Here is a 142,930-nt window from a genome sequence, read left to right as displayed (position 1 = left end):
GCTTAACAGCAGCAACACAGGGAGCACAACTAAAGTTTGCTGTGGTGCTCTGTTCTTGCACTCTCATTGAAGTCCATGGGAAAGGAGGGCAGGGAGGTACAAGTTACAGAGGATGGGTGATAAGTCTGATCGGTGGGGGGTTTCACTTCTGATAAAGCAATCCTCCTTACTGGACTTCATGCAGCCCTTCGCAGTAGGATGGATGGATGGATGGATGGATGGAACTATTGCTGTGAGTGCACAGAGTTGCTCCATTAATTTTCAATGGGACCGCCCAAGAGCAGAGTACAAGATCTTCACTATTTCTATCAGCTACGTTGAATGCACAGCCACCGCTCACTGTGGGTGGGAGAGGCAACCCTGTAGTGATGTGCAACGGGGGACACAAGACCCCCACTGATCACTTATCCTGATCGTGGGAATACCCCTTTAATGGCCTCAAACTCAGCATGATGACCAGATTTACAATCAATGAAAACGTTAAATTCTGACCAAATACAATTTGACCTGAATTCGGATCACTTGGACAAGTCACTTGCACTCAATGACCGGCCTTAGAGGGCCCCTCCCGACGCATCATGTTATCACCTCTTTACTGAGCTGTCTCCGACTAGATGAGGTCATCCTTATTGAGGCGTGTCCAGAATGTCTCTGCTTTAGAATGCTTTTACAGTAAGTCATGTCTGTACAAGCGGCGGTCTATTAGCTACCTGGAGAAAGACATTCAAAGGAGTTAGTCGGGGATTAGAGCATGCTTGCAGGAACGGTGCCGCTCTCGTCTGTGGGCTGCTGGGTCTTGCCGGCTAGCTCCCTTCCCGTGAATGCCCCAATGCTTCATGGGCAGGAGATTAGTCCAGCACTCGGCATAAATAAAACACGCTTTTTATTTCAAGGCTTTTAAAATCCACTTATGCATGTCTTTATAAGAAGACTCTTGGGGGCTTTGTACGTTAATTGTGTTCTTAGTTGTGATGTGTTCTCTTCTTGCAAACATCTATATTGTAAAGCTAGTAAATCTAAAGGGTCCTATTTCTAAAAGCCAATAGAGATTAAGTGAGCCGATGCCAACATACATTTTCTAGCTTATATAAATTGGTTGTGATGGGCACCTGTGCCATGTTTTACTTGCAGAAGAATAAAATGCCCAATGTCTTACTATCAGCCATCCAGTGCTGACTTCCCATAGTGGCCATATTCCATTGATTGATGCTTGGGGATGAGGAAGGAAACCAGAGCTGAGTTAAAAAAAAAAAAAAAATCTGGTTGCTGGCACTCGCATTGTGCCCCATAGACTAATATTGGGTCTTACTTCAAGTTCGGCTCCGTATGGCTACAGAGATTTTTTTTTTTTGCTAACTTTTCAGGTTCTCTCATCACGGCTGCGTTTACCTATAGGCACAAAATGTCACAATTCAGATTGCTCAAAACTTCTAGTGACCCTCAAGGCCGCGTTTAGACGAGCGATTAGCATGGAACGATTTTCTGAAACGAGCAGTTTAAATGCAAGCCAACGACTGAACGGCGAACAAGAATCGTTCGCTTCTTGTTTGTCGTTCAGCATATGAACCGGCGCCGGCTCGTGCAGCCTAAACACTGAACGGGCAGCGCAAACGAGCAGGTGAGGATAGTACCAGCTCGGGCAAACGGGAATCCATATGAAAGGGCAATTGGTCATTCCACTCTTCTCCAAGCTCACATGATGGAAGTTGGCCTGTAGATGATCAGCTGAATCCTCAATGCTTTCTGGGCCCTTACATCATATAGTGTTTGCTGGAGTGGGGCCGCAGTGGAGCAGCCCTTTAGGCTGCAGGCAAGGCGGAATATCCCAAATTTAGACACTAGTCTTTGTTAATGTAGCCCCCTCCCCAACACTAGAAGTGCTGTATTGTTGGTAAAGGAGTTGGTTGCTACCAAAGTGTCTTGTGCCACAGCCTTTAATGGCAAAGTTTGTAACTACATGTCAGATCCTCTTGGTGCCAGCATTAAATTGGTTACAGATTCTCTTTTCCTAGATCTTGGTAATGTCCTGTTTTTAAGGATTGCAGTAAAAATACTTTTATGACTCTGGTGTGTGCATCACTCGACTACAATATAAGCAAGTAATACTGCAGTCTATACAATCGGCGTTGGAGCTTTCAGTTAGGCCTCATGTCCACGGGCGAGTCGGATTCTGAATGTGGGAGAGCGCAGCGGAATCTGACCCTGCATACCTGTGCAGGCAGGCGCCATCGATGCGGAACGCTGTACTACCGTGTTTTCTGTACTGGGGATGGTCCGCGCAGCTCCCTGTCAGACATGCGCAGTACAGATCTATTTTTTAAATGTCCTGCTGGGCTGTGGATTGGATGGCTTCTGTTGACTTCAGTGGAAGCCATCTCTGTGGGATCCGCACGGAAGTGGAGCATACTGTGAAATACCACTGGACCCGGAGAGATCGGCACCAGGGGACAGAATTAAAATGCTGCTACAATATGTCTCCTGCAAAAACATAAGACATAATGCAAACCGGAATAGGCTCCATCTGCTGGACAGTCATGGCTATGACAAGCCGGGTACTACAGAGTCATAGGTGGGTACCGTATCTAAAGATTGGAAGAACAACTACTGATTCTGTTCACATTAGGTTGGAACTTAATTTGCAATGGCATAATCTGTATGGGTGAGCGGTCAGCAGTTTTACTAAGGGCTTATTTACAGGGGGTGTTATTAATTAATTCCATATTTTTGACCCACTCCTGCTTTTGGCTTACAAAATACTAAAGAAAAATACTGACGAGAATAAGTCCTAAAGGTGTGCATAGGTTATGATAAATGTTAGCCAAAAATGGCTAATTTTAACTATTTCTGCTATCAATTCATGAATTCTCACACTGACTAACACCAGCTGTCAGGCTGAATTTTTCCTTCCATCCTTGTTCAAAAATGGAAGTGAATGTCATAAGTGGTCGAATGCAGCCAATTACTTGCCACTTTGCTCAAGCCCACGGCGTTCTTTTAAATTTTTGGGGGGCAGTACCATTCCTGATATGCCAATGTGTTATGTTAATGGCCAACTAATGTTGCTGTTAAACTTCTAATCCCATCACTGGGTCTACCAGGTTCCCTACTTGCATGTGGTGTAGTGGGCAGCAGAACCTTATCATCACACTTACAATCTAGCAATGGCAAAATTCCAAATCGCCACAGTAATGTACTAGGTAGAAGTAAACATTATGTATGCAGTAGGCGGAAGAATTGTAGCTTTATGCTTCCATCCCTAAACCCATAAGTTAGTATATGAAGGCGTATCACAGTCGATGCAAAGGTAATGTACAATACAAACAAGCTCATAGCAAATACAGTAACACTCGCAAGCTAATAAACATGGTACCAGAATCAAACTCCTCATATCCATCTATTATATAGTACCGCAATCAAGTCTATTGTCCCCCTCAGTGACCACTACTAGTCCTTGCAACAGAAGTCACTCATGGGCAACAAAATCGCACGATTGTCTCACAATGTGACAGCGCTACAAGTCACATGTATGTGAACCCATGCTTTCCTTCACATTAGCGATGTTTTATAGCCTGCAAGAAAAGAAAAACGTGTTGCTAAATAGTATCCCGATTTGGGATGTTGTGTAGCTCATGTTTCTCTATGGACCCTTCCTATGTCTTGCAGCACACGAAAATGCGGTTTTTCTGCAGTACGATGCAACTTTTACAGTAGGAAATCCTACTGTGAAAGCCCTAAAATAAGCCCTAGCTGCAGAAAATAAAACAAATACATCCCCTAAGAAGCGCTGCCAGCTCTGCTGCTCTTCCGGGTCAGGGATTTGAAAATTGCCGCCTCCAGGAAGCGCTGCCTTTGATTGGCTCTTGAGTGCAGTGGCTCCACCAATCAGAAGCATCGCTCGATGAACTAATCTCAGCCTTTCATTGAAATCACAAATTTGGTGGAGTCACATTTATAATGACCCATGTAAAAAAATAAATTATTTAACCTGCCTGGTCAGCACATTGTGATAAAAAAAAAAAAAAAAGAATACATGCCAAAAATAGCTAATTTTGCATCTCAAACCTTACAAAAAAAATGAATAGAAAGTGATAAAATCATGAATCACCAAATGGTGCCATTAAAAAAGTACAACATTTTTTCAAACTGCACCGTTGCTGGAAAAAAAAAAGTGGGGGGTCTTTGAAGGCTGAAATAAAAAAAGTACATCTTAAAAAAAAAAAAAAAAGTCGAAAAGTAGTAGTATATAGAATTAATTTACCTAGTATTCATACTGCAAGTTGAACAACAAAGAAAAAGATTTTTAAAAAAGTGCCAGAATTGCAGATTTTGCTTGTAGAAAATTACGCAATAAAAAGTGACCGAAATGTTGTATGTTCCTAAAAATGTGGGGAAAGAAGACTAGAGCTCATTCGGCAAAAAACAAGCCCTTGATAGAAAAGTAAAAATGCTATGGCTCTTGGAATGCAACAACACAAAAGCAAAAAATAAGTATTTGTCGTGTACAAAAATAGCAAAAAAGAAAAAAAAAAAAAACCACAATTATTTTTGGTCCCAATTTTCCCCCCTCAAAAAAAAAAAAAAAAAAAAAAGTAGGACATTAAAAAATACAACTTGACCCCACAAAAAAACAAGCCCTCCTACGGCAATATCAATGGAAAAAAATTAAAGGATCTCATCGATGAATGACTGTCTGTTTCCAGGGAATGGAGGCGGGCGTCTGGACGCGTCTCTGAACGACTATCACTCCTGCGGTGGCGGCAATAGCCGGTGGGCGCTTATCCTGTGTAGAGGTACCCTGCCAGCTGCCCATAGGTTAACAAGAATCAAACAGTAGGATCAGACTGCAGAGCAGCTGCATACACAAAACGGCAGACTAGTAAGTTCACTTTATTAGAATATCAATTTTATATTCTAGGTAGCAAAACTATAATGTGCAAAGTCTGTAGCATCATATAAATATCTCTCCGCACTCCTCCTGCCGTGGCATGAAATATTCTATCGCCCCTCGCCATGTCTCCGGTGTATACCGCAGCCGACATCTGCAAGGGTTGGTTACATAGATTTCCCTCCTATGCGAGACGTCTTCAGGGTTTGGGGACTGATGTGAATATTCGGAGGCCGTGCATCGCTTTGATCTCCTCTTGAAGAGCCTGGATGGAGGAGAAAACGAGACAACACTCGTCAGACCACTTGTGTTTTTAATGGTACCATGTAAATGGGTATTCTGGGTTTGCCCTCAAGATAGGTCACCAATATTGATCAGTAGGAATCCGAAGTTTGGAATCGCCGCTTATCCTCTGACCCGCTGTCAGTGCAGTAGGTCTGTTGTCCGTATTGGTGGCCACAGTCTACGGGTTCTTTAGACCAGGGGTCCCCAACTCCAGTCCTCAGGGACCGCCAACAGGTCATGTTTTCAGGATTTCCTCAGTATTGCACAGGTGATGTAATTATTGTCGGTGCCTCAGACATTGCCACAGGTGTTCTTACCATGGGATATCCTGAAAACATGACCTGTTGGGGGTCCCTGAGGACTGGAGTTGGGGACCTCTGCTTTAGACGAGCCACCTATCGTTGGAGCGAGTCACCGCTAGCCCGTTCGCTCTCATGCAGCCCGTTCAGACAGATGGGATCATCGTTGCTTCATTCAAACGAGGAATCGTTCAATTCTTTTCATTCGCTTATGCAGTGGATGTAAAAGACTGACCAACGAACGGAAAGTGAATGATTATCATTCCTCATTCGGTTGTTGGCTTACATTTAGATTATCCTTCACTTTGGCTCGTTTGAACGATAATCGCTCTGTCTAAACACCTTAGAGACTCGTTCACGCGGGTGTATGCGTACAACGCTACTACTCCGGCAGAGACCGCATAGGGCTGCGATTGGTAATGCGCATACCCTGGAATCTGATGTCACAGACACACGCAATGTGATTTCAAATGCCCCACTCTGCTCAGATCTGGGATGCGTATGGAAACGCTGCTCTTTCGCAATGCCTGCGTATGGACAGCGTTTCAAATGGAGCCCATACAACGACTGTGAATGAGACGCGGAGAAATAGGGCATGCTGCGAGTATGAATAAGCAGTGCCCACACGCCGGTGTGCATGAAAATCCATTGACTTCCATTGCCTCCATTCACTGCGTCTTATGCACGAGAAATAAGTGGGGACAATACGCCCGTGTGAATGAGCCCTGAGAGAAAGACTTCTTCCCTGTTGAAGTCAATAGTAGCGATTCCCCCCATTACACTTCCAGCTTATCATTGGCGAAGCCTTCGACTCGGACGTCCGGCCTTGTTGCACTGACAGTGGGCCAGATGATCAGCTGATCTGTAGGGTCCTGAGCAGCGGGCCGGATGATCAGCTGATCTGTAGGGTCCTGAGCAGCGGGCCGGATGATCAGCTGATCTGTACGGTCCTGAGCAGCGGGCCGGATGATCAGCTGATCTGTACGGTCCTGAGCAGCGGGCCGGATGATCAGCTGATCTGTAGGGTCCTGAGCAGCGGGCCGGATGATCAGCTGATCTGTAGGGTCCTGAGCAGCGGGCCGGATGATCAGCTGATCTGTAGGGTCCTGAGCAGCGGGCCGGATGATCAGCTGATCTGTAGGGTCCTGAGCAGCGGGCCGGATGATCAGCTGATCTGTAGGGTCCTGAGCAGCGGGCCGGATGATCAGCTGATCTGTAGGGTCCTGAGCAGCGGACCAGATGATCAGCTGATCTGTAGGATCCTGAGCAGCGGACCGGATGATCAGCTGATCTGTAGGGTCCTGAGCAGCGGTCCGGATGATCAGCTGATCTGTAGGGTCCTGAGCAGTGGGCCGGATGATCAGCTGATCTGTAGGGTCCTGAGCAGCGGACCGGATGATCAGCTGATCTGTAGGGTCCTGAGCAGCGGGCCGGATGATCAGCTGATCTGTAGGGTCCTGAGCAGTGGGCCGGATGATCAGCTGATCTGTAGGGTCCTGAGCAGCGGGCCGGATGATCAGCTGATCTGTAGGGTCCTGAGCAGTGGGCCGGATGATCAGCTGATCTGTAGGGTCCTGAGCAGTGGGCCGGATGATCAGCTGATCTGTAGGGTCCTGAGCAGCAGACCCCCTTTAATGTACCATATAATGTATTGAAGAATAAATATAAAAACGAGATAGGAAAATCTTTGCATAGTGATTAGAGGCAGAATTCATGTATAAGAATCTGTATCGGATTCTGTCATCTGAACAGACCCCAAGGCTTGATTCGGGCCCCAACAGGGTCAACTGCCAAGATCTTCTTGCCGGGGATCGCGTGGCCAAAGTGGTGATGTCCATGCAATCACCTTGACATATTACAGAGTGGCCACAGAAAAGTAGTCGGCACCACACTCTTATTAAAGTAGTCTAAAAGACGATCGTTTTTGCCCATAGCAACCAATCACAGCGCGGCTTTCTCTGCATATACTGCTGAGGTAAAATGAAAGCTGCGCTATGATTGGTTGCTAGGGGCAATAAAGGCAAATTTTCTTCTAGACAGCTTTCATTAGAGTGCGGTGCCGGCTACTTTTCTGTGGCGCACCTTTTATTATGCCGGGATGTGGCAATGGGTTAACACAAGTCAGGTTGGAGAAACAAAATTGAGCAAAATGACCCCTTAAATGAAGGAAGAATGAATACAATCCTCACCTCGTTAACCATTTGATGCTGCTGTACTGTGCGTTTCTGTTTGAAATCGTCAGACTCTATATGGATTTCATACATCGCCCCGCATCCTCCTGTAATTAGAGACCAGCGTTATGTGCGGACCGATAGCCATGAATTATCATTACACATGTAAGGCTAAACGCACATCTGTGCTGGGGATTATGGGAGCAGAAAAACGTGATCCTCTGGATGAGCGGATCCGCCTCCTAACGGTAATCAAACAGACTATAATCAGGTCCTTTCGGTTCCTGTAACTATCCGCCATTTTTACCGGATAAAAAACTCCTGAATGCACAACTTTTCCGTCTGACATTTCATACCAGATCGCCACCAGAGGCTCCGACGCAGATGAGGATACAGCCTAACCTTTATAAAGAATAGATCATATTTATACACCTATATCCAATTCTCTGTCTCCCCCCTTCTTTTACACCCGATCACTGACAGCAAGCAGAGATTTTGAAAATTATGAGAAAATCCACGGACCCCCTGTAGTTTCCGCCTGAGGCCGCTTTCACAGGCTGTGAACAATCACAAGAGATTTGTGCCTAACGAGACGCAAGAATATGAACCCCATTCTTTCTTAAGGGAATAGGAAAGCACATCTCCCAGCGGGCGGTGTGCAGGTGAGTGCTATGCAGGGTTTCCCATTGAAAAAAATGGAAAACCCTTGCTGATCCTCCAGCGCGGCACGTTTGGGCAGATTTAGGCAGCGCTGTGTATTGTAGGGGTCAGCCAAACACAAAGAGCTGCCATATATGTCAACAGAAAGAATCATCAGGGTCCGGCAGCACATTTATAAGAGCGTCTACCGGGTTTCGATGACAGCTGCTCAGTTACAACCACCTTTAGGCCACGCTCGCACGACGTGTCACTCAACGTTTCATCGCTGTGGAGCAAGTGGTGAGCGGCCTATTAAGTGTATGGCAGTGATGTATGACTGCACATGACACGGTGTCTCACACACGCCATCATACAGTCTTCCTGGCTTCATTTTTATACCTAAATTTCCTGCTCTATTGGTCCGCAACGCCACGTAAAAACGCCATCCATGCACAATGTAATTACGTATGTACTGCGCCGATTATGTGCCCATAGAGAACAATGTCCATTATACGCAGCGAAATGGAAAATGCTGTGTTCTTATTTGCGCGCATATTACACACAATGAATGTTCGCAAGAGTGAATGAATCAATAAAATCTATGTACCTTCACTGACCCTATGCACCGCGTAATACGCAGTCAAATTAAGCTGGTGTGAGCCCAGCCTTCTAAGCAGGCCAAAGATCCAAATGGTAGGTGACAATCAAAATACTAACAACCATCCGTGAGTGACATGTGATGTCACCGTCATGTAATCAGTCACCGGGGCTCTGAGCTCCGCCCCTGATCATATGACAGTGATGTCATCACAGGTCCTAAAACATGCAGAACTGACAGCAGCTGTGTGCTTACAAGACCTGTGATGTCACTGTCATGTGATCAGGGCTGGAGCTCAGAACATCAGTGACTGATCACATGACGGTGACATCGGAGGTCCTGTAAGCACACGGCTGCTGTCAGGTTCTGCTGGTTTAGGACCTGTGACTAATGTTATTTATTTCCCTACTTACACTTAATTTGTGAGGAGCAACAGACAATTTGTTTGCCTGGGAACATCATGCTGGGACCGGGGTATCTGGTGACTCTCATGTCATAGTCCTCAATTATGTTCAATGGAAATTAAGGCCATTTTACACTGAAGGTTTATCGTTCAGTCTAAACGCAGCCAATGCTGAACGATACAGCATAAAAATCATCGTTGGCTCGTTCACTTATCGTTCTGTTTAAATTCCGATCGTTCTCGCTCACTTATACAGCGAATGGGAATGACTGAACGATTTATCGAATGAACGTGCCAACCATGCTATATAAACCGGCTGCTGAGCGAACTCCGACATCGTTCTGTTTAGTCGAGACCCCGGCTTATCTACACGGACCCCCAACTCTTTGTTACCTGAGATATCAACAACTTTGACAAGGGAGGCGAGAGGGAACCTCGTCTTCAGCACTTCTGCGATCCGGTCCTCGCCTTCAGTTTTTGAGGCAAATGATCTTCTAAGGTTGCAGAGGACACAAGTCTGTCCGGGAAACAAGGAAAAGAAATGAAGGTATTCAACAAGTGGAAGTAACTACTAAACACAAATGTAACTTCCGGCTCACGTCCACGGCCATACTATGTTATACAGTAGCACAAGGAATGTGAGCCCCTCGCGGTGCACAGGGCTGTAAGGTGCTTTACGGACTCCATGATGAATAGCCACAATAGAAATGAGTTTTCACTTAAAAAACTAACTTTCCTTCAAGTTAGACATTTATATTGGTTGGTGTCTGGATATGGAGACCCCCTTATTGATGTGTATGATGAAGGGGCACAGTGCTGTGCCTCCTTGGGTCCTTATTAGAGATGAGCGTTGCCTTTAGCGAGTACCTGCCCGCTCGAGACAGAACGTTTGGGTGCCGGCACGGGGGAGCGGTGAGTAGCGGCAGTCAGCAGGAGGGAGCGGGGGGGGGGGGGAACAGAGGGAGAGAGAGATCTCCCCTCCGTTCCTCCCCGCTCTCCCCCGCAGCTCCCTGCCCGCCACCGGCACCTGAACCATCAGTCTCGAGCGGGCAGGTACTCGCTAAAGGCAATGCTCGCTCGAGCAATTGCCCTTAGCGAGTATGCTCGCTCATCTCTAGTCCTTATACATGGGACGGCTAACGGACGCCCCACAGTTGTCCTAGCGATTATCGCACCTCTGCTTTTACATAGGAGCGATAATCATTCGGTGATTGCAGGCGGAGCGGCTGGAGATCTCATCTGGCCACTCGCCTCCATTCACAGTAAACAGGCAGTTCTTCATAGATGAATGACTGCCTGTTTACACAGACTTATCATGGTTTGATTTTTATGCCCATGTAAAACAAATGAATGAAAAGCAAATAAATTATCGTTCGACGTTTAGTCGCTAGCAGCGTTTACACTGAACAATTATTCTTCAGTTTTGCACGATGCAACAATAATCGTTGCGGGTAAAGGGCCCTCAGACATGGCAAATTCCGCGGCGCAACTCTGCACAAAAATTACAGTAGAATAAAAGTGGATAAAGTTTTGAAAACCCCGTTCACATGTAGCGAAAAAAAACATGCAATTTTACAAATAAAAAGTTCTGCCATGCATGTCCTTACCGTAAGGCTCCCACCTGGATTACTCATCTGCTGTTGGAGAGCAGTGGATGATCCATAAAACGTATGCAGCTCATTAACTGCTCTCAAAGAGGGTCGCACAATACCGCTGGAAGCATTAAGATCCGCAGCTATAGGCACCCATAGGGATGCATTAGCATCCGCAAAACAATTTAGAGCATGCAGATGTGATTTTTTTTCCCAGCGTGTGAATCACATGCATGGGAAGAAATCGCAGAATGCTCCATTTTTCTGCGGAACTGGCGGGCAGCTTCCATTGAAGTCAATGGAAACCATCCGATCCGCGGCACAGACACAGCTGTCACTGTGGACGTGCCAGGGATCCGCGGGAATGCAGAAGATTTTTTTTTAAAAATTAATTGCACTGCGCATGCGTTTCGGCATCCGCCGTGCTGAAGGAAGAAGATCCATCTGGCACAGAGGGGACCCACACTGGATCCCGACAGGTAAGAAAATGTATTTTCCTGTCCATGTGGTCCGTCAAGCTTTCGGTACGCACGCTGCACTATTTCATCTAGGATATTATGCCATGGAGTGTCCAATGCAGATGTGGACATACCCTTAGGGCTCCTCCACACAAGTGTGCACACAATTCCGCATGCTTCAGCACAACGTATTTGCACTACGAATAAGATAGATTTGTATGCGTATTGCAGCATGTTACTTTTTGCGTACGCAGGGCAGGGTTTTTGTGCAGGGCCACTACTCATCACCATTTAAAAGGCTAAATAGCCTAATGAGGTCCAGATGTGTTATTCTTTTCACGGAATAGTACAGCGTATTACGTGTGTATTGAAGGCGCCTTTGTGCACCTCCCATAGACTTCTATGGGGACCTTTGTTGCGCAAAAGTGAACAAAAGTAGAGCATGCTCCTTTTTTCCACGTGAACGAAATGCACGCACGAAAAAAAAATAAAAAAGAGAACGAACGCCTCAAAATCAATGGGTTGTATTATCTGCGTATTACACTCGCAAATACTGCCATGTGAAGCCGCCCTCAGGGTAAAGCCATGCTCGGCGGAGATTTTCCACCTCAGATCTTGCGCTACATCCACATTTGTTCTGCAGATTCAGCCTGTACCCTGAAACGGTGAAACGCCCCCAGGTTTGAAAATCCACAGCATGCTTTTTTTTTCGCTACATGTGAATCCGCATTTATTGCACTGCAATTCTGCTGCATCTGGACTTACTTTTAAGGTGCCCATACATTTTAGATGGCTGCTGGCCAAATGCTTACTGGGCTTACAGCTATTCCTATACAGACTCAGCTCTGCTCATCCAAGCGTGCAAGAATGTATATTGGCAGAGGGGGTGAGCCGCTGCCAGACCTCACTAGCACAATCTGATTTCCTGCAAGAGCAACTGCTCAAAAACTTCTGCCCTTTTTTCAGAGGCCACTGCGGAGACCCGGTCTATCCACGCCACAAGGGTAACACAAAGCATGTACTTTCAGAAAACTTTTGACATGTCACAGAGACACGTCAAAAGTTCTGATCACTGGGGGTCTCATAGCCTTTCTATTGAGCCCCTCTTCAGCTTGCACTGGCAGAGACTGGGTGACTTATTCTAGTGATTGGTGGGGGTCTCAGCACGCAGACCCCAGCTATCAAACATTTTAAGAAGTTTTTGAAAGTGCAATTACATTTTAATGAAAGTTTTAAATGACTTTGGCAGGGCTGTATCCGTTTTCATCGGAGTGTTCATTCAAAGCAAAAGTTGACTATACACATCAGATGAACATCAGCGGGATGGGACCACCATGTAATCAGTATGAGGGTCTCCTGACTCATTCCTCCGACAACAGATGTCAGGAGAAAAGAAGGGTTGGATTTCCACCTGCCCATCCCTTAGTTCTCAGGAGTCTGGCGGCAGCTTATTCCCCTCTTCTTGCAATTAAACTTGGGAAAAACTTTTTTACAAGTCACAGTGACGTAGCAGAAGTTTTGATCAGTGGGGGGTCTGGGTGCTGAGACCCCACTAATGAAGGAGCAGAACTGCTCATCTGAAGGCTGCGCCTGCTTGGTTCTTTCAGGCTCTCCTCGGAGTGAGGTATAGATGAGGTCGGGGCTACATGCTGACTTGTGTCATCAGACTGCAGGTTGCATAAAAGTCACAACTTTTTCAGGGCTGCAATTTGGTTGCTTAAAAAAAAAAAAATCAGCCAAATCGCAGGACAGTCGGATGCGACTTCCATCAATGTCCGTGGTGAAAGAAGCTGCATGCAACGTGCAACCAAAGCCAACTGAGTTGGGTTTCCTGCGACTGTGGTGTTGCAGCCGCATTGCGTTGCAAGCTGCAATGTGACAGCGTTGGCAATTATACACAATGTCGCTAACAGAAAGCCTAGGAGTCCGTATATTGCACCAGCAGGGGGAGCACTTCTGTCTCCTTGTTCCAGCGATCCGAGAGCGCCTTCGCTGATCAACAGTACTAAAACACTTTCTCATAGTTTATTAGGGCCGTTCACACCTCTGTTGAGGTCTTCAGGCTCTCTATTCCGGTTTTGGAATTAAAATGGAATTAAACGTTTCCCTTTTTTTCCCCACTCTGGGTTTTCAAAAAAAAAAACGGAAAAGCAAATGGAAAGATTTCTGTTCGGTTTGCCTTTTTTTGGGCTGACTGCGCTATTTTTCCACCCATAAAACAGCTACCTAATGGAAGAAAATGGAAACCTTTCAGTTTGCCGTTTTTCTTCCGCTCGACCACACTTAGGCATATATTTGCGCACACAATATGCAGGGAACAGAAGCCATCGACGGCAATGGGTTCACTCAACAGCGCGTATTGTGTGTGCACAATTCCATCACGTTTCAAGATCTCTGCTTGCTGACAGCATATGGGAGATCAACAGCCTGGACTTGAACTGATACACTGCAGCAAAATGTCAGGGCAGCAGAGACACTGATGATGCATTTAACTGGATACAAATGTAACAAACCCTCCGCTGTGAGCACAGCCAGCAGACACTACACTGACACTACAGCCCCGCTCACATGCTGCGATACTCACCCTCGTCCTGGTGATTAGCTGCCTTGCAGCCCACATGTTCCTTCTCAGATAGTCAATGTCAGTAGTCTACAGCCATAGGGATAGTTACATGCGGCGCGCAGCACTGACGTCATCACCTACAACGGCAGCCATGATTGTTACTGGCACTATCAGGCTTTACACAACCAGACAGCAATATATATATTCCCTACGTAGGAAAGGAAACAACACCCCGATGCTGTTATTGTATTAATTTCTTACAACTATTGTTTCTCTTATGTCTTTTCATGTTGCTAGGAGATAAACTAGGAGGGTGTGACGTCATCAACACGCGTCCGTAAAGGAGCCAGGTTTATTAGGCGCAGTGTTTCTGTTGGCCAGGAGGGGGAGCTGTGGGGGAGGAATGTGTACAGTGCTGTGTAATGGCCGCTCAGAAGGGAGTCATTTTACATTTCTGTGCGCCATGTTTGTGAGGTAAATGTATATTTCAGTGCATTGCCTTTAGTATTGGGTCCTGTATGGCCACTAGAAGAGCTGAAACCTGGAGGAATCGTGATATCTGGCTGCCATATACTGCAGCCTCGCTAGGCAACGTGAAGGGCGGCCACACACGAGCGTACGTGTAAAAACGCTCACAGCGGCGCAACGTATTTGTGCGTGAACGAGGAAGGATAAGGTGCATTTGCGCACATGGCTGCACCATTCACATGCCTACGACGCTCCCTTTCCGCTAATTAGATGGTTTTTTTCCACTTTTCACTGTATTTCTGCAGCTCCCTTAGGCCTCTATGGCCCCTTTGCTGTGCAAAATGCAGGATGATGGAGCAGGTCCTACTTATCCGTACGTGCAAAACGCGCTTATTGAGATCCATGGGTTCTATTCTCTGTCTAGCGCACGCAGATTTTATGTAAACAAATACCCCGCCAATACGGTTGTGAGAAGAAGCCCCAAGGGCGTTATCACACCGCCGAGAATACCAACCCTATTCTTTTGTCTGGGGTCCTATATATGACGTGCGGCAAACAAATCGCGGTACGTCCTATATTTGGGCGTGCCATCGCATCGCCCATTGTTATCAATGGGGCTGGCGGAAGCATCGCACTACGTAAAATACAAGCCCCGCATCCGTGGATAAAAACGCACATCGGCGCGCGCAATATGGCCCTCTGCTGTGTGAAGTTAGCCTAAGGGATTTGAAAGGATTTATTCACAAGCAATTTTTCTCCCCAAAGCACGTTCCGTTTTTGGGCATTCAGTCGTAATGCCTCGCCCATTGTCGTCAATGGGACCCTGAAAGACCTCGCTCGCCGGGCCATGCAATGTTTTCCCTTGAAGTCTATGGGAAACACTTGTGATCCTTTCATGCGCCAGGGTCCCGATTTCACAGAAGGGATGTGATGCGCTTAAAAAACGCACAGCGTTGCTATGGAAGGCGCCGGCACCTGTCCACGAGCCGAGAATCATTGAACAGATCATGGAAGATATCCCCCCCCCCATGCGCAGAAGGCCAGGAGTCCCTGCAAATTTGAAATCTCCTGGTCCCCTGGCTCCTGAAGGTAGCCGGGAGGCAGGAGATGTAACCGGGGTCTCTGCATTTGAACCCACAACGCAATCCTCCTCCATGGACCTTCGCCGACTCCTGCGCATGCACCCGCCGGCAAAATGCCAGACACATGCGCAGGAGCCCAGGAAATTTTAAATCTTGCTCCCGGTGACCAACAGTCACCGAGGGCCTGGAGCAGTGACCATTGGCCTCGTTGAGTGTTCCCCGGGCACATGATGAAAAGGTAGTGATCTACCATTAGACCGGGCTCACATAACAGGATAGAAATTGCAGATCCCAAATGCGTTTCATCTGCGCTAATACTCTGAACAATCAAATCCACTAACATTAGCGGGTCGGAATTACGTAATCCACTCGCCAAAAACAGAACGCAGCATGTTCTATTTTACTGCGGATATCCGTGACCTAGAGCCCATTGTGTACGGGCTGCGGTTACCCGTGTCATCGCTAAGCAACGGCGCGCAAAATATAAACAAAAATACGTGTGCTGCGCATGACCGCCTGTGTGAGTACGCAGTTATGCTCAGTACGTTACACAGCCGTACACAGCTAGGATCCGCTCCGGGTCTCCGCAAGCTGATTCCACATACGGCCATGTCAGCCCGGCGTTATTCAGTGCGCTGCCTGTAATACGTAATTTACAAGAAGCCCCGGGAACGCTCGCCTTCCTGCAGTTCCAGGAGCAGCTTGTTGAACGCCTTCTGTGTGAGAGCGCCGCACCTCAGCGAGCCTATGGAGACTCACAGAGCGCCACTTTTTACACCCCATCCGGCCACTGAGGTCAAAAAATACCCCCAAAAAAAGCATTGGAGGAGGAGGGATACCCAACCAGCCTCCGTAATTACCCCTGTCTTCGGAAATACCACACAGTTTACATTATTACTTATCTAAGATTTGAGGAATGCCAAAAAGTGGGGGGGGGGGGGGATTATTTTTAGGGAGTTAATTTTTTTTCTGCACAAGTGAGCAATGGGACCTGGAATTTAAAATGACACAATTGCCAAAAAATGAAAATCATAATTGTTTCCTTCGGCTTTGCTTGAAATAATTTAAAAACGGTGAGGTCAAAATAGGTAGTACACCCCTGGAGAAATTCATTAAGGGGTCTGGTTTTCAAAATGGAGTCATTTGTGGGGGTTCTTTTTTTTTCGTTTTGGCTCAACGGCTCTACAAGTGGGCAATGGGGCCTGGAATATATTCAGTTGTACCCTGAAATCCAACGGGTGCTCCTTCCATTATAGGCCTAGCCATGTGTCCTGTAAGTAGATTGGGACCACTATGGGTATGTTTCTGAACACTGGACAAACAGGGGGATCCATTTTGGGGTGAAAGTCTTCATTTATATGTGTGCTGTACAAAAAAAAAAATTTTTTAAATTGACACAATTTCCAAACAAATAAAAATCATAATTTTTTTCTTCTGTTTTGCTTAGATTCATTTAAAAACTGTGGGGTCCAAATACGCAGTACACCCCTAGATGAATTCAATAAGGGGTGTAGTTTTCAAAATAGTGTCACTTGTGGGGGTTCTCTGTCGTTTTGGTGTCTCAAGAACTCTACAAGCGGGTAATGGGGCCTAAATCACCTTTAAGCAAAATTTGTGTTCTGAAAGCCATCGGCTGCTCCTTTCATTCTGGGCCCTGTTGTGCATCCAGACATAAGATTAGGGCCACAATGGGTATGTTTCTAAACATGGAACAAACAGGGGTATCCACTTTGGGGTGCAAGTCCTCATTCATTAACCCCTTCCCGCTCATGGACATACATTTATGTCCTGGAGCGTTGGGGTATGTATGAAGAGAGGTCGCGGGGAGACTTCTCTTCATACAGCGTGGGCATCAGCTGTTTATTACAGCTGACACCCGCAGGCAATAGCCGTACGGCCGATCGCGGCTATTAAACCTTTAAATGCCCCGAACGATGTTCAAGGGACCCGTACGGGCCCCCCACAGTGAGATCGGGGGAGCCGTGCAGGTATCATGGCTGCTGGGGGCCTTCTGAAAGCCCCCAAGGCTGCCTTGAGAGACTGCCTATCAAGCCATCCCCGTGGGGTGGCTTGATAGGCTGCCTGTCAGAATGCAGTATGACGTAATGCTATAGCATTACGTCATACTGCAGGAGCGATCAAAGCATCGCATATTGTAGTCCTCCAGGGGGGGCTTAAAAGAGAAGTAAAAAAAAAGAGCAATAAAGTTTTATAAATTGTTAAAAAAAAAAAAAAGTAATAAAAGTTTAAATCATGCCCCTTTTGCCATGTCTATAATAAAAAAAAAATCAAAGAAAAATACATATTTGGTATCACCGCGTCCGATTTATCAAAGTAGGGCATTATTTACCCCGCACGGTGAACTTCGGACGAAAAAAAAAAAAAATAACGCCAAAAATGCACTCTGTCTCCCAGAAAAGACGCAATAAAAAGCAATCAAAAAGTGTATTCCGAATTTGTATTATCAGAAACTACAGGACATCTCGCAAAAAATGAGCCCTCGCTCAACCACATCGACAGAAAAATTAAAAAATAATTGCGCGCAGAAGCTGGCGGCAGAAAAAAATTGAAAAAAATTAAATGTCTGAAAAAAAAGTGTAGTATAGTAAAAAAAAAAAACTATACAAGTTTGGTATCGTAGCAATCGTACTGACCCATAGAATAAAGTTATCATGTCGTTTTTGTTCCTTTTTGTGTGCCGTAGAAACAAGACGCTCCGAAAGATGGAGGAATGTCTTTTTTTTTTCATTTTACTCCACCTACAGTTTTTAAAAAGTTTTTCAGTACATTATATGGTACATTAAATAGCACCATTAAAAAATACAACTCGTCCCGCAAAAAACAAGCCTTCATACAGCGACATCAATGGATAAATAAAGGAGTTTTTAAAGGGGGGAGGAAAAAACAAAAATGGAAAAAAAAGGGGGACAGCATCATTAAGAGGTTAATGTGCTGTACAAAAAAACTGTTTTTAAAATGACACAATTGCCAAAAAATTGAGAATTCTGTATTTTTTCTCCTCTAAATTACATTAGTAAGTGTTCCTCAAAATGTTTACAATCAATATTAAATCCCTCCGATCGCAAATATTACTACACGGCAAGCGGGTCCATAAAGGTGTTTTTGTTACACCGAAACGCGTTGCTTATGCCACCTAGAAATAAAGTGAAGACTTGACCCGCTTGCCGTGCAGTAATATTTGCGATCGGAGGGATTTTGAAGAGTCAGCACTTCAAGGAGGGGGATTCTTGTTATATACATCCCCCTCCTCCGGAGTAAGTGCCGTTCTTATTTCTTACTTGTCTCGGATTGAAGACCTATTTGGGTTATCTTCTTGCATATTCTACGAGCGCAAACCTTTTTTATTTAAAACTTGTTGTTTGCTTCTTTTCTGGGGGCCATTCTCCTTGAGAGAAACCCCCATATTGTCGTTGCAGCTCTCCTCGACTATGAAGGATATGAAAATGCTAAGACGGACAACCCACCATTAATCCTTTGGCGCTATCTGAACTGTTGTGATTTTTGAATTATCTGAGACAGGAGGAGATTTTTAAATGGGGTGGATGCTGCAAGAGACAGTTTATTGGGCATTTTATGTTAGTGCTGCTTTTACAGGGGGGCTAGGGATCTACTACTTTGTCGGGGGAGAGTATATTCTAGCCATGGAGAAAAAAACAAATGTTTTTGAAATGTGCGTCCAGAATAAAGTAAACAGATGCAAACATATAACTTATCAAAATGTGAAAAAATGACAATTTTTTTTTTAAATGTTCCCAATTTTGGCGCTTTTAATAAATATACACAAATTCTATCGGACTATTTTTACCACTGAAATGAAGTACAACATGCGGCAAAAAAACAATGTCAGAATCACTTGGATATACCAAACCTTTACAGAGTTATTCTATGTTAAAGTGACACATGTCAGATTTCCAAAATTTGCCTTGGTCATTATGGTGCAATCATTAGTGGGGATGTTAAAATCACCTAAGATGAGGGTTGGAATTTTGCAGGATAGGAAGTGGGGGAGCCAGGCAGCAAAGTGGTCCAAAAACAGGCGAGGAGCACCTGGGGGGCGGTAGATAACTGCTACTCGCATGGACAGCGGACAGAAAAGCCATAGCGTATGTACCTCGAATGATGGAAAAGTGAGTGAGGGTACAGGGGGATGACCTGGTAGGTTCATTTTGGAGAGAGAAGAGCACCTACTCCTCCACCACGCCTGTCATCAGGTCTCGGGGTATGGGACAACTGCAGGCCATTGTAAGACAGTGCAGCAGAAGAGGCCGTGTCAGACTGCTGTATCCACATTTCTATGTGAGCGAGCAGATTTAGAGATTTAGCAGTAAAAAAGTGGATGGTGGGGAGTTTATTACATGCTGACTGGCAGTTCCAGAGCGCACTTGTAAAGGAGTCAGGGGAGGGTATGCATGGGCTAGCAGTTGGGCTTGGGGATTTTATTAGTGAGTCAGGTAAGGGGTGATAGCTGGGAGCAGTGGAGGGTGGGCCAGGATTGGGAGAGATATCCCCAGTAGCTAGTAGCAGCAGGATACAGAGATAATACTGAAGTAATAGCTCCGGTAACATCAATGGTCGGGTCTGGGGTCTAGCAACAACTAGAGGCCCATTGCACGTAACAATTATCGCTCAAAATGTGTTCAAATGACTGAAAATGAGCAATAATCGTTTTGTGTAAATGCTGCCATCGTGCACTTTTCGTCTGAACGATGATTTTAAGGTGAACTTCAAATCCATTGTTTAGCCGCAGAGAGATAAAGTATTTCTCAACAAACCGCATGCTGTGTTCTCCGCGGGAGTCAGGAGATTACATTGTATTCTGTCAGCAGCCCTGAGGAGAAGAATGCAGCTGTGCGGACAGCAGGGCATGTGATTAATCACAAGCTTGACTCTGCAAACAGCTCATGGAGGCCATTTACATGCAAATAAAGATGATAAAGTGTTAATGTACATTAGTGTCTATTAACACCTTATGCAAAAAGATCACAAAGACTGTCAATTGTTTGAAAAAATATTTTTACGTGTAAATGGACCTTAATGGCACGCAAATAGAAACAATCACGGGCTTGCAAGGCTGTTTTCAAGGCCATTTACAGAGGTCTCATGAGAAACCACTCCAATCGGCTCGAGAGAAGTTCTGTCTTCAGACAGACGTCACTGCACTTAATGAGTTTTAATAACCAATGGTGAATTTTTTTAGGTCCTGCTAATATGTCTGATAACAATATTATTATTTGTTTGAACTTTTGCTATTTTCCGCTTATTTGCAAGAGCCACCAGTCACCTGTCGCAAGAGAGTATACAAATCTCTTGCATACCGTGGCTCCTAACACTACAGAATATGCTAACCTTTACATAAGCTATTCCTCTCCAACGTGTGTAAATTGTGATACACTTCATATTCCAGACTTCCAAAATATATAGGGGCATTACAGGAGACTAAGGAAAGATAAGACGGCATGGACCTCTCTACCATTAAGGGACATCTCCATGTCAAAGGGACAAGCGGCACCTATTGTAGAAGTAGGTACAAACTATATGTTCGGGGTATTGAAGTGTTCACAAAAGGGGGGGAAATGTTAGAGCAGAAAATATGCATCCATTTTGTATGCTTAAGGCTGCATGCCCACGGGCAATGATTTATCGCTGGCGGATCACACCGTGTGAAGCTTTCCATAGTTTTGCTATGGAAAGTGCAGCGCTGGTGTCCACAAACAGAGAATCATAGCGATTCTCTGCTCACGGGATTTAAATCGTGGCATGCCGTGATTCTCCATGCTGAGCCCATCTGTCAGACCTGACAGCTCTCCTCCCTCATCCCCTCCCCAGAATATCGCTAGTGATATTCTGCCACGGCCATGGACAGGGGGCCTCAGTCTGATCTTATAAAACCTGCAGTCAAAGAATAAAAAACTTATTGGTGGAGTGAATATGGTGTAACCTTCAGACACAGTGCTGACATATATGTTTTTGCCAAAAGAGATCTTTTATTGATAAGAACCAGTTTGTAAATGCGTTTTGAGGTATGTGAACCTCTTCCTCAGTACTTCAGCGCTGTCCCAGGTGCTGAGCCCCTGAACAGAACTTTTCACTTGCATTGGATACTTTGGTGCCCATTTTACAAGGTTTCTATTTGTTTGCATTATATTTAGAGTATAGAATAACGTAGTAGACTCCGCTATTCTATATATAACAGAAAAATGTGGTGTCCTTTTCACAATGCAAGTGAAGGGTTCTGGTCAGGGGTTCAATCACAGTCCTGTTTTCAAAAGCTGTGGTAGAACCCCCTGACATAATCACGCAGCATAGTCCATAGCGTTGTGTCAACACTGCTTTATTTGGGTTTGGGATCTTATCGCTGTAGCCCAAGAAAGAACTGCAGGAGAGAAGGCAAGACCTTTAACGGGTCCAAGGAAAAATGGAGTATTCTCGTTTTTTGGGTTTTTTTTCAAGTTTTTTTTAACCACTCAACAGCAGGAAGTATACTCCAAATGGAATTGCTGTTGTGGAATTCTATGCAAATTTGCTGCAACAAATCCGCCATGTGTAAACATACCCGCAGACCGGAACCCTTCTGAACCTCCATATGCCTCAGATTTCAAACAGAACTACACAGAGGTATTTGTGCTACATTCCCTAGGAGCTCATCAAAAAAAGTAATCATGGGGGCGTGGCCTGCATGGAGACCTGAGCAGCCGCATCTCTCTGAGCTCCGCGGGAATCGGCAATTAAAAGCGCCTGCAAGCGACAGCAAGGAGAGGGACACGGTGACAAACACCACCAGAGAAACCCTGACACAGATGGCAACACGGAGGAGGGCAAAAACGGGGCCACAGCGGCTTACCTCGTTCTTTATGGCCCGCTGGAGCGAGGGAGGAGGAGAGCAGGGAGATGCTGATAAGCGGGAGCAGCGGACATCAGCCGGAGCGGTGCCCAGAGGAAGCGTGCTACAAAGTGGAAAAGGTAGGGGATCTCCCACTACTACCCCACCAATAGGTCCCCAGAAAAGAGCTGCGGAGGCACAGGCAGCACAAACTAAGATGGCGCCTGAAACGCCTATAATGAGAAAGCTTCCCGCGCCCCAGAAACAGAAACAACAAGGAGCAGTAGAAGCAGACGTTTACAGTACACTGCAAACAACAGACCAAGAGCCCCAGAATATATGCAACCCTGAAACAAATCCAATAAATGAGGATACTGACGACCCTATTCTAAATATGAGCTGCACAGAACAAGCAGCATCAGAAATCTTCATAAAACAAATGATAGCACTAAGGGGGTCCCTACAAAAGGACTTGGTATCTGTAACAGCAGCCCTTAACTCCTCAATATCTGACCTGGGCACAAGAGTGGACCACATTGAAAACAAATTTGCTGAATTCACCTCTTCCCACAAAGATCTGATAGACGCACACTATAGCGTAGAAGAAGAACTCGAAGCCTTAAAAAGCAAAGTGGCAGACATTGAGGACAGGAACCGGCGAAATAACTTGAAAATAAGAGGAATTGCTGAAACAGTCCCTCTATCTGAACTTAAAGAGCATATCCAGAAATTAATAAAACACATCTTACCAAACACCTCAGAGGAGGAGAGAATCATAGACAGGGCGCACAGACTTCCCCGCCCGAAAGCAATCCCAGAGCACCTGCCCAGGGACGTAATTATAAGAATACATTTCTTTCATGTAAAAGAAGCCTTACTTTACGCAGCAAGGAAGAACGCAACCCTCCCTGCGCCTTATGAACAGATAAAGATGTTCACAGATCTCTCCCAAGCCATTTGCAAAACAGGAGGAAATTCAGAAACATCACACAAATACTAAGAGAAAACAAGATCCTATACAAATGGGGCTTCCCGCCCAAACTAATTATATCAAGAGACGGGAAAACCCACGTCGTGCAAAAACCAGAAGAAGGACAGCAACTACTAAACAGATGGGGTTTTACATCAGACAACCCGAACATACCATTGCATGTAAATACAGAATGGGAAAAGGTGCCTAACCGCTGAAATGACAACGGCCGATTCCTCCCTACAAATCAAGGGCCGGAAGGGCTCTTAAGAACGCTGTTCAAAAATTTATCCAACTGTTCACACCCTCTCTTCAAGATAACCCGACAATAGCCGAGATCCCACATTTGCTGGACTGTTTCCCTCCACAAGAAGAACCGGCCCCCTCATGTGGACAGAGTGGTGTCCAGGAGGGGCAGCCGCTGCTCTAACATTCTTGAGTCTGTTTTTTCCCCTATGTTTAGGTTCCCACCTTCTACCTTCCCTACATTCCTCAACTTGGAGGTGCACTTAAAAACTAAATCGGATCCAACCATCATTACAACAAACCGGTAAAGAAAAACCCAGAAAGGATATCTACTCTCCACCCGACCATAAGAAGGGAAAAATGAAGAAGGTACCCACTTCATGAAAGCAAGGTAAAACCCCTTCAAAATGGACACAAAACTAATGTCCCTTAATGTTAAAGGACTTAATTCTCCTTACAAAAGAGCCTCTCTGTGGAAGGATGCTGTAGCAGCCCGGGCAGATATCCTCTGCCTCCAGGAGACCCATTTTGTAAAAGAGAAACATCCCAAGTTTTCACACCCCAAATATCCAGAAATATTCATGTCTAACACAGAAAAAAAGAAAACGGGAGTCCTTATAGCAATTGGGGACTCTATTGAATTTAAGCTGCACGAAGCTGTGATAGATGAGAGAGGAAGATTCATAATTTTAATTTGCGATATTAATGGATGTCTAACGACGCTGGTTAATATGTATGCTCCGAACTCTTCCCAAATAAATTTTTTAAATAAAGTAATTCGCAAAGTTAAGAAATGTCAAAAGGGTCAACTTTTACTATGTGGCGACTTTAATATAATTATAGACAAAACACTAGATACCAACAACAGAGGAAGACTAAACGCTCCTACACTATATCCATGGCTTCTGAGAGAAGAATTATATGACGTATTCAGATGCCTAAACACAAGCTCGAGAGAGTATTCTTTCTACTCTACGAGACATAAAACATTCACCAGGATAGATATGTTCTTGGTGGACTTCTTCCTCCTCCCAAGAGCAAAATCAGCCACGATAGGCATAACATCCTGGTCGGATCATGCTCCGGTGTTCCTAAACTTGAGACTTTCAAAACACGAGCACCTTCCAAAAATTTGGCGAAATAATGGCTACCTGATGAAAGTTGACTCTTACAATAGTCAGATACGCAATGCAATGCAAGAATATTTTGAAATAAATGACACCCCGGAGGTGAATCCACATACAGTATGGTTGGCACACAAAACGGTAATAAGGGGGCTGATGATTCAGCAAGGCTCCCGTTACAAAAAAGAAAAAGCAAAAAAATTAGACGATCTTCTCACTCAAGCAAAGGAGCTAAAACGCTTAATCCAACAAAACCCAACGGAAGAAATACACAGGAAACTACTGAGAACCAGGCAGAAAATAAGGAACCACTTAATGCTAGACCACGAAAAACTCCTCAGAGCATATAAAACCACCTACTATACAGATAATAATAAACTCAGCAAATATATGGCCCGTAAGGTAAAACAAAAGAGAATTAAATCCAGAATTCCATATATCACTGAATTAGAATCAGGACAAAGAATTAGCAGCCCTCACGGCATAGCAGAGGCATTTTCTAGATTTTATGCAAAACTTTATAACCTAAAAGATGAGAACACGACAACCCAACCAGACACAGAAAACATAAAAAACTTTCTAAAAGACATCAGTCTTCCGACACTAAATATGGGACATTTGGAAAAACGTAACACCCCAATCTCTACTAAAGAAATACTAAAAACAATAAATACCCTTAAAAAAGAAAAAGCTCCAGGACCCGACGGGTACTCTAATGAGTATTATCAACTATTTGGGAAAGAATTAGCTACGCACTTAGCTAAAACATTCAACACGGCTATGAAATCAGGGAAACTACCTACAGAAATGCTCCAGGCGACAATCGTCACAATCCCAAAACCAGACAAGGACCACTCCCACCCAGCCAACTATAGGCCAATATCCCTACTCAATAGCGATACAAAAATTTACGCAAAAATTTTGGCCCAAAGGATAATGGAATTTATACCACACTTGGTGCATAGCGACCAAGTCGTCTTTACCCTGGGCCGACAGGCATCAGATGGTACGAGAAGGATCATAGACCTTTTAGCGATGCTGGAGGAGATGCGAACGCCTTCTCTGCTCCTAACTTTGGATGCAGGGAAGGCGTTCGATAGAATACATTGGGGCTACGCGTTTGCAATGCTGGAGAAATTTGGATTCCAGGGAGACATCCTTAGAGCCATACAGGCATTATACTCATCCCCAACAGCGAAAGTCTTGACTAATGGGACCCTATCCAACAGCTTTGCCATCACTAATGGCACACGAGAAGGATGCCCCCTCTCCCCATTATTGTTCGTCCTAACAATTGAGCCATTTGCCGAAAAAATAAGAACAGACCCAGAGATAAGGGGCATCCCCCTCCCACTACGCCAGCATAAGATCGGCCTTTTCGCCGACGATGTAGCACTGATAATGACACATCCAATTACCTCCCTTAGAGCTATAACAAGAAACATCCATGACTTCGGCCGGGTCTCATATTACAAAACTAATGCCTACAAATCCCAAATATTGGGAATAAATATAAACAAAAGTACAAAACAAATAATACAGACAGAATTCCCATATGCGTGGGAGTCTGAGGAGGTCCCATATCTGGGGCTTAAACTCGCAACCCCCCTAAGTAAAATGCCAACTACCAACTTGGCCCCACTGATCACCTCTCTTCAAAAAGAATTAGACAACTACGAAAAAGCAGAACCCATGTGGCTAGGGAGAATTGTGCTCTATAAGATGATGGTCTTACCAAAAATATTATATATCTTCAGAACAATGATAATGCCCATCCCCCAAAAACTCCTCAATACCCTACAAAATCAAATGCTAACTTTTATTTGGAAAAAAAAGAGACCAAGAATGGCAGCCTCCATACTCTACACTTCTAGGGGAAGAAGAGGGATGGCAGTTCCCAACCTCACAGCATATTATAGAGCCACAATAACACAACAATTGAGAGCCTGGTGCACCCCATTGAACATCAGCTGGCCAGAGATAGAAAAACACCTGGGGGGGGGGGGGCGGAACCTCCGCACACTATTATTAGCGGCGGCAGTAGATCCTAAAATAAAAACTCCAGATTGCCCATCCATCAAATCCTCAATAGAAACATGGCTGACTATCTTCAAAACCACAAAACTACACATCCTGAGAAGGCAAATACCAACACCAATCAAGGTCCTGGAAATATTAATTCCAAATGTCGCGTTAAAAAAATGGAAACAAAAAGGAATAAAACTAATTTCAGACATCCAGAAAGATAACAGAATTATACCCTTTGACAAATTATGCAAAAAAACAAAACTCACCCAAGCAGACTCATTCCAATATATGCAGGTGAAAAGCTACATAACAGGAAACAAAAATCTTTCACTTACCCTCCCCATTGGCCTCTACAACATACTTTATGTCCAGAACCAACCACACAATAAACTAAAACAATGGTATGAGATACATAACGGAGAAGCAAAAGGTGACCCAAACAAACAAAAAAAATACACATACTTAACTGGGAAAAGGACCTAAAAACCTCATATGAACTAGACTACTGGGAAAAAAACTGTAACTGGGCATTTAAATGCACCTTAAGCGCTAAACTACTCGAAGTTCACCAGAAAACAATAACAAGGTGGTACTACTCCCCTCTAAAGTTGACCCAGATGTTCCCAGGTTCTCCGGAAAATTGTTGGAGAGGATTTGAGGAAAAAGGGTCCCTGCGGCATATACTGTGGGGATGTCCTTGCTTAAGACCAATTTGGAACGCAATTCCCACAATTACTTACAAGATATGGGGAATTAGAATCAAAATAAAACCCCAAACAGCAATCCTACTATTAGAGGTCGAAAAGTTCCCACCCCAATGTAGAAAATTCATAACACACATGATACTATGTGTGAAATTTCTGATAGTAAAAAACTGGAAATCTACAAAAATACCGTCAATACAAAACCTTACAAAGTTGTTGGAGGAACACAATACACTAGAAAAGCTATTCGCAATAAAGCAAAATAAAATGTCCAGATACAAGGCAATTTGGCAGCCCTGGACAGAGAGTAAGAAAAGAGGCTTACTTCCAGAGTAGATGCAACAAAGGGATTAAATAGGATGGAGAAATGGAAAATAAGAAAAGAGCAAAATGATAATTGGGTCACAGATAGAAGCCGATACAAACACCTCCACACCCTCAGTGTTTCCTCCCCCCCCCCCCCCCATCTCACTTCTCTCCCTGAAGTTAAATAAAAATGTATGTGGTTAAGTTTGGTAACTATGTCTAAAGTGTAAACCAATATATCTATGTACAAATAATGTTTGCAGATAAGCATGTTATATTGTAATTGCCAAGCTTCACAATAAAAATTATTGGAATTAAAAAAAGGAATCATGGCATACTTCATCAGACGCCAAACTACAGTGATATTCTCCCCTAGAAGCATCCCACAAACACTGTACCGCCTTCTGTAGGGCGAAGCCTCAAAAACTCCCTGTGCCGTGCCTTGTGTTTATTCATTGTATGCAGAAAATTCAGAAACTTTATCATATAATTTATTTAATTTGTTGTTTATAAGGTTCTGAGGAGGGGTGGCACCAAGTCCAGGGGTGCGTGTTAGTTTATTTTTCTTATACACCTGCCTCCCCAGTCCCTCGCCATCCGCTTGGGAAGCTGGCTCTCAATTCATGTATCAGACTCATCTCTTTATTCAGTACATAAGCACACACAAAGAACATGGTGTGTGTGTGCTCACTGAAGGAAGAAATGAGCAAAATGCTCATACCAATCACCGGTTTCCCAAGCAGGAAGCGAGGCAATGGAAAGGCAGGTGAAGTATTAAAAGCACACCCCCAGACTCAGTGGTCCCAGTCCTGTGAGCTCATAAACTTAGTTTAGTCATGTCTGCCGGGCGCACCTCGCCACAGCACGGATGCAGGGTGACATTCACACTGAATGTAAGTATAAAACACCACGCAATGCGGGACAGTGAGCACCACTTCAGGTAGATGGAAAGAACCTATCCCTACCAAACAGGAAAGTGAGGAGTCCCTGCCTACAATCAGAGTTATTGTGCTCATAAGGACAGGCCCGCTGTCTTCCTCTGGGCCCTGACTATCCCTATGGGAACCCCTGGAGAGATGGACTAACACCGCAAGGCAGACAACAAAAGTAACCAAAAACAACAGAAAGGAATAAAGCAGTACTTATCTGTAATGGGAGCTATCACCCAGGCTAGAGGATCTCACCAGCTCCAACCTCTCCACTAGTGAACTGAAATCAACAGCAAGGGGAAGAGGGCGTGGTAGGAATACAAAGCTCTCCACACCAGCTGATAGGTACAGCAGCTAGCAATCTCTGCACAACATGCATTAACCCTTGCTCTGCATAGTGCGCTGGGTTACGGGTCAGGCCCTGTGTTGTAGCGACCATGCCACGACGCAGTCACGACTTACAAGCCGCAACAAGTTTATGGTGTTTATAGAATTTCCTTCAATAATGTTTTTTTATATATTGATTTCCCAGTAGGATTTTAATGAGCATTTCAGTGTTGCCTTCGTACTCTTTTTGGTGGCATGTTTAATGGGTCTAGTGGAGTTCATCGGAGGCTTACAAGCTTTGATAGGTCCACTTGTAATCAGTCTGTGAGTCCCATTAAAGTGTAAACTATGGGGCCTCTTTATGATAGACAGTGGGTGCTGGAATAAGCTGCTGTTAAACACCTTTTGAAGGTGTTATCTTCCATGAGAACAAAGGATTAGACATGTTGTTAGCTGGTTCAGTCAATATTCATCAAAAGGTACTTTTACATGGGGCAATTATTGTGCATATAATTGCTGTAAGCAGCAAATTTGGGCAATATTCGTCCAGTGCACACATGGCCACCAACAGAGCATTGAGCAAGAATTCACTCACTTGGCGGAGTCACTTGGTTTTTAGCTCAGCCAGTTTTGCCCTCACCACTGGTACAGTATTTTCATTGCTGCTTTTAGCTTTGCAAATGCATTTTTGAGCGGGCACTATCTTTGCCCTTGTGGCTTTCCTCTGAGCGATGTGGTTTCCTCTCAGAGAAAATATACTTTAAAGATAATTGGCTTCCTGTATGAGTGGCCATGCTTCTGTGATAGGTAACAGAAATACATTATGGCTTTCTACATTGTACAATTTATCATACAATATAATCCTATTTCTCTTGTATACACTTGTACGTGTTTTTAATGACATATACACAGAAAGGCCCACTTTATTAGAGACACCCGCCCTTTCATGATTGGAGCTTCCCTATAAGGGTACTTTTATACGTAACGATTTATCGTTCACACGAGCGAACGATGTCAGCATTCTCTCGTGCAGCCTACTTATATAGGAAGATAAAAAGTTGGCTCGCTCAATCGTTCAGGCGTTCACATTCACTGTATAAGTGAATAAGAATGACTGAACGATCAGCCAACAAGCTCACGATTTTCACGCTTGCATGAAATGAATAATAAGCGAGCAAATTGTTGGCTGTGTTTACACTGAACGAATTTTGTTCAGATTGGAACGATCCAGCTATTTCTTTTGAACAATAATCGTTCCATCTGCACGCACCTTAAGCAAGACCCTGAAACAAAATCACTGAGGCAGAACGAACACCAGTTGGCGAGTTAAGTTTGTCACTGTAGGGTTCAAGGCACAACTAAAACATAACTTTTATTAAGAATCAATAATAAAGACACTTTGTAAAGCAAGTTTCAAAAAGGACACACACGTAACATAAAAGAATGCTCCTCATGCGGTAATCCCAGAATTAATCTACACAAGGAAATGGCCGTAGTACTGGGAAACACTATGAGAGTTTTATGTAAAATACAGAACTTCAAGACGGTTCAATTGATCAAACAGCCGACCATAAGATTGGATAGTGCAGCTGTGACCGTTTAATTGAAGGGTCAGCCAGACAGGTACATTCAGATGGTTTAAAGGCATTAACCACCATATAGTTCCTGGTAATTGTGTTCTGAGGATAGAGAACTTTATATATTACCCCAGCCTAATTTTGTGCATAGGATGAATATCAATCCCGAGTAGAGCGCTCAAATAGAAGGCTAGAGGTCAATTTAGCACAATTAGTCTAATCCTCACGAGATTAATGCATGGGATATGAATCAATCCCTATATTGCATAATCTGCTAATAATCACAAGGCCCCTTTAGAGTGAAGGGGGGGGGGGGGTTAGAGCCTTTCAAAGGTATGAACAAGATCGATAGTACATAATTCGTGTCAAGCAAATTTAACAGAACTTTGCTTCCAAGAATAGCGTGGATCGATAATGCATATTTCGTATCGAGCAAATTCAACAGAACTTTGCTTCAAAAAATAACGTGGTTCTTGCTTCCAAGAATAGCGTGGATCGATAATGCATATTTCGTGTCTAGCAAATTCAACAGAACTTTGCTTCCAAAAATAGCGTGGTTCAACGCGTTTCTGCTACAAATAGCGTAGCGTCATCAGGAACCTAAATTCCATTAGCAGAGCGTCAAAAAATTGACGTAACGATCCTCAACTAAAGATAGCAATCAATAAGTTGTAGCTAAAGCTCTAGATTTCAGAGGAGACACAGGCAATACTATCACTCAGAAGGATTTTAGAAACCCCAGAGATTCCCCCCATAAAGAAAAAAGTATCAGAACAGAGAAGGTAGCAGCACCAGCCCCTGTGGTAGGCTGGCGGCTAATTTTTGGAAGCAAAGTTCTGTTGAATTTGCTAGACACGAAATATGCATTATCGATCCACGCTATTCTTGGAAGCAAGAACCACGTTATTTTTTGAAGCAAAGTTCTGTTGAATTTGCTCGATACGAAATATGCATTATCGATCCACGCTATTCTTGGAAGCAAAGTTCTGTTGAATTTGATTGACACGAATTATGTACTATCGATCTTGTTCATACCTTTGAAAGGCTCTAACCCCCCCCCCCCCCTCACTCTAAAGGGGCCTTGTGATTATTAGCAGATTATGCAATATAGGGATTGATTCATATCCCATGCATTAATCTCGTGAGGATTAGACTAATTGTGCTAAATTGACCTCTAGCCTTCTATTTGAGTGTGCTACTCGGGATTGATATTCATCCCATGCACAAAATTAGGCTGGGGTAATATATAGAGTTCTCTATCCTCAGAACACAATTACCAGGAACTATATGGTGGTTAATGCCTTTAAACCATCTGAATGTACCTGTCTGGCTGACCCTTCAATTAAACGGTCACAGCTGCACTATCCAATCTTATGGTCGGCTGTTTGATCAATTGAACCGTCTTGAAGTTCTGTATTTTTCATAAAACTCTCATAGTGTTTCCCAGTACTACGGCCATTTCCTTGTGTAGATTAATTCTGGGATTACCGCATGAGGAGCATTCTTTTATGTTACGTGTGTGTCCTTTTTGAAACTTGCTTTACAAAGTTTCTTTTTTATTGATTCTTAATAAAAGTTATGTTTTAGTTGTGCCTCGAACCCTACAGTGACAAACTTAAGCAAGACCCTGGGGTGCAACATAAAATCGTCTGAGCGAGTTTTTTTGTAGATCAGCTTCAGTGTTACACTACATTAAAATGGGAAAATTGAGTGACCCGAGTGACTTCACACAAGGCACGGTCATCGGTGTTAGATTAGCTGCGGCCAGTATTTTATACACTGCCAGCTTGTGGGGTTTTCTTAAGAGCAACAGGATCCTGTGGATGTAAACAGCTCCTTAACGAACTGGGTCGGAGGAGGATGTCAAGAATCATTCTGATAAACAGGCACTGTACAGTCAAGCAAACTACAATCGAATACTGGTGTTCCAAGAAAAGTATCTGAACACACAACTCAGAGCAGCTGTGGAGGAGATTATCAGGGTTCGAGGTATCTCAGAGTTCATGGGCTAGCTTAACTGCCTGGTTACTAGCATCACCACTCTGGTTGTGTGTCAGTCACATGTTCTATCTGGTCCGGACCCCCTAAGCTCGACTCTACTTGCAGGGTGCTCCCACCAGATCGCCTATCCTCTGCTTGTCAAGGCAGAGTGCCAAGCACATTGATTAGTGCCCACCAACCATGCAGCCCATTCTCCTTTTTTTCCATTTCACTAGCTCTTGGTGCAGGATGGTTATTCCAATCTCCAGCACAGACATCAGGCTCCTGCTGTGCTGATACTCCCCTGTTGTCTATATAATTTCTTCATTGCCCGCAGCTGCTATTGCAGGAACAATGCAATCTGCTGTCAAACCATATGCTAAATTTAGAATAGGATATTGACAATTCTGTTAATGAATCTATATTCCATGATGCTGTAAACAGGGCAGTCCTACCCACCCCCACCATCTTTACTTACCTCTAGGTAACATGGCTAGCCAAGCCCTACGTTCCAGGACACCTGAACTCTTTAACCATTTTATGGCACCTGTCCTCATATGGACACTAACATCTTGCTCATCTTTCCTAGCCCTTTTAAGCAGAAGCAGGCATCATCAACACAGCAGAAAATGGAAATGCAACTGCTCTCATTCCCTGCAGGAAGCCATTGTAGTAGGCAGAAAACCCATTAAGCATCCTAAGAGTTGGCAGACTTCATCACCCAAAGGCTCCTGGTCTAGCTCCTCCAGCTCCAGCAGTGCCCCTCCAAAGTGTAAACATCATCATAGAAGAGGCTCTCAGTTTTCTCAGGGTGCTTGTCTGGTGCCATTAGCTCTACCTGTGCATCCCACGTTGAGCTGTAGGCACCCTCCTGTACCTGCAATACCGGTAGTGAAGAAGATATTTTCTGAACAAATTATTAATACTTGGAAGCGAATGGAGTAATTAAACAGAGCCAACATGAGTTTGTAACAAACAAGTCATGCCAGACAAATCTATTTTTTTTTAATGACAGAATCACGAACTAGGTTGATCAGGTAAATGCAGTAGATATAGTATATCTTGACTTTAGTAAAGCATTTGACAAAGTATCTCAAACCATCCTTATTAAACAAAGGACCAAATAGGGGATTGACAAGGCAACTGTTAGGTGGATTCATAACTGGCTGAGTGATTTTACTCAAAGAGTGGTCATAAATGGCTGCACATCCAACTGGTAAAACGTCTCAAGTGGGGTACCAAAAGGCTCTGTCTTGGGCCCAGTGTTGTTCAACATTTTTACAAATGATTTAGATGAGGGGAAACTGATCAAATTTGCTGACAGCAGAAAGTTAAGAGGGATAGCTAACACTAGAGATGAGAGAGAAAGATGATTCAAAAAGATCTAGACAAGCTTGAACGGGCAGGCGGTGACTAACATAAGGGCATTTAACAGAGAGAAATACAAAGTCCTACATCTGGGCAGGAAAAATGAAAATGCACATACAGAATGAGGGGAATTGGGCTAAGCAGCAGAACATGTGAAAGACTTGGGTATACTAATAGATCACAGACTGAACATGAGTCAACAGTGTGATGTAGTAGCAAAATAGGGGAACACAATTCTGGGATGTATTAAGAAAAGTATAAAGTCTAGATCACATGAGATAATCATCTCCCATCTACTCTTCCTTGGTCAGACCTCATCTGGAGTACTGTGTCCAATTCTGAGCAACCCAATTAAAAAAAAAAAACATTGACAAATGGGAGCAAGTTCAGAGAAGAGCTACCAAGATGGTGAGCGGTCTATAAACCATGTCCTATGAGGCACAGTTAGGTAAACCTTTCCGGGCTGCCTCTACCTACATAAATGGCTTTCTTGTATGGTTATTAATTGCTATTTTCTGATTCTGGAAGGTACAATAGGTACTCGCTCAACTATCCAATATTTGGCAATGTATTTCCTGGCCATAAACTGGGTTTCCAATAGAATACTTCTGTCGCCGAGAACGCACCTGGCCCTAAGTAACATAGACAAAATTTAGGGTCTTCCTTGACGAAAGTTCCCATCCTATAATGTGAGAATGGAATGATTTTGGACCAAAAACCCCTGGCCATCCCAAGTTAAGTGTCATCTATCTTCTCACTAGAGAGATCTCTTTCCATGAGATCACATGAGTCTCTGTGGATGGAAGGGAGTGCAGTTTCTTGCTTATAAGAGTGTAGTCGGGTATGTGTAGCGTCTGGCGCCATGTTGTCATATTGGCCTTTAATTTTGTATAACTCCTGCTAAAAAGGCCAGAAAGTCTCTACTATTTTAAAAGGATCATGTATTTTCTACTCAGATCTCTCATTAATAGTTGGTGTAAAGGTGTGGCCTCTCCTGGCGTGCTAAGGGACGTCCACATTTATTATAGTGTTTGTAGGAAAAACGTTTAACCCCTTAGTGATGAAGCCTGTTTGCGCCTTAGTGACGGAGCCAAATTTTGGAAATCTGACATGCGTCGTTCAACGTGGCATAACTCCGTAAAGGCTTTACATATCCCAGTGATTCTGACATTGTTTTTTCGCCACATGTTGTACTTCATTTAGATTGTAAAAAGAGACCGATATAATTTGTGTATATTTATTAAAAGTACCAATATTGGAAAAATTTTGAAAAAATTGTCATTTTTTCACATTTTCAACCGTAATATCTCAAATATGTCCAAACATACTGTACAAATTTTTGATAAGATATGTATTTCCATCTGTTTACTTTATTCTGAATGCACACTTGAAAAACTTTTGTGTTTTTTTTAACCATTTAGAGGACGTACAAATTTAACATTACTTTTCAGCATTTTGAGGAGCACTTTGTTTTCCTGCACCAAGCCAAGTTTGCAGAGGCTCATAAGTGTCAGAATAATAGATACACCCACAAATGACCCCATTTTAAAAACTACACCCCTTAGTGTATTCACTGAGGGGTGTCATGAGTATTTTGACCCCACCAGTTCTTTTCAGGAATTAGTTCAATTTAGGGGACAAAAAATAAAATTTCATATTTTTGCAAATATGTCATTTTAAAGACATATTTTTTTCCTATAGAGCCCATGAAAATGAGGATTTACACACCAAAATGGATACCCCCGTTTCTCCCGTGTTCAGAAACATACCCATTGTGGCCCTAATCTTATGTCTGGATGCATAACGGGAGCCAAAATGAAAGGAGTAGTCGGTGTCTTTCAGAACATAAATTTTGCTTGAAGGCGTTTTAGGCCCCATAGCACTTTTGTAGAGCTCTTGAGTGGCCAAAACCAAAGAGAACCCCCACAAGTGACCCCATTTTGAAAACTAGACCCCTTAACGAATTTATCTAGGGGTGTACTGACCATTTTGACCCCACAGTTTTTGAATGAATTTAAGCCAAGCAAAAGGAAAAAATTGTGATTTTCATTTTTTTGTCAATTCTGTCATTTTAAAAACAGCTTTTTTTGTACAGCACACGCATGAATGAAGCCTTTCATCCCAAAATGGATACCCCTGTTTCTCCCGTGTTCAGAGACATACCCATTGTGGCCCTAATCTTATGTCTGGATGCACAATGGGGCCCAAAACGAAAGGAGTAGTCGGTGGCTTTAAGAACATAGATTTTCCTTGAAGGAGTTTTAGGCCCATAGCACTTTTGTAGAGCTCTTGAGCGGCCAAAATCAAAGAGAACCCCCACAAGTGACCCCATTTTGAAAACTAGACCCCTTAATGAATTTATCTAGGGGTGTACTGCCCATTTTGAGCCCACAGTTTTTGAATGAATTGAAGCAAAGCAAAAGGAAAAAATTGTGATTTTCGTTTTTTTGGCAATTCTGTCGTTTTAAAAACTGCTTTTTTGGTACAGCACACACATGAATGAAGACTTGCACCCCAAAGTGGATACCCCTGTTTGTCCCGTGTTCAGAGACATACCCATTGTGGCCCTAATCTTTTGTCTGGATGCACAACGGGGCGCAAAATGAAAGGAGTAGTCGGTGGCTTTCAGAACAGAAATTTAGCATGAAGGTGATTTAGACCCCATTGCACACTTGTAGAGCCCTTGAGCGGCCAAAACGACAGAGAACCCCCACAAATGATCCCATTTTGAAAACTAGACCCTTAACAAATTAATCTAGGGGTGTACTGTGTATTTTTACCCTACAATTTTTGAATAAATCTAAGCAAAGCAGTAGGAAAAAAAATACAATTTTCATTTTTTTGGCAGTTGTATCAATTTAAAAACTGTTTTTTTTGTGCAGCACACATAGGAATGAAGACTTTCACCCCAAAATGGATACCCCTGTTTGCCCCGTGTTCAGAACCATACCCCTTGTGGCCCTAATCTACTTAAAGGACGCATGGCTAGGCCTATAATGGAAGGAGCACCCGTTGGATTTTAGGGTACAACGGAATAAATTCCAGGCCCCATTGCCCACTTATAGAGTCATTGAGCGTCCAAAACTATAAAGACCCCCACAAATATCCCCATTTTAAAAACTAGACCCCTTAACGAATTCATCTAGGGGTGTACTGCGTATTTTGACCACACAGTATTTGAATAAATTTCAGCAAAGCAGAAGAAAAAAATTACAATTTTCATTTTTTTGGCAATTTTGTCAATTTAAAAACTTTTTTTTTGTACAGTTTACATAGGAATGAAGACGTTCACCCCCAAATGGATACCCCCATTTGTCCCGTGTTCAAAAACATACCCATTGTGGCCCTAATCTACTTACAGGAAACATGGCAAGGCCTGTAATGGAGGGAACACCAGTTGGATTGCAGGGCATAACTGAATAAATTCCAGGCCCCATTGCTCATTTGTACGGAATAAAAATTGACTCCCTAAAATCCCCCCCCCCCCCCCCCGCCCTTTTCGGCGTTCCCCAAATCTTAGATAAAAGTAATAATGTGAACTGTGTAGTATTTCCAAAGACGGGTAATTATGGAGGCTGGTTGGGATGGGCACATGGGGCAATAAAACCGGGTATCCCCCCTCCTCTCATGCTTTTTGGGAGTCATTTTTTGACCTCAGCGGCGGGGATGGGGTGTAAAAAGTGGCGCTCTGTGAGTCTCCGTAAGCTTGATGAGGTGCGGCGGTCTCACACAGAAGGCGCTCAACAAGCTGCTCCTGGAACTGCATGAAGGCGGGCGTTCCCGGGGCTTCTTGTAAATTGCGTATTACAGGTAGCGGTCTGAATAACGCCGGGCTCAGGCAGCCGTATGGGGAATCCGCTTGTGGAGGCCCACAGCGGATCCCGGCTGTGAGCCCGGCTGTGACCCTGCGTACGGCCGCGTAATGTACTGCGCATAACTGCGTACTTACACGGGCGGTCATGCGCAGTATACTTTTTTTTGTTGTTGTTTGTATTTCCCGCACCGTCGCTTAGCGATGACGCAGGTACCCGCAGCCTGTATACAACGTAGTTGCGTATGGGCAGCGGGTATATCCACGACCATGGAGCACAATGGGCTCTATGTTGCGGATAGCCGCGGTAAAATAGAACCTGCTGCGTTCTCTTTTCTGCGAGTGGATTACGCAATTCCAACCCGCTAATGTGAGCGGAATTGTGTAATCCAATGCGATTGATCTGCGTATTACCGCTAATCAAACGCATGCGGAATCCGTAATTCCTATCCGGTCATGTGAGACCGGCCAAAGGTAGATCGCTACCATTTTTTCACGTGACTGGGGACCGATCAACGAGGCCACCCGTCACTGCTCCAGGCTCTCGGTGACCGTTGGTCGCCGAGAGCAAGGAGATATTAAGTTTCCTGGGCTCCCCGACTCCTGCGCATGTGTCCGGTGTTTTGCCAGCGGTCGCATGCGCAGAATACGGGAAAGTTCACGGAAGAAGATTGCGTCGGGGTGTAAATATGGAGACCTCCGGTAAAAATTTTTATCTCCTCTCACCGATCGCATCAGTGAGGGGAGATGAAGCTTCACCTTTTTTTAACTTTTACGTGATCGCCATTATTCTTTGGATAACAGCGAATACGTGATCAGGAACCGCTCACCGCGGCTCTCCGTGAAATCTCCAGGCTCTCGGCTAAGTTTTGTAGCCAGGAGCAGGGAGATTTTAAAAAACCACGGCTTTTGCGCATGCGCCTGCCACATTGGCGACGGGCGCGTGCGCAGAAGCTGGGGTGAGGTCCACGGATAAATCCGCAGGCCTTAGGTACGTCATTTCATCCTCCCTCACGGATATGATCCGTGGGGGGAGATGAAACGCAAGCTTTTTTTAACTTTTTAAAAATTTTTTTTTACTTTTTGCACTTTTTTTTTTTTTTACCTTTTACCCCTTTTTTTATTTTTTTTTTTTTACTTTTTGCACTTTTTTTTTTACTTTACATGATCACTGTCATCCATTGGATGACAGTGATCATGTCCCTGGTGACATCCCTCTGCTCTTGGCTACACATGGCAGCCAGGAGCAGAGCAATTTTGAATTTCCCGGGGCTCGAGCCCCTCTGTGCACGCGCCCGATGTCAATCATCGGGCGCGCATGCGCAGACGGGGATTTCGAGTCCCTGGACATCGGGACATCGCAGAGGACCGGGGGTGAGTATCTTCACCTCCCCTCATGGATCCGATCCATGAGGGGAGGTGAAACTTTACTTTTGTTTTACTTTTTAGACTTTTTCGCGATCACCGCTATCGCAATGGATAGCGGTGATCGCGGGCCCGGGGACCGCTCACAGTGGTCCCCGGTAACACCTCCAGGAGATTTTAAATTTGCCGGGGACACCCGGGCTCTTGCGCGTGCGCGTGACGTCATCGTCAGGCGCGCATGCGCAGAAGGCCGCCGGCGGGTCCGGGAGGACCAGATCTCCGGGGGACACCGCCGACAAGCCGTGTGAGTATTTTCAGCTGCCGTGATGGATCCGATCCATCATAGCAGCTGAATTACTACTTTTTAACACTGTTTTCTTTACTTTTTTGCGATCGGCGCTATTCATTTTATAGCGCCGATCGCAATGCCGGGGGGGACTGCCCGCATCCTGGGATGACAGCTCCATGCTGTCGGCTACCTGCGGGCACCGACAGCATGGAGCTGTCACGTCCTCAGGCCAGTGGGCATCAATCCAAAGAGGATGCATAAAACTACGTCCTCTAGGATTAAGGCCCACTTTCTGAGGACGTAGTTTCCCGATGGGGCCGTCGTTAAGGGGTTAAGCAGATTATGGGACTTAAGGTAGCAGCATAATCGGGAGTTTTGGGGGAGGTTCAGCGTGCTCAGCAGAGGGATTTGCCGTCTCAGTGGGGAAAACTGACCTACTTGTGGTAGGTGACTAGGTGCGGTGCTGTTCCTCTGTAGACCCCTGAAGGGAAGATGCATTGCGCAGTGGCCTCCTTATTAGGCCTGGTGGATATTGCTGGCGGTTCCAGGAGTTTTCTGGGCTCCCTGGGTTGCTTCTGGTTACCCTTTCTGCACCTATCAGACACATATTGCGGTCAATATATATCATACAAATCGACCGCCACATGTGTCTTTGTGGCCGTAAAAGCCTGTGAATTATTCATACTTGCCACTCCACTGGAGGGCACGTGTAAAATACATGCAATATATCAGGTTGCTAGTAATTGGACACATTGTGTGTCCTTAATCTTCGATTGAGGAATTAAGATTTCTAAGTGAGACAGAATCCATTATATATACGTGTTTGTCTGTTTGTCTATTTCATACTTTTTAAGCGTAATAAATAAAAGTTAATTTTTAATTTTAACCTTATTAGTCTGTCGGTCCAAAAGAGTTAGCAGTTTAGTCGTTCATGATCCTAAAGGCGAGCTCTCTGCATGTTTTTTTGGTTTTGCATTGCTTCTTTCAGCTGTGTGATATCCATGCCTGTATCGGCTTTGACAGTATCAGCCATCATGTTCTTTGGCGCCAGGTCTTCTTCTGCCACTGATCTGTCCAAGCATTATAGTTTTTCTAGCGACTCTGCTTGCATTACATGGCCTAAATACGTGAGCCTGAGTCTGGTCATCTTGTCCTCCAGTGATTTATCAGGTCTTATACGATTCAGGACTTCTCTGTTTGTTACTCTTGCCATCCAGGGCATACGCAGCAGCTTTCACCAGCACCACAGCTCAAACGCGCCCATCCTCCTATCAGCTTTTTTTGCAGTCCAGCTTTCACATCCATACATGGTATTTGGAGCAATTCTGGGAGTCTCCTTTCTTTGGTAGAGGGATAAAGATAGATCTTTTCCAGTCCTGTGGCCATTGTGTGGATGCCTATACTGCCTGGCACAGCGCTGTGATGGTTTTCACTGGTACTGGCAGCAATAGCTTTGCCGGTATGTTAGCTATGCCTGGTGCTTTATTTTTGGCTAGTTATTTCATTGCCATAATGGAGGGCTCCACCTCATACAATGGTCCAGGTATGTAGTTGTAAGCATATAGTTCCTCTGAATATTTCTTACACCTATCCTTGATACTCTATTGGTCATTCAGTTCCTTCCTATTTTTGCTTTTGATTGTGCTGTTGTGTGCCAAGATAGGTTTTCGGCCATCTTGACCTGTCAGAATAGGCCTCGCATATGGCCTTTCATGGCTTCTGCTTCGAGTTGTTTGCAACACTCAATCCAGTCCATTTTCTTATCTTGCCTTGCCGCTCACTAAAAAACAGCATTTAGTTGCTGAACTTAGTCTTTGTTGCCAGCCCCCTTTGCTGCTCTTCTTTTATCAGCTATTCTGAGGGTTTGCTGGGACAACCAATAGCGTTGTATTTCCTCCTTCTTATAGATGAGATGCTTACTGGCTGTTTCCATAACCGTGGACTCTATATCGTGCCATAGTTCCTCAGGATGCTTTTCTAATGTGTCAAGCAGTTCAAATCAGTTTGCTACCTCAATAGTGTAGGATTGGAGGATTTTAGAGGTGTTGAATTTTTTTAATGGAGCACCTTTCCTAATGCTATGGAATTTCATCTGGATCTTAGCTGCAAGGATTTCACGATCAGTGCCACAGTCAGTGCCAGGAAAGGTTTTTATTTCAAATGACTGAACTTCGCCACACAGGAAGCAATCAATCTGATTTTGATGGAGGTCATTGGGAGATGTCCACATGAACAGTCGGCATTTGGGTTGCATTAACCACGTGTTAAGGAGAGGCACGCATTTCTTCCCTGAGAGTCCTCTGCTTCAGATGGTTGTCCAGCTGCAAGAGCCACAGGTACATTGAGTGTGCCACAAAGATGGCTGCTGTATTTGTTTCCAGAAGACTAGATGTAATCTCCTATGATTTTTTTAGGAGAAGGTTAGCCTTTTCATCCATAAGGTCCTTCATCTGGAAGGAATCCTCAAATGAGAAGGAGGTTTTCTTAATCAGTTTTGCCACTTTTCTGTCTACCTTGAGCACTTCTCTCCATAGCTTTGTATCCACTGGCAGAAATAAAGCCTATCCTTAAATTCCCTGGAGATAGATAGCCTCCTCTCTGCATTCTCCCATTCATCAGTTACGAGGTGCTTTAACGTTTTGTTTACCGGAAAGACTATCTTGTGGCATGACCTTGAGCCCCCAAACATTTCGTCCTGGACCGATCGCAATTGTTGGACGTCTATGACTTCCATGATTTCTCAAATGGCTTTTAGTAGTTCTTCGATAATACTGGTAGAGAAATAATATTTACCGTCTTCAAAGGTCAGGGGGGGGGGGGGTGTTAATTCAAAAAGCTCACCCTCAGATTATTCCATAGCCGATATTTTGGATGCACATTAAATATAGCCGAGAGTGCGGGACCTTTATGATGGTCTAGAGGGACCTGGTTGAGGCTGTGAGACCAGTTCTGCTTTTAATGCCTAGACCTCTGACCATCTGGCAGATATTATTCATTAAAGATACCTGCTCCTCCCTAACTATGTCTGCTGTACGATCAGCGCAGATCAATTTCTTTGCATTGTCATCTAGTTTTTTGAAGCATAATGCACATTTCTCTATTCTTTTTTTTATCAGGCTTTGGCCTTGGAGTTTCATCCTGCAATAACAGCAGAAGCCATTATACCAAACATAGAAAGCCTGTATATAAGCTTTTTATTCAGGTGGACTACTCATGATTTGACGATTACCTCTGTCACCATCCATAGCGTTTGCAAGGTGAAGTAAGCCTCTTAAGGAGAGGCTGCTGAATGTGCTGACGCCACCGGATCGTGAGTCTGACGTCATCAGAGAGTGATGTATTGCTTCTTCATTGCCCAGCACCCCTGCATCATACGCCGCGTTGTGTTGCATAGGATGAAGCGCCCAGCAATCCAAAGACACGAGTGGTCACAAGATTTGCACTTCGTTTTTGGGCCAGACGATAATGCCGCGACCATTTAGTCCTCTTCCTGCACTCAATGAAAGAGCTCCTCTACGTCCGTAGAGATAGGAAGAACATTGGAGAATGACATTGGCCTCAAAATCTTACTTTCTGGCCTCCAAGATTGCATCAAAAGGACTCTGTTCATGTTGCACAGGGCATGGGACTATAGAGTAAGTTGGTAGGCAGTGTATTCTTGCAAAGGTATTTTCTAAGTTCTCACATACTCAGACACCCAGCGGGTGAATATTTTGATAAAAGGTTCCATGATTATGGATTGTGAGAATAATGTAAAAAGAAAAACAATTATGTTTTTCTCTTACTAAATACTGTGTCCGACTCCCAGGGTCATCTCACGATAGTGTCATTATTACTTAAATAAAAGTTCTATCAGTTAATTAAATTTGGGGTATTACCAACTACAAGCAATGAACCCTATGCCAAAAGGAGGTAAAATGCACTACACTAGATTGATCTCTCTTAGGTCTCATGGCCACGGCCATCGCAGGATATGCCCATGGATTTACGCCACGGGAATACCACTGTGGTAAATAAAACGCTCCCACTGGTGATCGTGGAAAAACGCACATTTTTCTGTAGTCTCCATTAATACTATTTTAATGGAGACCTCCCGCGGCATAAATCCACAGAAAATAGAACATTCTGCGTTTTTTTTTCCGCTGCGGAAATCTGCGGTAAAATTCTACATGTCAGCATTGGCAGGCAGAAAAGCTATTACGTTCAATAGAACCTAATGGCTGTGGAATTCCACCGCGGAAACCACGGTACAAATTCGATTATGGTAATTTGGCCTAATTAGGGCTAGTGCCCATGGACTGATTTCTACTGCGTTTCCCACTGCGGAAATCCGCACGTGAATTCCACAGCTATTAGGTTCTGTTGAACCTAATAGCTTTCTGCCTGCCAATACCCACTTGTAGAATTCCGCCGTGGGAAATAAATCACAGCATGTTCTATTTGCCGCATATTCACGCTGCGGGAGGTCTCCATTAATACAGCATATTAATGGAGACTGCGGAAATCCGCGATCACTCACTGGCACTATCACATTTTTAAACGCAGTACTCCCGCAATGCTCGTGGGCATGAGCCCTTAGAAAATGGCCAGTGTATGCGATATCATCAGTAAAACCACCATATTTTGCCAGAATGCACTGATCATGGAAAATTGTTTTTTTTTCCCTTTTCAACTTTTAGAGAGCTTGTGCAATCAGTAGTTTTAGATTCTTGTCTTTTTCTTCCTTGCTAACAGAACCGGCATTGTGACTTTGATCTATTGTACATCTACTTTCAGAGTTGCCCAGCATCATACCTCTGTTGTAACACAAGTCTACTCTTCGCTTCATGTCCACCATTGTCCTTTGACCTCTCTCATTAAGGTTCTATACACAATTTTTTATACTTTGTGTATAGATAGGCAAAGACTCATGGCATTGGCCGAACATATAGACTTGATATATGCAAGTATACAACATAAATACATCGCCCATTGGCTTGCATTGTGTATATATAAGCAAAAAATGAAAAAAAAAACTAATGCTGTACTGTATACTTTTTGCAGGATTACCTTGTATTGAAAGGATTAGTCAACTATAGGTTTCAGTACAACTAAAAATGCATGCCAGTGCATACCACCCAACATATTCCCTAAAGACACACTTTCAGCATATTTTGAGTCCATTATACTCTTTGGACATGCTTGGATATATAATGGGAACATATCTGGACCTATACCCCTAATATATGGAAAAGCAAGGTGTAAACATAGCTCACCGACCAAAGAGTTTTTCACCCAAGAAAAAAAAATGATAAAACCTTTTGCACATCACATTCTGAAACCTTTGTTGTATCTGGAAAACCTAATCATCCCCTTTTGGCACATTCACTCAGATATTTTTCACCCATTTTGATGTTGGATCTAAGCAACAACTAAACCTGTTTATCATGTTTGTATGCTATTATGCAATTAATTACTGCTACATGGTTGGCTGAGTAGATATGTGTGTGTAGAAATACTCAAAAATGTGGCCATGTTTATTGCACTTTATAAAAATTAAATTGAACATGATATACCGTATATACTTGAGTATTAGCCGACCCGAGTATAAGCCGAGTCAATATGTTTTACCACAAAAAACTGGATGCTCTTGGTTTTGAATTCCCCCACCGTCAGCACTGTGTTAGTAAGTGCTGTGATTGGATCGAGCGCCAATCACAGCCGGCGCTCGATAAACCAATCACAGCCATTCAGTGATGTCATTCACTAAATGGTTGTGAATGATCAAGTGCCGGATGTGATTGGCTGGCACTCAATCCAATCACAGCGCTTAGTTACACAGCGCTGACAGCGGGAGAATTCAAAACCGTGCCAGGGAGATGACAGCGGGGAAAAGTCTGAAGCAGTTTGCCGCACTGCCGGGGAGGGCATCGCGCCGGAGATACAGACGTGAGTATTGCGGGGTTTTTTTTTTTCTCTATTATAAGCCATGGGGGGCTATTTTAGCACATTTTTTGTGCTGAAAAACTCTGTTAAACTCGAGTATATATGGTAAGTCAGTTTTAATATTAATACATGATGGTAAATACATTCAATAACAGGTACAACATTTTGTAGCAAAATATCTAGGTATAGCTAGACTTTTTCGCCTGTGGTGTACAGCTAAAAGTGTTGTACCGTGTTAGCTAGAAAAAGCTATAGGATGCTAAATATTCTTGTATAAAAAAGCCAAAAGGTATTATAGAAGTGATATCTTTATTGGTTAACCAGAAACATTCTATTTGCACGCTTTCGAGCACAGGGGCTTGTAAATATAAGTCCTCATGTCCACAGGGAAAATCAGGCCCGCCGCGGATTCTTCATGTAGAATACGTAGTGGGTCCCTCCTGCCCCGCGGACGTGAGGCCTAAAAATAAGAATAAACTCACCTGCTCCGGACGCTGTGGGTCTTCCTTCCTTCGTGCCCAGATCTTCTTTCTTCGGCCCGGCGGATGTGCTCGGCACGCCGGCACCGGGCACATCCGTCGGGCCGAAGAAAGATCTGGCCGCGAAGAAGGGAAGAGCCGCATCGTCCGAAGCACTAAAATGGGGCATGTCCATTTTTTTTCCTGCACGCGGATCCGCGCCTGGCGGGAAAAATGAGATCTGCAGTAATTTAACTACCTGCGGGTGTCCAATGCATCCCAATGGGGCGCGGATCCGCGTGCGGGAGAAACGCTGCGGATTTTAAGCCCGTGGACATGAGGCCTAATTTTTCTGGTTAGCCAGTATAGTTATCACTCCTAGAATACTGTCACTTTGTACAAAAGACTCATTTTGCTGCCCTAGCTCTGTAGTTAGATACCTAAGCCAGCTCAAAATTCTGACACCTTCTCTCCTGGCACCAAGCTGTAGGGCACATGGTTCACCAGCCCACCCAAACAATGCCCCTTCACATGCAGCCTAATAACCCTTTTACATGGAAAATATAACGATTTACTTGTCATGGTCCCGCGAGAATCTGAATGACTCATTTGGTCTAGATGCAAGTACCGACTGAACAACAATAGTAACAATGGCAACACTTAGCCATTCATTCTCTTACTATTCATTTTCAATTTATGCATGCTTAAAAACTGAAGCATGAACATCTATAAATGACTGCCTTTTTACTGTGAATGGAGGCGGGCCGGCGGGCCACTCCACCTTCATTCACTCAGCAGTGATCATTTGTGTAAAAGCACAGGAACAATCATTGGGATGGCCTGTTGGGCATTTGTGCCCAACAGGTTGTCCCATGTAAAAGGGCCATAGGTTAACTACAGTTCAAGTATACTCTGATGAATCAAGGGGCCCCTGCAAAAAAGCTGTGCTTGCCTCTTGGTGTTAGCATTTGTCCTGCTAAAATTGATAGACCCCAATTTCACCAAAGTCCATCAGCCCAAAACTGAGGGTATAAGCTAGGAGAGGCTGGTGGGGCATGTGCCTTAGATGCTGGATGACAAGGGAGTGCCAACAAGTAATTTTGCCTTCACCATGGTATTTAGATAAACTGACCTAGATGAATAAAAGCCTAGCTACTAGAGATGAGCGAGCATACTTGCTAAGGACAATTGCTCGATCGAACATTGTCCTTAGCGAGTATCTCCCCGCTCGGCAGAGAATGTTCGGCTGCCGGCGCGGGTGACATGTGAGTTGCGGTCACGAGCAGGGGGGAGCGAGGGGAGAGAGGGAGAGAGAGATCTCCCCTCCGTTCCTCCCCGCTCTCCCCCGCCGGCAGCCGAATCTTTGCTCCCAAGCGGGCAGGTACTCGCTAAGGGCAATGCTCGATCGAGCAATTGCCCTTAGCGAGTATGCTCGCTCATCTCTATTAGCTACGAATGTGTTCAAAACTGTTGCCTCCTTTCAGTGTTTGTTTTGGGAGCATTGCAAAAGCTGTGCAGGGGACAGTGGAAGGGGGACAAAAACCTAACAAAGTATCCATCCCAAGTTTCAATTATGGATTTGACAATCAGTGATTTGAATAAATTCGGCTTGGTGTCCCAAGCCTGTATCTAACGGATCCCATAAGTGCGGCATGTCCTGTATCTACGATTAGTCGACCACTATCGTTCTAAAGAGCTGCGATTTGTAAAAATCTCATAGCAGAATGCAACAAAAGTCGGAACATTTCCATGTATCTTGAGCATTAAATCAAAACGCAGAGTTTGAGTGCAAAAAATAAATATAAAATTTATTGAAACACCCACAATATTTTAGTTATCAGGAATAATACATTTCACAAACTGTTGCTTGTGAAAATTATAATAAAATACAAAAAAAAAATGAAATAAAAAAAAAATGATTCATACTTGGAATTTTTTAGGCAACCTAAAATAAAAAATTACAGAACACAATAGTGGGAGCAAAAGTCAGGAAAAAAAAATACAAAACATGGAAAATTATACAAAATAAAATTATCAGCATCAATTTACTGTACTAGTCATATCTGCAGTTTAAAAACACATTAATGCTAGCGCCTTCGGATATCGTAAAATCTACCATTCATCAGATCAACCCCAAAATAAACTGAATTTTCAAGTAACCACAGTCACAAGTTGAGATATATTCAAGTGCGGCCTACAAGCCTAGCTCCATTGGAGAATGTTGTAGCCAGTGAATTTAAAGACATGAAATCAAATACATCAACATCTATTTTCTAGCTAACTATACTGCATTAATTTATGCCACAAAACCATTTTTTTTTTTCGTATTCTGTTTAACCCTTTCCACTGCTGAACTGATTCAACACCGGAAAGATTTAATACAAATACATAAAGATAAAAAGTTGACAAAGTTATACCTAACATGTACAAGGTTTCAATTTGACATTATGCATAATAAAAGAACAAAGGTTATCAAAAGCTGAATGCCTGTATCTGTAGTATGGTGTCTGGAGATGTATCCCTGAACAATTATATCGTGATGGGGGCAAAATCTCTGTTCACGTTATCCCTGATAAGGTCATTGAATAAGAAAAATAAAACGCCCAAAATGCATCTTGTATGCTACTAAGTAATACCCCGCCATAAGATTTTGCATCTCTCCAACTAAAGACATTTATATTGCCTGGAAATTAGAATTTCCAAAAAAGTTTTGAAAGCACCACGAGCACGCCAAAAATACATTTCATTGTTTTTTCAGGAATTGCTCTCTGGAAATAGTGACATTCTAGACTATAGTCTATGATTGGTATTGCAGTTCAGCCCCTTTTCAGTTAAGTCAGGGTGAACTGCAATACCAGACTCAGACCATAGAGAAGAGTGGCCCTGTTTCTGGAATCAAAAAGCAGAACTTTTTTTCTAACCATGGACATCCCCTTTAAACACTTGGTGAGAATTTCTTTGTGAATCACAAAGAACAGTAGGATTAATTACATTTTCCCTCCCTGGCTTTCAGAATAGGTTTCCAAATACTATATATAATTTGAAATTAGCACCAATTTTATATCTTATTTTCTGTGAATCGATTAAAGCGAGAGATCATGTGATGGTAAAAGTAAAGATCTTATCAGATTGCCATTTACACATTACAAGTTTATAACAACTATAGGCAGCTATGGTGTGAAAATGTACATTTTTACTGACTATTACATTGTTACATGCACTCATCATAGGACTACTTGTAGCTTTAAAAAAAAAATGCAGTGATGTATTTTTGAGGTATATTTCAGAAAAACTAAAAAGATGTGAAAAAAATGGTTCTTACAAATAAATTATGTGCACCGTTTTTCCTCCCAAAAATAATAAAGCACCATATATAAAAAGAAAAAAGTGTTAAAACACAAGACGCACAAAACCCAAATATTGCTTCTGTAATCTAACCAAATAGTGAAACATGACAGAAAGACCATTATATAGAAAAAAGGCAAAAATCAGAAAATTTGCAATACTCTGATCTCATCACATTAAAAAATGTCACTGTTGATTTAGCTTATTCACCAGTACTGCACATTTATGCATGCAACGGCCCACCGTCTATTGTGACTCTATTGTAAAGTTGGAGAAGTTTTTATACTCTGAGATTGCATCATTGTGCCACTTACTTTAAATTACCATGGCCTAGAGCTGGCTATGAAAAGTAGATAAAAGCCATCTGAATCGCATAATTGGCCAATGATCTAATTCTTATAGTTGTCTCTCAATTATTCCTTGACAGCAGATATCCAGGTAAAAAAGCATTGGGCATATTGTATTTCCACATGTCCTACAATTTGTTTCGACAAGAGATAAGCCACTGTCAGAGGTGTTTAGCAGTGGCTTATTACTCTCGTCTTACGGAAATAAGAATACACAAGTGAAATATCCATGTTGATAGTGGAGTCAGGGACTGAGATCTCGTGTATGGCCAGCTCTCGGGACTGAGATCTCGTGTATGGCCAGCTCTCGGGACTGAGATCTCGTGTATGGCCAGCTCTCGGGACTGAGATCTCGTGTATGGCCAGCTCTCGGGACTGAGATCTCGTGTATGGACAGCTCTCGGGACTGAAATCTCGTGTATGGACAGCTCTCGGGACTGAGATCTCGTGTATGGCCAGCTATAGTGTAACAGAATTGTCAAATTAGCCCTAGAAGGAGAGAACACGTGTAATTGTTAAACTATCTTAGATAATACATTTTAACTTTTAAAAACTAAAAGACCCTGTAAAATTTGTTGCACAATCTGAGCATTTATGTTTTTCAAAAAGATCCTTTAGAAAACAAGCACCACCAAATGTCTATACCAACAACCATCTGAATCTGACTACTACCTAAAGGCCCTTTTGCAAAACCAAGTTGATGACCGGTCAAATGAACATTCGTTCCCAATCAGTGCCCTGGGTAAACATCCGAGCGATGCTTGTTTGTAGGCCAATCACATTTTTTATGTGGACATTAAACTCATCATTTGTCGGCAGCATATCTTCCTGTGTAAACGGGATGTGTGGTGAACAATAACGAAACTGCATGTGGATGAAGGATTGTAGGAATGATTGTTCGGTTACATAAGGGCTTTTTCTTAGATAGTCCGATGATTGGTCAAGAATGTTCCTAGGAACATTATCTTTTGCCCTATCATTGGGCCATGTAAACATGCTGCCAGTCACCCAAAGAACAAGCCGATGCTTCTTCATTGGGTGATCAGATCTTTTGTGTGCCACTAAAATTTATCAATGTCAGTGGCACATCTTCCCATGTGAACAGATGATGTACGGCCAACAATGATGAAGCTCTATGAAGGACGAATGATCAACCCATGTGAAGGCTCAGTAGACTCGTGTCGATTATGTTGACCGGTACTTGTCATGACCAGTCAATCTTCTAACGTAAAAGGACTTTTACAGTCACCATAACTGCTCCATGTAAGAGGAATTAATGTTCAATCAGCCCTCATTTGAGGCAGAATATCTGCCTGTGTAAAAGGACACTATACACTAGTAAAATTGGGAAACTGCTAAAGTTAATCTTAAAGTCTAAGCAGAAGACTTCTACTGGATGCAATTCAATTTTGGCTTGAACAAAAAAAACTCCAGCATGAGAACAAGACCTAAAGCAGTCAGTATTTTTGATTTAACAGTCATTTATTACTGTGTCATTAATGTAGTCACTACAGTACTGACATCCATTATTGAAGGTACTTAAAAATTGGATTTCTAATGTAAAGTTTTAAGATGCCGAATTTGATAAGTTCTGCCTAGTAGCTGGTTGCATTGACCTTTAAAAGAACATAGGTTTCTAGCATGAGCTAGCTTGTTTTGAGATATAGGTGGACTTTCTATATAATGCCTGATTATTGTTTTCTTTTACCCTAATTTAGCACTAAAACCTAAACTTAAAACACCTTTAAGAGAAAACGGCTTACAGATGAATGTTGGATACACTTATAATAGCCATTTCCAGAGACATAACGTGAAGCTCTTGGATTTTAAAGGTGCCCACATACCTTCTATAATTGTTGGCCGAACACTTGGTTTAGACAAGTATTCGAAACACTGACATATTAGAGGTCTGCTGATATGGGTCACCCAAAGGTCCGGTTGCAACTACAACCTCTGCACCTCGTATAGTCACTATCCTAGCTTTTACATCATCTAAAACTCCAATATCTAGAATGTCATGTTTTGCAAAAAATTAGATGAGTGAATAATTGTACTACTGAAAGAGGAATAAGTCTTTAAAGGAAGTGTTTCAGCAAGTTTCCCATCGATCATGTGCTGGGGTTGATTCCCATTTTTCATGTATGGTAGGTTAGAATACAGATGTAGCAAAATTTTACTTGATACTTAACATGTTAGGAAAACTTTTTATGCCACCATTTCTTTGCCCTTTCAATAGCTTTTCACTTGCGTGTGTTGTGTTATAACAATAGCTTAATGACTTATTGCAAAAAGTTATCACACAAGTTAAACTTTGCCACATCTGTAGATCCAATGGAGTGAATGCAAATGGAGAGCACCAATTGATACCATTCATTACCCAGGTAATAACTCAAATATGTTCCTGGTCACAAATCCTTAAATTTGTCCCTTTTTTAAGTCTACATATTGATCTACATATAGCCTATAAGTAGATATACTGTATATTGTCTGTGTTAAATTAATTTGATGTTATCACACATTTTTATGCAGAGGGCAACACACAAGAGGCTTGACCAACAAATCATAGTAACCAAATCAGTGCTACTACCACCACCAAATGAATGCACAGCTTCAGAAAAAATACAGACAGAAAACATGTCTAAATAGGTTAGATTTAATACCATGGACACCAGTGAAAGCAAAAACTTCCAGCAGTTTCTCTCCAGACATAGTTACAGTTACAGAATCCAACCTTAAATCATTACACTCATTACAAAATGTATACCTATATTCAACACAATATGGGTTTATTAATGTATATATCATATACATTGTTGCATGCAAACAGTAGTTTGCCAGTGCTTTGAATTGGTGTGGGTGAGGGTGAAGGGGTCACATACATTATACTCAGAAGTGAAAACACTACAGAGGTCCATCAAACGTTTTTTGAAGAATAGGGAGAATGCTGATTACTAAGAGAATATTTAAAAAGTTGAGCTGCCAAGTTATGCATAGCACAGAGTATGATGTAGGCAGAATTAACCCCAACCACATCCAGAGCTATGGTCCTTCTCTGGCAGGAGAGGGTCAAAGCAAGGAGTCTGAGGTAGGACAGATGTAGTGTAAAACCCAGCCACAATATAATTATATTTTTGATCCAAAAAATACATACAATCTCAGTTTGTTCAAGTCTCTCTTGTCACTATGCTTTAAAATCTTCAATGTTTGCTAGTAAAAAAAGAAAAAGAAAAAAAAAATCACAAGTTTGTGATTACTATGATATTTTATCAGGTATAGATTGACTTAAGCACCACTGGAAATTGAGAAAAAAATACAGAGCTATATTTAGTAAAATAGGGCAAAAATACATCATAGACATATACAAGTGCATTACAGCACTAATCCGGCATCTTCTATCACAGAAGGAGACTGTTCTTCTGTCATTTAGAAGCTTACATCTGCCAAGGACCTTAGCTAGCCACTTCATCGACCTGTGATGATCAAGTCATATACGTATAATTAAGGCTCATTACATAGACGAGGTGTGCAGTTTGGCATGTATAGAAATTACCACTCCTTACATTGGTCATCGATTCTTTTCACCATCGAATAGTACAAAGTTGTCTTTGTCAAAGAGGGACAACAGTTGAGGAAAAGTCATTTTCTTCTATTTCATCAAATTTCAACAGGGGTTGTATATAGGCTTGAAAGAAAAAGGCTTTGGTCTAATGTTTTGCTATTATATATTTAAAGTTACAGTTGATGCGTATATACAGTTTATTGTCTCCTCTAAGATAGACTAAATTCAACATATTCGGTATGTGATCGCACAGCCATACCGAATAATAATTCTGTGGGTTAGAAAATACATCATTTCATTTTTTTCTTTCTACAAATGTCCATTTCATGGATAAAAAGGTTTATATTTCAGATGAACGGCCCAGTAGTTAAAAGAGCACCTAAAAGAGGATTTGTTAGGTTCTTATCTTAAAAGGAGTATTCTGGGCTTTTACAATTAATAGGATAAGCCATGAGTTGATTGAGAGGGATCCCGAGCAGCAGATCCCATCAATCAGGTGATTGTCCGGCTCGCTGCCAGTGCAGTGGAGCTAAACATCGTTATCAGTGGTCCGCAAAGGAAGAATAAGCGGCAGCTTCACTCCCATTGAAATTATTTTCTAATCATTCTTCTACATTTCCAGTACTGGACGTCCCGTCCTAACCATAATGAGGAACAGGAAGTGTAAAATAAGCACACCGTTGCCATTGATTTCAATGGGAGTAAATCAGGCACTTACACTTCCTCCCCCGACCATTGATGACAAGGGCCTCGTTGCCCTGACAGTGGGCCGGACGATCATTTAATTGACAGGGATTCTGGGTGGTGGATCCCCACCAATCAATTACTGATAAACTATCTAGTTGCAAATGCCCAGAATACCCTTTAAGACTGGCATAAGCATAAGGGAAGGGGAGGAGTTGAGCTCAAGGATATACGGTGTGGTTTTCTACGATCCAATTCAGACTTTTGAGGTAAAAAGCTATATAAATGCTTCCAGGACTCCCACTAAAGAAAGCCTGTGAGTTTTGTTTCCCCCACCCATGAGAGAAAGCCTGTGAATCTTCACCCTATACACCATGATTGACAGATCTCCATGTCTAAAAGCTCATACAAGAAAATCTAATCCCTCACCTCATGGGTGGGGAAACTGGAATCACAGGTTTAGCTGAACAGTTTTTACATCAACATACTGAATCAAATCATAGAAAACTATAATCCCCAAACTCAGGGTCTTTATCTTTTGCTGCCTTGAGATAGTTGGCCTCACAGATCTTCTTTAAAGAGGTATTCCCATCTCAGAGTTTCATGGCTGAGATGGGAAACCCGGGGCTGTTTTTGCCGGGTGTTGTAGAAACAGCCAAAGTGGCAGCTGTACATGGTTTCCGGAACTCCCTTGGAAGTGAATGGGAATTACAAAAACAGTGTGCTACAATGGTCTCATAACTCTCGTGTTATAGAAACCGCGCGCTGTGCTACACTGTCTCCACTTCTTCCATTCAGGCTAATGCGAGTTACAGAAACGCCTTTACTGTTTCCTTAACACCCAGCAAGGTGGTCAAGAAACAGCCGTAGGTTTTCCACGACGGCCATGAATAACTGAGATAGGAGTACCCCTTTAAGGGGAGCCTCATGGTGATAATTTCAGCTAACAGTAGATCTTTCATGACTGTTGGTAGGTAGACCATGCATCGTACAGCTGCATTTGATGTGGACACTTTTGTTATAACATAGCTAGGACTGTTTGACATCTCTCCACACTGTGGTTGTAGACCTGTATCCTTATCTTTGCGAAGTCACTGCCTACTGCCGTATCAGCATGACTTTAATGAAAAGAAAAAAGGCTGCTAATATGTTGCCACTTAACAAGACCTGCAATTTAATAGAGGGATAGGAAGGATTCACATGTGGTGTAAAACTACATCACGAATAAATCTTCTGCAAAATCCTCATGCCTTACATATGGATTTTGGGGCGATTTGCCGTGGACTTTGTAGAATTACTGCGAATTAAACCCTTAGCACTGGTTAAGAGCGTAATCAACAGCACTTTCACACCATTTCCACAGCAAAATTCACATTTAAGGCTCGTTCACATGGGCGTAAGGGCATCATGCTCGTGTATTCGGACTGCAGATACAGTGTGTGTAATATGCACCAAAATAGGTTGTGCCACGTATTTTTTCATGCCACTGAACAACTCGTGAAAAAATACGCTCATGTGAATGAACCAATTGAAATCAAAATTACAAGTATAATATGCTGCGCAAATACGCTCATATCAATGAGCCCATAGGACATGGATTTTGTGACAGATTTGTGAATCCACCCATACTCTCATAACGATGATTCCTTATTATTGGCACATAATTGTCAAAGGTGATAGTCTTGGATTAGAAAAAAAAGTGGTCTGCTTTCAGCACTACTCTTGTGCGTAGCTTGTGCCTAGTATTGTAGTTTATCACCATTTAAGTGAATAGGGCAAAGTTGCATTGACAGAAATAAGCCATCATCAAAAGGTAGCCCTCTTTATGGGTGGTGGGGGGGGGGGGTAGGGTAGACCCTTTTCTCTAATTCTGGGCAAACAGTGGTTCTTTTCTCAAAATAGCCAAAACAAGTGTCTTAAATTTACTTATAAGTAATCATTTTTACATATGGCATTTAAACTTTTCCAACTACTGAACATATATGGACTGTCCTATTCTATTCTGCAACATCCAATACTAATTGGTCCAAAAAGAAAAAAAAAACAAACAAATTACATCATATGGTCATTTCATTAGGCAAAGATCCCATCAATTTCTTGCCCTCGCTTTGGCCAATTATAATTCCTGGCTGTAATATTTCCTGTGCCTAATCATTGAATTGAAGAGTGGATAGTTTAAGGAACTTCTCATTTTTCCTCAAAAACATGAAGAACTGACTTATCTATCCGGATGAAACAAGTGAAAGGTTTACTTTATACTGCTGTTGTCAAAAGGTAAATTTTATAAAGTTTTTAATCAAGGTAAAAAAATGCAATACACATGTCAAGGAGCTGATAGTTGTTTTTTGGTCTTCCTCAACAAATATGTCATTCTATAACATTGTGATGTCGACTAGTGTTGATACACTTGACCTATGCCCCCTGCCTTTGAAAAATGTACAATTACGCAAAAAATATTTATAAAGAGCTTCACGGGTATATTGTGGGGGTGGAGTGGCATTATTTTCTTTTTCTAATGGCTTTTCTAGACTGTACAATAGCAACAATTCTGTAGCTTACAAATTAGAACTAAAAAATTATATATATATTTTTATATATATATATAAAAGCAGATATAGTAGTTGGCAGGACGGCCACATTGCGTTAAATATTCTACCTCTATATACAATTCTCCCATTATGTATTTGCAGCAGAATAAAAAGTGCTTTAAAATCAAATTACAAAAACAGGCAAAAGAAAAGGGGAGGAAAAAAAAAAGCTATTTACAGACTGATGGTTCCAAAAATTTTAGCTCCATGAAGTATACTTTCCCGTGTGTTAAAAGCCTAATGCAATACAAGTAATACAAAATATTAAAAATTGAGCTAGAACAAGATTTACATTCGGTATGGCATGAACCACCCGATCGTTGGGGCAGTCAATAATATACTGTATAGGTGCAATGTTTTTTTTTGCATTTGTTTTTTCTTCTCTCTTATACAGCCTTGCAACCTAAACACATTTACCTCCTAAAAATCTAAATAGTCTTAATTCCACTACTTTCATAAAAATACTTGTATTTCTTTCTTTGTAGGACCTGCATTCTTCGGGCCCAAAAAAATAGGTGTTGCGGTCATAGATATTCCATGTTGCAATAATTGTCGTGTTTGTAATGAGATAAAGCACCAAATTCCTATTCCCCGTCCCTTCCCACTAGAAAACAAAAAAGAATAAAAACCATAAAAAATTAAATTATAATAAAAAAAAAGTGATTCAACACATTTACAATAAAAAAAAAAGTTGGGAATTTTCAAAAACATAATTCCAGGATATCGTGGTCTGCCCGGCAGTGTTAATGATGAGTAAATGATACAGAGAATGCCCCAGAGTCTACCAGCACTATGGATGCTATCAATCAAATACAGACAACAATGGTAGAATATTCACAGTTTTCATTGGATGCAAGATACAGCAGCCCTTTTGTCTAGAATATACAAGTTCATTTTTCTTACATTACTGGTAGGACCCGTTTGCAGGTTCAAATTTAAAAAAAAAATGTAAAATTGGAAGGTTTAAAAAAAAAAAAAAAAAAAGACAGATGTGTATTGAAAATGACTCAAAAATTCCATTCACTTTAATTTCACTTCCGATGCAACAAGTAGCAGCAAAAAGGTTGTTAAAATGATAATGGTATCTTATAACAACAGGCTCTGTCCTCCGCATGGTAAAAAATAAATTTTTTTATTAAAATGATTAGTTCTAACATTTAATTAAATATGTTCTTCCACACATCACAACTGGGGTTGGAGCCTGTATTTTAACGAAATGAAGAATAGGTTTAAAATCATTCTATTTTTTATAAATATATGTTAAAAATGCTGCTTTAAATATAAGGATTTCATAAATAGATTTTAAGCAGTCATTCTCAAAAACATCTGGATTCTGCCCCGCTTACACTAATATCTTGTATTCCGTTAACGGAACCATGTCAGATCCATTTTCAGATACATCAAAAATATCAGAAGGCCCGTGGGAATCCCAGACTGACCCAATTAACACTAGTGTGAACAGAGCCCTCATGCATCTACAGATGGGTTGGTTGGCCGGAGTTATGTTTGGATGTCAATAAATCTTTAAAAGCCAATTCTAATGAGATCGAAGCTCTAATACTTGAAGGGTTACTGTATCTGTGTTGTAGCCCACTGCCATAAAATACATAATTACCATCGTCTACGAGAGTACTAGACTGAACTAAAAAATTTCACTTGCAAGCATACTTTTTTGGTGGCAATTCAGCTATGATTTTTAGTAGCTTAGAAAACCTTTGCAGATGTAATTCACCTATAAATTTTGCACCATTATTGTTCTATAAAATCCAATAAATATATGTTTGAATGCAATTAAAAATCTTTTTTTTCTTCTTTTTGTGTGTGTGTGTGTTTTAAAAGGATGCCAAGATATTCCTGTCATTTGTTGTACAACAGTAGGTTTAAAAAAAATGCAGATATAAATCTTTTTTTTTTTTACGATTAATTGAAAAAAAAATATACAGTAATAGTTCTCTTGCGGATCATGTCCTGGGAGATGTGTACAGATACAGGATTCCCCTGTGGTACACAGGAGGAAAAAAAAGCACCAAAATAGCACCATATATTACAGTGCCGTCAAATAGCTGAGGTACAATGGCCACAATGGTAGCTGTTTTAATCTCATATCCAGCGACTGTATGGTCCCGTAACCTTGGTATAGGCGTAGGAAGATGAAGTGGTAAAAGAGTCTGTCATAATAGAAGCTGCTTGTCGAGTTGGAATACTGTCCTTCATTTCGACAGGTGGGGTCTCTGTATTAGCAGCACCTCCCCACTTTCTCTTTTTGCCAAGGCTTTTAATTTCCTGTTTGATCCCCAATCTAGCAGCTTCTTCCTGCCTCAGACGTGCTCTTTCTGCCAACTGCTTCACTTTGGCTTCCCAAAGCGCCAGTCCGTGGTTGGGCTGATTTAAGTTCTTGTGTTGATAGAACACCAAGGAAATGCGGGTTGGATGACAGCGATTGGGCTTCTTTAGAGGTGTAGTGGCATGAAGCTCTCTACGTGCACACTCTATAAGGATGGAGCCATGGGCCGGTGCTACAGCAACTCCGCCAATATTTTCGTCAAGGAAATTGTGCTCACTGTCTGACCAAACTTCCTCTTCATCCTCCTCTTTCTTTATTGGGGTGTCATCTATATTATCATCTAGACTAAATGGATCCCAAGTATCTGTTTTCAACGGGGTTGATGGAGTGGCTGGAGAAGCAAACATATTCCATGGCTTTTCCTGCATACTGGAACTTGGTGTCACACTGCATCTATCATTACCAGCAACTGAATTCCAGAGCTTTTCTTGGAACACTTGGGTCTCCTTCATAGCTCGTCCACCACTCCAGATCTTCTCCTGAGTGTTTGCAGAAGTTTCATTGAGCTTGCATGAGCTCCAGACTTTTCCTGGGGTATCAGAATCACGCTGAGCTGTCTGAGCATCCATCCCATATAGACCCCATTGCTTATTTGGTCCATGTATGTTCTTCAAACCCATGACATTGGATTGGACACCATAAAAATCTATCTTATCAAGACCATTGGAAAAGCCGGTTTTCTCACTGTTCATAAACATATTTTGTGTGCCTTCTGAAAGTGTCCTTTCGGAAGGAGGCAATGCCCCATTTGCTTTATAGGGAATGGCCTGATCATTTTTCGGTACTGAAAGATTCAAAACAGGACTTTGAGAATGAGAATGGACACTAGGGGATCTCTGGAATGCATCATGCAAAAAGTCATTTATAGGTTCTTTCTTAATTACTTTGTTAAAACAGGGAGAATAAGGAGTGTTATCCATTGGAGAAGGTGTAATACGGTGGGGGGTACTTGCTGATTTTCGACTGGTTGCATCATGGAGGTTGTACTGCTGTGCCAAGTCTCCAGAACGCCCATAATTTTGCTCAGATGACTCATTTCCATAACCATGGTTCAAACTGTCTGCTGCTGGTTGCATTTCAGACTTCTTCTCAAATGCGTTGCTCATCCATCCACCAGTCCTTGTGTCACTGGATCCATAATTCATAAACTGGGAAGGAACCATAGGATTGTTGGGTAAGCCATAGTATCCAAACGGAGGAAGAGCAAATTTTGAGTGATAGCCATTTATAGAAGGCAGGTTAGGTGCTTGTGCATAGAAAGAATGGTAGGAGTAAACACTATTCATGCTGTAGGGATCAGAAGGTCTGCAGCTGCCCAACACAGAGTAACTTTCAACCACTCCGTTTGCATTATACTTGAAGGTACTGTAGTGATTGGTAGGCTCCACTTTTATACAAGGCTTTACCTGTTGTTGTGGTGCACCTATAGATGAAGGGAGGAGATTGGAGTTAGTATAATAAAATAGACAAACTGAGTACTGCTCATCAATGACTAGATCATGTAGTTTATTAGCATACTTTGTAGTCTAAGGTCTCATGCACACAGCTACAAAATGTACAGAGCCATAGTAAACAGCACGCATAAAGTCAGTGGGGCCATGTTGGTTATCTGCAGGATTCCAATTTCATATGGGGACATAATTAGCTTTTTTTATGTTGGATTCATATAAAAAAAAAAAAAAGAGTAGTGGTAGAGAAGAGAAGTTGAACTTGTTTCAGTCTGAGAAAAGCTAAACAGTTTCAACCCGACCCATGAAGGTATGACGACGTGCTAAGGGTACGTCATCATAGAAAAATCCACAGAAAAATATGGTTATGCTACATGTGCTTTTTCCTGCAGGTTCATCTGGAATTACACCCTGGAAATCTGCAGCTTAAAAATTGATATGCATCAGATTTATAATCCACAGCACAGATCAATTCCTGCAGCATGCGGATGACATGTAGTTAAATCGCATTCACGTTTAGTGCTACTGTAAATGATGCGCAACAGCTCTTTGTGGCCACAGCGTTAAGATAGGGATGAAAGACCATGGATAGATGGACTGCAGGTCTTCACCTAGCATACATATCAAGTCCATTTATACCATGATATATGGTGGGACCCAGATCTACCTAACATTTATGGCACAACCTGGGGATGAGAAAGACTATACGGGTTGGTCACAATCTGCCTGCATTTAACAGTCATATACATTTTTCGATCATCAGTGTCGTTTAAACGGGCCATACGCGTTTAATGACATTGGGCGATGAACAAAAGATCTTTTGAAGAAAGACATTTTTCCCCAACTGGTGGTTAAAAATTTCAAGTATGGCTGACTTCTTTCCAGACAATGACTGTGTGTCATCCGTCAGCTAAAATGATTATTGTATTGGTTAATTATGTGTATGGGCAACTTTACTCGTTACATACCTGGGGTCTGCTGGTTTATTGGGGGTTCTCCTGGCTCCTGCTTGGTTTTATCTGGAGTGACAAGTTTCTCCTTTTGAATCTTTTTCTTCTCAGCTGCTGCCTTTTTGGCTTCTAGCTGCCTCTGCCTGCAAGATTTGGCAGGTTCAGAAAGCTTGCGGACTTCACGGGGAAAGGATGTAAGCACCTGTAGTCCCCCTTTCCTGATCTTTTCATGTTGGCCTTCCTCACTCCCAAACTCATCTGTGGTGGCGACTTTGTAAAGTGGTAGCACATGGAGTTGTTCATCTTCAGCAATCTTACCAACCACCCTGTTGTCTTCCTTTGTCAGGGTGCAGACCTAAATACCAAAAGAGTTCTTATTTTTTACTGGACTGTAAAATATTGTTTTGGTCATTACACACTGAAAACTGGCAATTCAAAAAGCTTAACATTTGATCACTTCTAGCTTAGCATGCACTTAGCTTGTCCATTTCATGCAAGCCATAGACTTGGTGTTGAGATCTGCAATCGAAGTTACCAAGAAATCTCTGACTGAAAATAATGGACACATAAAGCAGAGATGGAGAACTCAACAAATAGAACTTCTATGAAAGTTTCAGTAGAGAACTAAATGAGCTCCCATCAGCAAATTGTAGGGGGACTCTCCTAATTAAAGAGGGTTATGCAAATAGCAAAAATACTTAAAGTGACCCTCCAGTTTCTGGACACAATTCTGTCCCAGAACCTGATGGTTCCGGGGTATCTTATATGTACTTAAGCTTCTTTTCCTGGCCCCCTCCACTTTGTCGATTCCGTGCTTTGTTTTGGGGTGGCCAGGTTGGCTACCGCTGTTTTCTAACTAATAGGCACTGAACTGCTCTGTGATTGGCTTGCGCTAATCATGTAAGTAGCACTGGCCAATCACAGAGCAGCTACAAAGCATTGGTAGTCCTAACACTATCAATGCACTATGGATGCTCTGGTAGTCTAAAGATGTCGGTGGCCATCTTAGCTGCTTAAAATGGAACTAATAGAACTAGGGGCCAGAAAGAGAATGTAAAGTACAGGTAAGTTAGCAATCCACCTTCTGGTCCTGGGAAAACAAAATTTTCTCCAAAACTAGAGGGTCTCTTTAACCCCTTAAGGACATGGCCTTTTTTGGGCTTAAGGACGCAACAATTTTTGGCGGATTTTCTTCTCCATTTATCAAAAGTCATAATTTTTTTATTTTTCCATTGACGCGGCCGTATAAGTGCTTGTTTTTTTGCGTGGCAAACTGTAGTTTTTATCGGTGCCACTTTTGGGTACATAACACTATATTGTAAAACTTTTATTATTTTTTTATGATGGCAGGGAGAGAAAACGTATCAATTCTGCCATAGATTTTTTTTTACAGCGTTAATCATGCAGCATTAATGGCACAATCCATTTTTTCTGCGGGCCGGTACGGTTACAACGATACCAAAATTCTTAAATTTTTTTTAGGTTTTTCCACTTTTCTGCAATAAAACCCTTGTTTTTGGAAATCTTTTTTTTTTCTAGATCGCTGCATTCAAGGTCCTGTAACTTTCTTATTTTTTTATGTACCGAGCTCTATGAGGGCTTATTTTTTGCGAGACGAGCTGTAGTTTTTATTGGTACCATTTTGGGGTACATACAGCTTTTTTTATCACTTTTATTGCGTTTTTAGGGAGGCAAAATGCTAAAAAACAAAACAACTTTTAACGTTTTTTTAAACGCCTTTTTCCATGCACAGTCAAAAGCATGTGCAACTTGTTGTACGCGTTGTTGCGGACGTGACAAATATGTGGGGTTTTGATTTTTTTTAACCTTTTTTATGCGAATATGAGAAAAAGCATAAAAAAAGGGGGGGGTTGTTTTACATTTTTTTAAATATTTTTCTTTTTTATTCATTTTTATTATATTTTTATGGCAACAGGCCGTTCTCTCTGCAATTATATTGCGAGAGCCCGGCAACTTCATAGAGGGAGCGCGCTCCCTCTGTGAACCCCTCCCATGCCGCGATCTACATAGATCGCGGCAGGGAAGGGGTTAACAGAGGGGGGCGCATCTCTGATGCACGCCCACTATTGCATTGGGAGGCCGGCTCTAACTGACAGCCAACTCCCGCTGCGGGATAGCGCGAGATCATAAGTGATCTTGCGCTATCCCCAGGACGTACGTTTACGCCCTGTTGCAGGAAGTACCCCGCTGCCAGGACGTAAACTTATGCCCTGGAGCAGGAAGGGGTTAAGTGAATATCACCTTTTAACAACATGTAGTAGTTGCAGTAGGTCCTCTATTCTGTACCAGTTGCTTTCTACACAAATTTTGCTGGGTTTAGATGTCCATCTTTCTGATACATTGCTACAAACCCTCTACAAAAACGAAGAGAGATTTCAGCCACCAGTAGGGGGTGCATACTGTATACAGTTATTGAGTTGATTGTACAGTTGCATGAGAAGCTTAGCGAACCCTTTGGAATAAATTTCTGCATTGATTACTAATAAAATAGGGTCTGATTGTTGTCTAAGTCACAATTATAGACAATCTAAACAAAGAACACACAGTTGTACCATTCATGTCTTTTATTGAGTACACAGAGTAAACATCCATAGTGCAGGGGAAAAAGTGAACCTCCGTGTTAATGACTGCTCCAACAGTTAATAGGCAAAAGATGTTTCACTTAAGGAGATGAGATTGGAAGTATGCGTTTCAGAAAAGCTCTTCCCAACAAAAAACAGGCACATAAAGCCTGGTTACTGAAAAATAGTTTTAAAGAAAGATTGGTGATGTGAAAAATGCCTATGTTTACAGGGGGAAAAAAAATACTACACACCAATAGCTCAACCCAATTGTGAAGCAAGGCAGAGAAAACATCATGGTTTAAAGTTGCTTTGCTGCCTGGACATCTTCTGACCATTGGGGGGACAATTCTAAGGTGCACCGAAACATCTTACAGAGGAGCATGCCATAACCTCAAGCTGAAGAGACATTGGGTGATGCGACTAGACAATAATCCAAAGCATACAAGTAAATGAACTAAACATTGCAGGAAAAAGATGACATGTATTTTGGAATGACCAAGTCAGAGTCTGGCCTTATGAGTTTAACCCCACCAAGATGCTGTGGTATAACCTGAGGGGGCTGTGCATGCAAGGCCTCCCATAGGTATTGATGAACTAAAACACATTTGCAGGGGGGAGTGGTCCAAATTTCCTCCTCAATGTTGTGCAAATGTTATCTGTACCTACAGCAAACGTTTGGTGGCGGTTAGGCTGGTTTCATACGTGCGGCGGAACCTGTGGCCGAAGATTCCGTTGCAGAACCGGCTGCAAATACCAGAAGAAAAAGCGCAGACTCCATTAAAGCCAATGGGGTTCGCCCAGCAGTGTACGGTTCTGCCCACTGTTCGGCCAAGGGGATCCCACTTTCCTGCTCCCCAAACAGAACAGGAAAACGGGATCCCCAGCGCAGATGTAAAAGCACCCTTCTTGCTGCTATAGAGAGATCTACAGATTATTACATTCAAAGGTTCACATTTTCTCTCTGCATTGCAGAGGTTTACTCCATATGCACGGTAAAAGACATAGATAGTAAACTGTGTGTTATTAGATTACGCTTGACTATAATTGTGACTTTAATGACAATCAATCAGACCACATTGTATTAGTCATCATTGCAGAATAATGTAGGTTAATTCCAAAGGGTTCCATCACTTTGTTATGTTTGAATTGAAACTAATCAGAAAAACTATTAAAATCTGTTAAAAAATGAATGAACACAACATTTTGGAGCCAATTGCAAAGTATTTTTAAAAATACAAAACATTCATGAGTGGACATTCACTTTATGGTTTTTAAATGTAAATTCTAGAGTTGAGCGAACATACTCTGGTGAGCTCGATGCTCGTTCGAGTATTAGCGTACGCAATGGTGCTCGTTACTTCGACCCCGCCCCAACTTTTGGCTCCTCCCCACTGTGACGTGCCTGTTTTGGCCCCTCCCTGCCGCAGGGTCCCGATAAAAAAATTCAGGACCCTGCGTTCCACATACAAAAATGCTCGAGTCTCCCATTGTAGTCAATGGGGTTCGTTACTCGAGTAGAGCTCTCGCATTTTACGAAAAGCTCGACTCGAATAACGCGGACCCGAGCATTTGGGTGCTCGCTCATCTCTAGTAAATTCTCATAGCCTTTTTTATTTTGCTGATGCAAATGACACCAAACCGTGAACTTACCACAGTGCAGCCATTGTAGAGATTGTGCTGGTCTTTGTGTGCATGGGCACAGAAGTCCATACATGCTGTAACGCCGGAGAATGGACGCCCCTCTTCCAATCCAAGTCTGCAATCTATTGCTATTTCCTCATTGTTAACCTGTAGTAGATGATGATAATGATGATTTCTAAGTGAATCCACATAACTTTTTTTTTCTCCTTTTTTTTGTACAATAGAAAGTTTATTAAACATTTTAAAATAATCTACCAAAATTATATAGCCAAATCTTGGTATCCCCACATCAATAACAATCTGTGCAATACTTTTTTACAATATTTATGATGATAGATGAGCAGTTTTAAAGGAAATATATAAATAAATCCTACGGAAAATTCGCTTTTTTCTGCATTTCCAGCGTAATATCAATTAAACATAGAAAAGTACAACATAGTAATGTCTCATCTGAAATAAAACTATTTTTGCAGGAAACCCGCCATGTCTATAGAGAAATTTTAAAGCGGTGCTTGAAGTATCTGTGTATGTTCTATTACAAGGGTAGACTTCATGGAGGGGATTGTGGATGCTTTGGTAATGGGGTCACTGACTGACCCTTTTATGGCACGATCATGAGGGCACTGTGGCTGACTCTTGTTTTGGGGCACTTAGCTGCTACAGCCATAGTAACATAGTATGTAAGGCTGAATGAAGACAATGTCCATCTAGTCCAGCCTGTCTATCCTCCTGTGTTGATCCAGAGGAAGGCAAAAAACCCCAAGGGCAGAAGCCAATTTAGCCCTTCTGGGGAAAAAATTCCTTCCCGACTCCCATGGTGAACTATGACTGCATCTGTGACTCCCAAGTGAACATACCTGATTATGGTAAGCTTGTGGAGCAAGCCTCTTATACAGTGGAGCCACCCTAGTAGACAGATCTTGAAAGTTGTCCTTAAGACAGTCCTCCTATAAAAAAAATAGGAAGACAGTACTTAGTAAAATGCTGAAAAGTAGGAAATGCAGGGTTGATAAGGAATGATCAATATAGGCTTTTCTGCCTGGCCTCATATACACCATGCAGGTATGGTGACCAAAAAACCATCTTGTTGGATATTTTCAACTTTTCCCTAAACAGATGTCAATTTACCTTGTAACTGGAGAATTGAGAGAGAATTTGGAAAGGGAGGGAGTCCCATGAAAGTTAAACCAATGTCATGTGACCTGTGACGTCACAGGTTCTTCTGGTCCGAGTGACATGCTGTATATAAGTCACATGGACTAGCAGCTAATAGACCCAAGCATACTATACCGGATGTAACTGGTGATGTTCCATTTTGGGACAGGAGTTGGCTGCAGTGATCATGTTGCTATAAGGTGTTATAGTAATAATATAAATGTGTTTCTTAAATCAGCCTAGGAAAACATATATATTCATATATCCACCTTCATAGGAAATAGCTAGCAGTTAAATGGTTAACGAGCTCAATATTATACCCTGGTATGTACAAGTACAATGTTGAAGCTAAAACCCCTACGCATCTTCCCAGCGCTAGCCCACAAGGGGCGCAACTTCTTATCTCTTACTGTATTCCTTCAGTCCAGATTGGAATATGAATAAAGTCTATGCTACTTGGGTATATAGGAATTACGTGTTCACATAGCAACAAACACCTGGGGTGGAAACATATGTTAATCATTAGCGTCATTACATACTAGGCCAATTATGAGTTGTTATGATGTTGGGGGGGGGGGGGGGAGGGGGGCGTGCATGTAATTGGTGCATCATGTTCAACTATATCAGTATTGTATTTCTTTTGAATAAATCAGAAGGGTACTGGGGACTGATGGATAACACCAGTCAGTTCAAATACATACATTCATGCATGAAGCTTCTCATTATAACCAATTTGGAGCAGATCAGTGAAATCCTCTGGAATATGATTTATCCCCATAACAAAAGGCATGTCACCAGAGCAGCCGTACTGGCAGGGGGGATCGGAGGCGTAGTACTAAAGCAGAAGGCAGTTTAACAGGTAAGCACTATCTGTTTTTTTCACTTTGGTCATAGCTGTAAGACAACTCACATTTCCTATATCCTCCAGGTAGTGGCTTTACGTAACACTGGGAAGTAGAACATGAAACCAGAAAATGTGTAGAAAGTGCTTTCAGTCTAAGAGCTTTTGTGTCTAGGGGCTAGATCTGTATATTACTGACATGTCAGTTACATTTTTAGAACTAGTGGTGAAATAGGATTCTGTCATAGGAATAATGGATGATATTTTCCAAAGTTTTTTTCTCTCTTTGCAGTTGGGGAGATTGTTTTTCCTCATTCCCATGATAGGATCCAATATGTTTTTTAGTGCCGAATATACAGCTCCCACATGCAGCCATAATACATACTGAATAAGCTTTGATAGCTATAAATACTCAAAAAGACATGTTTGCATGCATTGGCAACATTCAGACCATTGACTTGTATTCTCCAATAGCATGCAAAAAAACAAAAAACAAACATGGCTTTTCATAGTGACTACATACCTCCTTGGGATGATCACCCACAAGTCGAAATTTCCTTGGAGTTTTGCTTCGAGCATATTTGCAACCATTGAAGTACATGCTCCACGAGCACCCAAAGGAGAAAGAAGCACCGCAGGTGTTGGGATCTTTACCTTGGCACGCACATGTCCGACTAAAAGACATAATGTAATTCACATCAGAACTCTCACTTTCCATTTTGTTTAGCATCTTGTATATTTTAAAATTCGCTTTACAGTTTTAGTGCACCTACTATTCCACGTCTTCCATATGTACAATGTTATAGGAACTTTAGTTTTGGTTACTTATTACAGAGCAAGTTACAATGCAACATGGAAAATCAGAAAAATGTTGTACAATGGTTAGAGTCAATTGGAAAACTCACTCATCATTGAGGCCACATCTTCTTGATGTCGGGTTTCCAAATTTGGTGATGGTTTCTGTGATAGTGTCATACAATTTATCACCCAAAGTACGAGGAATACCCTCCCATGCCATGATTAATATGATAATGACAGCATTCTCGCAATGGTGGCCAGCTCGGCGCCGGACCAAACACAGCAGCTTCTCTTCTTCACTCTGACGGCGGATGACCTGAAAGGCAGAAAATACCAAATGAGCTAATCTCTGAACCTATGTGACTATGAATGGCAGTTTTATTTTCAGACTTGGGTAATCAAATTGAGAAAACTGTTACCCCATAAAACCACTGCATGGATATTATGGCTGAAGGCGCTGTCTGGTCTTCTCAACGGTTTCCATACTTCATAGTGCCCTAGTGGGGGATCTGTCAGCCAGACAACTCACTCTTACATGAGCATCTATTCATTTGAACGGCTGAATGTAATATTACCCCTGTGACAGCAGCTTTAGGGTAAATGAGCTGCTGACTGCATATTTCGCAGGCAAAGTGAGCCATTTGCCAGGTGGTCTCTAGAGCAGGAACCATGATGGCTTTCAAAATAAAGGATGTGATGAGTCAAACGCTTTAATGAAGATGAAAGTTCATCCTACAGTATACTACTGTTTTCTAGACATTTGTGATTTTAAAGGTTTTGCAAATATCTTGAATACATTTTTATCTACAACCGTTTTATTACAGATTAAACAACAAAATGGAAATTAGATGCACAAATTGATTCGACATTTCACAAAAATGTAAAGTATACGAAAAAGATGGTTATTTACAGTATTCAGAAAGGTAACATTATTACTATATTTGCTGATGCTAACCACCCGCAGCCCTGGTTCATAAGTAATGATATAAACAAGCTTGTCCTCAGCTCACCTCTACCCTAGTTAGAACTGTCTGCTTCCTGCCAGCAAGGAACAGCATCCTTTATCAGACAGCTCACCGAGGAAAAGCACGATAAAGCGTTCAGTGTTATTAAGTATACAAGAAAGGAAGATACCATATATAAACATATAGGTAAATATAGCCCATACGGCACAACAATGACTGTTGACTAGACTGATGGACTGTAACTCTTTATACAGACATCAATACAAGACTAGTGTCGGACTTAGGTGACATGGCACCCTGTGCGTAACTTTTTATAAACGGGAAAGGCGGGGGGGAAAAAAAGAGATATATACACATACACACATAATATATATATATATATATATACACACATATATATATATATACACATATATATACATACACCCTGCACTGATAGGCAGTCTGCTGCATATTCATTGTGTAGAAAGCAGCAAGACAGTAGCATACCCACTCCAGAGCAGCTCTGTGAATAAATACAGTACCAGAACAAGGCTAACAACATAAATACAGCACCAGAACCAAGCTCATAATATAAATACAACTCCAGAACCAAGCTCATGACATAAATACAGTAACAGAACTAAGTATGTTGCAGGGGCGCTGATAGGCTGACAGCAGCAGCTCAGAACATGAGAGGGAAGGAGACTGAGTCAGAAGGATGATTTATGTAGCTCCATAGGATGCTTCTCAGCAGAGCTCAGGGGATAGTTCGCCCCCAGCCTACTTCCACTTGGTGATCCCTCCCCTCTCCCCACCCTTACAAGTAGTCAGCTGCAGCCCTGTGCGACTGTACAGGTAACACATAGCTAAGGCTGGCTATACACGTAACAACTCACTTTAATAGGCTCCAAAAAAGAAGTGTACATCTATATGGTGCCGGGGAGAGGGGTAATGCACTCTGGGATGGGAATTTAGATACAGATCTATGGCAGGTAAAATAATACTCACCTTGGCCTCTGCAATCTTGGTCAATCTATATCTAGACATTCATCTAGAAGGGGTGTTGATGGGACAAGTGCACCATGTGCGGGGTGTCACATGCAGTACCAACAAGCTACTCTGATTTGGGGTGCGTATTTACATACAAAGCGAAAGGTCCTTTGAGATGAGCAGATCAAGTGCCCATATAAGCGCCAATCGATCATGCCTGCAAAAAGATCTGATCAGTTGACAAATGAGCTAGTTTGTTGGCTGATCGTGGGCCTATTTACATGGGGCAATGACTGGGAATGAGTCTTTGTACAACGCTTGTTTGGTTGATCATCCGCCCGTGTACAAGGGCCCTTAAAGCAGCAACCTGAATATTTGTCTCAGGTGAAAGGATGCCTTGCTACATCTCTGCAATCTATATTTCTCTAATCAAAGTGTAGTACTGACTTCACATATAGATTCCATCTAACCTTTTTTGTATCCAATTTGTTATTTTGCATTGCTTTGATCTTATTATAACATTGTCATCCCAGGTCTTCCCCTGATGGTTAAGGTCTATTAGTAGCACACAACTACACCAAAGTGCATGAAAAGTTCAAAACAGACAATGGAATGATGGGTAAATCCTAATCCTGCACTAAAGTACTCTAATAAAAATATCTAAACTTTGTTGTTACTAAGTACATTGCCAGCACTAACAAAAGACTTCTACCAGATATCTTAACCCCTTAGCACAATCTGCCTTGTATAAACAGCAGATGCTTGCTGGCGAGAGTATCGAGCGGGTGTTGGCTGACTATATTGTACAGCTGATACCTAGCTGCAATGGCCAGGATCAGTGATAACTCCGAACATGGCCATTTGACTCCTTGGATGCTGCAGTCAATAGCGCCCACAACATAAAAACTAAGCCCGCTTTCTCTGCACCTGATCAAGGAGCGCAAAGGGGTTGTCATGATAGCCGGGGCTGCCACATCTTAGTATATCTATTAAGCCCTGTCAAAGACCAGGCTTAGTAGGATAACACTGAGTGACACAATACAATGCAAAGGAGAAGTATTGCAGTGTATTATATAAGTGATAACATGTTCAAGTCCTCTAGTGGGACTAAACACAAAAATCATTCACGGAGTGGCTGTGATTGGCTCATCGAGCGTCGGCTGTGATTGGCTGGCTGGGGCTCGATTAGCCAATCACAGCGCTCGCTTTGCTAGAGGCGGAGTATTTAAAGCCATGTCACCAGGGAGAAGCTCAGCTGTCATATGGGGAGGATGCATTTTGTCACAGTGCTGCTGGAGACCATCGGGAGGCATCGGGACGCCACGGACCAGGTGAGTATAAGCCCCCCACCACCCAAAAATAAGACACTGTGCCTCTTTTGGGGCAAAAATTAATATAAGACAGTGTCCTATTTCCAGGGAAACACGGTAATAGGTGGCTTCACTCCCACTGAAATCAATAGCAGTGAAGCTGCCTGTTACAGTTCTGGCTACACATTGGAGCCAATCAACTACTGAACTATCTGGAGGATAGGTCATCCATAATAAATCCCAGAAAACTCCTTTAATGTTGTGGAGAAGTCTGAAAAGTTTATTTTTATAATCACCTACCCATTTAGCAATGGGGCAGCCCCTGGAGCTCTTCCCTTCTTTTCCTGTGTAAATGACTTTTTCAATGCGGATTGCACTCCCTTTCTCTCCATACCTGCAAATAATAATTTATAAAAACGTTATAAATAAAAAATTGAATTTTTAAATTATTGTATTGCAGACAATGAACTTCAAGTATGTGAGAAAACTCATGAAAACATTGGGCGAACACTCGAATTATATACATAACTTACTCTTGTCAGAACTGTAGCCATAGTAATAACCCACGAGCCACACATGGTTAACAGACAGGACCAGCCTTGCCCGTCCTACTCACCTTTCCTCCATTAATTCTCTAATGGATGCTACTGTTGGTCCAGACCCAAGGTGAGTGTAATATGGTCCTTCATCCTTCTCATTTATTTGATCTGCAAAAGGAATAATACATTGGTCAGAATTAAATCCTCTATGAGTAACACCAATGGTAGACAACAAGATGTTTACTGCATTGGCAATTTTGGCAAGGCCATATAAATAGACTCAAAAAAAGAGATTTTGTCTACAATTGTCTTAAAGCGGTTTTCCAGGATTAGAGAAATGTGTCTACTTTCCCCAAGAAACAGTGACAATTGCCCATGCATTGTGTCTAGTATAGTAGTTTACCTCATTCAAGCCAATGTGAACTGCAATACCAGATATATCCCATTGACATGTTGCACCCGTTTTTAAGACTGATTAAACGGTCCTTCACCATTAAAGGGAACTTATCGTTGAGCCCTATAAACTAAATTACGAGACTCAAAGATGAGGGAATGGGTAGTCCAGAGACCTTTGTTTTTTATACTCATAAAGGTGTTCTGTCCCAGCATTGTGTCCCCGCGAAGTTGGTACATGCACGCAGCTTGACTCTTCTCAGACGGCCAGTGCACACTCCCCCATTCATTCATCTCTATTGGAGATCCATCTTAAAAGAGTAACGCTGCGTATGCGCCAACTTTGGGAGGACAAAGCGCAAGAATGGGCAATCTGGTGAGTATGAAACACAGCTTCCCAGACTCCCCCCGTTTCCTCAACTTGGAGACCTATAATGTAGTTTCTAAGGCTCAAGGTGATGAGAGGTTCCCTTTAACAGCTTTTACCACATGGTGACCGATTGTCTTAGAATTTTGTAACATTCTGGTGCATACATCTATCATGAGGGTTTATAGTAATCTGGAAGTGTTGTACCAATACATTGCAGAATTCCACCTATGCACGAACATATGTAAATATACGGGATATATTGTTAAGACTACCAAATTGTCTACCTTCAGATAGCTCCCAGAGCATCATAAGATATACCACCCCTTTAATTACACTTTTCACAATCTCTTTTGACCCTTAATGGAGTACATAACAGCTCAGCTGCCAACTAAACCTTCAGCTGCTGTTCCACTATGTTAGTTGCTCACAAGGTCATGAATGTTCACATGTACAGTTGATTACTTTGTGCATTTTATAAATCTGCTGAACTTTCTTAATGAGTTATTGATCCCGGGTTTACTCAGCATGCTGTCCTTGAATTACTCCTGTAAACTATGCAAGTATTGGATCTCCTAGAAGTAGCCATGTGGATATCCTAGATCGTATTACAGTACACTTTGATGACATGGTAAAGCCGGCGGCATCGCTGAGATGTTTTACCGAAATGCCTGGACTGCTTACATGACCTGATGTCTGCTTACTATAATCCTGTAAGAATAAATAGATATGGACCTCCAAAAGCATTTCACGGGAGGGTTCTACAGTGTACAAAGAACGTCTTACTAGATACTTAATATATTGCGGTTTCATTAAAATAGTTCTTTTTGGTAGGGAGAGTTTCTACAATATAGTAGGACAATCAAAGAACTTCAAAGAGTCTGAAGCAAACTTGTCAGAACATCAGCTGAAGGAAAAACATAGGCAAAAATTGGACATGGCATTCATCAGTTTTGCCCGAAATGTTCCTTTAATAAACAAGGACTGCCTTATTATACTTTCAGGGCAACTATGGGGCATTTGGCATTTTCTGCAACCCTCTAGCTTATCAGAAATGCTATTTTGGTAGTTTCCATCTTTGATGATCCTACACTTTAGGCTGTATTTACATGGCTAATAGCGAGTCAAGCCTGAGATACTCAGGAGCGGCTCGCATTGCACAGAACACAGACACCGCGTCCTGTGTGATGTGCGGGACACCGAATATCTGCATGTACTATTCTCACCCTGGTAAATAGACCAATTATAAATAATGGGTTATATTGCTAAGAGTTTGTCAACTGCAGATAGACTGCGGATTGGACGGCTTCCATTGACTTCAATGGAAGCCACCTGTGCGGGAAACGCACTGAAATGGAGCATGCTGTGATTTGTTTTCTGGACCATAAGGTCCGCATAACAAATCAGCATGCTTTAATTCTTAAATGAGCTGGTGAGTTTTCCTTCAATGGAAGTGTTCAAACAAAAGCTGGACAAATATCTGTCTGGGATGATTTAGTGATCCTGCACTGAGCAGGGAGTTGAACCCAATGACCATGAAGGCCCCTTCCAACACTACAATTCAGCTTTCCTTTGGGCAGCTGGAATTGAGGGTGCCCTGAGCAGATTCTGCAATTCAAATCCACCCGTGGACATTGGGCCTTAGGCTCGTTACAAACAACCACCACAATATCCAACTCTCCCACTGTTGTACTGAACGTAGATCACCATAGAACCCTATGATCATCTAAGTACGGTTTAGTAGAAGGTCTTACACTGTGGTTTCCTTTACAGAGTTCACCTGCCTGAGCTTCGGCCAGCATGAGCCTGATGCCAGGTTCCCTTTAAACCTGTGGACCCAGAATGGCTATGAATGTGGCCCACAGGTGTGGACTGACAGCTTACTGCAATTGGGAAAATTCACGGTAGCCTGACTGCTCTGTGGGCTGGCTGCTGACTGCTAGTACCAGTGAAATATAATATAGTGAAAGGGATTGGAGTTGGTCACAAGTCTTAAACCAGCAGAGCCTGGACCTGTGATGATGTCACCATCATGTGATCAGTCAACGAGGCTCTGAGCTCCGCTCCTGATAACAGGACGTTGACATCATCACAGGTCTAGTAAGTACACGGCTTCTGTCAGGCTATGCATATTTTAGGGCCTGTGATGACATCCCAGTCATGTCATCAGGGGCGAAGCTCAGAACCCTGGTGACTGATCACATGGCGGTGACATCATCACATGTAACTCACACAGTTACTCACAGACAAGTGGTCGTTAGTATTTTGACTAGTAATTATTAGGAAATTATAGTACCAGTGTTTCTGGTGGTGCAATGCGCCACACAGCTCTGCTACATGCACGTCACACACAGACAGCTCTGCTACGTAGCTTTCATATATAAGCTGCATGTGTTTTACGAACTTCAGCTGGTGGCTGAGGTAAAATTGTGACTTGTCGCTCTGTCATGTAAACTGCATTAGCTTCACAACGACGTAGAACCCTCTGTGGTGACATGTTTGCACGACAGTGACGGTTTGTTGCAACACTCGACAATGGTCGACGATTAGATGAAGGCTGGACTGGTGTTGGGGCATTAGCACTTGTGATGACATGATATCACGTTCAGGAGATGTGAAGATGGTGGTGAAGGACTATGGTTCAATGTTGTTGGTCAATATGTACCGCCAGCTATGTATGTGGACATGTGTGAGGTGTCATTTATTGGAGTCTCCACACAGGTGTGCAGCTACAAACTGCCAGACAAGTACTGCTGTATCTAGAACAACAGGTGTTTATGGTGATATAGTTCACCCATCAGCCCTCATTCAGCTCAGAGACAATATGACTGATCACATGACGGTGACACCTCGTGTGCTCACAGGACCTCTGATGATATGCATGAGTAAATTTGTGAGGTGTTATTTTTTGGAGTCTTCACACAGGTGTGCAAAAACCAGCTACAAACTGCCAGACTGAGTACTGCTGTATCCATAGCAACTGAGGCCACAGGGGTTTGTGAGGGATGCAGCATGCCCATAATCCCTTATTCAGTGCAGGAGGATGGTAAAGGACCTTTGATGACATCATAGTCATATGATCAGGAGGTGGAGCTAAGAGCCAGTAACTGACATCACAGGTGCTGTCAAGCTCTGCATGTAACTCACACATCACACACGCACACGGATTGACGGACGAGTGGTCATTAGCACTGTGTTTTGAACCCTAAGTGCATGTTCATGTGGTGGAATGTTCACATTTGAGAATTCGGTGTCTACAAACTGCGACAAAATTTGCAGCTTTTTGCCGCAGTTTTTGCACGCTGATTTAGCCTTGTCACTGGGCAAAAGCCACCTGCGGAGCTCAAACACATTGGACACCCCTGCTTTAAATGATCACTGTACTTTGGTTGTCATATTAACACAAGTTGTTTCAATGTGATAAAGGCCCATTTAGGCACAACAATTATCGCTCACAAGACGGCTTTTGAGCGATAATCACTGTGTGTAACTGCACTTACATCATGCAGTTTTCGTTATCCCGTCACTCATCGTCCATCAGCCTTATCAGGGATTGCATCCAGCTGTTCTCCGCTTGTCTTCTGCAGCCTCCGCTCCGAGCACTCAGCTGTATAACAGCTGAATGTAGAAGAGAAGCGGGGACACCCTGCTTGTCTTTTGCATCCTCAGCTGACAGCGCAAGGTGATCGCTCATCTTCAGTGATCATCTTGCGCTGTAAATGACACAACGATGATCGCTCAAAAGTCGCTTGAGCGACATCTTTTGAGCGATTATCGTTGTGTCTAAATGGGCCTTAACTAACAAAAGTTGTAATCACCTTATTTACCTAAAATCAGTGGTGGAATCATAGTGGCTGCTATAGGGCCCACAGCCTCAGGTGTACCGAGGCCACCAGCAAACATGGTGTCTGGAAGAGGGAGGCGCACAGAGCCACCTCCAAACCCACCTCCTCTATACCCACTACCATCTCTTGCATCCAACTTCTATAGTCTGCTGGCTGCTCTTTAGTACAGCCAGGGCCCATGGGCTGTAGCACTGGACACAAAGCCAAGTCTCTCCCTCTCCTGGAATGTTAGTAGAACTGCAGAGCTCTGCAGTTGGCTGCTGCCCCCCCACCCTCTTGCTGTGCTCTCCTTTGGGGGATGGTGGGGAGTGGCTTATGCCCTCTACTTCTTCAGTTTGGCTGTGCATCAGGAGTCTGCACATCAACCACCATATCTGCAGGAAAGGCAAGTGTGTGTAATATGGGGGTATAAATACTGTGTGTGTAAATGGGGGAGAGTAGAACTTCTCTGCATCACCACCAGTTGCAAGTTAGCTTTCCTACAAGTCAATGTCCAACCTCACAGGCCTTGTAACAGGATTGGTAATAAAAGCTTAAGTCAGATAACAATGCACAGACAAACTGTTTTTTGCCCCTCTTTAGTAAATACAGATATAATGCACATGCGTGTTATGTAATGTGTATGTGTGTGATATATATATATACTGTGTGTGCGCATTTGTGAGTTTCTAATGTATATTTTCACTATTTCTGGACACAGTTGTAGCCAAAAGGCTTGAGACTGACACAAATTGTGGTTTTCACAAAGTTTGCTGCTTCAGTGTTTTTAGATCTTTTAGTGCTCCTGTCCACAGACCGATTTGCAGTACTAGTGTATCTTGACGACACCGGAAACTAGGGGTTTTACAGGGAGAATGCCCTTCTCACACCCCTAGCTCCCGATTAGCTCAAGCCTATAAGGTCCCAGCAGCACACTGGGCATAGTTTTTTGCCGGCCATGCTGCCTTATGGTGAGGATTGCTTTTCCATTTAGCCTTACTTTCGAAGCACTGAAGAAAGTAATGCCAACAAGAAAAGTAAGCCTCACTGTAGGGAAGGACGGCGGATCGAAAAACCATGCACACGCACGAGTATGGAGTCTCAGCACTGTGTTCTGCAGCACTTCAGAGGGATGTTTCTCTGCCGACTGACGGATGAGCCCTCAGTCCCGTGCTGAGGCTGCGTGCTCAGTGAACAACGGCACCTGTCACACCGGATGGGTTCCGGACGAGCGCTGCATGAGCCATCCGTCCCGGAACCAGCCTGTAAGTTTCCTCCTCGCTGCCTGCAGAGTGGATGCTGGTGCCTGTCACAGCGCATTTCCCCGCTGCAGTGTCCTCTGCTGGTGGACACTGCAACGGCAGCCTCCCACACTGTACCCCCCCCCCCCCCCCCAACCCTTCCCCCTGCGCTGTGGCCTCCGTCCTGCTGCCCAATATCTCACACTGACATCGGGGAGGAAAGGGGGCATGCCTTGTGTTGCGGCGCTGGGGAACAGTCATGCACCTGGGGCTGCGTGACTACTACCCGATGTATCATGCTCACAGTAAGCCTTGAATTTTCCTATTTTGTTAACTGGGCTGCCAGGACTTGCAGCCCACGCCGCTGTGCAGCCAATCAGCATCAGAGGGCTTCACCCCCTGTCAATCTTGACTCCACCAGGACTTCCTGGTGACGTCCAGATACACTAATACCCAGATTTGCATTGAAGAGTTTAGAGCGGAATTCCGCCTCTGAACTTGGCAAGCAAATCTAGTCAAGAGCATGCAATGTAAAAATGCAATTTCCAGCCCATAAGTGGAAATCGATTGCGATTTTCCGCTCGGAGAAGAAATCGCGGCATGCTGCGATTTTGTGCGGGCTACACACGGACAGCTTCCATTGTAATCAATAGAAGCTGTCTGTCCCGCAGCCATTCTGCATTCATCATTGCAGAATCGCTGGGGCAGCGTCATCGCCATAGCAACAGTGCAGCGTCTTCTATACTGCGCATGCGTGCTGAAGCGGAGGCCGGCACATCCGCAGTATAGAGAAGAGATGCCGGACAGGTAAGCTGGGGTCATCAGCTGGGCAACGGGACTAACTCTGCTGTGGGATTCCACATGTGGGGTATATGCCGCCCGTGCACTTGCAGCCTTAATCAGATGTTTCTATGGTTACTGAAGTACAATTATAGGCATATAATAGTTTTTATATGTATCGCTCCAACTTATTCCGCAGCATATTATAAGCTTTCAAAACTTTAGACAAAGACTCAATATTTACACTGTTGACCAGTATTTTCAATTTGTCCTGACATGCTGGATATCAGCTTTTGGGCCAAATCCTGACTGATGGCAGCCCATTCTTGCCTAATCAGTGCTTGGAATGTATCACAATTTTTGTTTGGGTGGTTTCACATCTGCATTGAGGATTCTGCTTTCCTGTTCAGTTCAGAGAGAAGAAAACCGCGCTGGACAGACCCCATTGACTATAATGGGTTCTGCCCATTTTCTGCCCGGCTTTTGGATGGAAGATAAAGTGCTGCACACAGTGCTGTTTCTTCTGGTATTATCAGCCATATCTGTGACAGACCCTCCGGATGGAGATTCCGACACAGATGTGTAACGGCCTTTATCGGTCTGCTTTTTGAGGACTAAGCACAGATTCTTGATGGGATTGAGATCTTGGGAGTTGCCTGGCCATGGACCCAGAATTTCAATGCTTTGTTCACTTTTGCCTTGTGAGACAGTGCTCCATCATGCTGGAAAAAGCATTGTTCATCACCAAGGTGGGAGAAGTTGCTCTTGGAGGAGTGTCTGCATGTTACATATCCTAATTATGTTGCAGATTCATCATGTCTTTGTGGCAAAATGCGCAGCCGATTCATTGCAGAAAAATCCAAAGTGTGAGAACCTATTTTATAGGTTTATGCTTGAAGGGGATGGGTTGGCTGGGGTCTATTTAAAAGTTTGCTGTGGAGCTCAACCTTCTCCAGATATGCCCCTGCCTAAAAAACATTGTGAAGAATTCCTAAAAGTTGCTGGCGATTAGGGTTCTACCTTCTTTTTAATTTGCGGTCCACTGCCTGTTGTCACATTAACTCTATCCCTACCAAGACAGAACCCAGGTAATACAAGAAGGCGATGATTCATGCTGCACTTTAGAGAGGGGAGAGGTAAAGAAGGAGGTAGACTAGCAGAGACTCACACAGATGCTGCAGTAGCTAACGGATAAGTGATTTACAGCTATTGAAAGCACATCAACATTTTTCAGTACTTCTCTAGTGTCCTCCATGATTTTGCTATTCCTCTGTGTGTGCTACAGAAAGTTATAGATCAGAACCTGCAGTTTTCTTTATGTGCAGTGTATAGAGCACAGCACAGTAGCAGTCTCCTCCCATTGCCTCAGAGAGAATAGAAAATGAGAGCTAGAACCTGCAGAGGGAAAAACTGGTAGAAAAAAATGCAGACTACAAGCCACGTGTGGCACAGAGTGCTATGTCAGCAGAAATGCAGTCCTAAGCTCTTGCTCGTGACCTGAAGGTTGAGAGTTCAATCTTCACATAGTTCAGGTAGCCGGCTCAAGGTCGACTCAGCCTTCCATCCTTCTGAGGTCAGTAAAATGAGTACCTAGCTTGGTGGGGGGCAATTAATAAATTACTTGAAAGCGCTGCGGAATACGTTGATGCTATACAAATAAGATTTATTTTATGTATATAACGGGCAGAAATAGTGCTATTCCACATGTACACACTGCAGGTTATTCTTAAGTGTCATCTGAATGTGCAGATACACTTAAACATGCAAAAATACTACCCAATATTCTAAAAATAAAATGTATCCATGCATTACGAGGTGTAAGACATCAATAAAGCTCTTATAGCATCCACCACATCACAACAGATTTTCGTGCTTTTCCCTTGACTAGGGTAATAACAGTGATAAATGGTACTGTAGAGCAGAAAGCAGCAATGCAGATATATGACGTGACGGCCCTCCTTGGCTGCTAGAAGAATGTCTTACAGAGAGCAGATGTCTGTGCTGTAGCATTCCTGGGAAAACTCTGGTCATGGATGGTTCTACACACACAGTCACACCCTTCATAGAGACCATTATAGCAACATAGGCCCAAGTTCAAGGTTAAAATACATGAAGAATAGCAGTGGAAACTAACCTCCTGTGTCTGGATTGTTACCGGATCTAATTGCAGGACGTAACGCTGCCTTTCTTCCACTGCTATAGCTATAATATTATAATACATAATTTTTTTACACTAGTTCATATGCATCTATACAGCTTAAATGGTCATTGAGCTTTGCATGAGTCAATAGTATATGCAGATATAAGAAACTTTGTCATGTATCTTATCAGAGAAAAATGCTTCTTTCTCAAAGTTATTAAGCTCCATTCTTTCCTTCCTAAACTATCTACACACTCTGAAAAACTGCTAGAATCCATTCTTGGAAGACAAGACGCATTAATAGCTCACAGACATGGCAGATTGCGTGCTGCCCATAGAAGTCTATAGAGAGGGGGGAGGAGATGTGGCATAAGTGAAAAGTAGAGAAACATACAGACTCACTGCTGCAGCTAATAGACATTTTTCTATCTCACAGCTACTGCAATCACATCTGCACTGCTCACTACTTCTCTATATCATATTCTATACTTCTCCTTCTGTGTATATAACAAATAGAAGAGCAGGATCTTCTTTTCCCCAGCTCTGAAATGTATGGGAGATGACATAGCAGCTTGGGATTCTGAGATTTAAAGATGGGGCCTACAGAAGGGAAATTGCAAAATGGTTTTGCCTGCAATAGGTCAGCTGTTAAAATACCAAATCAGAATGCATTTTACTATCCATTTGTTTCCCATAACTAGTGCTGAGTGAACCAAACCAGTAGAACCCAGTTTCCTCTTTGAAATTGTTCTTCGGCTTCGGTTTGCTAAACACTAGGTCTAGTATAAAACAGTTTAAGAGCCATAAAAGCCCCGTATAATACTTTCAGCGTGTTATACAGGACTGTTATGGCTCTTCGTGTCATACATCAGTTTTAGGTTACTATTGTCTTTTGTCGCCACCGGAAATGATGGGTAGAGACAATGGTTAGGCTGCTTGACAGCCAGGTCACACCCCCAGTTGCTGATTGGTTGCAGGACCTTCTGATGAAGTTCAATGCAGCCTCCTGAGTGTGCAGCGGACATCGGAGATGTAAGTGTGTGCTATACCCCTGACTGTGACCCCCCTCCCTTCTCCCCTTTCCCTGTGCTTGCCTCCCTCTTTCCCTGGGCTTCGATGTCGCCTGCACACCCCAGAGCTGCAGTGGCTGCGACCCAAGAGCTGTCACATGTGGCGTCCCTGCTGTGACAGTCCCCGGGCAGAGGGCTTACAGTGTTTATTAGCTGCCGTCCCTGCTGTGACTCTCCCCGGCAGCAATCTCCCACCTCCGCTGTCACTGTCTTTAATGTGGCTGGCCAACGCGGATGGGAGCGCCTCAAGTCCGCAGGCATAATACGGCCCACACGGATATTTGATGTGGATTTCCGCGGATGATCTTTAAAAATAGTATTTTTTTTGGCTTGTGGGAGATCGCGGATTTTTCATGTACAGAATTATGCGTATGCACTGCAGATCATTCACGCATTAAAAAAAAACGCAATCACACTTCCCAACCTTTTCACCACCTTCCTAATTAAATTCAACCTTCAATTTCGCGGTGTATTTGCAAATGTATTTGCGAATGCACGGCAGATCTTCCGCACCCATAGAGATCAATGAGGCCCATCCATGCATGATCCGCATTAAAATGGAGCATGCTGCGTTTTTTTTCCCTGCACGTGAAATCTGCAAATCAAAATAAATCACATCCGCGGCTACTAAATTAACCGCGGATTAATCTGTGGATTTTCCCTATGGGAAAATTGATCTGTGGATTTCACGTGCAGGAGACACGTGCAGATTTGCTAAATGAATTATGCCCGTGGACATGAGGCCTAACACTGAATCCTGTAGAAGCTATAACCAGACAGGGAAGGTAACAACATAAAAATCTGTAAAAATACCAGAATACCTGAGCACGCGTTGGAAAAAGTCATGATTTTTCTCATCGATTCGGTCTAAAATTGGAAGTACCATATGGGCCAGTGGCAGTCTATGGGAGCCTTATTTATGGAAATGTACAACATGGAGCTATGCACAAGCTCTAAGAACCAATTTTTCCCCACACATTGGATTAGCACTAGGGTTAATCTGGCACCTACTATCCGAGAGGATACCCAAAAGAAATGGCAATCTTCTTCTGGTGGGCAGGGCATTACTAATACAGGTTTCTGTACACTCAGCGCTGTGTGGGCAAACGGGTGACTGGTTCTTCCATCAAGACAACGCACCTGCCCACACAGCACTGAGTTTACAGAAGCCTGTATTAGTAATGCCCTGCCCACCAGAAGATGATTGCTGTTTCTTTTGGGTATCCTCTCGTAAATTTGGTGCCAGATTAACCCTACTGCCCCGTGGACAGGGGGCCAGTGGTGGACTTGGTCCTGTCAGAACACGAGCAGCAAGGGATCAGATGAGGTGAGCAAGACCTCTTTTAAGTCTTGTCACAATTCTAAGCCACTTTTCAAAAACGTTTTTCTTGCTTGGATAACCCCTTAAAATATTTATTCATGACGCATAGTCACACATTTTTGTTGTAGGTGAACCTTTATTTTTTAAACAGACCTAACAGGCTTTCCAGATAACCGATTATAGAAAAACAGATGGAATATCATGAAAGCAGTAGGTACAGGGAAACTGTTTGATACAAGTAAGAGAAGTATAAATCCTACAGTGCTTGAACTACCATACTATGCAAAAGTGTGCAACAATGCGCCAACAGGAAGAGTGAAAAATACCTCTGTAGCGCCACCTATTGGATTGCAGCATTCCTTCAAATCAATGTGACTTTCTAACAAATATTAATGATTGGGAATAGAAAACCAAGCCAGAAAAACATCAACTGACCCACTCACCCCCTAGTTGTCTCCAGATATTTTTTGGGTGCTCTTCTTAAGGAGACACGACACATTACAGGCCTCTCACAAGCTAAGCCAGAAACCTACTGCACACTGATGAGGGGCAAACACCCCGAAACAGCTGTATGTGCATGGAATCTGCCTTGGTTTCCTATTCTCAATCATTGTTTAGACTTATTAGAAAGTCACATTGGTTTGAAGGAATGCTGCCATCCAATAGATGGCACTGCAGATGTATTTTTTCATCTTCCTTATTTGCATAAATTACCCAGAGGAGCTAGCATGGCCTTACAAGTCTCCTCCCTCTCCTTCTAGGTGTCCACCCACCCCTTTTGGGTGCTCTCCTTGGGGAGAGACTATACTATCCCCTGATTTACTCACCCCCTAGGTGTCTCCACACACCCCTCCTGACCTACATTGCACCAATATTGTATTATTCTGTAAGTAGCAGGGCTGAAAGTAGTCCTTTAAGGTCACTCTGTACAGTGTTGACAAGTCTATAATGCAATCTTTTGATGGTTATAGATTTAACAGCACCATAGTTGTTGTTAAAATTATGTCTGGTAGCCGCCTTGAACTAACCTGACCTCTCAACATACTACTACTATTACAACAGAAGGCAAGCCTGGAAGATTTAGTACTGACACGCAAAAGGTTTCGCCCTGTATCTCTGGACCTTGGATTGTTCGCCACCTACAATGTGCATTGGTGCCTTCACGGTTCACCGCTTTAGTCCCGCTGACAAATCCTTATCAGTCCTTGACTGATAGCCTTGTCTTGACTGGTAATAAAATTTAAAAACTCTTCTAGGAGGATAACTTCCTTATTGCTTATTATTCGTATCCTGACGGCCAGCTCCAATGGAGGCACCACACACACACACACACACACACACACACACACACACACACACACACACACAAGTCTCTTCTGTTTTAGTGTTCCTGCTTTTGACACAGATATTTGGATAAGTAAGGTTACAATTTCTTTGATTTTCAAAAGGAAAAGAAAAAAAAAATTCCAAAAATAGTCAAAAATCGTGAGGTAGGAGTTAAGAAACTTTCCTTTAAGAAAAGCAATTGGGTAGATTTAAAAAAAACAAAACGTCAGAGCAGAGTGGGCCAAAGCTGGAAACAAAATGTAAGTTCTATTCACATATGCATCATGGTGTCCATTTATAACAGGAACCAAGACACAGTAGCACAATAGATGCCCAACTTCCAGTAGACTCCCCATTGACTCACAATACGGTCTGTTACTTTTTGTAAAGTCTCTTTTTCTTGTCAACTATGATGGAATTTGAGACAGTCTCTTGAGCTTCCATGGCCCTAGACTGTCCATATGAAGCTTTTCGTGAAGACGAATGTAAAGAGTGAATCCTGAAGAATGTATAAATATGCAAAACCCTATGAAATTTGATCCTAGTATCTTCCATACTGCTATATGCGGGAATACAGAAGATTCTTTTCAAGTCCCAAGTTTCTCAGCATGATTGGCAGACCTGTCTAAATAGAATGGATGCAGCTCTACACTATCGAGAGCAGTACCAGCTATTTATGGGCTCAGTGCTTGCAGAATGACAAAACACCCCGTTGGAAGCAGTCAGTCATAAAACGGATAGCTTTAAATTGAAAGCTATCCCTCGTTGAAATGTGTTGAGTAATAAGGAATTGGTTGTCGTCTCTAGGGTCTTCTAAGATAGGAAATAAACTCCTTATTTTGGGAATATTGTGACAAAAATCGATGGAAATACTGCTGCTTTTAATGGCAGATTTGCAGCTTGCAATGCCCTATGCGATTTAGCACCAATGGGGTAATTGATGGGTGGCAACTCAATGTGAATTCCGTATCAATAAGCGACCGGTCACTTTTTTTTTTCCTGCAGCATATATTTTTATAGCAATCAATGGGATGCGGATTTTGCCACAGAATCAGCGTAAAACTTGTTTTGCGTGAAGAATATTATAATTCATGGAATCGAAAGATTGTACTTATCTGCAATCTCAAAATGTACTGAAACATGCAAAAGTAATCTCATTGCCACTCAAAAATTTTTTCACAGTCAGATATAATAGAGGACAATGGCAGAATCTTGAAAATACTATTCCTCCGGAACGGCATACGGTCTTCTCTAATCAAACCGGACAATAGCATGAAGATAAGCAGGGCAGCTTGAACAACCTGCTACAGAAACCACCATTCGCTGTTCATTCCTAGCGGCTTTGAGGAATACGGATGTCTAATAAGTTATACATAGGGCAAGTGTAAAGTGAGGAAACTATTCCGAGTATTACAGTTGGCTTGTGGTGCGGAGTTGCCGCCCAGCTCTTCAACATTGGAGAATAGTTGACAAATGCATGTGGTAAAGAGAAGGCGGATGTTACTAAGCAACCGGGACGCTAGTCCTGATACGTAAGAGTATCTAGCGGGTAATTAACCCCTTGGAAGGTCTACTGCCTACGGTTATACAGACAGTATAAGTTTTTTTTATGTATCATCTTGCAATTCAGGAAGGTGGTATTTTAACACTATGTGAAAACGGTATTTCAATCCACACCCTATCCATCTATTCATTGTTCTAGCTCTTGAGCTGTACCCGTTCTCTCCCACACTTATGGCCATGATTGACATTCCAGAATATCAGTATAATGCCAGTGTTGTTTAATGTTTTGTAGAAAAGTCTGGGTGGAGATTTCCTCTGTTTCAAGACATTTCGAGGAGAGAAGGGATATCAGGGGCTACAGAATCCCTTAGGAGTTCCTTAAATAGAACGGAAGAATAGACGTGTAGAGTACTTTTTTTTTTTTTATGGATTCTGGAGCAATGCTACACATTTTGTGGGGCTGCCACTTGTATTCGGATTATAAAATTGCTAATATTTCTTGGATTGGCCATCATTTTGCTAATAGAAATATATAAGTAGAGTTTATGAATTTTGTAAAAGAAGCTTCTGCCATGTTAATTTTGCCATTTTAATTTTTTTGAGGTGTGAAGAGAATAGTCTTAGTACTAAAAAGTAGGGTATCCTGCTGCATGGACCCCTGTGATAAACTTATCATATGAGGCCTCTTCTAGCAAAAAGGGATTGACTAAAGTGGACAACCCTTATCTTACCCACTATGGGTACTGGAAGCTAGGCAGTGTAGGCTTTAGAGCGGGCAACCAACAATGTAAAATGATGAGGGTTGTTTTATGGATACTCCGAAGCTAGCTCCTCTAACCCCCAGAAAACAGCTGGTATCAACAGGGAAAGCCATGTCTAGCCATACATATGCTCTGTAGCATGTGTTGCAGGTAAAAAGGTAGCAAAGTTGGCAACCACAAGAGACATGGATGGACCTGGTCCACTAAAGCAGCTTTTAGTTCCGATTCATCATTGGGGCCCTAGGGAGAATTCTCCTCTATGACTAAGGCCGCCTGCAGATGAGCGGGTCGGATCCGGCGGCGAGAATTCTCGCCGCGGGACTCGACCCGAGAGCCTGCAGGGACAAGCGCGTACTCACCCGCGCCTGGCGGCCCCGGCTCTTTCATGTGCCGGCTGCCGTGCAGCCGGCGCATGTGCAGACCAGAGCCGGCGGCCGGGTGAGTGATGTTTCTGTGCGAGGCTTTGCGAGCCCCGCACAGAAACAGGACATGCCGCGGTTTGTTTGCCGCGCGACATGTCGCGCGGCCAAACCGCGGCCTGCATAGGAGTGCATATTGTAATGCACTCCTATGCAGGCTTTCAGTGGCGGAAATCAAGCGGGAAATACCGCCGCGGGATTTTCGCCCGTGTGCAGGCGGCCTAAGTGTTCTAACAGGACAAATGGAAAAGGGGTTGTGGTTGTAATACTGCTTTTATAGCAAGTCTGGAGCTATGCATTACCTCCAATCCATATATGTTTTAAAAGGAGTATTCCCAAGCATACTAGTCTGTATGCTTGGGCCCCCAGTGGCATGATTTATAGAAGCAGTTGAACTGGCTGTTCTGTGTTGTTTCTGTAACTCCCATAGAAGTGAATGGGAGTTAGGAAATAGCACAGCGAGCTACACTGTTTCAACATCCAAAGAGCCATGGGAACAGCACAGCTCACTGTGCTACTCTGTTTCCGTAACTTTAACTTCTATGGCACTTTGGAAAACAGCGTACAAATAATTTAGCTTTTTCCATAATCTCAGCCACTGGTTTCCTTAGTATAAAGACAGGTATTCTCATCTCAGCCATGTTTGGATGAGAGGACAACACCCTATTTAAAAAAACATATCATATATGATCGCTAGTATAAAATAAAAAACAGGATATTAGTCCTCTAGGTATTAAAAGTGGTTAGTTATATTTTATAAATTGCTGTATAGATAAAATCCCTAATATCTTCCTTGTTGCCGATGCTTTTAGCCAAATCATACAAAATGCAGCGAAAACTCTTTAAGACGACCACCCAAAATTGCATTAAAAAAATCATCAGACATGTAGATGTCCAACATTCCTGTCATTTCTGTCTTGTGCTATGTGCATCAGAGAAAAAAAAATCATGACATCCCCATAGACATTAGATGGTCAACTGGTAATGCCAGTGTTGGTCCAACTTTAGTGAATCCTATCTCAGATAACTGTACAGCGCCTCAATTAACACTTTTTCAAAAAAGACACAACGTTAATACCAGCAGCCCCATGGAGACATTGAGCCAACAATGCCCCAAGATTACAATGTGATGCAATTACTGGTAAGTTTTGCAACATGGCATGTAACGCTGCTACCAGAGCAACTGTACTGACTAGGACCGAGCTCACCTTCAGTGTTTCATCTATGTCAAAAGGCCAAAACTGAAATCATCTAATTGTTTCCATTCCAACATTTGCAGTTTCCATGATTTACTTAACTGCAGATAATGCCCATTTGTGCTGGTTTTTACTTTTCATGTGTCTTATCCTGTAATGTAGTGACATTTTTGGATTTGGTCAAGAAGTCACCAGATGCTATGATTTTGTGGAAAAGCTGACATCTTGCACATTAGACAATTTCAAACTTTGTAGATAATTCAGCTTTTGTACTTACCCACACAGTTGCATGTTGGAAATTCAGATTGAGCCCTTTTAGCGGGAGTGTCCAATAAACTCTTGGTTGGAGAGGTTAAATAGCTTAATGGAGATTCCAAAAATCCACTAAGAGAAGGATTAAAAGGCAGTTCGCTTTTTGTAGGAGTTCCATCAAGTTGTTGATTTTCCTCTGAGTAGAAGCATGTGGTAGATACCACTGTTATAGCACCAGAAGACTCAATTTTGACCTGTTTTGGTGATTTGGATGGGAACAGAGTTTCAAGATTTTGAGACATTTCCTGTCTTAAAGGCATGCTTGAGTTTTCTGCCGACATGGGTTGGGAAGGGAAGGGGAATCTGCCCTGTGGTTCTAAAGACGTTGCTGGTTTTGCAGGAATTGCACCATTTTGAGAGGACACGTCTGTATTTGGAAGTGGAAAGTCTTCAAACTCAGCTTCAAACTGCCTAATCAAATCTTCGAATTTGTCATCAATTAAATCATTTTGAACAGAATTGTGACCTGCATTGGTCTGTTGACCAACAGAGTCACTCTGTCCAGAGCTGGAGCTGGTGTCATCAACTGATGTGGTGTTCGTATTTTTTGCACCAAAACTGTTGGTTTGAGGAATATCAAGTGATAAACTATTGCCCTGCCCATCAGACTGATTTACAGTGCACATTTCCTGAGTGTTTAATGTAAATCTACTGTCAAGATTAGCCTGTAACCCAGACTGTGATGTAAGCACCATAGATTTGCCATTGGGAAGAGACTGGTCAACTTTTTCATTTGGTTGGCTCCCTTCACGCAGAGATTGGTGAAACTCTTCTATTTTAATTTGGCTCACTGGCAAGAAGAGAGCTTGGCCATCTTTTTGCCTGGGCTTTTTAATCTGTATTTGTTTACGAGGAACTTTTATTTTCGGCTCAGTTTGTTTTTGGGATGGCGATTGCCCTCTCTTTTTCCTCTCCTTTACGGGCTTATCTGTGGTTTTTGGGACCTTTTGCGAATTTGGCACCCACCAGTTTTGTTGTTCTTGTGAACCTTCCTGTACAGTATGAGAGTCTGTGAAGAGGTTACGTTTATGGTGAAGATGCTGCTGTAATGCAGCCTGTGTACTCCTATGGAAATCTGCTTCTTGGAGCAGCTGAGATAACTGCTGATCTGGTGACATTTTGTGATAATCGGATGTTGGAGTTTCTTTCTTAACAGAACTTTGTTTTGACTTTTTTACTTTTGGGGTTATGGACTCTGGTCCCTTGAACATAGGTCTAATGTAATCATCAGCAGACCCAAGCAACTGCTTCAACCCCGACATGGGATCTGAAGGTGTTTTTCGTTGCTCTGAACCTTGAACCCACTGCTGTCTAAATTCTGATTTTTGTGGAGTGGATGCCTCATTTTGAAGCATAGGAGTGCCATGAGATAGTTTTTCCGGAATGTATTGTCTTTCTTGATAATTAGATTTATTTTGATCCCAAGACGTTTGTCCTGAGGGTTGAGACATAGGAAGTGCATTATTACCAGTGTATATTTGGGCTTGCTGATTCTGGAACAGTTCATTGCATGACATTGGTAATAAATGACCCTGGTCAGCCTTTGCAGATGGAAAATGCGTTAGACGTTCATGGGAAGGTAAAGAGGTCTGTGACGGACCATTGGGGCAATCCTTGCTTGTTTGTGGAAGTGCAGAAGATAATTGAGTAAGCGCTTCAATAGCAATTGCTGTTTGCAGACTTATATTTTTCTCTTTCGCAATGCTCCATGCATTCTGAGAGAAGGGAAGGGAACTGGAAGGGCATTTTGCAATCTTATTTTCTAATGCAAGCACCTGTTCCTTAGAGTAGTTCTTTTCGACCAACTCTCTGCTGACCTGACTCAGAGGGTTGTGTGAGCCGTCTTGATGGTTCTTAACAGCAGATTTAATTTTGTTCTCAAGCCATTCCAAGTAATCTGGACATTCTGGTCCATCACAGTTACAGTTAGGGGGTTTCATTCCATGTTTTGCAAGTTCGAGAGCCGTTTTTAGAGTATTTAGATCTTCGGGGCAAGATGGAGGTTTATTTTCTGGAAGGCTGGAGCTTTCTCTGTTCATCTCATAATTGAACTTTTCATACAGCTGCATTGAAACTACAGATGGAGTCCTTGCTGCTGGTAACCCATAGGACATAGCCTCGGCCACAGCAGAGAATGCTACCAGGTTTTTGGCATCTTCTAAGTTTGAATTGTTAGCAGCAGGGTGATTATGGATATGGGCATTTTCCCAATGGATTTTTTCACCCGAATCCTGTGGAATAGGAGTATTGCTTAACCAATTGTTTGCTTCCATTAATAGCCTGTTTCCCAAGTCTTCACATGCCTGGGTCACCCTTCCTTCTTCGCCAGGATTGACTGGCCCCGTTTCCATTTGGTCTGTTTTGGGTCCATCAACTAAAATACCTTCTGTACAATTCTGGGGAAAGACAAAAGAAAAAAATATATACATGAATATACATTTTTAAGCAATACTAGTAATCAAAAAATAATTTTTTTATAACCCTTCAATGTGTCGTTTTTAAGCAGCAAAACATTCAAAAGTACAGAGTAATAAGTTTTAAAGAACTTTGTGACAGGATGAAAGTTACACACGCAAATTCTCTTCATTCCCCGCGAGCCTGAAGGGTTACAGTAATTACAATAATCAGTTAGGTTATTAGTCAGAAAGCTGAAGTTGCTCAGTCATAGAATTTAAAATCTTGAAGAAAAAGTATTCAGCTTTTCGGTTTCTGTATATTCCACTACTGCTCTAGTTCCTCCAATTCATTCGTTCCCACGCCCAGCCTCCCTACGTATAGACACAAATCTGCACAGCGTGACGGAAAAATATACTACCATTACAGATGTGTATCTGTCATAGCCATGAAGTGCTCTTGGAGCATCAACCAATATTCATGAATCATCTGCCAATGATTACAAATTAGAATGAGTCTAACACCTACACAGTGGGGGATTATAGGTTGTGGGTTATTCCGAAATGTAATGCGTTAGTTGCCAGTGACTAATATTTTTTGAGATATTGTTTGTATTAAAGTAGCATTCTCATACATATTAATTAAACCCACACTCTGTATGTTAAAAGAAGTAGTTCTTATCTCAGCTTTTCCTAGCAGACATGAGAAACCACTTCCAATGCCACCGGCCGAAGCCTACGGAAGGAGTTTGAGCGCTTAGTGCCGTTTCCGTAGATGAAGGAGAGCTGCAGACACAACGTAGCAAAGCGCACTACACTGTTTCTATAACTCTACAAGTTACGGAAACATAGCATGCGGGGCTACACCATTTCCATAGCTCTCATTGACTTCCATGGGCTTCATTTCCAACACATGGTTAGAACAGGCCATGAAAAGCAGAAACAGGAATACCCCTTTAAGGATGTATGAAGGCTTTTGATTTAGTTTAGGGATTGGTATTTTATCAGGATTAATAATTGCAATGCTTTTCAGAGAAACGTATTCAAATTAACCAGCTCCTTTGGTCTAGTAGACCCATTTAGGGCTCATTCAAACTACTGGTTTAAACCTTATTCTGTTTATTCATTTTTGTGAATGAAGCCTCTATTGTATTGTGAAGTGTTGCTGTTGCTTCTAGGGGAGCATATCTCCATACGTATGGTGCCCAGTGGAACCCGCATGGCAGTATGCATAGATTGTGCGGCTCCATACTATCTGTACGGGCTCTTTGCATTGCTGGGATCATGAGCGCTTACCCTACCATGGGTACACACATGGTGCGCTGGTTACCAAGGCACATACACTTCCTGGATTGCTGGTTTAACTGTGGCTTAAAGGGGTTGTCCTGCGGCAGCAAGTGGGTCTATACACTTCTGTATGGCCATAATAATGCACTTTGTAATGTACATTGTGCATTAATTATGAGCCATACAGAAGTTATAAAAAGTTTTATACTTACCTGCTCCGTTGCTGGCGTCCTCGTCTCCATGGTGCCGACTAATTTTCGGCCTCCGATGGCCAAATTAGCCGCGCTTGCGCAGTCCGGGTCTTCTCCTGTCTTCTATGGGGCTGCTCGTGTAGAATGCCGGCTCCGTGTAGCTCCGCCCCGTCACGTGCCGATTCCAGCCAATCAGGAGGCTGGAATCGGCAATGGACCGCACAGAAGCCCTGCGGTCCACGGAGACAGAGGATCCCGGCGGCCATCTTCAGCAGGTAAGTATGAAGACGCCAGACCGCCAGGATTCAGGTAAGCGCTGTGCAGGTTGTTTTTTTAACCCCTGCATCGGGGTTGTCTCGCGCCGAACGGGGGGGGGGGTTAAAAAAAAAAAAAAAAGCCCGTTTCGGCGCGGGACAACCCCTTTAATAGTTACCAAAATGTGGTAGTGCACACATTAGAAGCGAAGTACAACTGACCAGACGATCTTAAACCACATACAAGTTATATAAATCGATACTGCCTTGCTGTGGTCTTGATCAAGGAGACAGACACCGAACATAACTCTATATGAAAAGTCTAATCCTTGACCATTTATAGAATGGAAGTGAATTATGGTAAAGGTAATACTTTCATAACTACGACTTATAACCAAACCTCTATGGGATTTCAAGCATACCGACACTTGTATCCATCCATTGTAACAGTGACAAGAAAGGGATCATCTAAAAAGGACAGCTGTAATCTTGCTTGTTGGGAGAAGCCATGGAAAAAATATCTAAAACTGCTCAAGCAGACCAAGGATGATCTTCACATCACGTCAGAGCCCTAAATTTGTTATATACATTGAAAAAGCTCCTGTTGTACAAGTCAATGTATTCATAGAGCTCAAGTCACCCAACAGACGCCAAAAGCAGATCCCTTCCAACCCTGCCATTCTATGAAAAGAGGACCTTTTGGCCTTCGTCAGCCTGGTATACATTGACATATCTGTTTTCTTGCTGTACAAGAATAGGTTGGTAGAGTAGTCTATTGTAGGAGGAGCAATACTGCCACAAAAACACAGTCATATTTTGTTTCCTTTTATGTGGAAGGCTGTGGGCAACATGTCACTATGCCTATAAGGTGGCATAGGTCAGAGCATTTCATTGGCGGTAGGGATCCAAAAAAGCTCATGACGTATACCTCTGATGAAAGGCTCAAATGGGATGCCAACAGAGCCCTAGGCTATATTTACACTGGGATCAAACATTATGTTCAGCAGCACCTTTACAAAAGAAGCAACACATGCAATCCCCAGGCGTCTGCAACTGGGTTCCTGTTGAACACCACTAATTCCCATTAAAAAAAAAGAAAAAAAAGATACTGATAGTCTTTGAACACAGTAAATATAATAATCATCATTTGATTTGTATAGCGCCAACTTATTCCACAGAGCTTGCCTTAGCGTGTCCTGTGTCAGTTTGTTACCGAAATACTGCCACCATGTGGTTGGATGACAACATGGCACACTTACATACATGGGCCAGTAGAGGGGGACTTGACACCTAATTGTTTATACTGCAGAGAACTGTGCGCCCCCCACTTACCATTTGGGGGTTAAGGGTGAGCGATGCCGTGCCACTCACTAACCAGTGTAGCAGAGAGCCGCTCCTGCTAAACTCACATTCAGTGCCCACATCGAAGCGCTGTATAGGAATGTACTGTGTGATATGGGTGGTATCAAGGGGGAGGAGTGGGGGGGGGGAGCACTCTTCTCCAAACCCCCATTACGGTGTCCTCCTTACAGTCCCCATCCTGGAACAAGTCAACTACTTGTGTAGATGGATAGCGTTACGAAAGGTGAACAGTTTATGGTTAGTCATTCAATAATTGGCTGCATTTTAAGTCGGCATCAATCTCCTTGCTGATTACCTGGAGATAGAGGGACTCAGGAACTTGGTGAGATATTCTTTGACTTTCTGAGAATGATCATGCTCTTACAAGGAGGCGTATTTACACCGGACGTTGTTACTCATTGTAATCTTGGGAATTCCTCTAAGACACATGTCAAAACACAAGGCCCGCCAGCTTTGCATTAAACCTTAAAACGGGGTTATCCAGGCAGCACCTGCTAGAATACCCCAGGGTCGGAGCGCAAGCGCCGTTCTGACCCGTGTGGTGGCCAGTTCAGCTCCCATTGAAAACAATGGCAGCTGCGCCTGCAACTGTCAGTGCCAACCACTACACCGGGGTCGGAGCAGTGCTTCCGCTCTGACCCTAGTGTATTCCGGCAGGTGCTGCCTGGATAATGGCTTTAAAGGAATTCTCACACCACCTGCAGCTTTGGTCTGGCAGTGTAGAATCTGTGACCGCTGACCTCTGCGCTGAGGTGAGAGGTGAACAGTCACAGACTCCACAGAGGACCAGAGCTGCAGGCGGGCCAAGTGTAATGCCTGTAGGGATGCTTCCTGGCCAGAGGCTAGTAGAGGGGTTGCGATTGGCTTCTGGCTGGGCAACATCCCTGAGACTACTATGGCGTTCACTATTACTACTGGGGCCAATATAGGGGACGCTATTACTACTGCGGCATCTGCGGATGTCACTAATAGGGCTCGTTCACACTGGTATAAGCTCAAATTCGGTCGTGTAAATATGCTGCGTATTTGCATGACCAAAAATCACTTACACCTCCGTTGTGCCTTTATTCGTACAAATACACCACCTATTTGCGCACACACACAAAAAAAAAAAAGGAGCACGGACCAGCTCATTGAGATAATGCGCAAACACACAGGTTTCCTGCGAATTTTTGCCCACCCATTCACCCCAATGACTTATTGCAGTCCGTAAAACGCACCAAAATAGGTCATGCCGTGTATTTAAAAATCGGTAGGCTATGTTCACCGCGTATTACACTTTCAAAAATTGCACGTGTAATAGGCAGCCCTTACTATACAATTACAATCCTCCCTTTAAAGGCTCCCACAAGGCTGATGTGGCCCTCGGTGAAAAGGAGTTTGACACGCTCGCTCTAAAATGTCCCGAATGGAATGGATTTTCCCACTTTTATAGAGTGTGCCACCTGTCTCCGAGTTCTTACTTTAAATGGACAAACCTATCATTGGCACATTCATCTAGTCTAGTAGATGGTGGAGGTGTAATCCTGGATAAGTATTCGCAATATACATTTATTAGCATAGCTTTTTAAACAAGCACCCAAAGTGTCTTCCCAAAACATCCTGGTACGGTTCACTGGAGCCAGGTGGTGAAAGTCTACACATATATGTATGATGGGGTAGGTCAAAGTCTAGGCCAAGTATCCTCTACATAGTTTACACATATGATAATAGATGGAGTGACCTTGTAGATGACTAACCGAACAATACTCATCAGATGTAGAGGTGAACAATATATTATTCATCAGCTCAAAATAAAATTCCCTAAAACAGTACTACAAGGACACAGAAAAAAAAAAAAGAAGTTGTAATCCAAATTAAATGTAAAATTTTTTTTTTTCACAATTAAAAAAAATTCTATTCATTTAACCTTTCCTACCAAAGAAGACTGAAAACACAAAAAGCACTTTCATAATGAAAATATTACTGGAAGACTATTAAGTACAGAGACCGGGGCTGACCATTTCTGAAACTGCACAGGGTTAAGTAGGACGACAATTTTTTTTTTTTTTTTTAAGCTACACAGCCTGGCTTTATGAACCAATAAAATCCCACACCAGCCATCACACTCCATCATTTGCTGCCTCTTTGCTGCAGAGGAATACAATGAAATCCAGGCTCATACTAACCCCGAATCTCCTCAAACATCCTCCAAGCAACCTTCTCCCATAGCAGCACATACACAAAACAGTCTTGCATTGTATCCATGGAAATTAGTCTATTAGAAGGAGAATATTCACTATTCAGACACAGCTTCCAAACAATGTAACCTTCAAACATCCTTTTGTTCGATGCACCGTATATCTTTAAGCATCGCACACATACACCCTACATGTAAAATATAGCAAGGAAACAATAGAAAATATAGATGTTGGCTGAAACCCTCCAGTGCATAAGGAGGGAAAAAAGAAAAAAGGGAGGGGGGGGGGGGGGTGAAAATCTAATGCAATCACACTGTAACACCATGAGCACCGAGCTGTAACCCATGGGAACATGCAGATGACATTTTCAGGGCGTTTGAGATTACAGACCTGTTCTAAACATAATCGACAATATCTGCAGTACAAGCTGATGCCATTAACAGCCATTTAAAACCCAGACAAAAGGGAGTCCATTAAAACTCAAAAAGCATTCATTCTCATTAAAAACGTATCATAATGTCACATATTCAAGGCACATGATCATCGGCGTCATTAGAATGTTACTTTAACCCTTTCACAGAATAGCCTTCATTTATTACATCGAGTGGAGAAAACATAAAACAGATCAATAAGGGAGCAGTTCCTAGAGATCGAACAAGAAGGCTAAAACAATGAACAATGAGAGACACTTACATTAGTAGGATCCAGTAGAAAGAAAAAAGAAAAAAAAAAAAATGAAAACCGTAAAAACGAGGAAGCACAAGAAGGAAGAGAAGTCCTGGGGCTTTAAAGGACGTGAGAGTAGAAGAAGTAGTGAGCAGGAAGCGGCTTATAGATTCAGCCTACACACACCTCACCCTCCCCCCTCCTAACAGCTGTAGGGGCCATTAGCCCTGTCAAACAGCACACGTACATTCTGCATACAGCACACAAGCTGGCTCTGCTGCAAACTACAGAAAGAATGGTCGCTAAAAAACAGATAGGCGCTTCTTCTCTCCATGGACAACAGCTAAATGGCAGCAGAATCGAATGCAGCATTCTGTGTCGCCCGGTGCCCTTGTCGGTTGACTCTGCTCATTTATAGAAACAGAGTAAGGTTGCAATTTATCTCTTTAGCTTTTTTGTTTTTCCTCTCTAAGAGTAAGCTCGCTAGCGGGAAAAGAAAAGCTGTTTTTCTCCGCTCTTCCAAAACTGTTGGCTTTTGGTATTTAGTTTCAGTTCTCCCTGGCATAGGGCACGCGGAAAGGCAGAGGGAGCTCCCATTCTTTTCCTGCTCTAAGTCCCAATATCCCCGTATGATGTAATCTGGAAAGCACTGACAGATAAAGCGGAGTCCACCCTTCCACGGCTGCGTAAGATTGTCTGCCAATCAGAGGATGGGCATAGCTTACGTAGCGCAAAAGGGCCATACTTTCTACTATAATACTGCCATAATTAGATGGCTGCTCTACAGCGGTGGAATCACGGATTCTTTGGCCACTTGTTGAATAGGGCTGCTTATGCAGAAACACTGTCTACTACAAGAAGGTAAGGACACCAAGTCTATAAAATGAAGAGTTCATTGCTCTATTACAGATCAAAATAGGATTTTTTGTTTTTAAGAATTTTATAGCAAATATATAACCGGTTAAATCGTCTATAGGTAAGGTAAAGTCCCCAGGGGCAAGCACCAAGTCATGACTGACTCCTCGCGTGATGTCACATCGTGACGTTTTCTTTGTAGTCTGTTATTGCGGGGTGGTTTGCCATTGCATTCTCCAGTTATCTTTTTACCCCCTAGCAAGCTGGGTACTCATTTTACCGACCTCGGAAGGATGGAAGGCTGAGTCAACCTTTAGCTGGCTACCTGAACCACACGCAGATGGAACGTAGTGATGGAGAGTTTAGGACTACATTTCTGCTGCCTTAACACTCTGCACCACACAAGGCTCAGTAAATTGTCTATACACATAGCATGAAACCTAACTAGTTTGACAAATACAGCTATTGTGTTACATTTATTGCATACCATGTACACAATTAACTATTCTTCAGCCATTGGTCTACTTTGTAGAGAGGTCTCCGACCTCTAATCGTCTATCAGAATACAGCTTCAAACTTTACCAAGAATTCTTAAGTCTTCAGGATACGCACACACAACCCCGGCCAAGAATACAAATGTCATTCAATAATGTTGGCAGTGGTTGGGAAGCAATGGAAACTTTTCAAGCCTCATTAAAAAAGGGTTTTCCCACTACCTAAAATTGCTTCCCAGCCACTCTGTCCTTCCTGGTTGCTGCTGACCAGGACATGTGACAGTGGCAGCCAATCACTGACTTTAGAAGGTCACTGCTATTGCCAGAGATTGGCTGCAGCAGTCACATGTCCTGGTCAGCAGCAACCAGGAAGTATCAGAGTGTTTATGAAGCAATTTTAGGTAGTGGTAAAATCCCTTTAAATTGGGTTCATGGTGTATTACTAGGTGGTATGTACAGAGGGCGGCATAGGCCCAAACTAGCGGATGCAAAGGAATTTATAGAAAAATGCAAACGTAAAACCTTACGGAGCAGAACATGCAATACTCATGGCCACATGTGATATGGGCGGGCCTGGAGGAATTTAGATTCCGTATAGTATCCCTGCATTATATTGTTCCACATTTGCTGTAACCTAGCTTCCAGATTGTGGAAACTGATAGGCTGTCGAAGTTGACATCCCAGATGGCCACTTATTGTTCTATTGGCGGTAAATCTGGTGACCGGGCAGGCCAAGTAAGCGTGGCAATGTTGTGGAGGCATTACTGTGACACCCTTGCTGTGTTCAGCTAAGCATTAGGCCACTCCCTCACGACAGCGATTTTTACTGCAATTTTCGAGCGGTGCATGTTCTATTGTTAGGCGCTTCGGCATTTTTAAATGCTGTGTGTTGCCAATTGAAATGAATGGACAGAGTTTTCAGCACTGCTGAAAACGTGGCACGACTTAACGCTGTCAAAAACGTGGCACCAAACGCCCTAGCTACACTATGTGAAAAAACAAACAAACAAACCCAGAACACGTAGCAGGCATCTTCCGGGTCCCTTACACTGGTCTCTGGTGTTCTTGCAGGCTTCCGTGCAGTTGTCAGTGCCAAGAGAGCATTTCTTGCTGGTAACAGAGATTGAAAACCCCTCCTCCAGCAAGAGATTGCTTTAATTGGTTATCGAGAGCTGGTTCAGCCAATCAGAGCCAGCGCTCAATAAACCAATCACAACCATCCATAGAATGGCTGTGATTGGTTTAGATGAGCAAAGGCTGTATTTGAGCAGGCAAGTGCGATATCGGTCCGAGAAAAATTGGATTTTATATCCCATTTATAAACCTGCGGTTTTCAGGCTTCTGGGATTTGACTCTGTATTAAAAACATGCGATTTGCACAATTGTGAATATTGTTTTCATGCGCATGAAAAAATAATAATGATATATATATATATATATATATATATATATATATATATAAACAATGGGAGGTCCTTACAGCAGAATGGTCCAAAAAGGGGACATGCTGTGATCTTCCTATCCAGCGCTATCACTGAGAGAAAAATCACTTGTGTGTATTAACCCACTGAAAATAACTCTGTCTATCTTCTGTCCATCTTGCAACGCAGGTTAAAAAAAAAATTAAAAAAATAGCCCATGTAAATACAGCCCAAGAGAAATAGAAAAGCAGTAGGCAAAAATAACACAAAAATAGGATCATCAAGCAGTGGAAAATCATCTGGTCAGTTGAATCCAGAGTTTTGTTGCACCATGCTGATGTGAGGCCAGAATTTGGCGCAAGCAGCAAGAGCCGATGAACTTCCCTGCCAGCTGGTCAGAGCATGTCGGTACCTCCATATAATTTATGGCACCTGCAAGAAGCTCTCTTGTCCGCTTGGGCCGATAAAATTGTTCTGCAAGAATAATTTTAAGACCTAGTGGCATCTATGCCATGACAAACTGCTGCAGTTCTGAAAGTCAAAGCAGAGCCAACACAATACTAGGTGGGTCTCTCTATAAAGTGGCCAATCAGAGTACATGAAAAATATATCTATAGGAAAAATAGGCATTGAAAATAAATTTTATTAAGGTACACTTGCACAAAGTCAGGGTTTTGTAGAATTATAGTCAGGTGTATGATTAACCAATTATATCAAAACAGGTGATAAATGATCATCATTTTCATATGTAGGTTGTGTAGGAGGCTTAAAACTGGGTGAGGAGCAGCTAAACTCTACTACAAAAAGGTAAGGTTGTGGAAGACCGTTTCCTGTTACAGGTCATACACCAAGGTAAGACTGAGTACAGCAACAAGGCACAATGTAGTTATGCTGCATCAGCAAGGTCTCTCCCAGGAAAAATATTAAAGCAGACTGGGGTTTCAAGATGTGCTGTTCAAGCTCTTTTGAAGAAGCACAAAAACAGGCACCGTTGAGGACCGTAGATGCAGTGGTTGGCTGAGGAACCTCAGTGCAGCAGACAAGAGACACATCATGCTTACTTCCCTTCAAAATTGAAAGATGTCCAGCAGTGCCATCAACTGGCAGAAACCAGTGTGACCTAGGTACATCCATCTATGGTTTGGAGAAGCCTGGCCAAAAGTGGTCTTCATTGAAGAACTGTGACCAAAGAACCATACCTTTGACGTAGAAACAAGGTCAAGCAACTCAACTATACATGAAAACATAGGAAGTGGAATGCAGATAGATGGCAGCAGGAGCTCTGGACTGACGAGTAAAAATATGAAATATTTGGCTGTAACAGAAGGCAGTTTATTTGCCAAAGGGCTCGAGAGCAGTACAATAATGTGTCTGCAGACAGCAGTGAAGCATAGTGGAGAGCAGTACAATAATGAGTGTCTGCAGGCAGCAGTGCAGCATGATGGAGAGCGATTTAAAAATGAGTGTCTGCAGGCAGCAGTGCAACATGGTGGAGGTTCCTTGGAAGTTTGGGACTGCATTTCAGCAAATGGGGTTGGGGATTTGGTCAGCATTAGCGACATTCTCAGTGTTATTACTTACCATTATGCAATACTATTACGGAAGCATCTGATTGGCTCCAAGTTTATTCTGCAGCGGGACAACCACCCCAAACATACAGCCAATGTCATTAAGATCTATCTCCAGTGTAAAGAACAACAAGGAGTCCTGGAAGTGATGATATGGGCCCCCACAGAGCCCTGAGCTCAACTTTGTATCTGTCTAGGATTATATGAAGAAACAGAAGGATTTAAATGAAGCCTACAGCTACAGGAGATCTGTAGTTCGTTCTCCAAGATGTTTGGCACAACCTTCCAGCAGTGTTCCTTCAAAAACAGTGTGCAAGTGTGCATAGAAGAATTGATGCCAAGTCCTCTCTTGAAAGCTATTTTTTAAACCAATCACCACCTCTTGCTGGATATATTCTAATAGATTCATAGTTTATTCCATATTACATTTCTGAGAAACCTGCTTGGCGTTATTGGAGGTTGGCTGTTTGGCATAATACTGTGGACAGGGGCGTAACTAAAGAGGATGCGGTTGCACCCAAGCCCAGGAGCCTTAGGGGGCCCCAGAGGCCTCTTATCCATATGGGGAGTGCAGCACTATGAACAAAGCATTAAAATTGGGGGCCCTGTTACATATTTTGTATTGGGGCCCAGAAGCTTCAAGTTACACACAGGCTGTGGATAAAGATTATTGGTGAGCTGTATTTTATCTTTTACCCTTTATGTATGTATTCATTTCCATTGTTTACGAGCCCCGATTTAATATTTGTTCATGAACACCTTGGAAAAACAAATAACAGCAATTGGAGATTTGGTGGGATGTTACTACTTTAGAACATTGTGTCACCCCAAAAAAATGGTACCATGTGGCCTACAAATCACAAAGACTCCCACATTTGAATATCCTGAATTCTTTTTGGTTCAGTGGAATAATATACTTTCTACATGTTCACTGGATTAGATGTAGATGATCTCATCTGTTTGAACCCGAGAAACTTAAAGTTTCCTGGATGACTGAATGAAGAGGTTTATCTTCACTACAATTACATCCAACTCGTAAACATTATATGGCATTGCACAAATTTTTACGAGATAACCTCTTTAAACTAGAGGATCATATTGCTCCTATCAAAAAAAATCCAGGTTTGAACGAGACACACAACTATCAGAACAATGCCGTGTATACTTGGCGCCTTCAGCACAAAACGCTCAACAAGAAGCCAAAATCCATTTTAAAAGAAGTATAATACCCACATCAAAAATGTGAATTTTTCTTCTTCAGATCCGGATATATCCGATGTACATACTGATTTTTCAGATACGGATGATTCTACCAATTTTGTGGCTTCAAACAAATAAAGCTTGTTCTTCTACAGCTCACCAGACTCCCACATTGTTCCTCTGCAAACACCCAGTGTACTGCAAAAACTCCGTCAAAAATGATGACTGAGAGCCAGTAGAAAACATGGAAAAAACTACTACATGCGGAAACGCAACCAAACACATCCCATGTGAACAAGGTTTCAATTTTTTTAAAATTCTGCACGGTTATCTATTCTTTCAAAAGGGTCTAAGATTATACGACTATTAACCCTTTACAATCCACTGTATGACCTCTGAAGACATTATGATTTAAGGCTGTACAGCTCCGATGTTGGAAGACGTCCCTCGGGGTTCTCTTACTGTATATTGCCAGCCTCTCTGCTGTCGGAACCTATCCAATATGTCACCTCATGGAGTACTGGCTTTAGCCAGCAGATAGCGCCGTTGTAGAACGACAGAAAAAGAGTAAGCCCCCTAGGAAAACCAGGATACAAGTTGGATTGGAAAGGTTAATACAACCAAAAAAAATATATATATTCAATCCGGAGTTTTATGCTCTCTAAAGAACTTTAGTTTTGGGATCTCTCCAAATTCAAGTGGATAAAGAACTTACCAACTTATATTCCAGATGTAATAAGATATATTATGTACCATCACTAAACCAAAGAAAAGTATTACAAGATGTTGCTCTCAATCCTTTCATTAAAGTCTGCCCTGCAGAAAAGGGCAGTTCTATTGTGATACTTGACAAAGATTTATATGAACATGAAGTACTTCTATTATCCGACACCTCAACATACCGGTCTCTTAACCCCTTGCAATCTAATTTTGTATTCAGGGTTTCCTAGGGGGCTTTCTCTTTCTGCCATTATACAATGAGCCAGTACTGCAGTATGTGACATGCTGGAGAGGCCCCCCAACAACAGAGTGGCCAGTAATCTACAGTAAGAATACCCTGCCAGACGTCTTCCAACATCAGAGCTGTACAGCCATCAATCAGAATGTCTTTAGACGTCAGACAGTGGATTGGAAAGGGTTAATATTTATCCAACAGAATCATGTAAAAATTGCTTTATCCAAAATTTCTACAGGAGGGTTTGTCCTCAGTAGAAATGAGCAAGCGTACTCGCTAAGGCAAACTACTCGAGAGTAGTGTCTTATCCAAGTACCTGCCCGCTCGTCTCAAAAGATTCGGGTGCCGGCGGGGGAGAGGGGTGAGTTGCGGGAGTTAGCAGGGGGGAGAGAGTGAGAGAGAGATCCCCCCCGTTCCTCCCCGCTCTCCCCCGCCGCTCCCCACCGGCACCCGAATCTTTTGAGACGAGCGGGCAGGTACTCTCATAAGGCACTACTTGCTCGAGTAGTTTGCCTCAGCGAGTACGCTTGCTCATTTCTAGTCCTCAGGGATAACAGACCAAAAACTATATGGATAATTTGTTATTAAAGGGGTTGTCCCGCGCCGAAACGGTTTTTTTTTAACCCCCCCCCCCCCCCGTTCGGCGCGAGACAACCCCGATGCAGGGGTTAAAAAAACAAACCGCTCAGTGCTTACCTGAATCCCGGCGGTCCGGCGTCTTCATACTTACCTGCTGAAGATGGCCGCCGGGGTCTGCTCCCTCCGTGGACCGCAGCTCTTCTGTGCGGTCCATTGCCGATTCCAGCCTCCTGATTGGCTGGAATCGGCACGTGACGGGGTGGAGCTACACGGAGCCGGCATTCTGCACGAGCGGCTCCATTGAAGAGAGCAGAAGACCCGGACTGCGCAAGCGCAGCTAATTTGGCCATCGGAGGGCGAAAATTAGTCGGCTCCATGGGAACGAGGACGCTAGCAATGGAGCAGGTAAGTAAAAAACTTTTTATAACTTCTGTATGGCTCATAATTAATGCACAATGTATATTACAAAGTGCATTAATATGGCCATACAGAAGTGTATAGACCCACTTGCTGCCGCGGGACAACCCCTTTAAACTCTCCAGTCTGCCCTATAGTCCATGCATTACCCAAAATTCATAAAGACATCTTTTTTCCGTCTTTACACCCAATTATAGATAGTAATGTCTCATTGTTTGAATGCCTCTGTATATGGCTTAATAATCTACAACAAACATTAGTAGCCCGAATTTCTGGCCACATTGAAGATACAAAATCCTTGTTACAGGTTCTAGATAAATTAGAATGGTCTGCTCACTATTCTTGGGTTACCATAAATGTTATCTCTCTTTATACAGTTATTCCACACTATGGAGACAATAATGCCCTCAGACATCATCTGGATGTTTATATCAGCTAATTCAGATGATCTAAATGTAACATCTTTTTTACTTACAATTTTTTTAATGTCCTATCCCGCTTTGTGGTTGACCCATGAGCTCATCATTCCCCTGTCCCTTGCTAATCTCTATATGGAAGGAGTCCTGTCTATATACCTCCCAAAACCCAATTTTGCAAAAGGTATGTTGTTATAAGAGATATCTAGACTACCTCCTTATTTGGTAGGATTCCACCGGTTTGGTTTCCGATGTGGTTTCCCAACTCATTAGTAGTAGGTTTGGGCTAACTTTTCACCAACATTTTGTCTCCCTCTCTTTTCCTGAGGTCTTCCTTATTGGAGACCCTTTAACAAAGAACATTAATAATAAATTGCATAGGAAGGCCTCTGGCAACTCCATATTACATGCACAGAGCTGGCACCCCTCTTTGGCTAACTTCACAAGGGCAAGTGAGATATGGGGCCATAAATCACAGCCTGATATCACATTCACCGACATGCGATTTCCTTGTGGATGCGAGTGGTTTTTATATCAAACCTGTCTCGCATCACTTCAGGGAAGTAGCGATCCTCCAGCGTGGCTGACAGCCGCGGAGCTGCTCCCATTGTTTTCAATGGGGAAACCTTGCATCGCCTACACCTAGTGCGGGTTTTGAAGCGTCTTTCATTGCAAATTTCTATGCGGAATTCACCCCCTCATTGAAAGGGGATGAGCTCCACAGCGGAAATGATGATACAATTGACGTGTCACGGATTTGAATTCTGTGCCGCAAGGAAGTTTCTGCATGGGTTATTTCTGCATCATGTGATCGAGGTTTTCAAAATCGTGTCCACTTTACTGCTACTGTAAATGAGTCTGAATTTCCGTGCGAAGGTTCCGCACGAAAATTCCGCACCGCGTGAACCCAGCCTAAATTACTTGTTTTGTACGGGCTATATGCTCTGAATAAAAGGTGCTTGAATATAAAGGACTGAACGATTCTGAACAACTTTTTTTCATTTGAATGAGACAAATGAGCTAATAATGACGTCATTCGCTTGTTTAAACAATAAATCGGATCATATGAAAGTGCCATAAGACTTAGTTTTTTGCCAAAACACATAGGTCCCCATTTGCACGTGAACATTTTTACCTTTCTCAGATATAGTCTAATATAAGATTAATTTTTTATGAGAAATACTGGAGACAGAAGTGGGTTTCTCCAAATTGCATTCCTAAGAAACCAGCTTGGCGTTGTTCTCCGTGCACTCCCCTTATTGGAGGTCGGCTGTTTGGCATAACGCTACAGATCAAGATTTTTAATGAGGTTGAATTTAACCTTTCAACGGTTTAGAAATTAATTTTATTGTGCAACTCCAACTATGGAGATCGCAAGGTCCAAAAGGGAGGGTGAACTAGTGTATAGTATATGGACATAGATTGTCAAGAGTCCCACAATAAAAATTAAACTTTTTTCCAGCTTATGCCATATTGATGCGCGCTTGCTTTGTATTTCTAATGGATATAAAGCCATTGACCGTGTGGCTTTAGCCAAGCGCCACACACACTAATTTTAGGTAGCCATCTCAAGGTTGACTCAGCCTTCCATCCTTCCGAGGACGGTAAAAGGAGTACCCAGCTTGCTAGGGTAGGGGAGGGGGGGGGGTAGTAAAAGATGACTGGGGAAGGCAATGGCAAAGCAACCCGCAAAAACAGTCTGCCAAGAAAACATCACAATGTGATGTCACCCGGAGTCAATAATGACTCTGTGCTTGCATCAGGGGACTTTACCTACCATTTACAATAATTTTTGAATAGGGGATTTGTTGTGGCCCCAGGGGAAAACCATAACCATTGAATGATGACACTAGTATGAAATCAATTACATTGGAAAAGGACAAAATATTTTGCACAATGCATTTTGTTGCATTTCTGGTCATCATAAACCATGCAAATCATATACTGGCTAAGTCATTAAACGATAAAGACTGTTTTAGGTGTCTATTTTGCTGGCTTCTAGAATACAGGGTTCACAGCACACACTACAAATGTGAATTACTTGCCAGTTGTACTATTACGTTTACGCTGTTCGGATGATTAGAAGGCTCCGATGAAGGCGGAGACAACTGTGTTGTCATACAATTGCATGTGCTCCTGCATAACACATGGCTAGAATAAAAGTACAAGTACCAGATCCAACCACAACGTATTGTCATACTGGAGCATGGAAATGGAGGAGGAAATTAAGCCAACAAAAAGGCGTGGTAGAGATTCAAGTCCTTGAGCTATAGCAGATAATTAAGAAGCTTCTAGATACAAGCTAGTGTATGGGATGATACTTGTTCTTGTAATAGCTTCAGGTTCAGACTTATTTACTGCTTACCAAATATTCAGAAAATTCCAGTCTTGATTAAAAAAAACAACAAAAAAAACAGACATTCACGGACTGAAGTGTGATTATTATGGGTTATATTTTAACAACCTCAGCATTCCAAGAGTAAAAGAATAACTTTCAAAGTTTATTTTGTATGAGCTCCCCTACAGGAACCTCTAGAGGGTAATAGAAGCCTAGTCGATGATTAACCCGTCTTCTGTAGGACTTGCACCAGTTAATATTCTGCAGGTTTAAAGTGAAGTCAAATAGGGTGATGATCGGAAAATCTGTAACTGGCATATAGACAGACGAAAGCCTCGAGCTCTAAATTTAAAATGTGTTCTCAGACTGAAAGTAGAAAGTTGCCTAAACTTCAAGAAATTCGTTTTCTAAGCAGGATGTCATATGTGGTCACCAATATATCACAATCTCTATCTCAAATCCAGAGGCAATACACAATATGGAAATAATGAGGTCAACTTTTTTTGGGTTCCAATGATTGGTGGAAGACTCACGAGTCTATACCACTGGTGGGGGAAAAAAATTATTATTTTTTTTAACCTGTTTACAGAGCGAATACATGAGTACAATCCCATATTTTAATGTAGTCTGGATGCAATGCCACACAGAGTACAAGTTCATAATACAGATCTGTATGGACTATCATTGTATGGCTTTGCAGAGACCTTTCAAAAGGGAACCTGTCCGCAACTATAATCACCATAAACCAAGTTATGGGGCAGACAGTTTGGGCATCATGGAGTCCCGGAGAGCAGTGTATCATTTTCACCAATCCCTCGTTCCTGTGGTGTTCCCTGACATAAGTCCCCTGCACATGGGCGGTAATTCCACGGCGGGATTTCCCGCAGAATTTCCACCCGTGCCCGCCTGCATAGGATTGCATTAGATAACGCAATCCTAGGCAGATGGCCGTGATTTGTCCGTGTGAAAAACACGCGGAAAACAAATCGCGGGACAGCCCCTCTCTGCGCATGCGCCGGCGCAGAGAGTAGTCGGCGGGAGTGGGTGATCCGCAGCGCTCTGCAGGGGCACAGGTCCGCATCCCACTGCGAGAATTCTCGCAGCTGGATCCGACCCGGCCATCTTCAGGCGGCCAAAGTCACTGTATGCCAGCAGCTTGACTCTTTCTGCATGCACATATCCCTTAGTGGTGCATAGGAGATGCACGCAGAAAGAGTCAAGCTGCTGTTGGGCAAGGACTTTGCTGGGAGACACCCCAGGAAGGAAGGACTAGGTGAATATGATACACAGCTCTCCATACTCCCCATCGCCTGAACTAGAAGTACCATAACTTAGTTTATGTTGCTTATAGTCGCAGACCAGTTCCCTTTAGCCATATGCATGAAGCTTGAGTGCCAAGGAAACTGGTGACATCACTGGTGACTCCAAAGTCATCCTGGTTTTTAGCAACACAGGTGCTGGTCAAATGCAGTCCTTTAAAAATGTCCAACTCCAAACACAATATTACAAGAAAAAGTAAGTGAACCCTCTGGAATTGGATTTCTCAATTAATTGTGGTGTAATTTTTATATAAAATTGGAATGACAGACAAACACAATCTACCTAAACTAATAAATAGTTGCCCACAGTGCAAAGTGAAAAAGTAATGGCCCTTCTACATAGGACAACAGTCGGCTAAATGACTGCACAATCGCTGCTGTCACCTCTATGATCTTGTGCAGAGTGTTTAGACAGATGGACTTTATTGCTGGGTTGCTGGGTTCTTACTGGCTTCTCGCTCCGTGTTTCACCTTCTATATGAAGCATTGAACGGGGAGCATTTACATGGAATGATAAGCCAGTGATTGTTTTTATGCTGACTAAAAGTCAGCGATAACGACTTACAAACAAGCAGGGAGCAGTTTTTTTTTGCATTTACTGCACGATTATCGCTCAAATTCATTCAAACGAATTTTGGGTGGTAATCATCCGTGAAAATGACCCATAAGATAACATCTGTAGTGATGACTTCTCAAAAAAGTTTCAGGTAAGGAAAAGAGGGCTTTACAGTTGTCTTGCCCATTTAGTAAAGGCACACAAAGCCTAGTTACTGAGAAAACCTGTTTCTTTCAAGAAAGATTGGTTAGTGTAAACCATGCCTTGATACATACAAGTTTCAGAAGATCTGTTCTAGACACATTAAGCTAGAATAAGCTGCAAAAAGCATTGCTAAAGACATGGATGTACATCAGTCCAGTTAGGGCAACGCTGTGCATTTCATGAACCAAAACTGAGTATGGCTTTGTGAATAAGCCCTTAGACAAATTATGTATAAATACAGAATATTCAGACCATTTCTCCTTAGGAGTGGTAGTCCTCTAAGATCACTCCAATAGAACAACACGAAATCCTGAAAGAGCTAAGAAAGAACCCAAGTGTAACAGCAGAAGATCTATACTGTAAAAATCTCTTTCAGCAGCTTTCTAACAGTGGACATGTGAACAAGAATGGCGTTCATGGAAGAACACCACAAAGGAAACTGCTGCTGTCCAAGAAAAACATTGCGGCTCCTCTCAAGTTTGCCAGAAACCACTTGGGATGTTTCACAAAGCTTCTGGGAACATGTTCTATGGACAGACCAAAGGGGAACTCTTTAGCACAGATGCACAACACTAGAGGTTCACTGCACAATAATACTTCATGCGAACTGTGAAGCAGGGTGGCGGAACATCATGGTTTTGGGATGCTTGGATTCCTAGGTGCCTGGACACTTCGCGATCTTTAAGGATCAATGCATTCAATGTGGAACAAACCATTTTAGACAAGAATGTAAGGGCAACAGTCAAGAACCTCAAACTGAAGTTTTTGGGTAATGCAACAAAATGACCCAAAGCCCACAAGTAAATCAACTAAAGAATGGCTGAAGAAGATTATTTGTGTTTTGGAATGGCCAAGTTAGATTCCAGAGCTTAACCCTGAAGATGCTGTGGCATGACATGGAGTGCTGTGGATGAAGGTCATCTCAAAAATATTGATGAACTCAAACATTTGCAGGGATTAATGTGCCGAAATTCTTCCTCAATGCCATTCAAATCTTATTTACAGGCAGGGTTTGGTGGCAGTCATTGATGCTGAAAGGGATAGGCCGGCTGCACATGGGCGTATTTGCATTGCGGAATCCGGAGCGGGCGTCTGCCTCCGGATTCCGCAGCCAAACACCGCACATAGCATGCTATGGAAAAATGCTTTTTCCTGCACACAAGCGGAAGGCAACTGCGGAAGCAAATAAAATTTAGAAGAAAAAAAAACGCAGCATGCTCCATTTTAGTGCTACTTAGATGGCTTCCATTGAAGTCAATGGAACCCGTGGCCCCATCCGCAATTAACATTGTGGATAGGTCGTGGATTCCACGTCATCACCTAGTGACAGCATGGGAAAATCTGTACTGCACATATCTGCCAGCTCTCTGGCCAGACCATCCGCAGTACAGAAGAATTCAAGAAATGACAGGTACATGGGTTCACTAGGCTGGGCACAGGGTCGGATTCCAGGTGCAGCGGGCCATATACAGGTTGTTAAATTCATGGGTTCACTTACTTTTTCTCCTTCCATTGTAGACGTTTACTCAATATGCTTAATATAAGACATGAACAGTACAACTTTATTAGTTTAGATTGGGTTTGTCTATAATTGTGACATAGATAACAATCAGGGCATATTTTAGTAGTAATCAAAAGCAGAAATCTAAGTAATTCTAAAAGGGTTCACTTACATTTTCTTGCAACTGTAGCCAAAATCTACGTTCAAAAGGTTGAATTTTTTTAAATACATTGTATTACTGAGTTACAGCCTATATAAACAGTACAGAGATACTTTCACAATTTTTCTGCCTTCAGAGCTGAAATACTAAAGCATTCCTTGCTGGTTCAACATCTGCTCAGTTCTTGCTCTGGAGATTTACTGTCTAGGAAGCACATCAAGCACCCTTCACTGTAATGATGTAGGGAAACTGTCACACCGCAGCACGGGAACTCAGCTATTGGAAATGGGTCTAAAAATACACTTGTCATCTGTACCCTATGGTAGCCCAAACTTTTTAAAATGGCCAATTTCTTATTTAGACTAGATCCATCTATGATATATCTGGTGCTGAAAGGTACTTCATTCTCGTGTCTAGTTACTGGGGGTCAGTGACTGAAGAACATTGGCATTTCAAATATTCATAAAATGTGCAGTCACAATGGGTACGCTTAAATGAAAAGTCATTGTTCATATAAACACATGAACAGTATATGTCTATCAGACTAGCTGATGTCCTAACAACCATTACCCCGATTATTTGGGACATAATAGTAGTCAAGACAGGCTCACTGGTGCAGAAACTGGTTACACAGAGACAGTACTTGAGAAAAGCCAAAAATGTTGAGGCAAAAGGTTCTGAAAGCAAGTTCAAATTCCTATATATATTGCTTTATCTATCTATATCTATCTATATTACAGCATAGCTCTTAAAAGGACACCATGATTTAATGGCACCAAATACAAAGGAGTAAAATAACCAGACAATTGCTGTATACAAGGATGCAAATTTGGTAAAAGTTAAAATTTACAAGATATATCTATATATAAAATGAGGCTACCGACACAGGAAAATAACCATAAATGAAATATACAAATCCATGCATGTACCTGCCAACCCAAGGCAATAAAATAACCCATGCAGGTTCACACCACCTCAAGGAACAAGAAAGAAAAAAAAAAAAAACAAAGCCAGCAACCTTTGCTCTACTGAAGATATAGCTAGTCAACCAATAACTTTGGGACAAGAGTCTTCATATCCACCTTCTGCCCTGCAGATATTCCTCCACAGAAAGCCTCATACCTGTTTGGTCTGCTAGTCCATGTCAGGGGGATTAGGTTGACATGGCTTTGCTCATGCTTTAATTTTGCCTTCGAGAAACACTGAAGCTGAAGGTGTGACAGCCTGTAATTCCTCTTTGTCTCTTTAAACAAACTGGCTCTCCTCCTACAGAACCACACCTGTTCATACAGACCGGTTGGGCAGGTCAACCCGTGCTGCAAGCGCCTGCATGATCTGCACTCTTCAGCTGCGTCTTCCCTTTAAAAAGCCAGCTGATTTGGAAGAATATTTAAACTTTGTCACCAAATAAATCTTTTCGAGACACAAGAGGCATTGACCTGTACGGTTGCATACAGGGTTCCTTAAGGACCCACCTTATAGACCTGTGGGCACTTAGTGTGCTAGTATGCTACCTCTATGAGCCACTCTGCTGTCCTTCAAAAATGCCAAGGTAGCGGAGAGTGGACCTGGCGCGTATGGATGGCAATGGGGAAAACATGCAGGGCACAGTTACGGAGACCCATGAGATTCTGTCTTGTGTCAGCTTTCTTCAAGATAAGGCACATAAGACTACATTCTGCCACTTCTTATGCTGCAACAAGTCAACTTTTATTTTCTTCCAGCACTGGAAATTAACAGTCCCAACTTACGGAGGGGCGAATGGCACAACCTTCAGACATAATATAGATTCTTGAGATTAGGTATTTTGCCAAAAAGATCTCGGTTTATTATTAAAACCAGCTTGTATACACGTTTGGAGGTGTGGGAACCTCTTCCTCAGTACTTGCTGGGGTTATATGATAAACTGATACAAGAGGGCAGGCTTGAATACCACATCCCTCAACATGCAGAAAGCAAAAATGCTAAATGGAGGAGCCATCGCACATGTGCAAGGCACTGATCCATAGAACTGGTTCACAGCATAGCTGCAGAGTCCCAGCAGTCAGTACATCTTATAACATCTATGATCAGCGATTCCAAGCTTAGCCTTCCTTTTCATGTAGCTGGAACAAGAATACCTTGCCAGTGATTCTACACACAGTGTTCTCTCCTTGTAGCGTTTACCTGTTCCACCAACGACAACACAAAGTTCATCTCTGCTTCGGATGCCTCCCGAGAGCTCAGCTACCCACATCACCTGTCCTAAACCCTTAAAAAGGAGACACAGCATCCGCACCGCTACTCCAAACATTACAAAAAAGGTTTTTGATAGAGAAAACATTATGTACGCACCTGCTTACACCAAGATTACCACCGGAAAGCAAGAGGTGATGGAGAATGTTCCAGAATCTGTGAGAAAGACCTCCATGTAAAGTCAACGATGCAATATAATGCCACGGAATTCTAGAGGCAGCATGACAGATTCTTATATGGATACAGCTATGTGTATAAAGCCCCATTTAGACACATAGATTATCGCTCGAATTTCGTTATAACGATAAAAGCGAGCGATGGTTTTGCTTTTAAAGACGGACGTTTTTAACCATAACGAAAATCGTTGAAAATGTCGGACCTTTCAGTTGTTGTATTATCGTTGTGTAATGTTTGCATTGAAAACGTCCCTAAAACCGTTGGATGACTGAACGAACGTCATTTTAACCAAACGATAATCAAACGGCCGAACAATTGATTTTAAGCGAACTGAAAGACAACGATGAGCGAATCTTTAATGAAAACTGCACAACGGGCGCAAGATAGACGGATCGATTATCGCCTAAACGATGACTTTTGAGCGAATTTCGAGCTATAATCGTTGTCTAAATGGGGCTTTAGGCCTAAAACTGGCCACATACTAATCAATGCAAATGATTTTGATCACTTATTGCTGTCAATCAGCTTCTTTCGTAAAGGTGTCAGACGACAATTGAATATCTGTGAAAAAATCTGATGCGCTTGATTTTTTTCCCCAATAGTTGTTGGCAACACTGTAAAAGTCATTCATGCTAAATGACAGATAGCGACCCCATGCCCCCAAGCCTAGGTCAGCCCAGGTTATAGATCAAAGATGATTGATGGCTTTAATTTATTGTGTTGTCCAGAATAACCTTCAAAGTCCAACAAAGAGCAACAAGTAATTCCTTTTATTTAAAGGATATATAAAGAACGCGCTTCTTTAAAATTAAAGATGGATAGGATGTGAACAAGGAGAAGAAAAGTGTCCTTCGGAAAATGTAACATACAAGAGAAATCTATGATTAAAATCTATGTAAATTAACAGAAGCCCAACCCAAACACCCAACAAATCTTAAGGTTTTTAAATAAATATTCTGCAGTATTGTCATATTTCAGTCAATTTGATAGGAATGCTTTCCCATCAAAGGAATGATTATATAATTTTACACTTTAAGTCACATGAAAAAAATGTGGTTCTTTCCAAAAAGAATATTCTGGTTCTACGAGTTGCTCTAAAGCCATTTACAACTGTCTAAAATGGATTTGCCTACCTCTGGGTGAATCAATTCACTAGCTTCGAGATTACTATGGGCCCAAACTCTACCTCTTTATGCCTCCAGTTGTGGCTCAAGAGAGGCCTTATAAAGGAAGTCTCCTCACAACATCTAGGTGCTCTCCCTAAGGAGAAACAATATGCTTCTTGACCCACATCAAAGGCTTCTCACTCAGCCAAGCCAGTAATCGACTTTTACACTGATGAAGGGCAAAAACCTCGAAACAGTATATGTGCATGGTTGATCTTTTCCTTCCGGAGAAGGCCCTGACTTTGGCTTATATTCCCATGTTACAAGACTTGTTGAAAAGGTTTGACATTAACTTGCAGGAATGTTGCCTTCCAAAAGGTTGCCCTGTAAAGGCATTGTAACATCTACCATTTGCATAAGAGAAGGAATCTATGAGGACAACGATTGTGGCATTCTCGATTGGATGTCATATTGTGGAGGTACTTTTCCCTAGTAGCACGAATTAAGCCTTTACCAGAGTTCTTGTAAAGTGGTATCAGTGAGGAAAAACCTATAGAGAACCAAGTGGTAATCTGGTTACAGTAATAAAACAAACATTCTATGGAAGCTGCACTATGGATCTATCCACAAGCATGTGCATGAGCCTCAAGTGAGGATCAGTAGAACTCTGCAGGGTTTCTGGGCCTCACAGCAATAATGCAGACGCCAAACCCAGTGAGCTTTACAGATCTTGATTATTGAAGCAGTTCATTCAAACCTTGTCCAAAAAATTCTGATCATCGCTATTATTTCACTTCAAAGGGATATTCAAATCACTGCATTTCCATATATACCATAACTAGCATTCAGAATTTTCGAATGCGTTTTTTTCCCCCCCATCAGTCCTCAAGTGCTGCTTATGACATTAATGGCCTTTTATAGGAGCTTGTTATCATGCACGAACATTCATAGAAGCATTAGGCCGATGATTCGGCAAATTACGTCAATACACCCACGATCAGCCGACAAAGGTGTTCATCGGCTGATCGGATCCTTTATGTGGGCATAAAAATAAAAAAATAATAACTTGCTCATTGGCAACACATCTCCCTATGTATAATTGGGATGTGCTGCTAACAAATCAATTCTGTAGGAGGATGAACAATGGCAGGAACAATCATTCATCTCCATAGTGCTGATCACTTGTATGTGTAAACAATATTAAGGAGCAGCAATTGACATGTCCATTGTTGGTCGCTCGTTACCATGGGAAGATTATCTGCACATGTAAAACCACCTTTAGCTAATTGAGGGTTGTAAGTTGTGCAACTTTTTCAAAAACACAAAGAAAGCCCTCTAGTGTTGCATCAGTTGTATAAATGTGCAAGTATCTAGGCTTATAAGGATAAAATCATTACAAAGATTCGATGGCCCAATAAATCTGTATGTGTCAATGCAAGTTATTTTAGGATCTATAGAACGCGCCAGATGATAAGACGCACCCAGGTTTTAGAGGAGGAAAAATGGGGGGAAAAATATTTTGAACTCACCCAGGGACTTTAGGCGACAGTGCAGGGTATAGTACAGGTTGATGAAGGGGCACTATAACTGCTTCCCTTTCCCCTCCACAGCAGGAGCAGCGGAGCTCTGTAACATCAGCACTTGTGGTAATGCGAGAGGAAAGGAGGAAGCCAATTGGTTCCCGCTGGCGCTAACCACCAATTAGCGGTACGTACAGGTGGCGGTGCAGAGGAGAAAGAGAACTGCTCTCCACCCCTGCTATCGAGCGGACCCGGACAGATACAATAGTGCCAGCCAGCTAGAATTTCGGCATGTTCCCTTTATAAGATGCACTGACATTCAGGACTTAAAAATGCTAAAATGATCTTAAAATATAGCGAATTTCCAATTTACAGCCTTTAACAGAAGTTATAAGACGGCTTCAGTACAATGGCATTTAAAAACTATGCATGTACCCAGACCTAGTGATCTTATTAGGCATGACACTACTTTAAGATATATATACGCACACACACACATATATATATATATATATATATATACACACACACACACACAAATACAATTCAACTCTTAAGAAAGTTACGCAGGTAGCGCAGGTTGCAGGTAATACAACTGTGGGAAGGCTCACAATGGAGATGGGAAGTGGTCATCAAAGCAGAAGCTGTCTGGACTTTTGTCTGCAAAGACATAGCTATCCAAATCTAGGCTGGGTCAGTTGGTTCCAACATTGGATCACATGGTATAGGGAGGTCTTCCCCTTCCTGGAATCAATGATGGCATTACGGGGGACTGGCTGACTGACTCATTTCATTTCACTAACTAAGACAGCATCCTTCCCCGACATGACTGATGCAGAGACAGAGAAGGGGGCTTGCACAGTTCTTGAAATGAGTCACTCAGTCCCCTTGAAATGACATAACTGACTCTAGGGAGAGGGTAAGAACTTCTATACCACATGACTTTGTATCATAACCAGGCCAAAAGTGGAAGATCTGGCAGTACTTGACCTTGACTGAATTCAGGCAGGTTTCTTCAGACAACCCCTTTAAAAAAAGGTGGCCATACACATTATATAGGAATAGGCTGATGGTTGAACAACTCTTTCACTGATGTAGCCATACATAATTTAGTATATATTGGCTGTTCCAGTCATTCAAACTGTCCATACATTTTCGATGACACGGGGCGAAAACTAAACAATTTTTCTGGGATTATTCGAGTACAAAAGCTCTTCCATGAAAGCGAAGATATTTAATTTGACCATCAGCTAAAAATTTTAAGCATGGCCAACTTCTTTCTGGATGATGATGATTGTTCATAATTAATCAGTTGTTAAATGGAATCTAATAAATTATCATTTTGGTTGAATTTGGCAATTTCTATCAAGTTTAGTCTAATATGTGTCGACACCTTCAAGAGATAGACCTAAGCAGACATAATAAAGAACGAACATAAGCTACTTGAGTAGGCCAATGCTCCACTCGGGCAAAAGCTCCTTAAAGACAATGTCACAAAAATAGCTGTACTTTTAAGGTTTCAAGAACATTGCATTCCAAGGGAAAGAACCATTCTATCAACATTATACAAAACCAATTTTAATGGTAACAATACTACAGCACTCACCTCTGCAGATCAATACTCAGTGGTAGAAAACTTGATAATTACCCGACTTGTCTCACATACCTACAGCTCAGAAGGGGGGGGGGGGTGGAAATCAAGTGGCTCATGTACTTTCTATTAGGACGATGTGCGTGAAGGTACAGACACCTCAGTACTGTTCAGACTCCGATTGTGTAAATGTTGGCATGGTTTTTGAGCCCTAGAAACACAACAACTACTGTACAATGGTTGCTGAGGGTGGAAGACATTATGATCCAAGAAAAAGCAGAAACCCATTTGAAGGGTCCTTATGTAGTGACCCAGAGTGGTCGCTACTAAATATATATTTAACTCTGGAAAATAGGATAAGATTTTATGTTTAAGTGCCTTATATATATTCTGATGGTTGAAGATCCTCATTGTATGAGCAGAGTTGGTGATTGGAGAACCAAAAGCGTCTAAATCAGAAGAGCACAGTGGGCACTATGATTGAGCAGAACTGAACATCTGTCTAGCCTTTCAGCTCTATACTGCTAGAGGTTTCCAGAAGTCTAAAAAAGAACTGTTTGGTTTTAGAAAGGAGATTACCTTGGGCGTAGCAACAAGTGCCAATAACTGGCTACAGTAAAGGTTTATTCACAACTTTATCCCCAAGTCTAGGGAAGGAGCAGGGCGCCGGATATGACATTGTCTTCCAAGGACACCTTTGAGAAACCTGGATATGCATTATGGGAAAGTTTGTGTAGAAACAACGGTATCTGCAGTCGCCATCTCCTGAATGGGACATAGAAATATAGAGACTGTGTTCAATGTCATTCTGTCTACAACCTGAAGAAAACCAATAAATGTGAGTTTTATGTTGAATACCATCTTCCTGCCTCCTAGAGCTCCTTTCCATCTGGGAAAGCCCGCACCGCATTATACCACAACGTGGATTCCCATGAGAAGAGGCCAGCATACAACACCAAGTTCCCCCACCATTAACTTTATCTGTGGCGTGAACGGGTAAGCAATCAAGACTGCAAAGCGGTCCCTCACTCTGACATGCTACAAATTGGCGTCATGAGCTCCAACCACGATCTTTCCTTTACTTGTAACATACCTAGATGGTAGTCAGATTCCTTAGCCACCGTGAAGGTAAATTGATCCAAACCCCCACACGTTGCACTTATGCTTTATTTACACGGGACGACTGTCGGCTAAACGTCTGCTCGAGTGGGTGACATCATCGCAGGTTGTTCGCAAAAAGTGTTTAGACAGGCAGATTACTACTATCGCTAGCTTCTCGCTCAGTGCTTCAACAGTCTATGTGAAGCGCTGATCGAGGAGCGTTTAGACTGAGGCCTTAGTCAGACGGGCGTTTTTTGCCGCGATTTGCGGATCGCATGACGGATGCGCATCCGCAAATCGTGTGACCGGTGCGCGCAAGTCGCCCGCAAATCGCCCGAAAATCTGCTCCTAGCCGCGTTTCATTAGAAACGGGCCGGAGCTGTCCAGCGCATTGCATTCAATGGAGACGGCAATACAGCCGTCTCCATTGAAAGCAATGCGCTGCGGGCGAGCCCGGGATGAATTGTCGGTAAGGGCTTAAATATATAAGCCCTTACCTGCAATCCATCCTAAAATGTGTTAAAATAAAAAAAATTTGCATTCTCACCTTCTGCCTGCAGCTCCGGGCAGCCGTCCTGCAGTGGGTGTGAAGGGGGTGTGAGTCAGACCTGCCCCCTGATTGGCTCAGCGCTGAGCCAATCAGAGGCATGCCTCACTCACACCCATTCATGAATTCATGAATGGATGTGAGTCAGACCTGCCCCTGATTGGCTCAGCGCTGAGAGGCAGCAGTCACTCACCCATTCATGAATTCATGAATGGGTGTGTGAGTGAAACCGGCCTCTGATTGGTCAGGCTGTGACCAATCAGAGCAGATCATTCAGCAGGCGGGGATTTTAAAGCCCCGCCGGCTGAATAGTGCCGAGAAGCAGTTCAGGAGAACTGACAGCGGCCGCGGCTGGACTCCGGCTGCAGCGGAAAGGTGAGTATACAATTTTTTTTTATTTTAACACATTTTAGCATGAATTGCAGGGAAGGGTTTATATATTTAACCCCTTCCCGACAATTAACCCCGCGCACGCCGGCAGCCCATTGCTTTCAATGGAGCGGCTGTATTGCCGCTCCATTGAATTCAATGGGCAAACATCGTTCTTCTCTGCCACAGCTGTTACAGCTGTGGCAGAGAAGAATGATTTGTCTTCTATATGTTCTCAATGGGGTCGGCGCTGCTGCCGCCGGCCCCATTGAGCGCATATACAGAAGCGAACAGGAATCGCAGATAGGTGCGATCTGCGATTTTTTGTTCTATAATTTTTCGGACGAGCGCATAAAAAGCGCTCATGTGTCCGATACCATTGCGAAGCAATGGTTTTAAAAAATCGCCGGACGCATGCGCATGCGCAAATCGCGGCAAAAAACGCCCGTCTGACTAAGCCCTGAGTGAGAAGTGAGCGATCCAGCAATTATTTTTATGCTGGTTGAAAGTAAGCGACAGACAAAAAGTAAAGAAAGTTTTGCATTTAGACGTAACTGTTATCAACCATTTTTGTTCGCTTGAACAAATTTTCCGCGATAATCGTCCCAAGTAAATGGCCCTCTTAGAGTCAATTCCTTATGGGGAGATTCACAAATAAAACTTAATTGGTGATATGCCCTGTGTGCACAACAATAGCAGAAAAGGTTTAGAGTACAATTAGGAGTAGATATCCACATGTCCTGTACAGATGGAGGGTTCGGGCCCAGGGAACCCAATTCAACATGGATTCATAATATGCCACTTAAAAAGCTGGATCAATTAAAGGGGTTGTCCCGCGGCAGCAAGTGGGTCTATACACTTCTGTATGGCCATAATAATGCACTTTGTAATGTACATTGTGCATTAATTATGAGCCATACAGAAGTTATAAAAAGTTTTATACTTACCTGCTCCGTTGCTAGCGTCCTCGTCTCCATGGTGCCGACTAATTTTCGCCCTCCGATGGCCAAATTAGCCGCGCTTGCGCAGTCCAGGTCTTCTCCTGTTCTCTATGGGGCTCCGTGTAGCTCCGTGTAGCTCCGCCCCGTCACGTGCCGATTCCAGCCAATCAGGAGGCTGGAATTGGCAGTGGACCGCACAGAAGAGCTGCGGTCCACGGAGGCAGAGGATCCCGGCGGCCATCTTCACAGGTAAGTATAGAAGTCACCGGAGCGCGGGGATTAAGGTAAGCGCTCCGGTGAGCTTTCTGTACGTCCCTGCATCGGGGTTGTCTCGCGCCGAACGGGGGGGGGGGGGTTGAAAAAAAAAAAAACCCGTTTCGGCGCGGGACAACCCCTTTAATAAAGGAACGGTAGAATCAATGGAAGATTGTAGTATACTTAATTTGTAAGCGGAACAGACTATAGATTCTATTCATAAAACAATGAGATGTTTTTCATTTGGGAACTTACACCATCCTGCAATTTCTGCGCTTAAATGGTTAAAGTCGAGCGCATGCATATAAATGAAACGAAGACAAAAGTTTTAGTAGAGCAACAGAATTAAAAAATAAGTAAAATTAACATTCCGGTAACAAAGTATTTTCCATCCCATATAGCACGAACGACGCATAAGGACTCAAGTGTTGGCGCGTCGCCCCCCTGACTTACAGAGACGACTATTGATTATACTCCGTTTCGTCAGGCGACGACGTGCATGCGACGGCACAGAACGTTTTCTCAGCTATTATCTTTTTTTGAAAGCGGTAGATCTCATTCTGCAGCCCATCGCAGGTTTGTTTCTCCAGTAAGTGTGTGCAAGCGGGAACTGCGTGTTCTCCTCTGGCGTGACGTGTGAGGGATGCAATGTTTGTAAACTAAAGAGACACGTGACTTAGGGATCTGTGACTCCGCCAGAGACGAGGAAAGCAAGATCTGCTTGCCAGGAGAGGGGCGGTGAGGAGAGGTTTCCTAGAAAGAAGATGAGGCCCCGTGGTTTTCACATGGAACGGAAGCGCAGCAAGCAGGTATGCGCAAAAGCTATTTTTAAATGCTTGGTCTTTGTCTGGTGCAACCTGTTGAATACATTAACCCCTTATGCACATGAAGTAACCTTTAAACAGTGTATTTAATGTTGGACTGACAGTAACGAGTATTATATGTTCCACAAAACGAGCCGCATGCGAATATTAGTCCTCGAGTTCTGAAATCTTGCTAAGATCTGATAGGTTTGCCGTGGTGTGCGATTCATGCATGTGACTCTTTCCTTCACGCTTTGCTCTTCCTGTAGCAGATATACTACACATAAACCACAAATATGACTGTAAGAGAAAAACAAGCTCCCGATTGTCAATGTGACATTCACCCCTACGACCCATATAGATTTATGATCCAGTTAAAAGTCCTGGCTTCGCAATATTGACATATTACATGTGTGCCAGTTGACTGCCAACACCGCACCCACTTGTCACGTAGAAGCACTAGATGGGAGACAAGTACAGGAATGTAATTGGCGTATAGTTTACAGTGTCCATGTAGACAAAAGGAATAAATAGAAAGGCTTGTAGGGCGCCGTTACGGTAAAAGGTGGGATAAAGTAATGACGGAAAGACAGTAGAGCAATCAATGTATTTCTCTGTTGCGCTAGTTGTACAGCTCCGTGGAGTTCCACGTGTAACGCAAGCATGGAAGTGAAAGCCTAGGATTCCGTAAACATCGGGGGTTCATAACATGATCCGCAGTTGTATACAACAATGCCAAGTCAACTGTAACAGATATTGCCGAAGACTCTACATGTCAAACGAGGTTCGAAAGGCTGCTCCTTCAAGAAACACCCTACAACGACCGTTTTAGCATTTTTTAGGACTTTCGCTAGCTAGATAAGGACCACACATTTACCACGCACACAACACGTGTTCACGGTAGACACTAGTCTACGTCACGCCACAGTTAAAGGGACACATTCCATTCTACTTGGCACAAACACAACACACACTTCCTTCTTTTCGGCGAATTTAAAACCCTCGTGCACAGACGAAATAAGCTAAAAACTAATGACCACAACACCCCTCCCTCTCTTCCATGACTTGTGTATCCTAAGTAACTGCTATTCGGATCTTTTTTTTTTCTTATATGTAAAAATTCTAAGTGTCCTTGAAAGGGTTACTTTGTACCTACCGTCGCAGTCGGCACTTGCTCATTCGGAAGAGTTTTAGAGCCGTCGTTACTTACAACCTGGAGGAGGAAACATACAAAAAAATAAAAAATAAAAAACGATCATTAATACATTTCGGTCCAAGCATGCCGTGTTGTTATGGGCGAGATATTCTATCCCTCATCTAGGAGAAGGGATCCTTGGCCGAATGCCGGCTGCAGTGTAATGTAAATGATACGTTTACCCGGTTCTCTCAGACCACAATCTCTAGTTGTCCCTGGCAAATGTGTAAGCGGATGGAAAAAACAATACGGCTTTTGTTTTAAAAGGATCTGGCGTCAAAATTGAAAACACAGTTGATTACCAGCAGCCATTTTAGGTCTGCTCCTATAAAGACACTGGTGCATTGGGGTTTTTTTTTTTTTTATGAACTCCCTCCCTCTCTCTTCTGCCAGACGCTGGGATCATTATCATAAGACAGAGTTCTTAGTACCTCTCCTACCCCCAACACATGATATGTGACATGCCCCCTCCCTTTCGCGCTTGCAGTAGTAGGGAGACCAAGGCACAGAGAGGGTGGGGAGGGGGTGGGGGCTGGGTGCTGTAATGCCGGATTTTTTTTTTTTTTTTAGATCTTAACAGGGAGTGCAGACCATGTGGTTTCTCTCCCAGCAATTCAAGGCTGCTGGAATCTGTGGACTGGACCATAAGGAATGAATGACGGAGCTGTCAAATGGGGTTTTTAGCTGCAGATATCCATTAAGACTCCTAATATGCAAAAACAAAAATAGAGCAAGTTATGCCCTCAATGGCTTCCCATTCCTCTCGTCTTTAAGGAGGTTTTGCATTTACTACAAAAAGGTCTACCTCATTTTCACGTAATCTATTCAGTAATGTCGTCGTACAAGGTTAGTGGCAGTACATGTTATATCCGACAATGAACAACGGGGGGAGATATGGGCATAGTTGAGCAACAGTGATCTTGCTAAAACTGTATTCTCTCAATCCGCCGCTTCCTTCTACATCATTTACACTTTCATTAGATTAAAAACCAAATGTCAAAGTGATGAGCTGAATTGTTTCACTTTTTTAAGGGACCTAGGGTAAGACAATCATAAGCAATTCGATGAGCTGAATAAACTGGATTGAGACGTAAAAAAGAAATAAATAAAAATATTAAGCCACGCTTGCTCTAGTTCTTATAGGCTGCAGGAGATAGCAATTCGCTACTAAAAGAGTTAACTTTAGTGGGTGGCGCAACCAAACCTTAAAAACTCTCGGCCAGAACAAGCTCTTTAAACTGTGGAAGTATGTAACCTGTGAACTGCCAATGAGGACAGTATGGCAGTTGCAGGGTTAAGCCATACCTTAAAAAAACAGGAAACCCTTCTGCAGAGGATGTTTTTGGGTGTGTTAGACAAGAAGCAACAACAAGAAGCCAACATAGAGAGACTTGTGGCCATGCGCTCGCTGGCACGCTTTCGGCGCAAGTAATTACTCTTCCCAGGAAGACCGGCTACTCATACACCAGCCTTTAATATCTGAAGATGAATAATCAAGTTGGAATGACCTAAAACGTACCAACTCTAAAATGGAAATGGCTTATAAAGTTTAGACATCCGATGGCGTGCTCCCGATTCCTTAAATCAGCGTTGCAAGATCTTGGCAAGGACTCTTACTAGTCTCGCTATACACAGAGTACTACTGCTTTAAGACTTTATTCAGTAGTAAGAGACCAGGATGAAGCAATGTGATAACATGAATGGTGGATCTGGATCATTACTCTAATACAGGGCTATGACTGTAAAAGAAAAATGTGCAAAATGCATTTTTCTGTAAGGTATTAATGTGCTTGTAGTGGAAAATATTCGCCTTGCATGACCTGTGCCACGGAATAAGTAGTGTAGAGCGGCAACAGCTCCAAACATGTCTGTTTGGATTTTACTGAAGTGAAGAACTCTACAGTCTAAAACTTGAGGATTATATCCTTGAACATACTTGGGGTGGGTACTCCTTACTCTTTCGAGCTCCATATTCAATTAACTTACACAACTCTCCGACTCCCCCAACCAAACATCACTATTCGGTAAATGACCTTTTCATTTAGTAGGCGCTTTTTGGTAGTAGAACCTGAAGAGGTACACATCTGATTGGGTTCCCCACTTGACTGTTTCCATCAACATGGCCCATTGTAAACTACCTGGTGTCCTTTAGATCAGCATTTCTCAACTCGAGCTTTCAATTACCCCCAATGGGTTATGATTTGAGGGAACTCTATGGAGAGAACACGTGGCAATTTTTGAGGCACTGACAAATAATAGACATCAACTGTGGAATCCAACGGAAATGCCGAGAACATGACCTTTTGGGGGTACTTGAAGACTAGAACTACAAAACACTGCTGTGGGCCAGTTTCAGACTAGAGCATTACAGGTGCAAATGCACAAATGGGAACATGGAACAATACCTCTGCAGCGCCACCTATTGGAAGGCAGCATTTCAGCAAGTCAATGTTAGAATTTTTAAACATGTCTTGTAACAATGACTGGGAATTGTCAGCCAAAGCCAGAAACCATACACCGATAGCTGTTTTGTGGCGATTGCTCCTCATGAGTGTGCAGTAGGTTTCTGGCTTGGCTAGTAAGAGGCCTATAGACATGGTCAGGGTCTGACCCAGGTGCATATGGACAAATGTACCTGCTCGATTGTGGGTCTATTGACTCAAACAGCATCAAATATCTCTACGATGCTCTTCAGTTCAGGTTTGTAGACCACAGTAGGGCCAAGATCAGTGAAAAATGCACACACAGATGCCCTCCATTTTTAAATTTATCCACCCATTAACTGTCATCTGAGAAGATGGATCAGAAACAGGCGCCCTGTCCACGGCCGAGGTGGAAAATCACTAGTGATATTCCACTGCGAGGAAGGAGGGGGGAGCACTGACAGGTCTCTGAGATGAGCCTATCTAAGATTGCATGCTGCAATTTAAATACCGTGAGCGGAGAATTGCTATGATTCTCCCCTCATGGATTCCGGCGCTGCGCTTTCCATAGTAATCCCATGGAAAGCTTTTTACAGAGCGTGATCCGCGGGCGATTTATCGCAAGCGGATCATGGCCCATGGACAGGCAGCCTAAAGGACATCGTATTTTTCTATACTCAGGTTAAGAAATGCATGTCTGTATGGCTCTATTGACAGTAATGGGTTAATGCGCTGTCCCTGCAGAGTCAACCGCAAATACGGACAGCAAATGAATATGAAAACCCCAACAGCACAAATAGGTAAACTGTTATTTACACTTGATTGAAATATGGCCATACACATTAGATGAACCCAGCAATCTACCATTGGGGAAAAGTTGACACACCAGCATGCAAATTTAATGGTCAACATAACCCACCAAAACTTGCAGGTTTGATAAGCGTTGAACTAATGTTTATGGTTAGATTTAAATATTTTACTTGTGTAATTTTTCAAAAAAATGGGCATGAAATATCAGAGCATACAGTTGCACAAAAAGGTAGATACACCCTGTGGAATTACCTGGTTTTTGCACTGATGACCATTAAAATGTGGTCTGAGGGTTATCCAAGTCACAATTAGACCTCGTTCACACAGGCGACACAGTCACGTCATTTTGTCGCATTGCGACAATGCTACAAATCACATGTATGTGAAGCCTATGGGTTGCATCTCTTTTAGCCGGGGATTGAAAAATCCCCGCCTCCTGGAAGCGCTGACTCTGATTGGCTAAGCGACAGCCAATCACAGGCAGCACTTCCAGGAGTCGGGGATTTTTCAATCCCTGGCAAGAGGAGTTGAAGACCAGTGCCAGAGATCAGGAGGAAGCTGCAGCGGAGCCCTGGACAGCGCTTCTAAGGTGATGTATACTTTTTTTTTCCTGCAGCTAGGGCTTATATTTCAAGACCCCCCCTTTCCCTGAAAAACCTTGTATGTGGTGCTGCAAAACCGATGTGATATCTCTGCGATTTTCTCACAGCAATGCAGTGTCGCCCACATGAATGAGGCCTTATAGACAAACGCAATTTAACTAAACTAAGGGCTTGTTCAGCATGTCCTATCTTGGTGTGTATTACGCACCGTAATAGCCCATGGAAGTGAATGTGAATAAGTTAATACCCAGGAAGCCTGCGTATTTACGCAAAAAGTCAATGGGATTTTGTGCGTTTTTTTAAAGCGTGCAACTATGCTCCGTATACACACACACACACACACACACACACACACACACACACACACACACACGTGTATTTTGGTCCGTGAATGAGCAAGTCAGGTTGTCCCACTCTCTGGAGGCCTAGAAAAATCAGCTATAACTCCAAAACTAATGACCATATTTTAATGAAATTTGGTCAAAACATACATACCTTACTCAATAAGCACTGGGAACCTCTCATAACACGAACTAGAAGGTTTCTCTCATTGTGGTCAAGCACGCCTGAACCTGATGCTCCATATTGTTGAACGTTCTGGTAAACATGTCCAGCGCCACTACAGCAATTTTTTTGCATGATGTTACTTTTCAATTCCTGGATAGTTTGGCTAAGTCCAGTAAATTTTCCCTTTCAGAAGGCAGCACGCACTCCAATTCACTACACCATACAATCAAAACATGAAAAAAACTAAAGCAAAAAACACACTACATTACCTAGCAGGCGCCGTTTGGGTTCCTCGCGCTGGTCTCCGCAGTTCCAGAAGGCTTCCTTGTATTTCTCAGCAATGACAGACGATTGCTTCCCTGTAATGGGGTTTGTAAACTCTTCCTTCAGCAAGCCATGGCTCCGATTGGTTCTCGAGCACCGCGGCTCAGCCAATCACTGCAGCGATCGAAGAACCAATCACAGCCATTGCATTGAATGGCTGTGATTGGTTCATCGAGCACTTCAGTGATTGGTTCTCAAGCGCTGTGGATCAGCTAATCAGAGCAAGCACTTGCTGGAGGCGGGGTTTACCAACCATTGGCATTGAGGACCACAAGGAAGCCTTCCAGAACTGCGGAGACCAGCAGGAAGGACCTAGACAGCGCCTGCTAGGCAAGTAAGATAAGGCATTCCCTGAAAATAAGACCCCGTGCCTCTTTTGGGTTTTAGGGAAGAAAAGAAATTACATTATAATATATTGTAAACATTTAAAAAAATAAAGTATTCTTGTACTTGGGCCATATGTGATGTATTTTAGGTGGTTGCCTTGTAGGCATGTAAAACAGAAGCAAAGGCATTTGTACTATATCAGAGCACAAAACCTTTAAAAATGGATTTAACTCATTTTTGAAAAATGCTCCATGTATTGTACTTATCATTTCATATTTACTACTAGAAAAGTTACAATATTGGTCAATGTATTGATAAATTATTTCTTAAATATTTATTCAAACTCTGTTTTGTTTTATCAAAAAAACAACGTTCCCCACGAAAAAAACATAACAAAAAGATATATACTCACCTCTCCCGGCTCCCTGCTGTGTCCACCATCACCTTCTCCAGGTGGTATCATGTTTACAGGCTGCAGTAGCCGTCTTACTGCATGTCACAGGCTGCTGCAGCCAATGATGGAGCTCAGCACTCAAATCGCCGATCCCTGGCATTGGCTGTGGCAGCCTGCTAGAGCGGACTGCAGTCTGTAAATAAACACTGAGCACGGAGGTGGAAGCAGCAGCATGGGAGAAATAATTATATGCCTGTTTGTTATGTTATTGTATGGAGAACGTGTTTTGAAAAAAATAAATAAATCTTCGACCATCCCTTTAAGCAAACATTTCATACACCAGCCCATCGGGTCTCTGATGACAGGAACCGGCAATACCCCATAATTTACTTTCAATGGGACTTTGTAAAGTGCCATGTAAAGAGGTTTTTCATTGGTTCCACAGCTTAACTTAGCTGCAAATGTTAATATTTCTTCAAAAAAAAAAAAAAGAAGACTCATTAACTCCATTCTGAGTAATGCAAGACAATGACACCTTGATGAATGGTTTCATTGTTAGTAAACCCCCAAGGGTATAAGCTTCCATAGTACTATGATGCAAAATAACTGTTGCAGTGCATAGCTGACAGGAACTGAAAAAAATATCACTAGGCGAAAGTTAACTTCTCACCGCTTAGCGTTTACCCGTCGCTCGCCGAGCTTGGTATCGGTATCGTACGGAAAATGAAGCCAAACTTAGAATGAACTAAAGCTTTGAGGTCAAAAAGAAATGTCGCAAGACATGCAGCGGCCTACTAGAGTGGTTGCTTAACTCTTGCCATTCCAAAAGCCTGCTGCGCTTCATTTGTGCTGGCGTCAGAGGACAAACTTTCCCAGTGGAATCCACCAGGAGCAGCGAGCGTCTTGCTTTATTCTCTACGCTAATTAGCCATGTGCTCAAAATCTTTGTCGGCCATCCTCTACTGGAACACTTCCCGTTGCATGCCACACTGACACCAGCACTGCGCAGCATAGGGAGGTTATCACTTACGGAATTTGCAAACATGAACATTGCACAGAGGAAATCAGTTAGGACTTCCAAAAAACATTTTACACAATGTTAATTGTAGTGCTGAAGACAGCCGACCCCATCATAGAACCTGAGTTTAAGCCAAAACCGTGAATCTGCTTTCTTTCAATATACACTCAGTGGAAAAGTAGTTTTTACAAAACATGTAGGGGACAAAACAAGAAACCACAGAGCCATACTAGAAAAAAAAAATGGAATGGGGCTCCTCTTCATCAATGCCACAATCAACAACCTGAAGAAAACTGTATGACCAATTTGGTCTGTCTTTTATTGTGTTTATCCTAGATTCTCCCACGATCGGCTTTAAATATTTTCACTGTCATCGTCACTCCCCATCCCCCTTTTCTTCATCCCTGGTAATAACCAACCACAACTTGCCACTTAGTGGAGATGGCCAGCGTAGGATGTTGGAGCACATACCAACTGCAATGCCTGCTACCCCAATGGTGATACTTCTGCATCTATGCACAGTCAGTGCCGAACAGCACACTGTTAAAGCCCTCTCTAAAAGGCCGCCCATACACATTACACAACACTCATCCAAACCAGACGACCCTTATATCTGTATGGCAGCGGCCTGCCTTCCTTGAAAGAAGGATCGACCATGTCGAGTTTTAATGTCCAATCCTTTCGTCCCCACTGGAGATAAGCCACCATCGCTTTCTCCACCAACAAACAAATGCTCAGCCAAACGGAGTATTCAGTCAAACGCAATTAAAGGGAGTATGGACACTTTAAGACCGGCGGTCATACATGGTTGATCTCCTTGGATCTTCTTGGTTATTAAAGTAGCACCTAGAAGTCGCCACACTCCAACTTATTACTTGGTGTTGTGAGACTCTATACCTCAAGACAAACTGACCGTTTGCTTTCACATATTAGGGTTATTCTCAGCATTGACACACGAATTGTGATAAACCAAGTATAATAGAGTAGCTCATTTTGATATATTTGTTGAAACTGGATTTTAACATCCCCATTTCATCTGCCTATAAATTTTCCACAAGGTTTCAAAGTCCAACCTCATTTTCCAAAATGTTGACAAATGCAAACTAGAATCACTAAGTGGCTGAACAAAAGAATGGAATGAACATTTGCCAAAAATCATTTCACAACTGCAGGAGAAATTCAGCACCTTCACTCCCGACTACACCCAAGTCCAAACAACACTGAGCCACTTCCACCACACTCCGTCTGTGGCAGAGAGTTTAGATTACGTAAAAGGAAACAGATGTTCATCTTTGAGATGTTCACGACTCCTCTTGATCTGTAGATGTAAAGTCAGAATCATTTAAACACTAGGAAAAAGGCAGAGAGTTTAACAGGAAGAATTTGTTAATGTATTGATATCAATTAGAAGCCAAACAGTATTCTGTATGGGAGAAAGAGTTTTAGACTTCCATTTTCCATCTGTGAGCTATAGACAACCATTTAACAATCTATATGCAGAAATGGATGACAGAGTGTTGTATAACTAGGAAAACACAAACTTTTTGAACACTCAACTGCATGTTAAGAAAAAAATTTTTTAAGCAACTAGTCTACTCTCAAGCCCTTATGATAGCCAATATGCCTATTCACAGCAGTCACTATTGGGCTTTTTTCTGATGCGGCGCCTCTTTTATAAAACACAGCGCTGCATTAGAACGTCGTGACTCTCCCATGCCACTGGGAGCATTGGTTGGGCTGTCTGGTGACAGTTCTGCACCTGCTTTAACAGCAGGGACCGGAAAAAGTTTTGATCCCCGCTGTTTAACCTTTTATATGTCGCAGTCAATGCAACCTTAGAATGTGAAAGACCGAGAGGGAGGCAGCTCCCTCTGACACCCATCAGACCTGCGAGATGCAATCATTGGGTCCCCATGGCACCCAGAGGCTTGAAGATGGCCTCCCAGTTTGCCATGTACAGTGGCTTATGAGGATCGGCCTGGCTGAGCTTCATAGGCAATATAATACAGAACCAAAAACCAAGCAACTATCGAGCTGTGTAAACAGGAGCCACTCAATGTTTGAGCGACTCCTGCTTACTGTGAATAGAGATGGTCAGCCGTAACAATCCCCAGCCACTCCGCTTCTATTCACTTGAAGGACTATCGCTCCTGTGTAAATGTCCCATTTGCGTGGCCATTTGAGTCTCCTCACTTAGTTTATAGTATATAGTTGCTCTCCCTAAGGAGAAAAGAGTGTTTCTGACCCCTGTCCCAGGCCTCTCACTAGCAAAAGCCAGACTCCTACTGTACACTGATGATGGGCAATAACCCGGAAACAGCTGTATGTACATGGAGTCTGGCTTTGCTTTTGATTCCCAGTCATTGTAACAAGACTTGTATAAAAAGTCCCACTTTGACTCGAAGGAATGCTGCCTTTCAATAGGTGGCACTGTGGAGGATTTATTCCATCTCCCTTATTTGTCCCATTTAGACATGGACGGCAGTGGTCTAAATGACTGCACTATGTGATCCACTGAGCAGGGAGCATTTACACTTACTGAGAATCCCACGATTCAGCGATGTTTTTTATGCTGACAAGGTCAGCGATAGGAAGAGGTGAACGAATAGGAAATGATTTTTTTTGCATTTACACGGGACGATTATTGCTCAATTTCATTCGTTTGAACGAATTTTGAGTGATAACCGTCCCATGTAAAGGACCCTTGAAGTAGAGGAGCGATAGTCGCCAGCCTGTGGGACAGATGTCAGGCACTTATGCGCCCGACAGACACCCCATGTAAAGGTACCCCAAGTTGTTCATAAACCTTCAACAGCTGTTGACCAAACAATCACTTGACTATAAGACAGGAACATATGCTTCAGCACTGGTACACATTTAATATCTGAATACTAAACACAAAAAAATACAAGGTTCTTAGTGCAACTTTTTGATCAAAACATGCAAGCCCATGCGTCGCGTCCAGGTGAACCTTATTGGATGCATTCCTAGCTCTCAAGACACTTTTTGTTGGATCTACAGTCCTGTCACAAGTGGTAGGTTTGGCCGACTAAGCACTAAATGTATATGGGGGAAGAGAGGGGGTCTTAAGGCCCCCAGCTGCTTACATCTGCTGCTGACTTTCAATGTAATAAAGAAAAGAAAACATACCAAAGTGTATACAAGATAAGAGTAACAAGATCTTAATCTGTCAAGCGAATTTTTAAAGAACACTCCTTACATGTTTGTCCTACAACAAAAACCTACTAGTTATACAAGTTCTCATACTACTATTGACTCCATCAAACTGTGTAGATAGGAGTTATTAAAAAGGTATGTTTCATGAAGCTTATTTTCCTGGGTCCTTTGGGGTATAGGAAGAGAACTGTCAATCTTCATACAATGGGCAGGGAGAGGCTGGGATGCCCCCCCTCCCATGACTCAGAACTCAGCTCAGAGTCAAAACTTCAAAGTGTATTTATTCTGAAACACTGCAATGTTTTAGAATAAAACAGCCATAGGGGCAACAGGCATCCCTAGCCGGGGTTTGGGAAACATGAACCCAATGACAGAATCCCTTTAAATGGCTGCCACTCACATGTATAGCTATCCATGTAATGCAACAGGTCAGGTCTGACTCAAAGGCAAGTTCATGAGAAGTCGAGGGTTGTCTTCATGAATTAATCTCTTTCAAAACTCTTGAAAAATGAAAGTAGTTCACATTATACATGTAGATTAGAAAGACTTTGGTAGGTTTACTTACACTAAAACAAAAAACACTTTTGTGGTGTCCATCAATCAAGTAGACGTAAGGCCTGTTCACATGGGACGAATGTTGAGCAGACAATGCCCGACACTAGTCCTCGCACATACTTTCTCCCGTGCTGTCACACAGAAGCGAGTATCGTTGGCTCACAGCAAGGCGGCAGGAGGAGATTTCTCTCCTTGCCCTTCCCGCCCCTCTCCATTCACATAACATAGCGGTGGTTCAGTACTGAACGCCCATCGTTCAGCTCATCGTCCATTGTGCATAACTGATTAACGATGTGCTTTCAGTGTAAATAGCAGCCGTTCAGTAATGAACAGCCGCTATGTTAAGTGAATGGAGAGGGGCGAGGGAGAGCGAGGAGAGAAATCTCCTGCCGCCTGGCTGTGAGCCAATGATACTCGCTCCTGTGTGACAGCACGGGAGCGAGTATGTGCGGGGACGAGTGTCGGGCATCGTTTGCCCAACATTCGTCCCATGTAAATGGGCCTTTAAAAGGTCAGATAGGCAAACATCAGATTGATGGATGTAAACTACTGTGGTCATGGCAAGCCTGGCGCTTTATCTTCACCTCTATGCAATGATCTGGCTAATAAGGAGACTGTGCATCTAACGATCTCCAGCAAGTATTTCTCCATAAGACGGGGAAAAAAACTAGGCAATCTTTCGATTCTATAAGAAGAAAATAGGGCTGATGGTGCCATCTTGCTATCTTCTAGTGTTGATGCAACATCTGGCATAGGTCTGTGTGCCAATTTATTACATTTCAATAGAGGCTAACATTACAATACAAGGGACATGAACTGTGCTCCCATCATGCATACAATGGTGGATCACTACATGGGTAGTAGTATTCAGTTTCCTCCTTGTATACAGAGTAAACAGGCAATGACAAGGCTCACATAAAAAAGGAGATTAAAGAAGCATTCCCATTCTGAAGCATCTTTTTCTCAATTCCACCACGTGCACCACTGGGCTAGTCATCTGCTTGCCCCTCCACCAGCAGAGCACACAATGAGACTATTGTCCTGATTGTTACAATACTCTATAGGTAATGCTATGCAGCAGAAATGTCCTACAATCTGTGAAGACACCAAAAAGTTCCTTCACTTTTATTAAAGACAAAAAACAAGAGTCTATTCGTACTTTTAACCAAGCTTCCAGTTGGGAAAAACAAGGAGTGCAAATACAATGCAGTTGGGGAAAATGGAGATTCTCTGACCTATTGACATCTTTAAACCTGGACATACAATAAAGTGCAAGTTTGACATATTTTAGGGCGTATTACATCTAATTAGTTGCTGAAACACATGTCTTGAAAATGAATATTCCCTTGACTCATTCAAATAGATAGCCATGTTGCCTAATAAGTGATTACCCAGATGTGAAGACGTACCATACCTCAACAACATTACAACATGCACTCAGCATTAAAATCAATGTGACAAATTGTCAAGGATGCCATTGTTTTTCCATCCATTGCCTAGGGGAAAACGGAGATGGAAAAGGACAAGAATTCTAGTTGACCGTAAACTAAACTGAAGCAACCAGTGTCAGGTAGCTGCTGCCAAAGCAAATAGCATCATGGGGTTCATCAAAAGAGATATAAGAGCACAGGACGAGAACATTGTTTTCTTGCACTTAAATCTCTGGTCAGACCACACATGGAATATTGTATAGAGTTTTGGGCACCGGTACGCAAGAAGAATCATCCTTGGCCGTAATGCAATACAAGGAATGGCGAAGCTATGGAAGAGCAAAGACATCAGCATTACAACAAAGATCCGAATAATCAATGCAATCAATTTCCCAATACTTACACATGCATGCGAAAGCTGGACACTCAAGAAAGTAGACAGAAGAAGGATCGAGGCCTTTGAGCTGTGGTGCTGGCGGCGTATGCTGCACATACCATGGACAGAGATGGTCACAAATAAGGAGATCTTAGATCGGGTCAGACCAAAAGTATCACGAGAAAGCAAAATCACCAAACAACAGCTTTCATACTTTGGTCATGTCATACGAGCCAATTCTCTGGAAACAACATTAATATTCGGCACAGTCCGTGGGTCCAGAAGAAGAGGACACCAAACAACATGCTGGTTAGACACAATCAAGGTTGACACAAACATGACAGCGGAAAATCTGAAGGAAACCGCCAAAGACGGGAAAAGCATGGCGAATGCTGATCCACAAGGTGGCCGAAAGTCGGCAACGACTGAACGAATAAATCACCACCACTCAAGAAGGACATATCAGTATGTGAGTGGGTGCAAAGCCAGGCAACTAAAGTATTAAATGGAATTGATGGACTACAACACCCAGAGAGGTTATCAAAATTGGGGTTATTTTGTTTAGAAAAAAAGTCAGCCAACAGGCAACTAATTAACTATGTATAAATAGGTCAGGGGGCAATACAGAGATCTCTCTCATGGTCTATATACACTCAGGGCTGTAACAAGGGAGCATTCTCTACATCTAGAGAAGAGAAGGTTTCTATGCCAAAAAAGAAGGGGGGGTTTGCCTATAAATTTGTTACTGGTGCCTAAGGCTTCATTCAAATTGGCACTTGGTTATTCGATTTTGGTAATTAGTTAAAAATGTATTCTTTCAGAAACAGAAGCATTGGAATATATGTGAATATCATATTATTGATGTACATGAAAGTTCTTAGCAGAGGCTGTCAGGTCCAAATGCGAAATATGTAATAGAGCGTCCCACCCATTATGCACCATTTCTAATAGTGGTGTATTATGTAGCAGAGAGGCCCTTGGAGTCCCTCAAGCACCAGGGCTCAGGTGTGACCATTACTTCCGTACCCTCCAATAGCTACAGTGACACTAGCCTACCCTGATAGGTAACCACCTGTTCTGTATATTCTTGCCATATAACAGTGGCCAATCTCTTACCGAACAGGAAAAATGAATAGACGGTAAAGTCATTTTAACGCCAAACACGCACTTTAAAAGCCGTAGAAACTGAGAAGTTACTTTCTTGGAATTTTAAAGTGCTCTGTAAGCCGTCTCCTCCGGAGGAGTCACTAAGTAGTATGGGGAAGATCGGTGGCACAATTCAGAATCGAAGAAAATGACTTCCTTATTCACAACGTAGCGTGTTTCCCACAGCGTAACCTAGTGGGCCGAGGCAGAAAACGGCCCTGGAAGGTAACTCGAGGACATTGCTATTAGAAGGCTTATGAGTCATAGCTGCTGGTTCAGCTATGCAGCAACATACGGTTGGATAATGGGAAAACGGTGAACATCACAGTTAAAAAACATACTCCATTCACGGGAAATATAGAAAGGGATTTAAAGACGCCAATATTCGTACGGAGCAGGAAGTACGACCGCTGACGAAATGCAATAAGCTACGAATTTCAGACCGCGGAGGGCAGCGCCATAAACTCTGCAATGGAACGGTACAAGCAATAGATACACTGTTTGCACTATTTTGCAAGCAACAATGGAATATTATGAAACCTATTGATGCACATAGAGAAGAATACAGTCGTGACGTCAGGGTCACTTTCACCCCAATTATTATGATGACTCGAGTAACCATATTTTAAATTTTTTTTACTTAAATCAAGAACAAAGAAGAACATACATTGTGGAACTGTAATGCAAATTTCCTGGAAACAATGCTAAATAGGATATTTTTCATGAAGCAGATCCAACCGACGTCTTGAAGCAAACTCTCAGGTACACATTACATTAATCTGGGGGCAAAAGGGCAAGCAGCTGTGCTTAGCCATTACAGAAGACTAGAATCCTGTGCAGACTGGGATGGTTTCAGTGTATTTAGTGATCCAGCCAGATCCTGATCATAATGCTGCAGAAGAAAAGAAGTCTAAACAGGCTGCACAATAGGAGCAGTATGTGGCTTGCAGTGGGGGTGGGGAGTTTAAAAACCCAGCTGGCAGCCATAGGATATGCTTGCCTATACCACACGTCAAGAATCATTCCCTGTGAGGAGGGAGAAGAAGAAGGAGGAGGAAAAGGAGGGGGAAGGATCAGGGGAGGGTGACGCACAGTATTCTAGCAACCCCCAAACACAAAAGGGAGCCTGGCATGTAATTCCTTGGAAGGGTTCTCAGAAGGCAAAAGAGCAGGTACTAATAGGTGCCATAAACATATTGAAACGCTGAGTGAGTGTCTAGCTATAGGGGGAGAAGCCTATGCCACACACCCATTTACCACCCATGTGAGACAATTTACGACCCTGCTGAGAGATACCACAAATAGCAAGCAGATCAGTAGCAAGTAGAGCCATGACAGAGGGTTTTAAACTACCAACTATTTTACGCTCATGTCTATTGAAGCAGATCACGTCTGGTTTTAGCACAATAGGAGTTGCAATTTCTTAGGATCTGGATTGTATTCATTACACATTTATATAATAGCAGCATATTCCACGACACTGTACACAATAAGGCAACACTATATTACCAGTAATGTCAAAACATACATCTTCAACTGAAGAAGCCATTTTTGTTATCCAGGTTACCGTTCTAGACCCAACATAATGGATCCATGCTGGACCTGAGGTTTAGATACAGTGAATATTACTACAATTCATCTGAAAACAGAGTTCTCTCATCAACGCTCATTTGGAAACGGCTCAACTGAATAAATATCAAATTTGATCCAATGACGGCAAGTCAACTGTAACGGGAAGGAAAACCACCATAATGTAAGGTTTTAGCTTGTTGGGGGGGGGAAGAAAATATTTCCCGTTTCCATGCTAGAAAGATATCTGCAAATCTCTCAGAGCTCAGACATCACGATGACTATTTATCCAGACAGCTGTCTGATTTCGGATGGGGGTGCCATACAAACACAGCCAAGAGTCCACAGTCAATTCCAGCATGGCCAAAGAAATATTTGTCCCACAGAGGTTCCAGCACATAAATATACACTATGGAGTATCTTGATAGCGTAAAAAGCAAATGTCTTGAAACGCGTATATATAAGGAGACAGAATTCCATACAGACCCTGAAGTTCATACATTATAAAGAAACATTCAAGTGCACTCTTTGAAAAAACGGTAGGTGTCAAGAAGATCTTCTCTGAACTTTTAACATGAACCCCCGTGATTTAAACCCCTCCCACTAAACATAACTAACCAATAAGAAGCGAACGCCATCAGCTGAAAACCGTCTATCAGTAGCGAGCGTAACAGGATATCTGCATTCTTCTGTAACAGTGACATTTAACCCTGCTGTAATGGTACACCAAAACGTAATATAGAACAGTTTCCAGAGCACATCACACAGTAATGTGTATTCAGGCTGAAGCAGACACTTGGCAACGTGCTCCCATATGGTCTAGCGGTTAGGATTCCTGGTTTTCACCCAGGCGGCCCGGGTTCGACTCCCGGTATGGGAACAAGTGTTTTTAGAAGATCTTACAAAAGAAAAAAAATAATGTTGCTCTATCGTTATTGCTTTCCTTTCACCTTTAATTAGAAACCTTTTGCAAATCTGGGCCAACTCTGCAGATTCTTCATGCTCGGCGGGATCAAGAATTGCATCACCCATAATAATACATCAACTACATTACCAAAGAACAAGAATATAAGGAGCTGCAACTGCTCACCTCTACTACTTTTAGCGGCACCACACGTTTTTTCTTCAAATGTTCGCATTTTCTCTTCTTGCATATCTGGTGACTGGTACTCCGGTTGACACAGTTGTAGCACTCTCCGCAAGGTTCCTTTCTCAGACATGGTGTACAGACTCCACAACGCTTCCTCTTCTTGAGGGGTTGCTCGAAAACCTCAATACCACTGCCACCGCTTGCAACAGAGCCACCAACACCACCACCAACCGCTGTCTCCACTGGCAATCCCACTGACTTCAGTCTCCCGAGGGATTCCCCATTGTCGCAGAAATCATACACATCTTGAGCCCCCATGTGTGGCAATGGGGCATGCTGGGTCTCCATCATCACGCAACTAAAATTTTCTAAAAACTTTCAGAACTTTTAAAACACCAGATCTGTCAAAGGCATGGGATTATGCTGTGTGTGTGGTCAGCGGTAAACGTTATCTAGTCCTGTGAACCAAAGTTAGCCAACTTCTGAAAGTGATCCACAGTTTATGTCCCTTCATTTGGATGTGAACCTCCGTTTAGATGGTATCTTCATAGAGAATACCTTCCTAGTATCCCAAATTCTTCTTTTCCCAGCGCAGCAGACATATTAAATGTAAGCGCACGCGTGTCTTCTGGTGATTCCCCTTTCCCCCCTGACAGCTCATCGTGACTCAAGCAGTTGGAAACACTACGCTCTAGTGATCCGCCAAGATGAAGGTGTACCAAGACTTCCTGAAACTTTTCCTACAAAAAGATGATGGATATGTCAAAACAACCAAATCTGAAAATGAGCCGCAAATTTAATATTTTCATAATTTTACCTGTGCAAAGCATTTTTTGCACCTCAAAATATTGGCCATGCTGTATGCTCACCTGTATTACAATATAGGAATGCCATTATTACTGCACCTCTGGCATTGATATAAAATGTAACAAAGTAAACAAACACTGCAACATTGTAGTCATTTTTGTGTATAATTGAAAATCTAAAATACACATAAATGAAACAATTAGCAAATCCACAACAGGACACAACATAAAGTTTCCAGGCACACTACACAAACTATCTATATACAAACATGAAACTACACAAATCCTCCGGTTTATAAACATACCCTCATCCAGCAATACACACCTAGCGCCCTACACACAGACACACATACACACACACACACACACACACACATACAGGGAGTGTTAATGGCTCATTATCAGTGACAGGACACAGCTCCCTGCAATTCTTTGTTCTAAGCTTGGAGCTGGGACTGCACCGGCAGGTCGGCCCTCCCCCACCCCCTCCAACAAAGAGGCCCCCTCCCACTGTGTGCATGGAAAAGGACACCCCTTAGATTCCCCCTCTTCTCCCTAGATCTTGCACCCCAGAGGTTCCCTTACCATGCATTTCATAGAAGTAGACTCTAAGATCTATGCAGCAATGTGAATGCCCCCAAATAAGGCATGTTGCATTACCAATTCAAGGAGTCGGTCCCTGCATGCAATACCCAAGTGACAAGGGGTAAACCCACGTGTGGGCACACAAATCAAAAGAGGGGCACAAGTCTTACTAGAAAAAAAATTCTATAGATCGGAAATAGTACCTAATCTTTGCATTAGCTGCACACAGGCAGTAATGCCCACTTAGCAGCACTGAACAATGCATTGATGCTATGCGTGTGCACTGCTGATCCTGTGCAGAAATGCAATTATTACCTTGTAACCAAGTGCTGCCCAAGGATCACAGCACTTCATTCTGCAACTATGTATCAATGCACTCATTCTTCAGTCATTGCTACAAAGCCGGATGAAGAATTAAAGGGAAAGCAACGCACTGATCATGTACCGGGTCTCACTCAACATGACATCCACAGCCGGTGCATGGCAGCCCTCACTCACCTTGTGTGTGCCTCTCTCTGAGCCTTCAGCAAGCCGGGAGGAGGACGAGGAGGAGGGGGAAGGGAGAAGCTCAGGGGCACAGATGTGGAGCAAACAAAAGGGAAGTGACTGAGAAATACAAAGATGCGAAGTGGAGCAGGAGAGGATCGGGAGCAGAGAAAGAAGAGGAGGAGGATGGAGGTCACAGGCAGAGAGGGAGGGGAGCAGGTGCTGAGCACAGAGACAGAGTAGGGGGAGACAACTGAGATCTCTACCAGAAGACTGGGAAACCTAGATATTTGTAGCAGCATAGACAGAATCCACCACTGCACTCTGTGTGTGTGTATGTGTGTGTGTGTGTATATATATATATATATATATATATATACATATACACACACATACATATAGTTGAGAGATCACTGTGATTGTGGCTGAACTTTTGCATCCACGGTGAGTGTGTGGATATATATATATATATATATATATATATATATATATATATATATATATATATATATATATACACACACACACACTCACCATGCATGTACCATGGCTAAATATATATATATATATATATATATATATATATATATATATACACACACATTCAGTCACACTCCAAGGGACAGTGATCTCTCAACAACACCCTATGCAGCAGACAAGGAGAGTTTGCCACCGAAGGATTCCACAATATAGGAATCAATCAGGAAAAAATATCTAAACAGTAAAAAAAAATGTTTGAATAAAATTATATACAAATCTTGAATGTTTGTGATGTTGCATCCAGTGTAATGGATGTGGAACAGATTTCTGTAATGAGTTTATCATCATTGATGCCTTGCTTATTGCTTTTTTTACCTGGGCGTCTAGATAATTGGATCATCTATGGAGAATAACTGCAGAGATGTCTGCAAGGTACTCAAATATAAGGCTCCCAAACATGAACGTGTGGTGACAGCGTATTCTGCGTGTAGGTTTTGTACCCGGAATACGCTGTACCAATCTGCTATAGGTTCCCATGTTGACACTCACACATATTGTGCAAAATACGCATGCAATATAGGTACGAAGATACGCGTGCATGTTCTGTCTTGGCGTTTATTATGGCCGCATGCACGCTAAGATAGTGCATGGCGATTGGCACTCAGCAAGTAGAAAATGTTAATGCTTACTTGCTGCGTGCTGTGCGACTGTCTCATGCAGGCGGCATGCAGCAAATTATGCTTGTGTGAAGCTGCCCATATAAATACACATAAAATTATAAAATATATAAAACGATGAAACATAATACATTCTTTGTAAAAAAAAAAAAAAAATCAAGCACCTAGAAGGAGTTGTCGTTTTGCTACAGGCAGATATGCAAATGATTACAGTTGTGAAAGCATTAGATGAGCGGTCTTGTCACCTGAGGTCCTCAAAGTTGTATCCCCCTTGGCCTATAAAAGGCTCTCAGAGGCTCCTTGTGTGAAGTGGACCTCTTTTTCCACCTGTGTAAAACTTGTTGACCACTAGACGCCTTTACGGCGCAATTAAAGATATTTAACCCAGTTAATAGTAATTCAGAGGGCGCACATTACTGGATTACGAGAACCTGGATGATCATATCAACAAATTACCTGCCACCGGGGCCGTTCTGAGAAGACTATTAGCAGGTGTTGCGACCAGTGAATGCGTGAGGGCACACAAGGTGACCGGGGGACCACCTGTACAGAGGATCGTCTGATCGTCCGACAAGCATGAGCAACTCCATCTGTTTCCTTGTCCGCCATCCAGAGACATAGTAACATAGTAAGCTAGGCCGAATGAAGACAACGTCCATCTAGTTCAGCCTGCTAATAGTTTCTACCTGTCTGTAAGGCCCGGGTCAACAACCCGCTGCTCCCCTAAAATCTATATCCTGTAATATCCTTCCGCTCCAGAAAGACATCTAGTCCCCTCTTAAGTTCCTCTATGGATTTTGCCATCACCACGTCCTACAGGTAGCATCATCGTTACACCCCTGTGTCTGTCCAAACCATTTCCAGGCATTTGGCTGAAGAACATTTGTTCTCACAGCGCTCATTACGTGTACTGCCTTTGTCACTCATCCACCATCACCTTTGCTTGCAGTGGTGTCATGAACGTCAAACCTGTAGGGCTACAGCGTGAAACCGGGATGTCTTCAGTATCAAATCCAGGTTTAGGTTGGGCACTGATGACAGCCGTGTTTGTGTCTGGAGACCTAGGGGTAAGTGCCTCAATCCTGCCTTTGCTGTAGAGTGGCACACTGCTCCCACTGCTAGTGTGATGTCTGAGGGGCCATCACATATGACAGTCAGTCACCCCTAGTAGTGGTACGAGGTACAATGACAGCTCAGTGATATGTTCAGGACATCCTACAGCTACATGTATTGTCTCTCATGGCGGCTTCAAAGAGGCATTTTCCAGCAGGATAATACTTGGCCGCACACACAAGGGGGTCACAGGAATGCCTCCACAACATTGTCCCACTTCCGTGGCTGCCCGGTCGCCAGATTTATCACCAACAGAACATGTATGGGACCATCTGCTATGTCAGCTTTGACAGTATACATGTTTGCACGATCTAGAGGCTCAGTTCCAGCAAATGTGGAGTGATATGCTCCAGGGTACCATATAGAACCTGTATACCTCCATGCCCGCCTGTATCACATCTTGCATTCAAGCTAGAGGTGGCCCAACGGGGAACTAGAGCCTCCATGCCCGCCTGTATTACATC

The 142,930-nt window shown here is 42.8% G+C and overlaps 2 protein-coding genes and 1 non-coding gene across 5 annotated transcripts; 1 reads left to right on the top strand and 2 right to left on the bottom strand.

Moving 5' to 3' along the window:
- Window positions 1-4,871: 4,871 nt before the first annotated feature.
- BOLA3 (bolA family member 3) lies at window positions 4,872-14,025 on the bottom strand. The gene is made up of 4 exons (XM_066593011.1): window positions 13,915-14,025; window positions 9,674-9,797; window positions 7,659-7,747; window positions 4,872-5,150 (listed from the first exon to the last, which is right to left on the bottom strand). The coding sequence occupies exons 1-4, from the start codon at window positions 13,948-13,950 to the stop codon at window positions 5,085-5,087; spliced, it is 315 nt and encodes a 104-aa protein (XP_066449108.1). The 5' UTR covers window positions 13,951-14,025; the 3' UTR covers window positions 4,872-5,084.
- A 37,995-nt stretch (window positions 14,026-52,020) lies between these two features.
- TET3 (tet methylcytosine dioxygenase 3) lies at window positions 52,021-140,270 on the bottom strand. Of its 3 annotated transcripts, XM_066593008.1 has the most exons (11): window positions 140,209-140,270; window positions 138,320-139,059; window positions 88,381-90,811; window positions 71,840-71,930; window positions 71,524-71,617; window positions 68,084-68,292; window positions 67,702-67,852; window positions 66,040-66,129; window positions 65,192-65,329; window positions 60,975-61,311; window positions 52,021-59,981 (listed from the first exon to the last, which is right to left on the bottom strand). In XM_066593008.1, the coding sequence occupies exons 2-11, from the start codon at window positions 138,668-138,670 to the stop codon at window positions 58,315-58,317; spliced, it is 5,559 nt and encodes a 1,852-aa protein (XP_066449105.1). In that variant the 5' UTR covers window positions 138,671-139,059; window positions 140,209-140,270; the 3' UTR covers window positions 52,021-58,314. The 3 variants fall into 3 exon arrangements, with proteins under 3 accessions (XP_066449105.1, XP_066449107.1, XP_066449106.1); XM_066593010.1 differs by lacking the exons at window positions 138,320-139,059; window positions 140,209-140,270 and adding an exon at window positions 122,533-122,574; XM_066593009.1 differs by lacking the exons at window positions 138,320-139,059; window positions 140,209-140,270 and adding an exon at window positions 111,854-111,928.
- On the top strand, window positions 138,038-138,109 carry TRNAE-UUC (transfer RNA glutamic acid (anticodon UUC)). The gene has a single exon. It is a non-coding gene; the product is annotated as a tRNA-Glu (tRNA).
- Window positions 140,271-142,930: the final 2,660 nt, after the last annotated feature.

Source organism: Eleutherodactylus coqui, chromosome 2 (genome assembly GCF_035609145.1).
Source record: "Eleutherodactylus coqui strain aEleCoq1 chromosome 2, aEleCoq1.hap1, whole genome shotgun sequence".
Lineage (NCBI taxonomy): Eukaryota > Metazoa > Chordata > Amphibia > Anura > Eleutherodactylidae > Eleutherodactylus > Eleutherodactylus coqui.
The sequence above is the reverse complement of the archived record's forward strand: the minus strand, read 5'-3'. Positions and strand labels throughout refer to the sequence as shown.

What these genes read in the sequence shown, in the direction of transcription:
- BOLA3 (XM_066593011.1), bottom strand. Translation starts at nt 13,950, where the DNA reads ATGTGGGCTGCAAGGCAGCTAATCACCAGGACGAGG. An exon ending in CAAAGTTGTTGATATCTCAG is followed by an intron (nt 7,748 to 9,673) that starts GTAACAAAGAGT and finishes CTCTAATTACAG; the next exon opens with GAGGATGCGGGGCGATGTAT. An exon ending in AGCATCAAATGGTTAACGAG is followed by an intron (nt 5,151 to 7,658) that starts GTGAGGATTGTA and finishes TCCTCCATCCAG; the next exon opens with GCTCTTCAAGAGGAGATCAA.
- TET3 (XM_066593008.1), bottom strand. Translation starts at nt 138,670, where the DNA reads ATGATGGAGACCCAGCATGCCCCATTGCCACACATGGGGGCTCAAGAT. An exon ending in CACAAGCTTACCATAATCAG is followed by an intron (nt 65,330 to 66,039) that starts GTATGTTCACTT and finishes CATCTACTACAG; the next exon opens with GTTAACAATGAGGAAATAGC. An exon ending in AATAAACCAGCAGACCCCAG is followed by an intron (nt 59,982 to 60,974) that starts GTATGTAACGAG and finishes CTTCATCTATAG; the next exon opens with GTGCACCACAACAACAGGTA.